Below are 144179 nucleotides of genomic sequence, written 5' to 3' on the forward strand. Positions count from 1 at the left end.
GTCAATTAATTCCACAGCTGTAGTAAACAACGGTTGCTGTTTAATACACTCTATGAACAACGGCCATTGTTTGACCTCAATGCTAAACATATTTTTCTATGACAAGAACGAACGTTGTTTGAATGGCAAATAACGGCCATTGTAAAACGTGATTGGCAGATGTTACTTTAACGTCTATCACAAATTATTGGAACGTCTATAGGGGAGATTTATCAAACTGGTGTGAAGAGTTGTCTTAATTGCCCCTAGCAACCAGATTCTACTTTCCATTGCTCGGATTCCACATATTCTTTGAAAAATAAAAGGTGGAATCTGATTGGTTGCTAGGGGCAACTAAGACAATTCTACTTTACACCAGTTTGATAAATCTCCCCCTATGTATATAGTGTTTTTTGGCTATTTTGGTAATGTTTTGGGGGTTTATAGCATTTACTATTTTTTCTTTTGCAACTTTAGATCCAAAATGTTTATGTGTCCCTGTCATAAGAAAAAACTTTTGAGACATGTAAAAAGTTCAGATTCATTGCGGTCTGAGTGTCCAGACTACTACCGATCTCTAAACAGAGCTGGTAGAAGCACCAGTTATGCACATCACTATCCAGGAATAAAAATATATGGCATAATTTTCTGCGCACTACATGGTAGTATTATTTAGTTAGTGTATGGCAGTATTTTGTGAGCATTGTATAGACATATTATTTATTATTATTTAGTTTGTAACAGTATAATAAATGCTATACAAAAATGGTAAATGAGGCCCTATTTTGCTTGTTGCCCAGGGCCCCATTTTCTATTAATTCAGCCCTACTAAAAATGTAAAAATAATTAATGGTTCATAAACCATAAGTAAAAGTAGATGTATTTGTTCTTGAAGGAGGATATCATAATATGTTTTACTAGTACTTGTATGTTTATTTTATGTTAATTTAATATATATATAGTATTACTATTACTTTATATTACTTATTTTGAATATTTGTATGATTTATATGTATATATTATTTATCTTTCATTTCCCACTATGGAGTCTCACTGTAACTTTTTTTTAACACAATATTAACCTAGTAGTATGCAGGCAAAGAACCATGTACAAACTAAGAACAATACAAAACATTAGATGTTATAGCCAATGACAAGTCGTCTGCATTTAGCATACATGCTTATCTTTCAACAGCATTGGTCCACCTCTGCTAGTGTATTTGGTAAAAGATCTCTTCTTACTGGCAGTACATTGTTAGGACATTCTTTTGATTTCCTCTAACTAGTAGAACTGGCGGTCTCAAGTCTTGTGACAGGGTCTCGAGCCAGGCCATGTATAAAGAGCTGGGACATTTACCTTTTCTGGCAACAGGCATTGTACTAATGGAAAAAAAAGAAAAAGAAAGGTATTACGTGTATTAAGTATTAAAAGTATTACGACTTTTTCAGATAGTACAGAACCCACTACAGGTTCGTTGATTTCTACTACATGACACCAACCTTCCCAAACATGAAGTCAAGAGGCGGCCATACACTTTCAGTAACATTCAGCTGACAGTTATGTCTGATGACCTCCCCACTGTTTTACACAGTTATTTGTTTTTCCTCTTTGTGACGAAGTGCTAACACTAGTGCTAACACTAACATTAAAGGGGTATTCCCCCCAAGAGCGAAAAAAAAAATAAAATGCTCTTAAACCTAGCTGGTCTTACTCACTGAGTATTTTGAGCCATCTCCCGTCTTTCTAGCTGCTTCCGTTCCATAGTTACAAGTTATTTAAAAAGCCAATTTATATCGAACATGGTGCGGGCCAGAAAACTACATTTCCCATTAAGCTGTGCTTATGCCTGATTGTTCCATGATGTAGCAGAGCTGTTATCCAAAAGATATAGCAGAGTTGAGGTGAGGTGAGGTAGTGACATAGCAGAGTTGAGGCAGCGTCAAAGCAGAGTCGAGGGAGCGACAATCCGCGGGTTAGTGGGGGGGGGTTGCTGCAGGTGAGCATGGGCAGAGATGGGTTAGCATGGGGGTGCGGGGTGTGGGTGAGGCGGCGAGGGGGTTGCCGTGGGTGAGCATGGGTTGGGGGGCGGTTGAGCCAGGGGGTGTTGCCACGGGTGAGCACGGGCGCTGCAGGTGAACGTGGGTGGGAAAGGGGGCCGTCGCAGGGGAGCCGGGGGGGTGGATGGGGCGTGGGGGTTGCTGCAGGAGGGGGGCTCTGTGGGTGAGCATGGGGTGGGGTGCCGCCAGGTGAGCACAGGGGAATGCTTGGTGCCGTGGGTGAGCAGGGGGTGGCCAGGTGAGCACCAAGGGTCACAGGTGAGTGCCGGGGCGAAACATTCAGGGGGCAGAGTGTGGGCAGCCGCAGGTGAGCCCAGGGGAGGGAGGGGGGGGGCACACGGTGTCGGGAGGGAGACAGTAATCAGCAGCAGCTGTCACTGTCTTAGTGTCCTCCCTAACTTCAGTGGGCTGGGTTAGAATCGCTAACCCAGCCCATTGGAGACCGAGAACATGTGATCCCGACATGGAGGGTGGGGGCCAGGAGCAGATTTGATGATTATTCTATGCGTTTAGTAGGGGCGAATGCATCTAGATAACAGCAAAGCTGTGCAAAATCCAAAACAAATTGATTGATTGGAAAGATGTAAAGCTATGGGTGGGCAACGTATTAATGCAAAAATAATTTTGGGGGTAATACCCCTTTACTTCTTACTACAGGATATTTGTACTATATGGGTCTGTTCACAGGGAGCAATGCGTCGGAATCCCGCCTGTCTCAGTGTGTCAATGGAAGGACTTGCGCGCCACGGCTTCCGTCGCTCTCCGCTCAAAGAATTGACAAGTCAATTCTTTGAGCGGAGTGGAAGTGGAGGCACGCAAGCCCTCCCATAGAAGTGGAGGCACGCAAGCCCTCCCATAGAGACACTGTATGACACTGAGGCAGACGGGATTCCACGGCGGAGCTCTGTGTGAACGGGCCTAATGATTGAGCCAATTCATTTTAACACAGTTGAACAAACACTCCAAATGGGGTTGTTATTTGCTAGACCTTTGTGTCCACTATTGACAGAGAACATATTTTTATGAGTACAAAGATAACAGTTTAATAAACCACTGCAGATGTAAATAGTCACATTTTATAGTACGTTTTTTCTTTTTACTTTATACTCACACAACAATCAGTGCAGCATCCCGGGAGTAATCCAATAAGATCTCATTCAGTCGGATTTGTCTCAGAGACTATAAAAAAATATACAAAATTTGTGTTCAAGAAAGTATTTAACATGCAGAACACTGAGTTTAATATATGATGAATGATTCCTGAAGATTACAGCGCCAGCTCATTTCATTCTTTGGCGTAAGTTGGTGCTATAGATTTGCCTATTTTTCATGAATAGTGATATTGTTAATCGTTGTCGGCCCACATAAACCTTCCCTGGAGGCAGCTACTGGTTATGCTTTATCATAGATGCTCCCTGCAAACAAAATGTAATGATATTCAGACCTTGGCCCTGTTCTTCTTGACTTCCTCATCTGATATCTTCCATGGACAGTCACGTCTCATCTCATTTACCAAGATCTCTTCTTTGAAGCCATCCTTCAGCATGTATGGAGCAATGAGATCTTCAAAGCGCTTCACACTGTCAACAAACATGTATAGTTTACCCGACTGTTACAGAGAGTGAGTATTATAATGAATTGCATTATATTAATTGATCGACACTGCAGTGTGCTGCTACCCTTGTACATTTTTTAAATGTCTATCCCCTACAGCTGTTTCCTGCTTGTGAGATTGCACATTATCGTGTCAGCAATAAGTTCCAAATTGTCAGGTACAAGACTTTGTATTGCAGTGTGGCATAAGCCATAGCATTATAGCAGAAAAAAAATACAGGAAGCAAAGTGTGAACATGGTGCCAAATTACCAAAATATAAAACATACTTTTCATGCTACTATACATGTTTTTTTTTTTTTTTTTAAATTGCAACTTTCAATTTCTAAATAAACTCTATATAAATTTTAGAACCACCAAAGGCAGTATAACAAAAAAGTTTAAAGCGAATGTACCTGCAGGTACATTGCTTTAAAATCTTTATATCAATAGACAAAGCGGAGGGGGTAACAAAACTCCTCCCCTCTGTGATGCAGCTACATTGATTCTAATGGAGCCACATCATAGAGGGGAGGGCAGAAGGTCACACAGGGGGCGGGCCTGCCTCCAGTGCTTCAGGCTGGGCTGTTGACCGGGAATAGACTGGTGGCGTGCACGGGAACCGAGCCGCGGTCCCGTGCTGGCGCCAGTCTACAGACCTGCGTGTGTATAATCCCTGTACATTAGTGTGTGCTATATCCTATTAGTGTTCCTCATTGTGAGTCCATATATCACAGAGAAGTATTTTGGCATAATACAGATATTAGAAATGTCCTTACTGTTCAGGCCGTGGTTTCTGATTGATATCAGGTAGAACGTGCACCTCATGAAATCCAATTCTGAACTTACTCAACAAAGCGATCATCCTGTAGGACAGTAAAATATGATTGGACTGAAACAGTAAGATGTAAGGAGGCTGCAACAATGTTACTAAAATCTGTTGACATTTTCTATGTACCAGAGGTACCATTATGATTAAAAAGAAAACTGCACATAGATAAAATGCACATATGCGACTTTTTAATCATGTTTTATTACAATTTTCTGGATTGATGAGACCAAAAAGGGGCAAATCTTGCACTTTGGAATTTTTTTGCGCTTACGCCATTTACTGTGAGAGATCAGGAATTAAATAAATTAATAGTTCGGCTGATTACTCACGCGGCGATACCAAATGTTTGTTTATTTATTTTTAAAGGGGGGTGATTCAAACTTTTATTAGGGGAGGGGATTTATTTATTAATAAAAAATTATTATTCGTTTTTTACACACATACTAGAAGTCCCCCTTGAGGACTTCTAGTATCACTGCAATGATCTCTCATCGAGATCTATGCAGTATAGATATGCTGCATAGATCAATGAGATCTATGTTCTATTGCTCTCGGCTGCTGCAGCAGAGAGCAATAAATTGCTGAGCCGGGATCAGCGCCTTTTTTACACACATACTAGAAGTCCCCCTGGAGGACTTCTAGTATCACTACTCTGACCTTTCATTGAGATCTATGCAGTATAGATATACTGCATAGATCAATGATATCTATGTTCTATTGCTCTCGGCTGCTGCAGCCGAGAGCAATGGATTGCTGAGCCAGGATCAGCGCCATTGTGGCGAAGACCCCCGGCTGGACCAGATGCGGAGATCGCTCCTCTGCAATCGCGTTGTGGGGGGTGCGATTCCCCCACTAGACCACCAGGGATGGGGAAAAGAAGCATTTTAAATGCAGCTGTCAACTTTGACAGCTGCATTTAAAAGGTTAATTGCAGCAGTCCCAAGCTGCAGATAGCACCCGGGATCGTGGCGGTTCAGAGCGGGGTCGCTGCGCGGCCACCTCTGAACACCCTTAATGACGCCAGGGCCTATTCACATTAATGGATTTGAGTTGCAGACAGCTAGACTACTATATCATAAATTATCTTAGAAGGTTGCTCAGGAGAGGATAGAAAAAGCTTAGAAACTAAGCCCATGAGAAGCAGCGTGATGGATCTTAAATTTTAGACAGGACACTGCATGAGGCTGTAGGACAGAAACTAAACATACTATTTATAAATATCTATGAAGACACTGGGCCTCAATTACTAACAATCCATCAATTTTAAGCAATTATGCCTTCGGTTCTGTCGTTTTTTTTTTTAAATGTGTCCTATTGCCTTTAGTAAATCTGGAAGGTTTTTCACATGGCAAAACTAAAGCCCGACCATCCTGCCACACTAGAAGTGGCTGATATTTAGAATAGAACCTGTAAAAAAAATGATGGTTTGCTTAAAGGGGAAAGGGGAACGCCACATAAGGAAAATTAGTTTTCTATTAAAAGTACATTAAAAATTATACAGATGTGTCTATATAATGTATTACCATATCTGTGCGGTTCTGCCACAGTGGTAGCTGATAGAAATACAGGAAGTGAAGAAAAATGGCCTCTGTGCCAATTCACATTGTCTCCTGCTCCCACTGCTCTCCCCCTTAGGAGACAAATATTCCATGCTTCTGTCTCACATTCTGTGTGTCTGCTGAGGACAGGCTGATGATGCAGACAGGGGGCAGGGCGTTATGTCACAGGAGGCTTGGCTGGATCCCCCAATCCCCTGAGTGATCCACCATCTCTGACCAGTCAGAAGCAGCCGCTGCAAGGACTGTGATGAACAGCTAAGGGAAAGCATTGCATTTTGGAACCAGTACTGCATTCTGGGAACTGCTCAACCAGGAAGTACAGAAACACAATACAGAACTAACCCCGCCAAAACAAATGGATTTACTGGTAGTTTCAAAACTGGGATAGATAGGTAAGTAATGCGTTATGCTTCTGCAGAAGTTTCATGTTTTTTAACCTCTACCTGGAGGTTTAGGCTGTGAGTCCACACTAGGCTTTTTTCATCTGTTCTTGCAAAAAAACGGATGGAAAAAAGGGATGCATTTGTGTGCACCTGTTTTGATCTGTTTTTCCATAGACTTTCATTATAAAAACATGGATCAAAATGCATCTGTTTTTTTCTGTTTGTGTATGCTAAAAAAACTGATGCGTTTTGATCCTCCTCTACTACCAATCTAATTAGCAATACCTAAACTATAGTAAAGACATATACAGTACAGTACAGTACAAGCCACAGCTATAGAATGATGGCAATACAAGTGTTGTGAAAGCTTGCACACCCCAGTGTGTGCATAATAGTGTGTGTACAATTGCACAATGACAATCTTACGCTTTTCTTTCTTCATCCATTCTGTTGATCTGTCCTCCCACAAAAACACGGATTTTGACTTTCTCCCATCTCTTTTTGCGGCTAAGGAGATAGGGGATGAGTAGAGTCAGTCCTGTCAGAAAGAGAAAGTTCTGTCAAAATAAACATTAACAGTCTTTATATCATGTAGGAATGAAGGACCCTTGGGCCAGTCGGTGATAATAGGGGTCAGGTGTTATGGAAAATCACCGCGCGACCCCTTTGTTTCAGCCATGCCTAACATTCCTGCATATGGGACGGACCAGCGGCAGGTGGGAGACATAACTGAGGGCCGAACAACAAACAAGAATTTTAACTGCATATATATTGGAAAACTATTAATTCTCACTCTATAAATAATGAAAACAATAAAAATGAGGCAACCTTTAATAAAAGCAGGCAAATGACTTGGCCTCATATATACCTCCATCATCAAAGAGCCAGTAAATATCTACTGTCTTCTTTTCTTGGTTAATCTGAAAAATAGTACTAGCTTGTTGTTCAACGGTCACAGCCTCTGGATCCACTGCAATTCACAAAAGGAAATGTTATTACACTAGCTTTCATTTCATTTTTCTGCAGACATTTATAGAAATGTCATTTATTAAATTGCTGTTATTCTGAACTGATGGCTGCTAGCCTAGAAAATGCTGCAGAGATATGGACTAAATTTAGAGGGGGACATGGCGATGTTCCAAAGTTGTAATTATCTTCTTCAACCCTTCTTTTAAATACAGTATTTGCTTGGCTGAGCATAGCAGAGGGCCTCTATGCTACAACAATATATGGCCCCCTTGATTTTCACCTCCGGTCCATATTTTATGTCTACCCTGTGGCTCTCTTGACTGGCACTAGTTGTAATGTCGTAGCAGGTAGAAACATATATGATCATCTGCATTTCCAGCTATTTGATGCAGCTCTGCTAGTCTTGTACCAACTCATTTATGGTTCTTCAGAAGACCCCTTACAACTGTAAAAGTCTACAAGCTGCAATGGGCCCTCTGGGCTGCAGGGCCCCTGTGTACTTCAGGCGATACATAGGTATGTCCAGGGGGCACATGGTATGTCTACACCTGGCTGAATATGTATGTTAATTTCTAAAAGAGAAAAACATTTCTGGCAGTGAATACCCTCCTGGTACAACAAAGGATTGACAATATTGGATTTTTCTGGTAAATCGACAGATTAAGAGAACAAACTGATGAAGCAGTGTTTTATGACACTTGCTTATGTATCTTTAATAGCCATTATAACTTTTACAGTCACCATTACAAACTGATGATGATGATGATGACTGCAGTAGTGTCCTCTACACCAAAGGCACACTGCTGACTCACATGTTCCTTGAGGCATGCAGTCTCCTCCATTTTCAGCACCAGTTTTCACCGTTGGTTCCTCCATTTGTTGGTACACAGGATTTACTATGTAGAAAAATATAAGCTTATAACTACACCTGGTTAAAGGTTCTAAAGAGGCATAAACATGTTGGAGTGCACTTACTATGAGCTTGCATGACACGAGACATGTTCAGACCATCTTTCATCCTTAGCAGGCACAATCCACAGTTAAAGTCAAAAGCATCACTACAAAATAGGAAATTGTTTACCTAAAGATAATCTTCAGAGCCAAGACTATTAAAGCGAACCTGTACTTAATAAGTTATTGATCACAGCGGGTCTCACTGCCAAGACCTGCTGCAATCAGGAGATAATGCCTGATAACTAGAGATGAGCGAACCGGGTTCGGGTTCGAGTAGATCCGAACCCGAACGTTCGGTATTTGATTAGCTGGGGCTGCTGAACTTGGATAAAGCTCTAAGGTTGTCTGGAAAACATGGATACAGCCAATGACTATATCCATGATTTCCACATAGCCTTAGGGCTTTATCCAAGTTCAGCAGCCACCGCTAATCAAGTACCGAACGTTCGGGTTCGGATCGACTCAAGCATGCTCGAGGTTCGCTCATCTCTACTGATAACATGTCAAAAGTTATTTTTAAGGACAGTAACTCTTTAAGTATAGGGACCCTTAGAAACAGCTTTATGAGTAGAAACTCTTAGAAACTCTTTATGAGTAGCAGAGGCTGGGCAGCAACTACTAAATGTCTCCGCAATACACATAATTACTTGCTATGAATGTCATTAGTATTGTTCATTTTCTTAGCGATAAAGGCATAGTATACTTTGGGCAATCAACGCTTTACAAAGCCCCCCAATGATAAAATGACTGCAGGTAAAAACACAAACATTAACAACTGAACTGTTCTATGCAGGATTGTGTGATTATCGCCACCCAATGGTCAGAGATGGAACACTGTGTTTTTCAACTTTATGTCCATCTATAAAAACTATGAAAATAAAGCACTGATTCAATTCAAATATATTGAATTATAGAATCGAGGTTTAGTATCAAAACTGTAAAGTGATACTGTACATAGACCCTCAACTAAGATTATACAACAGTATTATCCAAAAAACTTAAATTGGTTTAGAAAAATATATGATACATTTTTAAAAGCTTATACTTACTGCAGTATTCCCACATAGCTATCAACATTTCTGGGGTGAGATGACTGCCAGTTTTTCTTATACCCTATAAACAGGACATTGGGTTTCATGTGGCCGAGCCCAGAAGCCTACATAATACAGAGAACAAAGATTAGCTTCAGGAAACCAGTACATGATATCTAGGCTGGGCCTTTTGATTACAGATTTAACAGCCTTTTACATTGGCCGATTATCTGCCAGGAGTTTTGCTATAAATGCTTCTGTGGACGATAAGCTGAGTACCATTGGGCTTCAAAATATCTGGTCTTCGGCCACACACCTGTTTAATAGGGAATGTAAGGCCAGTAACAATAGAGGCAATCTGACAGCATGGATATACATATATCCGTGCTGTCGGTTTGCAGATAAAACAGCAGTACATAAATACCTAGTGTGCTGCTTAAGATCTGGCATCATCTTCACCAGCTTTCCTGTCCAGCTGCTGACTTTAGGCCTGTCAGTGCAGTGACCGGAACAGAAGGCAGAGCTGCATCTCCAGAGACTGGAGAAGGCAGAAGGCCTTACTAAGGAGAAGGGAGAAGGCAGAGCTGCATCTCCAGAGACCGGAAAAGGCTCAAGGACACTGAGAAACGTGGTAAGGTAAGTAAATACTTTATTATTTTACACTAAAGGCAAGGGCTGCACGGACATTGCTAACAATGTCCATGCAGCCCTTGCTGCCAGATAGTAGATCAGTGCTCGTTTACACATTATATTTGTGCCCTAAGGGCCTAAGTTATCGTTATATTGTTCATATTTTAACACTAATTGTTAAGTTTCGAGTAAATGCAGGGAACGATCAAATGACCAACAAGAAATCATTCATAGTTCATTGGGTGCTGACAACAAAATCATTGTTAATCATTTGCTGGAATTCCACTTTCGTTTACTAATCGTTCAGGAAATTCTACATAGTTCCTTCACTTGTTGGGATCAGATGGAGTAAACTATCATAGTAACAATCATAACTAAGGGTCCATTTACACAGAAAGATTATTTGACAGATTATCTGTCAAAGATTTGAAGCCAAAGCCAGAAACAGACTATAAACAGAGATCAGGTCATAAAGGAAAGCCTGAGATTTCTCCTCTTTTCAAATCCATTCCTGGCTTTGGCTTCAAATCTTTGGCAGATAATCTGTCAGATAATCTTTCTGTGTAAAGGACCCTAACACCTATCGTTCTATGTAATATGGTGAACGATTTCAGGTTAACGATAAATGATCTTGTTTTCGATTATTTATCGTTAATAATTAAAAAATTGCTTTGTCTAATAGGACGCCAATAACATCCTGCACAGATGATTACCGACAGTCTGGTCCTGTAATAAACAATGCCGCTCATCTCTCTATAATTATCAGGTTCTGACATCAGAAGGTGATTTTTACACATACTGCAAGTTAAATAGCTCTTTGAATGGTATGGCCTTGTTGGTCATAGCTATTAAAACAAGGGCAGCATTCATATTCTAACAAGCGCTGGAGAAACAGGATGCGACTTGGTTGCTATAAACAAACTGAACGTTTATTTTCCCGTTTGACACATAAAAGAAGCCGCCTCAGTACCTGAATCAGCATCTGAGCTCCACTGCGTAGGTCATCAGCAATTACACCTGTATAAAAGGCTCGGATTTTTCTCTTATTTAACCACTTAACATGGCCATCTGAGTTCAGCTCTTGGAGTTTTTGTTTACGTGGGCCCTGTAAAGGAAAAAGTATAGATATGTATGTGGGACAAAGTACAATATGTGTTATCAATACTGGAATACTGGAGTTTAAAGGGGTAATCCCATGTTATAAAGTAATGGCCTAATGCTACAATATGCCATCACTTTACAATTGGCGGGGGCCTTCTAGGTGAAGCGGTCGCAGCACTAAACCAGAGCCGCATCTCTTTTACTCTCAGAGGTCGGCCCACCATTGTTCATAAGGTGATTTCAGGTAAGCACGCACATAGATAGTGAGGCTTTTTATGAATATGTAAGGACTCGATTTGTACTTACAATTATTATGTTCCCACAAATCATCAGGCTTTGCTTTTTTGTGAATGTTCCTACAAAATCCACCAGAGCTGGACGGAAGTTTGGTGGTCCTGTCAGGACTAAACACTGTGGTCTTAACAGAAAGGTTACAACAGTTAATCAACATTGCACACTCAGGTCTCACTTGCATCTAAGGAATAGGATTACTATGTCTAAGTAAAGCCCCATCTTGTGGTTTTTGTGGGTTTTTTTGTGCCAATGTGACCTGCTCAGAGGTTTGTGACATTTATACACCAGAAAGCTGGTGGAAACTTCTGACAATGTATATAAGTTAATTCAAGGCATTTGGAGATTTGCATTAGGAAAACAGAGCTCTGATCAACATTAGGCTATGCTCATACATAGTATTGTGATCAGTATTTGTAGCCAAAATTAGAAGTGGAACCAGAAACAAAAAATTATACTGGAAAAGTTTGCACAGTTTCTGACTTTTAAAAAAAAAAAATTATTATTATTATTATTTATTTATAGAGCGCCCTTAATTCCAGAGCACTATACAAGCGATGGGGGTAACAAACAGGAACAATACAAGATCAAAACACATTACATGAAGGCAAATGGCAGACTGATACATGGGGAAAGAGGAGCCTGCCCGCGAGGTCTTACAATCTAAACCTACTCCTGGTTTTGGTTGAAAAATACTGATCAAAAGACTGACAGAAATACTATGTGTGAGATAAGAAGTTAGCCAGCAGAGTCCTGGACCTATTTAGATATTTCCACAGTGGACACACACTCAGTATTAGAGATGAGCGAACTTGCAGCTGTATCCATGTTTTCCAGACAGTCCTCGAGCTGCATCCACCTTCTCCAGGCAGCAGGATTCAAATGCCCACTGTTCGGGATTGTACAAACACAAACGTTCGGCAAGTTCGCTCATCTCTAATTCTCCCATCCATTACATCGGCAATGTCTACATGTGATGCACCTAAAGGCTAAAAGGTTATAGTCACCTGAAATTTTTGATGTGATCTTCCACTTGGTTAAGCCCCACACAGTAAGATAGAGCCATGTTATAGGATCCTGCCTGTACAGAGGAGCCCCAATTTGCCTCTATAATGAGAAAAAACATCCAAATTATTCCAATAGGTGCTGCTATAGCATGCAATCTACCAGCACATTGGCACTATAGTGTGCAGACCACCAGGATATTTACACTATGGTGGGCTGTCTAATAAGACTTGCAGGCAAAGCCATGTGCTGACCCTGACCTAGACCGTTGTGCAGTGGGACCAGGGGAGTGAGAACAGCAGTGATGGGGAAGGTAAGGTACAGAGCATTTTAACATTTGTATGAGAAAATAAAAAAAAAAAAACTTTAAATGGAACGTGTCATCAGAAAATAACTTATTGTTCATAATCAAGTTTATATGTTAAACTAGTTTTTACATGTGAATAGGGTCAACTTCAGACTGCTGTTTGTAGCTGCTGTAAAGCATATCCCTAAATCCAGAGCAGACACTAAGACAATATGGCTGCTTTCGATAATGCACAAAAACAAAAATTAAAAAGTTACAAATTAAAATAGAAAGATTAAAAATAAAATCAGGTCTCTTACCAGGTTTCTTATACAGAACATAAGCCAACAGAAAGATGACAATGCCAATAGCAATAAGAGCGGACTCCCAGGCCAGGAGGAACATGATGATGACAGATATTACTGCTCCAAACAATGATGCCCATTTACTGTAATACTTGAATGATGGTCTCCAGCCTGACAGGAAAATTATTGATAGTATTACTATGCTATCATCATATAACATGTTATTTTGTGTTACAAAAAGTCTAAAAGCTGTGTGCTCTGAAAAAAAGTCTCAAACACCTCTATGGGGTTAAAGTAGTAAGTAGTATCAGGCTAAATCAGTCTTAGGTTGTCCACAGGACAGGTTATCAGCAGTTGATTGGTGAGGTCCCGACACCCCTGCTAATCAGCTGTTTGGCGTCTGCACTAAATTAAGATCGAGACTTATGCTAAGTTTACACGGAGCGATAATTGGCCCGATCGTACGATTAACGATTTTGAAGTAACGATTTCTTTTAATAACGATCAGCGTTTAAATGGAATGATATATCGTACAGAAAATTCGTTTTGCGATCGCTTAAGCCTATCTCACACATAGGTAAAATCAGTGAACGACTGTTTACACGGAACGATCGGCGAATTTTTTGCGAACGACGATTTAAGAACATGTTAAAAGATCAAAATGAACGATTCATCGATCGTTTGCTGCATTTACACATACGATTATCATTCGAATTCGATCGTTATCGCGAAAATTTGCCCGATAATCGTTCCGTGTAAACGTAGCATAAGAGTCCATTTACACAGAAAGATTATCTGACAGATTATCTGCCAAAGATTTAAAGCCAAAGCCAGGAAAGCAGTTGCCTTCAATCCCTGTATAGTGGCAGCGCAAAAGTACAGCAGCTTCAGCTTCTATTCACTTCAATAGGAGCTAAGCTGCAGTATACTGGTGCCTGCCTCTGACTTCATTCTCAGTGTAGTGTGGGCGCTGAACAGCAGCACCCTACCAATCAACTATTGATTGCCTATCCTGTGCAAAGGTTATGAATAGTTTTATCCTGGACAACCCCTTTAAAGCGACTCTGTACCCACAATCTGACCCCCCAAACCACTTGTACCTTCGGATAGCTGCTTTTAATCCAAGATCTGTCCTGCGGTCCGTTCGGCAGGTGATGCAGTTATTGTCCTAAAAAAATACTTTTAAACTTGAAGCCAATGCCAAACGGGAGTATCTGTGCCCTAACTTTGCACCACTCCTCCGTTTCTCCTCTCCACCCTCTTCATCACTAGGAATGCCACTAAAACATTTTCTCAATGCTGAACACTGCACAAGTCCTTACAATCCAGCCCATGTGCCGGGCTGCATCAAGTGGGGAATAGGAGGCAATCCGCCTGGAGCATTCCTAATGATGAAGAGGGTGGGGAAGAGGGACGGAGGGGTGGTGCAAAGTTAGGGCACAGATACTGCCGTTTGGCACAGGCTTCAAGTTCAAAAGTTGTTTTTTAGGACAATAACTGCATCACCTTTCGAACGGACCACAGGACAGATCTTGGATTAAAAGCAGCTATCTGAAGGTACAAGTGGTGTGGGGGGGGGGGGCAGATTGTGGGTACAGAGTCGCTTTAAATATGTGGTGAGATGAGGGCACATTAGGCTCCTTATGTAAGTGTGGCTGATCACCATAGCTACTTCCCTAGCAGCAGGGGGCAGTGAGTAAAGCTGATTTTTATTTATTTATTTTTATCATAGAGCGCCCTTAGAGGAGGCTTATGGGCACAGTGTCTCAACAATGTGCCCTGCTAATACAAAGTGTTGGGGATTACTTTTAGGGCTTAGGGAACTGACAGGTTCCCTTTAAAGGCTTTGGACACCATTGAAAGAGTTGTGTTTTTATTTTTTGTTTTGTACTTATTATGGTGCAAAGAATAAAATCTAATACAAAATTTGCTTAGTTTTACATCCCCCACACTCAATTTTCTCTAGACTTCTACACAGCTTACATGATTCTCTCCTGCAATCTACCTTGTATCTGCTCTCCCCTTTTTTTCTGAATCCTGTCTGAGCTGCCCTCCAAGATTCCTCTGCTACCTGTCCACAATTTGAGCCAGTATATAACCCCCTCATGAGATACACTGCGACTGTGACAATTGAGTAACAGCCGCACAAGATTGCATACAGGTCACTGTTCTCTTATGTAATTTCAGTTAGGCTGCATACGCACATCCATAGATTTTGTGGACCTACATATCTGTGAATGCATATCTGCGATTGTTTGCCTGCCCAGCATGATGTATCAATATTACGACAGCAGCGGGGAAACTGTTTTAGTCACCGCAGCACTGTAATTACAGTTAGGAACTTTTAATGTTGACTATTTAAATTAGAAAATGGCTTTATTTTGCATTAACCCCTAGTAGACGCTGGACGTACAGTTACGTCATGGAAGTCTGTCACCAGACCACCCTGGACGTAACTGTACGTCCTGGGTGTTTCTCCCGCTATGAAGCTTCATAGCAGGTGGGGCCGGCTGCAATCAGCAGCCGACACCTCACCGTTAATGACAGGCTGCAGCGATCACGCTGCAGCGTGTAATTAACTCCTTAAACGCCGTGCAGCCGCGGTGTTTAAGTGTAAGTGACAGGGGGAGTCCCCTGTCACTTACCGATCGGGACCCCCGCAGTGTGACTGCGGGGGTCCCGATCATTAAAACGGACCACCGGAGGTCTCTCACCTGCCTCTGTGCGGTCCGATTGGCGCTCTGGTCACTGAGCCTGAGCAGATGAGCAGAGCGCCGATAACACTGATCAATGCTATGCCTATGGCGTATGTGTATAGTGTATGTACAAGTCCCCCAAAGGGACTACAAATGTGTAAAAAAAAAAAAAAAAGTTAAAAACACTAAACACACTACCCCAAAGCCCCTCCCCCAATAAAAGTTGAAATCACCCCCCCATCCCATTATATAAATAAAACATATAAAAATAAATAAACATATTATATACCGTAGCGTGTGTAATTGTCCAATCTATTAAAATATAACAAGCGGCATTGTGAACGGTGAACGGCGCACACAAAAAGAGGGGGGAAAGTGCGCGGATTACCGATTTTATGTTACATTATATATAAAAAAAGTTAATAAAAAGTGATCAAAACGTCCGATCTTCACAAATATGGTATTAATAAAAACTAGAGATCATGGCGGAAAAAATGACACCCCATACAGCCCCGTAGGTGAAAAAATAAAACCGTTATAAGCGTCACAATAGGTCCATTATATTAATAATTACCAAAAAGAAGGTTTTCATAAAAAAAAATATATATATAACATTAGAGAATCTGTTTAACCTGCATATGAGAATAATGGTATCATGTCGCTTTTACCATATAGTGCATTACGCAGACACAGGAACCCCCCAAACGTTACCATATTGCATTCTTTTTTATGATTTCACCTATTTATATCTTCATAAATAATATTTTTGGAATTCCGCCATACGTGTTATGGTAAAATGAAAGATGCTATTACAAAGTACAACTATTCCTGTAACAAACAAGCACTTACATGGCCTTGTAGATAGAAAACTGAAAGTGCTAGAGCTCTTAGAAGGGGCGGAGGGAAAAACGAAAACGCTAAGATCAAAATTTGCGCGGTCCACTGGGTCATTTTGGGCCTGGTCCTCAAAGGGTTAAGGAAACAAGCAAAACGCAAAAACAAAACAGAATTTTCTCTGTATATTTAGTCACTTCATATGGTACTGTATGTATTCTTGTACTTTCTACTTGTCTTTGCCAAATTGCTGAAAATTTCAATAAAATGTTTGAAAAAAAAACAAAACAGATTGAGATGCAGCTGTCTAATTGGGACAAATCATACAAAGCTTTAATACTTACCTGGTGAATTGGTTATAGAGGCATGGAAACAACTGAAATTGATCAAAGCGTATGAACACAGGAAGAAATTGGAGATGATGGGAGCAATGGTGTTCAGTTCACCTGCGGGAAGAAGAAGTACTTTGCTATATACATATATACAGTATTTTACCTTAAATGTACTTTATTAATATGATCTATAGTTTTTGCCTATTCTTGCTGATACCCAAAACATGTGATTTACATAATGTACGCACCATCCACGGGAACTATAGCATAATACAGTTCACAACTACAGCAATGGGCAAGTCATAGGCTTGAGAGAGAGAGACACACACACACACACACACACACATTCTTTGTAGCTGCTCTCTGTGCACCTTTATTAAAAGAGGATTTTGCCACCATGATCACTTATCCCCTACTCACAGTATATGGCATAAATCTTGGGGGGTATGATCACAGGGACCCCACCATGATCTTGAGAACAGAGCTCTCAGCGCTTCCCTCTGAACAGAACGACAGTGCACTTAAAAGTCATGCCAAGATACTGCTCAAATTGTACCACAATATAATGTAGCAATGCAATGTGATTGCCATACCAATCAGAATAAATGCACATGCGATGAGAAAGGTTAGGAGGTATCCCCGAATTGGTTCATTGTTCTTCCCATATCCTTTCCCAAAGAAGCCAATCAGTGGGTATAGATTGTCTTTGCAAAGACACTGCATTCACATGAAAAACAAAAAGATTAGAACTTGACATAAATTGTGGTGCTATGGTATTGTATCATTATCTACAGCTTATACTTAGACAGGCAGAAATATTACTACTAACACGTTTTTGTGTTTATGGATATAAAATAGCTTTGTTCATCCTGGTGTCAGTCTGAAGTTTAGCCAACCTGAAAAGGGGCTTTTAAAAAGTCTTGCCACAAGAACCTGTAAAAACAAGTTACTTTCTGTAAAAGGAGAATTGTTATAGAATAACCAGCAGCCTAGCTTCTCACAGTAACCCAGCAGCAACAAGAACATTAGGAAAAAGACAAGTATACATCCCAGCTTTTTTATTGAATGCTGAACTCGAAAAGGTTCAACAGCCCTATAGAGAAATAATTGAAAATTGGCCATGCACATGCAGTGCCCATAATTTATTCCAGAGACAATTCCACATTCCCAGCGGCCAGACCACCAACGAACACTTTTGGCTATGTCCCCACAATGTCTTTTTTTATTAGCCGCTTCACGGCTGTTCTTTTGGACGGCCTCATTTTGGCACCAAGATGTGTCAGTTTTATACAAATTAAGGCTGCGTTCACACTATGTATATTTCAGTCAGTATATGCATATTTCAGTCAGTATATTTCAGTCAGTATTGCAACCAAAACCAGGAGTGGATTAAAAACACAGAAAGGCTCTGTTCACACAATGGTGAAATTGAGTGGATGGCCGCCATTTATTGGCAAATATTTGCTGTTATTTTAGAACAACGGCTGTTATATTGAAATAATGGCCGTTATTTACTGTTATATGGCGGCCATCCACTCAATTTCAACATTGTGTGAACAGATCCTTTCTGTGTTTTTAATCCACTCCTGGTTTTGGTTGCAATACTGACTGAAATATACTGACTGAAATATACGTAGCGCATTCCTGACGGATCACGGACGTGGAATACATGTACCGGAGTCCTCCCGCGCCCGGACAGCATCTGTAATTAGATGCTGGGAGCGGGGGAGACTGTATTCATAAGCGTAGCGCTGTAGTAACAGCACCGCGCGGCTGATTCATTACAGCGCAGCGCTTATGAATACAGTCTCCCCCGCTCCCAGCATCTAATTACAGATGCTGTCCGGATGCGGAGGGACTCCGGTACATGTATTCCACGTCCGTGATCCGTCAGGCTGTACAGCTGTGGAGCAAGGATATTCAAGAGCCTTCTGCCATTAGCTCCTTATGTCTTCTTGAACCCATTCTACTACAGACAGAGTGTCCTTCCAGCATCAGCGAATTTACTGAGTGCATCACTGTGAGAAAATGTTGCAGCGTTTATTTTTTAATAAGTTTCCCACATGCCATCTGACAAATAGAGACCATGAACACTAGAACGGTTTATAAAACAGGGCATACTTGTCTAATTCCTAATAGGAAAGACTTACTATTACGGTTGCTATATAGAGACACACATGGGGCGACATGTATCAAGAGGCGGTTTGTGTATTTTCGGCGGAAAGCGCCGATTTGCGTATTATTTTATTTGCAAATGGCCGTTTTGCGAATAAAATATTCACAAATCGCCACTTTCCACCGCGTACGCCGGGGGACGGGGTGTGGAGGGGGCGGGACGGGGGGGGGGGGGCGTGGACTCATAGTCCGCGCGATTCATCATTTTTTAAACTGAAAGATACGCCGAAAACCTACTCCACCTTTCAGGTGGCGTAGGTTTTCGGCTGTGCGCACCGACGCGCACGGGATTTATGTAGAGGCAGTCCGCCTCTACATAAATCTCCGTAGCGCCGGACATGCGGGGACATTTATAAGTCTGGCGCAGAAAACGTCGGTCTTAATAAATGTCCCCCATACTGTTTAGTTACACCATACCTGAAACACTTTAGGGGCAGATACAAGACAAGCCAAAGCTGATGACAGAGTGGCACCAAAAATCCCGGCAGTAACAAGCGGAGCAAATCCAGATACCATACTCAAAGCCTGCAAAACACACACAAATCAGACAAGGAAACGTCTTACATTACACATAGGAGGCTATAGGCAAATGACAATGACACTCAGACTACTTACATCTCCTTGGACAATTAAATATTTCAGAGAATATCTTTGTGGGGTCAATCACAATGTCACAAATGTTCAATATCTCCCCTTACATGGCCCTACTATCATCTGGTTGGAAGTCAGGGATAAAAATGAAACATATTCAGATAGTTCAGATCAGCTTCGAAGTCACACATTGGTACTGTAATGTGTTCTTAAGTAGGGATAGGCAATGCAATTGTCCCCAGGAATCGAAGGATCAATACTGTGTTGGGGGCCTATTGGGCTGCCCCACATTAGTCTAGAATGTGTATATTTATACAGAATAATGTAGAATCACCTGGTAATGATTTATCAGCCCATATTTACAGTTCTGTTTCAGGGCACAGCTGGTAAAGTTCCATCCATATTTACATGCCAGTCCTACACAATTTGTGCCTCCCTCGAAAATGGTGTCATTCAGACTGCCAGAGGCATCTCGAACCACACAGGAGCCTGCAGTGGGACAAAAACATATCACACCTGCAAATCTGACTTATAGGGCCTATAACTAAAGTGGTAAGATAGCTTGCTCACCATAAGAGAAAAGCATTGCTGATGTCTATAGGTAAGTATGTACAGTATAAAAAGGAGTGTTTACAGGATAATGTGTTTTACTAAAATGACTCATCTCACTTTATAAATAGTTGTTACTGTAGTTATCTATTAGTCTGTATACCAATAGTAGCAGATATAACCAGATAAGAGAAGGTCGTCCAGAAGATGGCCATGAGAGTGCCTTTAGGAATAGCCACAGCCGGGTCCTGAAAGAGAGAAAAATGTATCACCAGCACATCAAAATAAGTTCGGATATCAATGCATACCTTACAAAGTCTAAGCAAAATGAACATGTGTGTTTCTTGACTTTAGTTTTAAGTTAAACATTAGTACATCTTTAGGAACACTTCGTTACATAGAAGCCCATTGAATAAAAGCAAAGAAAAGTAATGTCAGTAAAAATGCAAATCACTCCAAAAATGTAAAGATGGCTACTAAATAGAGATGAGCAAACCGGGTTCGGGTTTGAGTCAATCCGAACCCGAACGTTCGGTATTTGATTAGCGGGGGCTGCTGAACTTGGATAAAGCTCTAAGGTTGTCTGGAAAACATGAATACAGCCAATGAATATATCCATGATTTCCACATAGCCTTACAGCAGGGGTACTCAACAACTTTTAGTGAAGGTCCACTTACCGGGGTCTATTGCCAGGTGAAGGTCTGAGCTGAACATCAGTAGGAAACGTGTTTTGTTACTTTTCACAAACGTTAAACTATTTACATACAGAATTGATGCTTATTAGCAGGAAAACTGGTGTTTTTTCTCTCTCACCAGCACTTTGATATTGGGTACAAAGGGGGTGACTGCCCTAGTCGTATATAGCCCCCCCTGTTGCTCCCCCAGTAGTATACAGTCACCCTGTGCGCTTTCCCCCAGTAGTATTTAGCCCCCTCAGTAGTATATAGCCCCCCTGTAGTATATAGCCCCCCTGTGCGCTCTCCCCCTGTAGTATATAGCCCCCTGTGAGCTCCCCCCAGTAGTGTATAGCCCCCCTGTGTGCTTTCCCCCAGTAGTATATAGCCCCCTGTGAGCTCCCCCCAGTAGTATATAGCCCCCCTGTGCGCCCTGTATAGCCCCCCTGTGCGCTTTCCCCCAGTAGTATATAGCCCCCTGTGCACTCTCCCCAGTAGTATATAGCCCCCCTGTGCGCTCTCCCCCAGTAGTATATAGCCCCCTGTAAGTTCCCCCCAGTTGTATATAGCCCCCCTGTACACTCTCCCCCAGTAGTATATAGCCCCCCTGTGCACTCTCCCCCAGTAGTATATAGCCACCCAGTGCGCTCTCCCCTTATAGATGGCCCCCAGACAAAAAAAACAAACAAACGACAACTCACCTAGGACCTCATTCCCCCGCTGTGGCTGTCTTCTTCTCTTCTCCTGTCGGCACGGCCCCCAGCTGATACGCGCTCTCTGGGGACGTCCCGGGGATTCCCCGGCAGAGCGCGCACCAGTGACCTCGGTGTACGCCGCTGGCTTGTACTTCCACGAAGTTCAGGCCGGCGGCGTACACTAAGGTCACTGATGAGCGCTCTGCTGGGGAATCCCCGGGACATCCCCAGAGAGCGCGTATCAGCCGGGGGTCGGGCCGACACTGCCCCCAGCTCCACAGGCATACTGAAATCTAAGGACAGTACGCCTATGGGGTGGAAGGCAGTGCGATGAGGAGCTGGACACATGGGGGCCTTCCCGAGACGGAGCAGTTGGGAGGTCTGACCAGGGGTCCGGACAGCTGGCCTCCGCGGTCCGGGTTCGGTTGAGGACCCCTGCCTTAGAGCTTTATCCAAGTTCAGCAGCCACCGCTAATCAAATGCCGAAAGGTCGGGTTCGGATCGACTCATCGAGGTTCGCTCATCTCTACTACTAAACTGACATTTCCCCTGGGTTCATTATACACAATGTCTGTAATAACTATAGTTATAATTATTGTACCCTTAGATCTCCAGAAATGTTAGCGCCGGCCAAAATCCCAGTGGCTGATGGGAAGAAAATAGAGAACATTCCAAAGAAGCTGCCATCCTGTCCCCTCCACCGAGGGACAAAATTTTCAGCAAAGATATCCGCTATATATAAAGAGAATATATATGTAATTACATCAACACTCAAAACTTTGATACCCAGTCCCTGCTATGCAGAAAGAGAATTGTTGACCAAATTATAGAATATTTCCAACGCTTACCTCTATAGCTGAAGAAACCCTTGGCTTTTTTTTCATCTGTGGCTGGAATCACTGTTCCAACCAGATAGTTTGCAAATGACACCATAATCACAATGAAGAAAAGAATCTGAGCCTGAGGAACAGAGAAAACACAATGAAGGTATTTGGTGTACTTCAGTATATATGAATTGACACTATGTAATACTTCGTATTCCCCTGCTGTGGCAATGCTGGTAATGTGGCAGCTTAGAGCCTATTGCTAGGGGTCCCAGCATTAGCAAATATTACTACAGAGGTGTAATATGAAGCTCCTAGGCCCCATTGCCCCCCCCCCCCCCCACACACACACACACCTACCATGCAAAAGTTTAGTATCAGTCTCTTTATATAAACAGAGCAGAGGTACACTTTTGGGTTGCATCAATCTACAGATAATATGTCCACCTAGTATTAAAGTAAAAGTATTGCCTAGATTTTTTTTTTAATGATTAGAGCCAGATAATGAAGCATTTTTTGTACATTATTATGAATGCAGCCATTTTGTCTGAGCTTATTTTCACAGAATTTAGAGAGATGCTTTACGGCAACTTCCATCGACATAGACATGGACAGTCTGTCCCAGCCTGTATTGACATGAATGGAATAATTTGCTAGGCATGCTCTGGGACGTGTGCAGAGATCATTCTCTACAGGTCATTCCACTTTTTTGCTCAGTCTGACAAAAATGTGTGCGGCCTCTGTAAATTACCTAAGTGCCCCAAACAATGTGCTGAGATTTTGCAATAATAGTATTCCTTCAAGTAAGCCTGATCAATAAATCTGATACACCTACATAAACCTGGAGAATTTGTCTAACAATCAGTTTTAGTAAATCTGGAACAACGTTGCAAAACTTGCAACTGCGATATGTAAATAATCCTTTAAGTAAAAGTCTCATCAGAGAATTACCTATTATTTAACCCCTTAGCAACCCATGACGTACCTGGTACGTCATGGTGCCACGGGGGGTGTTCAGAGCGGGGTCCGCAGCAGGCCACAGCAATCTATCACCGATCTAATCGATCTTTGCTGTGTAAATACACAGCATTGATCTCTATGAGAGATCAGTGCTGTGTATATACAAGTCCCCCAGGGAGACTTCTAGTTCATGTAAAAAAAAAAAAGGAAAAAAGTGTTTTTATTAATAAAAAATCCCCTCCCCTAATAAAAGTCCAAATCACCCCCCTTTTCCCATTTTATAAATATAAATTAATAAATAAACAAATAAACAAACATATTTGGTATCGCAGCGCACGTAATCGCCCGAACTATTACATTTTTACATTCCTGATCTCGCACAGTAAACGGCGTCAGCGCAAAAAAGTTCCAAAGTGCAAAATTGCGCATTTTTGGTCGCATCAAATCCAGAAAAAAATGTAATAAAAAGTGATCAGAAAGTCGTATATGCGCAATCAAGGTACCGATAGAAAGAACTCATCATGGCGCAAAAAATTACACCTCACACAGCCCTCACACAGACTAAAGGATAAAAGCGCTATAAGCCTGGTAATAGAGCGATTTTAAGGAACATATATTTGTTAACATTGATTTGAATTTTTTAAAAGCCATCACATAATATAAATGTTAGACATGTTACATTATGTTGTAATCATAACAACTTGAGGAACATGCATAACCATAGGGTGAACGGCGTAAATGCAAAACTCCCCGAAATCAAAACAAATTTTTTTTTTAATTTGACAGGCAAATGATTTTTTTTCCAGTTTTGAAGCATATTTTATGGAAAAATAATGAATGTCATTGCAAAGTACAATTGGTTTCGCAAAAAATAAGCGCTCATATAAGTCTCTAGGTGAAAAAATGCAAGTGCTATGGACTTTTAAACATAAAATGGAAAAAGCAAAAGAGCAAAAACGAAAATTGGCTTTGAACTTAAGGGGTTGAATTAAACTTTGACGTTAGACATATTTTGAAAGAATTTTGGGGATTTTTTAATGGTGCCATCTATATTTAAACGGAATGCTAAAATCTTGTCGTTTTCACACTAAGTTTGACAATAAGTTGCCACAATCCGCTGCAATGCGGTGTGTGTGTGAAGCTACCCTAAGGGTAAAAACACACACACCGTATACGCAGCAGATCTGCAGCAGATTTGATGGTGCAGATTTGATGCTGTGTTCAGTTATTTAGATCTAATCTGCTGCGTATTTGTTGCGTATTTTCTGCGTATCGCAGCAGTAAATACGCTGCGTATACGGTGTGTGTGTTTGTACCCTAAGGGTAAATTCACACGGACGGATCCGCAGCAGATTTTACGCTGCAAAATCCGCTGCGGATCCTATGCCTCTTACTTTTAATGAGGTTACATACTCGCAGCGGGATTTACATCCCGCTGGGAGTATGTACATGAAAACGCCATTAAACCCCCGTGTTCTCCATCCGCTGCTCCAGGCTCCTCCTTGCTTCGGAGCCTCCCGGCTTCTTCCGTCGGTCAGCCAATCAGTGCGCTGCCCCGCTGCAGTGCACTGATTGGCTGACCGACGGAAGAAGCCAGGAGGCTCCGAAGCAAGCAGGAGCCTGGAGCAGGTGATGTATGCTCCAGGGCTGCCCCTGGCTCCCTGCGCTCCCCATCAGCCAGTCAGTGCACGGCAGCACTGATTGGCTGATGAGGAGTCAGGGGAGCCTCACACAGCTGCGGCGCCGAGCAGGTAATGTATGATTCGGGCCGGGGCTGCAGGCGGCTGGGGGTTAAAGAGGCCGGGTCACATATCTGCAGCGGAATGAAAATTTCGCTGTGGGTATGTGACCCCATAGGCCTTCACTATACCAGGATCTGCAGCGGATTTCGCTGCAAACTTGCAGCATGAAATCCACTGCGGATCCGGTACGTGTGAAGGCACCCTAAAGGAGAGAATCTGTTTTCCTTACCTTAGCCTCCCACTCCATGCCTGCTAGAGAAATTCCTAATAGGATAGCTACAGTAATGATGCCAATAATTCTTATGTCATTAGAGGGATCCACAATGGTTGCCTCATTTTCCTAAAGTTAAGGAAATGATAAGTGTTATTTATGGCAGTGTAACATTAGCATCTAGAAATCACCAATCCTGACAGATACTTTAGTTTTTTTTTCACCTGCAGCAGATCACGAACTGTCTCTGCAAAGCCAACGGTATGCATGGCGACTGCTACAGCATTGGCAAATGCAAATATAAGTCCAATGGATCCTCCCAGCTCAGGTCCCAGACTTCTAGAGATAAGGAAATATGTGCCGCCTAAATTTTGAGTAAAGAAACAGCCCAAGAGTTAAGTTTGCAGAAACCAACCAAACAGTCCACCAGTAACACAAGCGACTTCAAGCAGCTCATTTGTAGACTTTTATTTTCAACTCCAGAATACTGCCATGTGTTTTAAAACCGTAAACTACATTGGAATCAGGGTGCCATGGACTACAAGATCATATAAATCAGTTAGTATACATAATATGAATGTTAGATTCCCTTTAATATCTTAGTGCTCCACACAAATGCAATCCTGTTGATCTGACATATTTTGTGATGCTTCCAGTCAGGGCCGTCTCCAGGCTTTTGTGGGCCCTTGGGCGACAGAGCCTCAGCAGGCCCCTTTGTATAGCAAATCATGTGGCATCATTATTAGAGGGTCTCAGCAGACCCTTACTACTAAACAAGCTTCTAGGAAAGCTGGGTGACCCCCCCCCCCATTGTACTTACTACTATACAAGATGCTAGAAAAGCTGAGTGACCTCCATTATACTGACTACTATACAAGATGCTAGGAAAGCTGGGTGACCGCCATTATACTGCCTACTATACAAGATGCTGGGAAAGCTGGGTGACTGCCATTATACTACTATACAAGATGCTAAGAAAGATGGGTGGCTGCCATTAGACTGACTACTACACAAGATGCTGGGAAAGCTGGGTGACCATCATTATACTGACTACTACACAAGATGCTTGAAAGCTGAGTGACCTCCATTATACAAGATGCTAGGGAATCTGGGTTATCTCCTTTATTCTCACTACTATACAGGATGCTAGGAAAGCTGAGTGACCTCCATTATAATTACTATACAAGATGCTAGGGAAGCTGAGTGACCCCATTATACAAGATGCTAGGGAAGCTGAATGACCCCATAATAAAGATATACAAGATGCTGGGTGACCTCCAACTGGCAGTGCCTTCCTGCTGTACAGCGCCCTCTCCCATCCTCAGGCTAATTCTCCACCTGTGGTCAGCGCCCAGGAGCGGGGCTTGTCGGCATGGTGGCAGGGCTTATCGGGACATACTGGGGGCCCTAATTTGCCAGTACAGTTTTGCCAGAACTGGGGGGGGGGGGGGGGGGCTGTGGGGGGGGACTGGGGTCTGGTTGCCCTGCATTCTGGGGAAAGCAAGTGCCTGGTGCTGTGGGCCCCAGCACTTGCCTGAGTAAGCCAGGTGCTGACACTGGCCCTGGTTCCAGCCATAGTTGTGGCTCACCATAACTGATACTAGAACAGTGGCTTCATTTTTCTCTGGGTGGGTCAAAGCATACCTGTCGCAAACATTTTTTAAAAGAAATCAACAGGGGTTGTGATTACCAGCCATTTTGCAATAAACTCACATTATTATTTTTTTCTATGTTTCTCTGTTCAAAAAAAAGAGACCAAACACTGGAAGTCCCAGTCCTTTGCGCACTCACGCAAGGAAATACATCTGTTATATATCAACTGAGGGCAATTAACTAATTATATTAGGTTACTTATATTATTTTACCTTTTGCTAATTATATTATCAACTATGCATGCTTAAGGCCCTATTCGACCAACAGATCTGACGACAGATTATCTGCCAAAGATTTAAAGCCAAACCCAGGAACAGACTATAATCAGAGAACAGGTCATAAAGGAAAGACTGGATTTCACTTCTTTTAAAAACCACTTCTGGGTTTGGCTTCAAATCTTTGGCAGATAATCTGTCGTCAGATTTGTTGGTGGAATAGGGCCTTTACCAGAAAACACTTCTCTTTGTTATGCAACAATTCAGTCACTATGATGTCACTGTGTGGTTATAGAGGTTTTGGTGCTGTGTAACAGGATAGCTGACCATACAATGCAAGCACCCCCAGGATTTTCTGCTACTGAATGTGGATGCATACATGCTGTAAACATGCACAGTGATGGGAGACACCTAGTGGCTTATGCATAATGTTGATTAAACTTAGAAAATAAAAAATAAAGTATATTGCAAAACTGCTTGCAATCTTTAAAAATCTTTCTGACAGAGCCTCTTTTAAAGCTTTACCTACATAATAAGTTTACCTGATTTAACTTTCCCATTTGTGGAAATTGCTGAGATAGACAACCCAGTGATGCTGGTGACAGTCACAGACATGAAGATTATAAGCCAAGTTAGTGCTGAGGGAAGAGTAAGCAATGAGTTACTGCATACAATAGCAAACATAAGCAAACATACAGTAACTTAGAAACGAGACATGGCACAGACCTATGCCAGCCTGAGCTGTTATCCAAGGCAGTCGGAGATAAAGAATCACTCCCCATATATTCAGCATGCAGCGGATCTGGAAAAAATATAAGAAATGTGAAATGGCAATACAGCCTTGGTAAATCACCTTAGTTAGTTTAATACCAAGCTCAGTTACAAGTAAACAGCAATCATTTTACGAGCTGTGCAGGGTGTAAGCAGACTGCCAGTCTTTTTCCCTAGCTATGTATGGAACACAAAAAGGCAGACAGAAGTATAACTTTAAAGTGTCACTGTTGTTATACCTTTCAAAACCTAAATCAACAGTAGATGTGATATAAAGCAAGTTTGCAATTTACATTCATTACTTATTTTGTTATCATGCTATAAAACAAAGCTCTTATAACTTGAAAACTGGGTCTAGTCTCCTGAAGGTAGCTTTATAGTCTTGTGCTGTTTAAAAAAAAGAGACCAAATGCACAAAGTCACGGTCATCTGCACGCTTACAGAGAAGGCAGTCATGTGATTGATGGACGCATTGAGCAGTGACACTGCATTGGCCAGGACTTACTGCATTTGGTTCCTGTTTTCCAAACAGCACAAGCACAACCAGACTAGAGATGAGTGAATGCTAAAATGCTTGTTACTCGAGTCGAGTCAAGTCAAGTCAGCAGCCAGCTAAGTGCATCTTCAGGCCGAGAACTCTGCTGCCAGTGCTAGGGTCACCCCGATGGCTAGCTTACTACATAGCAAAGCAGAAAGGAATAAGTCATAAACTTTAAGGCATACTAACTGAAGCAAAAAAAAAAAATATATATATATATATATATATATATATATATATATATATATATCTTTATTATGGAATAACAAAAGCAAACAAACAAGTCATGGTACCCAATTTAAAATCACTTAAACCCTTCCCTCTCTAAGGACTGAATCAATACAATCAGCCCTTGAGGCCTGCAAACTACATAAAACTCCTACCCACCTTCATGCAAACACAGCAATATGTCCAAGTCCTTAAACAAATCGAAAAATCATGCATGCACATAAAGTGCTGCGTGCAAAGATAAAGGTGGCAAACATATCGGTCAAAATCAAATCAATAAAGATGTATGGAATAGTGCAACCTGTTACAAAAAATGTATAACATAGATGAACTGATATCACTATAGAGAGGGAGAGAGGAGGGAGGTTGTGGCGGCTCATCAACACCCTACACGTTGCGTTCCATGTAGGAACTTCATCAGTTTCCTATATGTAACGCAATGTGTAGGGTGTTAATGAGCCAACTAAACCTCTCCCTCTTTATGGTGATATCAGTCCATCTATGTTATTTATTTCTTTTTTGCTATGTAAGGTTCCGTTCACACGGAGCAAAACTGGCGGAATTCTCCGCTACGGAATCCCGACAGCCTCCGTGTCAGAATGACAGTCTATGAGAGGCTCGCAAGCCTCCTCTCTCTCCGCTGAAGAATGGACGCTGAGAGAGGAGGCGCGCGAGCCTCCCATAGACTGTCATTATGACACTGAGGCTGGCGGAATTCCATTAGGTTTGCTCCGTGTGAATGGAGCCTAATACTGTTTACCAACTGGCAGATTATTTTTTTGTGCTTTGTTTTTTTTTAGAAAGGGATAGTCAGAAAAATAAATGGATTCAAGTTTCTATATAAAAATGTAGCACAGTATATATTGGTATTTACTCAGTCGCCACCACTAGACTTAGTATGCCTTGGACTGGTTTGACTGTATAACACTGGTTCTATACTGCTGTATGGCAGATTATTGTTTGTGCTTTGTTTTCCAGAAAGGGATAACACTAGTCAAAAAAATAAATGTGTTTGAGTTTTGGACAGTACTGAAAATACTACTGTTAGCAAAAACACTGTCCTTGTCTACCATGTCCAGCTTATGACACCAGTGTTTTCTTATGGAGCAGAGGGATCTTTGGTCCCCTTAAGCACCAGGGTCTGGGTGTAACCTATAACTCTGCATACTCTACACAAAATACCAAAGTGGAATAAACAGCAGGTCGCTAACATAATATCACTATTCTTTCACAACTTACCATTACACCTTTTATCCACCCAAATCTGACAGGTTCCCCTGTTGGTTTCTCCACCACGTTCTCAGCTTCTCCATCAGCAGAGTCATTACTGGCTTCATACACTGGAGGCTGTAGATGATCATGCTGCAAGGACAAAGAGTGTTTACAGGTAGAGGCTCCATGCCTAAGTAATGTCCATAGCATATCCCATACAGTGAATACATGAGAAAATGAGAACACTGCTGTAGTATAAGTCTCCTTTCAAACCACATTGATGCATTTTAACAAAAAGCATCTGTGAGAGCAGGAATAGATCAGAACAGGTTTTCATCCCTTTTAAACAAGAATCCCATTGCACTGACATCTAGAATTGTGAGGAATTGAAATGCAAAATACAATAGAAAGTCTTTTAAAGAGAAAATGCCAGTAGGAACATATGGTGTCCTATCTGAAGGTGCCTTTTAACAGGTTAAGAACACCTATAAGTGATGTATTATTTTTACTCCAGAAAACATTGCCCACAGTAATAAACAAACAAATACTTGGTATCTGGTCTTAAAATGTTCTCAAAACACAAAACACTCTCTGATAAAATTCTGGTCAGTGTATTGAACAGAACAGATCTACGATAGATGATCAACTGCAATACAACTATAAGTCATTGCACCATAGCCAATTTGAAAACATTAACATAGAAAAGAAAACTTTAAAGAGCTGTTTCAGAGAGCTTAGAAAAGCTTCCCCATTATAGTTAAAAAGTTGTAAGTGCTGACACCCCATGTGGCCATTAGTTAAAGCCAGGAGAAGAACACAGCTATGCAATATTCTATCTTGCCTGCCCCTTGATATGGTTCATTGCAGGAGTAGGGCTTTATTATAAGCCTATACAACCCATCCCCTGCAATCAATGGAACGGAGCGGTGAGCCGGGCTACCACATGTCTCACCTGACTGCCTCAGACCCTGACCGATCTGAACTCTTTACATGTCTGTGTGATGTATGAAAGGATTATTTATGTTACAGTAACACATTTTATTACTGTGAATGTGCACATGAAGAGTAAAGAAAATACAGATCCAACCAAGAGATTCTTTACATTAAAGACTGCACATTAACAGTAATTATTGGGAAAATCTGTCACCTGTAACAACACTGTGCACACCTTAACTAACTCTAATATTAATTTACACAACACTATAGACACTACAACTGCTATCAACAGATTAGATATTTCTGTGGTGAGCCATCCTACCTGAAACTGTTGGTGCAAATACACATCTAGGTTTAGGTCCGGCAAATTACTTTCTCACTAGGTCTCCAGGGAAACTGTGTCCAAGCTGTATCAGCATCCCAGGGGTTCTAATGGTGCCCTTATACTTGTTTTTTTTTTTGTGGCAACTTTCTGACCTTCAAAAAATGGCAGAAAAAACGCCAATGCTTCGCATGGCGTTTTTTAAAATGTGTTTGTGGGTTTATTTTGCGTTTTTTACCTCATGTGTGAAAAATCCTTTTTTGGGTTTAGACGTTTTTGTGTGCACCAAGATGGCTGAATTTCCTTTTCCTCATGTGACATAGTTGCTAGACCAAAAGGGTACAAAAAGACCAGAAAAAAATGGCATACACAAAGCAATAGCATTTTTGAGATAACCAGAACATTCCCATTGAAGGCTATGGGAGAAAGAACGCTACAGTTTGCCATAAAAACACCACACCCATTAGCATGCTGAGTTTTGGAAAAACTGCCAAAAAGCCTCAAAAATGCCAGAAAGGAGAGAAAAACAACACACCAAAAAAACAAACGCAGATCATAAACTTCAATTGTCTTCTAGCTAACATCACAACATAGGAATAGAGGAATAGAGCAATGTCCCATTGTGTTCAATGGGATTCCTGTTCTGTTGTTCACACGGCAGAATTTTCATCCAGAATCCGCCTAAGCATAGAATCGAGTCTATGGGGCCGACGGAGATTCAAGCAGGAGCACGTGGGGGCAAGTGGCGGAATCCATGGGGGGGTTGACCGCTCGGATATCATAGTCTGAATGCACCCTTAGTGTAAGTTCAGACTAAGGACTCTGTGCAGAGAAGTTCTGGTGGATTCCATCACTCGCCACAGCTCTTGGCCACGTGCATCTCTGCCGGTGCCATAGACTCCATTCTATGGAACTGTTCATCCTTTGGACAGATGTCGGAATCCGCCTGAACATGGAGTCTATGACACAGGGTGAACAAAGCTTGAAGTTGAAACCTTGTTCGAAGTGTTTGACTCTGATGATAACTAATCTATTTTTTTCACAAGGGTTTACAAAAATGACATTTTAAAATACAGTAGTTGTGTTTCACCAATGAAAATGATAGAAATACAAGTCCTATCAATTAGAAAAGGGCTTGAGCACTCACTGGGCATTGTACAATGGGGTTAAAGGGGTTGTCCAGTTTAAAAAAAAAAAGATTTCTATATACCATATTGGGAATTAAACGGGGGGTGGGGGGGTGGAGGGGGTTTAATTCTTCAGCCAGAGTGAAGGGCAGCAACAGAAGCCATCTCTTGCTGTGGGGGACCTGTTCTCTATGACACAGAAAACCCATTGTTAAACAGGCACTGTATATTGATTCATTTTCCCTGTGATGGCGCTGGAGGGGATGAAATTTTACTGTCAAGTATGCCCACAGATTGCAGCTGAGCACTGGATAAAAATCTGGCCTTGTGCACTCAGCACCAATCACATTGCAGAGATAGGTATGTATACAGTCTATATAAAGAATTCCAAGAAACAGTACTCTTTGAAATCAGTGGGAACCAGTAGCAGTACAGTTTTGATGAGTACTTAAGATTTAGAGTGACATTATATTACAGACATTGACCTTGTAACTCACCTTTAGGATGGAGTGAAGATCCTCTAAAGTTGGTCTGTTTTTTTTCACTTCCCCGGGCACTTCAGTATTAGCATAGTGGTCATAGCTTGGGACGGCATCAAGAGTATTGTATCCAAATGTCCGCATGTAAAAGGTATTGGAATGGGTAAGATTGTTGGGGTTGAAGGTATCGTACGTTGATTCTTGCTGTCCATACTGAGATTTGGTATTCTCCTCATTGCTAATCAGGGATCGGATAGTGAATCGACCGCTGGATGGGGCACCTTCTGCTGCAGTCTCATCTCTGCTTTCAGCCATTTCATCACCACGCTGGTGTTTCAGGGAACTTATTCCATTAAATTGAGAATGTGGGCTTTATACTCCAGGGAACCAGTAGGAACTAAACCTGGAAATCACTAACCAGCAAAAGAGACGATTAGATGCTTTGTCTCCAAATGTCACAGCCTTAGGCCAAAAAAAATTACTTAGCTGAAACACATTGAGATGAGAGAGCTGATAAAAACCACACATGGGAAGGGGTAGGTGTAGGGTAAGCTTTCAAACTCTTTGCTTCTACTGTAGGACTTGTCTAATGGTACTTTTACACGGAGCGATAATTCGCCCGATCGCACGATTAACAATTTTGAATGAACAATGTTTTTTTAATAGCAATCAGCGTTTAGACGGAATGATACATCGTACGGAAAATTCGCTATGCGATCGTTTTGCGATCGTTTAAGCCTATCTCACACATAGGTGAAATCGCTGAAAGACTGTTTACACTGAACGATCTGCGAATTTTTTGCGAACGATCAACGATGATTTGAGAACATGTTGAAAGATCAAAATGAACGATTTTTTGCTCGTCGTTTGATCGTTCACTGCATTTCACTGCGTTAATTGTCTTGTATAATAGAAGACAACAATCAGCAGACATGAACGATGTCGTCTGATCGTTGCAGTCGTTTGTCTTTCAACATGTTGAAAGACAAATGACTAATATAGCAGCTATCTGCTGCCGTCGCCCTGTGGAATTGGAGCGGTGGCAGCAGTCCGCCGCTATCACCCCCCCCCCCCCCTGCAGCTCCCCATAGCCCCCACTGTACTCACCCGCTTGCTGACGATGCGTGTAATATCGCCGGCAGCAAACGGGGAACGAGGAGCAAGCGAGCTTCTTTCTATCACCCCCTGTAATAGGGGCTCTATTTCTTCTTTCTGGAGCTCATCATTCTGCTGCATTCTTTCATACCTAGGATGGCTAGTTTTGTTGTTTGCTTACCTCTACCTACCATCTTCCATTATCCTTGGTTCAGTCCATATCTCTTAGTTTGCAAATAATGCAGTTGCCATAGAAAGGACAACATTTTGTTTATTGTACAGGTTTTTCACTTTTATTAGTGAAAGAATTACTGGAACATCGACAAATAAAGCCCTTGTTGCCTCTCATGTCCCCTTCAGTCATCCTAGTCTGTACGCTCTCGAGAGCAGGTCTCTAATTCTGTACTTTTAATATTATTTTAATTTATTCATTGTATAACTTAATATAAATATAACCTTTATTGTATTTATATATTTAAATTAGCGCTGCGAAATCTGTTGGCTCTGTACAAAAATAAATATTATTATTAATAAATTAATAATTCAGTCCACCTCCTCAGTAGACTTTTATGCTGAAAAGTAACCTTGTGCCTGACCCGCTTGCTTGACATGAATAAACAATAAGGATGGGTCCAGCATTACAACAATAAAATAAAATATTTCTGCTGATTAGAAGTTGTCAGCTGTATAATTAACACTTTAGTAGTTTAGACCTTGGGGATCAAAACAATGAAAAAGCAGTACTTACTGCTTCTCTGCTGCAGCCAGTGATTGGTCAAGCAAGCACTTCCTGCTTTGCCAATCCCAGAGCAGTAAACCGTAATCAGCCAGCAGCAGAAAGGCAGTGGTACTTGATTAGGCAGATATTTTATTTCAGTGCATTTAAATAAACCATCTAAACGCTGGACAACCCCTTTTATTAGCTGAAATTGATTAAAGCACCCAGTTGTCCTGCTCAAATCCCTGTAATCAGCAACACCAAAGCAGATGACATCAGCACTTAGGGTATGTTAGTAATGTAAAGGCTGCTATCACTTTTCTCCCGACCTAATACAAACATGTGTAAATGTATGTTGCAGGGTGTTTTTTGTGGACTTTTTACTTGTAATTAAAAAAATGCTACTGAAAAAAAACACAACAACCAAAAAGGCATGTATTAAACACATTACTATGGGGAACAAATCCACAGAAACTACATCATAAAACACCCCCCAAAATTGCTAGTTTTTGTCTTTTCCAATTCAAGAAAACCCTGTAGTAAGAATGGTCGATTTACCAGATGGCAGATGTTTGGTGCCCTTATTTTGGAGGAGCTTTTAGTGATTAGACCCTATTACACAGAGAGATTTATCTGTCAGATTATTGAAGCCAAAGCCAGGGACAGACTATAAACAGAGAACAGGTTCTAAAGGAAAGATTGAGAGTTCTCCTCTTTTCAAATCTATTCCTGGCTTTGGCTTCAAGAATCTGTCATAAATCTGTCTGTGTAATAGGACACTAAATCTCCTTACAGAAAACTCTCTTAAATGAACAACAGGTTCTCCTAACCTGCCTGATTGGCATCTCCCTGGCAAGTACTCTGTTCTGCACTGAAGAGGGGCAAGTACCCCAAACAGCTGTCATCAGTCTTATGATCTTGATGAAAACTGGTTTGTCTAGTATTTTCCTTTTTAAATTCCAAAAACCACATATAAAAAAAACAACAATGACTTTAACACATGGTCCTTTCTGCTGCAGTTTACACCATTAGTATTTCTTAAAAAAACTTTTGCTTGACCTATGATACACCCATACATTGCAGCGAATTACTGTACTACAGCCACCTAATCTATAGATCACCATTCAAATGTCCACAAGTCAAAGTCTCTGTCTGGTGAGAAACTATACAAAATTCCTAAATTATCCTCTTACCTTTTGCAAAAAGTAGTCCTCTTATTCATAATCCTGTATGAGTATACCGTTTAAGAAGTAGATGACCAACTGTTGATGAGATGGTACCTGAATGGGTTGTGACCGATACCTCCCATTTGGTGGTCACCAAAAGTACTAAAGAGTATTACATACAATTCTATTTTATCCTGTACAATTCCATGGCTTTTTTTCATCCTAACACAATAGACATCTCTATTAACCAAAGCACTTGTCTATTATTAGAAGAGCAAAATGACAGTCTTGGTTCCTATATTATTATGGTATTTAAATGAAATGCTATCTGTCTCCTTATCTGAGTCATTTTGTCCCTCATCTTGCTCTGCAATTACCAGGTACATTAAATAATAGCTTCATATGAAGGACTCTTATAGGGGAGAATCTCTCTTATTACACAGCAGTAGGGAATCTGTTCACACAGGCCTTAAAGTGTAACTGTCATTTAAATTTTAACTTAACTTAATTTGTCACTTTTAAGAAATCAATAAATATCAATAATAAAAATGTGGTTTTAAGAAACTCTGTAATAGGTTTTATTAAGCAAAAGAGCTTTGTTCTGTACTCAAAAAGCTAATTTGCAGGATTTCTGTGTCCATTATGGTTTATGGAGGTGGGAGGGGCAGAGGAAGGTGAGTGATCATGGAGGAGAGAAAAGGCAGCCCTGTAGAGCATATTATCCGGCTATCTTATCTCAGCACGTTACCAGATAAGTGCTGACCTTTCTGACCTGTCAATCCAGCGATTTATGCGACAAAACAGTCTACAAACAGAAGGGCTGGTTCTCTCCTCTTCATGCTCACTCATCCCCCTTGGCCCCTCCCCCCTCCATAGGTTATAATGGACTGAGAAAACCCATCTTCACTCTTCTCCTCTGTGATGTAGACGGCTTTGCCTGCTAATGAGCAGATAAGGGCCCTTTTACACGGAAAGATTATCTGACAGATTATCTGCCAAAGATTTGAAGCCAAAGCCAGGAATGGACTATAAACAGAGATCAGGTAATAAAGGAAAACCTGAGATTTCTCCTCTTTTCAAATCCATTCCTAGTTTTGGCTTCAAATCTTTGGCAGATAATCTGTCAGATAATCTTTCCGTGTAAAAGGGCCCTAAGAAGTGGGAAAGGCTGCAAAACAGCTTTTTGAGTACAGAAAGATTTCTATTTGCTTAATAAAACCTATTAACCCCTAGACCACCCTGAGCGAACAGGTACATCCTGGGCTTCCTAGGGGTGTTCACAGTGTTGGCCCCACTCTGAACCTGCCGCGTTCCAGGTGACGCTTGTAGCCCGGGACCGCAGCTATTAGCGGGCATGGTCCGACCACCGTGCCCGCTAATTAAGTAATCAGATGCAGCTGTCAAAGTTGACAGCTGCATCTGATTACTATATGCAGCCTCATCCCTGGTGTCAAGTGGGGGGATCGCCCCCCAGCGACGCGATCGCGGAGGGGTGATCCCCGTGTCCTTACCCGGCTGGGGTCTGCGCCGAAAGCATTTGAGTGCTGATCTTATTGGTCTATGCAGTATAACTATACTGCATAGATCTCAATGAGAGATCAGTTTACTTATACTAGAAGACCCCAAGGGGGGCTTTTAGTATAAGTGTAAAAAGTAAAAAAAAGGGTTTTTATTAATAAAAAGCCCCCTCCCCTAATAAAAGTTTGAACCACCCCCCCTTATAAATAAAATGTTATAAATAAAAATAAATAAATGTTAAGTATCGCCACGTACGCCCAAAATATTAATTTATCACATTGCTGATCTCGCACGGTAAACGGCGTAAGCGAAAAAAAATCCCAAAGTGCAAAATTGCGCATTTTTGGTCCCATCAAATCCAGAAAAATTGTAATAAAAAGCTATCAAAAAGTCACATATGCGCAATCAAGGTACCGATATAAAGAACACATCATGGCGCAAAAAATGACACCGCACACAGCCCCATAGACCAAAGGATAAAAGCGCTATAAACATGGGAATAGAGCGATTTTAAGGAGCATATATTTGTTAACAATGGTTTCAATTTTTTACAAGCCATGAAATAAAATAAACAGCATAAAAAAAAAAAACCTCCAAGTAAAACAAATGTTTCTCTCCTCATCTTCAAGACTGCACCACAGGAGTTAACTCGTTCCCTAGGGACAGGAAAAGCACAAACACGAGAGGTTAAAAGCCCCTCCCCTTCCCACAAACACCAGTGCTTTTCCTGTCCCTTTGGGAAGGCACGAGAGGTGGGGATCCATCGTGAAGAGAGAACATCCCCGAAGAAAAGAATCAAGCTTACCCCCCTAGCCCGGTCGATCGGGGTTCGTCCCCCTTCCTCCCTGGGAGCGGCTATGGATCAGGAGATCCGGGGGTTCGGGATGGTCCGGTCCGTTCCATCCCGGTGTGATCGGTCTGCGCGGGGTCCTAATCCTGATCCGGTTGGCTCCCCGGACGCACGCGGACCAAGTCACCCGCCACCAGGTAAGAGAGGCCGCGGATGCTCCGACTATCGGTGCGGCCTACTTCCGGTGTGGTGCATTGGTGTCTGACCTTCTTCCGGTCACGCGGCGTTCACCGGAAGTGAGGCGGCGGGGGTCACGGTGACGTCCTCACGCTACGTGGCGACGTACTGACGTCACACGCCGGACTCCACCAGACTCCAGACGTACTGACTACTGTGAGATCCATTAGCCTGAGGAAGGTCCGGGAAGGGCCGAAAGCTTGCTTTATATTTATGGTCTCTACTGCATAGTATTTTATATTGGTCGGAGTATACATTATTTGTCTATCACTTCTGCATAATATTGAGTGCCGTGGATTTTACTACTTCTTGACACGCCGGAAGTAAGACTTCCGGGCGCAAAATTGAAAATGCTGGGATTCTTATAAGAAGAGCGGGTCGTCTGTCTGATGAGGTCTGAATTGGGCAGGATGGATTCCTCTTCTTCTACGACAGTGGCTGCCGCGACTGATAAGACTCCCCATGCATCCCACGCAGTGAGTACTTATTTCTGCTGACATGACTACTCTTATGGGGGATCTGGTTCTCAACTATTCACTTCTCCCTACCCTGAGCACTGAGTGTATCCTTTTGATCCTATCTCCCTTATGCCTTTTAGGATAAGGATAAGGACAAGGATTCTGCTCAAAAGGAGAAAGCAAAGGCTCCTCCTCCAAGGAAGTGTGGGACGTGTAATAGTCACCTATCTTCTTCATATAAGAAAAATATCTGCTCCTCTTGTATTGGGGATCTCATAAAGGAGGATAGAGCTTCCTTTCTGGCCGAAATCAGACAAATGATGAAAGATGAAATTAAGGCCTCTAAATCTGTAGCAGCTCCAGCATCTGTTCCCCAGGTGGTCCCTACGGTTCCTCCGCTGGTGGCTTCTACTCCTACTCCTCTCAATATAGCTCCTCCTGACCCCTCCCCAGCCAGCGTATCAGGGGAATCGGTTAGATCTAAAAGACGTAGATCAGCATCTCCAGAATCTGATTGTGAGTCAGGTCATGTATCAGATTCAATGATCATCTGTGACGAGGAAGTTGAGACTGTAGAGCGGGTTAAGAGATTTCTATTCCCCTCTGAACGTACGATACCCTTTGTTGAAGCTGTAAGACAGGCCCTGGGTATGGAGGAAGTCCAGGAGGACATAGCCCCTAAGGATAGACTTTTTGCCAGTCTCAAATCTAAAGAGAAAACTGTCTTCCCCATTCATGAAGCACTTCAGAGTTTGGTGCTGGATGAATGAAAGGAACCCGAAAGAAGGTTCATTATCTCGGGAGAGATTAGTAAGAGGTTGCCCTTCAATGAGGAGGATATTTGTAAATGGGATGAGTCACCTAAAATAGACGCTCAGCTAGCTAAAGTCTCCAAGAAAATGGTTCTTTCCTTTGAAGACTCCTCTCAATTAAAAGATCCCATGGATCGTAAAGTGGAGAGTTTATTTAAAAAGTTGTGGGACACTAGCTCCTTTTCCATTAATAATAACATCGCTGCAACTAATGTAGCAAGGGCCATGCATATTTGGCTGAAACAACTGGAAAATAGTCTGAAGGAAAAATCCTCGGATGAGGATATTTCTGAACCCATAGCGTTACTTAAAGATGCTGCAGCTTTCCTGGCAGACTCTTCGGCTGAGTCAATTAGAGCAGCGGCCAGAGATGGAGCTCTTACTACAGCAGCCCGACGGGCTCTATGGTTAAAAGATTGGTCTGGAGATAACATTTCAAAATCAAAATTATGTGGTATACCCTTTGAGGGGAATTTTGTCTTTGGTACAGGCTTAGATAAGATCTGCAAAAAATCTTCGGATAAGAAGAAGGCCCTTCCAGAGGGTAAAACACCAAGGAAGACCGAGCCATATAAAAGACCTAGGTACCAGGAACAGACCAGAGGCAAAGGGAAGTCTGGAGGTCGCTGGAGCTACAAGAAGGGAGGTAAAAGCAAGAATATTTTTTACTCTCTCAAAGGCTCCCAAGAAAAACAATGACCAGACCCCGGTAGGGGGGAGACTGTCCAGGCATGGGGAAGCTTGGAATCAAATAACACAGAACTCTTGGATTCTAGATATAATTCAACAAGGTTACAACATAGAGTTCAATCAGTCTCCTCCCAAAAGATTCCTAATCTCCCGCCAATCTTCCCCAATTCTACAAAAAGAGCTACTCAACAGTGTAAAGAAACTCATACTGGAGCTACAAGAAGGGAGGTAAAAACAAGAATATTTTTTACTCTCCCAAAGGCTCCCAAGAAAAACAATGACCAGACCCCGGTAGGGGGGAGACTGTCCAGGCATGGGGAAGCTTGGAATCAAATAACACAGAACTCTTGGATTCTAGATATAATTTAACAAGGTTAAAACATAGAGTTCACTCAGTCTCCTCCCAAAAGATTCCTAATCTCCCCCCAATCTTTCCCAATTCTACAAAAAGAGCTAGTCAACAGTGTAAAGAAACTCATACTGTCAGAAGTCGTGTCACCTGTCCCAGTGACGGAACTAGGGAAGGGACAACCTGTTCTTGGTGAGGAAACCAAGCGGGTCATACAGACTTATTATAAATCTAAAACCCTTGAACAAAGTAGTAAAATACAAAAGGTTCAAGATGGAATCGATAAGATCCACTACTCCTCTTATACCAAAAGACGCGGTGATGGCATCAATAGATCTGACGGATGCGTATTACCACATCCCTATCCATTCAACGTCGCAACAATATCTAAGATTCGCACTACGGATGGAGGGTAAAGTTCAGCACTTCGAATTTAAAGCTCTCCCATTCGGCATATCTTCAGCTCCCAGAATATTTACGAGTGTAATGGGAGAAGTGGCCTCCTATTTACACTTGAGAGGGGTAAGCATTGTATGTTATCTGGATGATCTTCTCTTAATTGCAGATTCTCCACAAAGGCTACTACAAGATCTGGAAGTAACAGCAGATCTACTAAGGAACCTGGGATGGCTGATAAACGAAGAGAAATCAGATCTTCTACCAAGTACCCAGAAGGTATTTCTGGGAATCCTTTTGGATTCCTCCAGGCAAATGTCTTTTCTCCCCTTAGACACGAAGTTATCATTAATAAAGAAAGTAGACAACTTCAGGGGGAAGAGGTCTTGCAAGATCCAAGAAGCTATGTCTCTGCTGGGATCCTTAACAGCTTGTATTCCGGCCGTTCCATGGAGCCAGGCCCACTCCAGGACGCTGCAGGGACAAATTCTTTCTGTTTGGAATCATCAACAAACAGGTCTGGACAAACTAATATCTATCTCTCCACAGGTACGACAGTCCCTCAGATGGTGGCAGTGTCCGGAAAATCTTGCAAAGGGTGTTCATTGGAATCTGACCCCCAGAATTACAATGACCACGGACGCAAGCAAGACAGGATGGGGAGCCCAGGTGGAAGGACTCCTTCTACAGGGACTATGGTCTCAGAGCATGAAGACAAGATCATCCAATTACAGAGAACTGATGGCAGTCTGGATGTCTTTGAAACGAGCAGAAGATACTCTAAGAGATGCACACGTCCAGATATTATCGGACAACATTACAACAGTGGCCCATCTGCGACATCAGGGCAGTGCAAAAAAGAACTCGCTCCAAAACATCTCAGCAAAGATTTTTGCTTGGGCAGAGGAAAACATCTTATCTCTCAGTGCGACACATCTCAGAGGTTCAGAGAATGTAAGTGCGGATTATTGAGGCAGACACGTAATTCACCCGGGAGAATGGTGCCTCAACAACAGGATCTACCAGCAGTTAACCAACAGATGGGGACATCCACTGGTGGATTTATTTGCCTACGCCCAGAACAAGAAGACTCAGAACTTCTTCTCCCTGAATCCCAGGGACGGAGCGATGGGAATAGATGCCCTATCCCAGCAGTGGAATTTCAGTCTGGCATACGCCTTTCCTCCAATTCCTCTAATACCAAGAACTCTTCAGAAAATTCAGAAGGAAGGAGGTCTGACGATCTTCATCGCCCCCTACTGGCCGAGAAGATCTTGGTTCGGCCTCCTACAGAACCTGGCAGCAGAACCAACAATCCTCCTTCCAGAGGAACCGGATCTCCCTTTCCAGGGCCCTCTTTTCCATCCTGATCTACGGACTCTCAAGCTGTCAGCATGGATCCTGAGGGGTGCATGCTCAGAAGTAGAGGGTTATCTGAAGAAGTGATTTCCACCATACAGAAAAGTCGGAAACCAGTAACAAATAAAATCTATCTGAAAGTCTGGAAGATATTTTCAACCTGGTGCACAACAAAACCAATCCTTCCAGCAGAACCTAATATTGCTCAGATACTGGATTTTCTTCAGGCAGGTCTTACGAAAGGACTAAAACCCGCCACTTTAAAAGTGCAGATGGCAGCCCTCTCAGCCATCTATGACTGTTCTATCGCAGAACATAGATGGATCAAAAAATTCATGAGAAGTGCCCAACGTCAGTCACCTTCTATAAAAAATCTACATCCACCTTTGGATCTTATTACGGTGCTGCTTGAGGGTCTCACCCGTTCACCCTTTGAACCTTTAGAGGAAACGGACATAAGATTGCTATCATATAAAACCGCATTTCTAGTTGCCATAGTCATTGCTCGGAGAGTAGGGGAATTGCAGGCCCTCACCATTCGTGAACCATACTTTATCTTACAGAATGATAGAATCGTATTAAGAACAGACCCAAATTTCCTCCCTAAGGTTGTGTCTTCCTTTCATGAATCGCAAGAGATAATTCTACCATCATTCTGCTCCTCACCGAAAAACGAGGTGGAAGTTTCATACATTGGATGTAAGAAGAGCTGTTCTTCAATACATAACGGTTTGCAGTCCCTGGAGGAAGGACCAATCATTATTTATACAGTTCCAGGGTAAAAATAAAGGGAAAAAGGTATCCAAAAGCGTCCTTGCGCGTTGGATTCGTAATGCAATCGAACAATCATACTGTCTTCTATATCTGGCTTCACCATTCCAGATTAAGGCCCATTCTACTAGAGCTATCTCTACCACTTGGGCAGAAAGAGCCTCCGCTTCAATAGACCAAATATGTCGGGCAGCCACTTGGTCCTCTCCGCACACTTTCATGAAGCACTACAGGCTACAGCTTCAGAGGAATGAAGACCTCACCTTTGGAAGGAAGGTTCTTCAGGCCGTGGTCCCACCCTAAGGTAAATGGTTGGCATTCTCCTGTGGTGCCGTCGTGAAGATGAGGAGAGAAAAAGGTATTAGTCTTACCGGTAACACTGTTTCTCCAATATCTTCACGACGGCACCAACACCCCACCCTATACTGTGTATAGATATATATATATAGTACTCACGTGGTGCCAGAAGTTGTTATAATACACTGGTGATTGTGGGAAGGGGAGGGGCTTTTAACCTCTTGTGTTTGTGCTTTTCCTGTCCCTAGGGAACGAGTTAACTCCTGTGGTGCCGTCATGAAGATATCGGAGAAACAGTCTTACTGTTAAGACTAATACCTTTTTTTTTTTTTATTTCACCACACATTTTTTTCCTGCTTTTGCAGTGTACTTTATGAAAAAATACAGCCTGTCATTGTAAAGTACAATTAATGGAGCAAAAAATAAGGGCTCATGTGGGTTTCTAGGTGAAGAAATGCAAGTGCTATGGCCTTTTAAGCACAAGGAGGGGAAAAACGAAAAACGCAAAAATTTAAATTGGCCAGGTCCTCTAAGGGTTAAAATCTCTTACTATTATTTTCATTTAGCAAACATGCCCCCTTCTCCTGAGGCCTGTTTTCTGCTCATTGTTAACAGCTTATTTTCTGTGATCCTGACCACCACTCTGCTCTAAAACAGTGATCTGGCCAGTGTATATAATATATAAAAATATGTATACTATAGCTATAGCTGATTGGTTGAGCGGGACGAGCTGACGCCGGAAGCCCCTGAAGCAAGCTGAAGCGGGGAGCAGGTGATGTATTCTCTGGCCAGCGAGGAGTAACTTACATACTTGCAGCGGGATGTCAATCCTGCTGCGAGTATGTATTCTCATGGGGATGAACTAGCACTGGATCCACAGCGGATTTTGCTGCAAATTCGCAGTGTGAAATCCGCTGCAGATCCATTGTGTGTGAAGGCACCCTAACTATAGTTTTTGAGATGGAAACACCCCTTTAGAAGAACTAAAGCTGCTCATCTCCCCTGTATTCAGGACTAGAAATGCTGATGGTACATGTGTAAATTTGGACAGCACTGAAAATACTACTTAGCATAAGTGTCAAATTACTTCATATAATTTCTAGGTCTTTATGGTTTGTTCAAGTTTAACAATGGTAGTGAAAAGGAAAAGAAAGCAATTAAGCAGTGGCCCTATGACACTTGAGTTTGGAAGGAAAATGTTATTTTATTATGTTGCAAATTTGTTTTATCTCCCTGCATGGAATGGTGCTGACAGATTCCCTTTAAATCTTGTGAATAAGTAGTAGACAGTCCGGGCAGCTGGATTGAGGAGGAGCATGAGGTGGTGCTAAGGCACGCCCTTTCCGCTGAGTGCCGACGTACCTATGGTCCGTAGACCCGTTCAGCTGTGGGCGATGCAGGAAGTTTAGAGCCCTGGAATGAATGAGTGGAGGAGGCCCCGGTGAACAAAGGAAAATATTGGGTCGGGTACCTGCTTTCGGTGCTGGCTGGACGAGGCGGCAAGACGAGCAGGAGAGTGCCGGGAGCGTGAGCAGACGGTGGTCCGGAGGTCTGGATCTACGCAGAGCGCGTGGCTAGGCGCTGAACTGGTAATCCTCTTGGTGACCCTCTGCAGTAGCCGTATGGAAGCGCACCATGTGACGATTAGCGCGGAGACAGCAGCGCTCCGGAAGGAGTGGAACAGGAGCGGTGGGTGAGCTATATGAGGAGCGGTTCACTTTGCAGATCCCCGGTAAGCTTGGTCTGGTGCATAAAGGTCTGAGCCACCATTGGAAGGCAGAGACTTGGAGCCTAATCCCAGACCGGTGAGAGCGGTGCTGGGTGCTTGTACCGGGGAACCCCCAGATTGAGGAGAGCCCTATTAGCCTGCATTAGTGAGAGTAATGCAGAGGTGAGGGCAGAAGGGCTTACCTGGGAGAAGCAGGAGAGAGTCGGTCCTATCTGGTTCATATCTATTGGCTGTTAAATATAAAAGGAGTAGCCGATGTGACTGTGTAGGGTTTATAACTCCCCAGGACAAGGGACTCTCTTCTTTCTCTCCGTTATTTTCCTGCACACGTGGCTGGAGGATTCTGGCAATTTTTACGTGGGATAGCTTTATATCAAGTCCCTCAGGAAAAAGGAATTAACACGTTATGACAGTGTTGATCTAGGCTGGTAATCCTAATGACCCGGGGAAAATCTCCAAACTGATATTGTGCATCCTAAAGTTACTAACTATGAGTGAAAGTGAGAGCTGTGTCTTTCTAACCTTTGATAGACCTCCACAGGAACTTTTGCGGTTGGACTAATACATGCATGGCTGTTTGTGCCTGGGAAAATGAACTCTTTAACATTCTACTTAAGTGTCTTTCCCAGGTGCTAAGGGGAAAAAAAACCCAAAAAGAACTGAACTGTTTACTGATATCGTGCATCCTGAAGTTACTAACTGTGAGTGAAAGTGAGAACTGTGTCTTACTAACCTTTGATAGAACTCCACAGGAACTTTTGCGGTTGGACTAACACATTCATAGCTGTTTGCACTAACTCTTTAACATTCTATTTAAGTGTCTTTCCCAGGGGCCAGGGGGGGGAAAAAAAAAACTGAACTGTGTTTTCCCTGCTCCACTAAGTGTGAATGAAAATACAAATTGGTTGAGATTAATGCGTAGTGGACATTGGCAGAAATACCTGGATTAACACAAACACGGAAAATCGGTGTTTATAGTGCATTTTATTGCTGTGGGGTTTTGGGTCGGCATTACCCGGCCTGCCAGGGTTTTCCTTTTTTTTTTTTTTCCTTCTTCTCCTTTCTCTTCCTCCCAAATAGATGGTTAAAATTTTAGTATGGAATATTAGGGGGTTTTCTGATAAGACTTAAAAGATTATCAGTGATGAATGTCCTAAAAAATTTTCTCCCCTGTATTGTAGGTTTGCTTGAAACCCATTTAGTAAAAGAGTCAATGAGTGTCCTTAGTAAAAACTGGTGGTCTAACCAATATCATTCGTTTTTTTTAACTACGCAAGAGGGGTGTCTGTTTTAGTGCATAAAAGTATAAAATGGAAATTATTTGATTGCAAGAATGATTTGGAAGGAAGATTTGTATTCTTACATTGCAAGGTAGAAAATGATCTGTATTTTAGCTTTTGTTTACATTCCTCCCCCATTTAAACCCAAGGTATTGGAAGAGTTATTTGATTATAGTAAGAATAAAGATCCCTGCCCCATCTTAGTAGTAGGGGACCTGAACATAGTAATGGATGAACAGAAAGACAGGTTACGGTTAGCTGGTCTCAGGGGAGACATTTGGAACTCTCCTTTGGGTTGCATCTTGAAAGAGTTAGGGTTAAGGGACTTATGGAGAGAAAGAAACCCAGAACTAAGCACTTTTTCTTGTTGGAATAAAACTGCACGGACTATGTCCAGAATAGATATGGGATTGGTTAATGATACTATGGCACAGAAAGTTAGGAAGATAGAATACTTGCACAGATGTATCTCGGATCATGCACCGCTAGTAGTAGAGTTACAGAATAGTATAGTAAAATTGTCACGTAATATAAGGATTAATCCACATTGGTTACATATAATAGAGGATACTAAAAAGTTAGAAAGGGAATTTGGGGAATTATGGGATATAAATTATAATACGGCTAAGGGGGGGGTAGTATGGGACACAAAGCTATAATGAGAGGGAAGTATTATGGGGTTATTTGCACGTTAAAAAAGAAATTTAGGGAAAAAGGAAAGGGAATTAGTGGGCAAAATTAAAAAAGTAGAAGAATAAATTAAAATTGCACCATCACTTCAGTTGGAGAATATGCTTAGGGAAAGGGAAGGAGAGTTAGAAAAGTATCTGGGAGATAAGGCTAAAAATAAGGCGGAGTTCATGAGGTCTAGATACCTTCTGGGGTCAGGGAAACCAAATAAAGGACTAATGGCGCTGGTCAGTAATCAGAAGGATAAGAAAAACATAGAAGTAATAAGAACTGAATCAGGGAGGATTATTAATGATCCCGTGGAGGTGAATGGGGAATTTAAAAAATATTATGAAAAACTTTATACAACGGAAAGCAGCTACAACAGACAAAAATTGGTAGACTTCCTGAGAGGAATAGATTTTCCTAAGATCAACACTGAGCAGAAAGATGTATTAGACGCCCCTCTTTCCCTGGATGAGCTGAAGGCCGCTTTGGCTTCCATAGCGGGCGACTCTGCACCGGGTAGAGATGGGCTGCCTTATGAGTTATACAGGGTGCATAAGGAACTCTTGTTACCCTGCCTGCATAAGATATTAGTAGAGACGGTGGAAGAGAAGGTGTTACCACCATCTATGGAGGAGGCCTCTATAATTTTGCTTCCTAAACCAGGAAAAGACCATTTAGAAGTTGAATCATATAGGCCAATTTCGCTGTTAAACAGTGATGCAAAACTTTTTTCAAAGGTGTTGGCACTGAGATTAGGGAAAGTTATAGGTAGCATAATTCATGAAGATCAATGCGGGTTCATTCCTGGGCGAATGGCGAAGCACAACATCTGACGTCTCTTTGTAAACATGCAAATGGCAGGGAGTGAGGGCCCCCACTCCATCCTGTCTCTTGATGCAACTAAGGCATTCGACAGGATGGAGTGGGAGTACCTGTGGGAAGTGCTAAGATGTTTTGGAGTCGGAGAGAAATTTATAGGGATGGTGCAGGTGTTGTATAAAAACCCGAAAGCAACGGTAATGACTGGGGAGATCCATTCGGATATGTTTAGGCTCAGTAGGGGAACCAGGCAGTGATGTCCTCTCTCCCCTCTACTTTTCGCCCTTGGAGTAGAGCCACTCGCAATTATGGTCAGGTCGGATCATCAGATAGAAGGGTTCGGGGCGAGGGGTGGAGGGGACAGGATATCCCTGTATGCAGATGATTTGTTGTTTTTTTAAAAAACCCTTTGGTGGCGGTCCCTAGAATTATAGAATTAGTGGAGGAAATTTGGAAATTCTCAGGACTATCAATAAACTGGTCCAGGTCTATTCTAATGTCTTTGAGTAATAAACAGGAGGTGTCTTTTCCGGCCTTATCTAATGTAGAAGAGGGTGCAAGTTTTAGATACTTGGGAATACAGGTATCGAGAGAACTGGACCAGTTTAATGAAAAAAATATAGGGGTCACCATTGATATATTGGAGAAAAAGGTGAGATTATGGGGGAGACTGACGATTTCTAAAGCAGACAAAATAGTGTTAATTAAGACAGTCTTGTTACCTAAGCTCCTGTACGTATTTGGTGCTACACCTACTGTACATGGGTGGAGAATAAATACTTTAATAGAATAAGGGTCATGTTAAATGCATTAATATGGGGACGGAAAAGAGTGAGAACAAAACTGGAGAACTTGTGCAGCCCGATGACAAGAGGGGGTTTGGGGGTTCCAGACATGGAGAAGTACTATCTAGCTTCGCAATTATATTGGTTGGCCAAGTGGAAACAGGATAGGTTTTTGTGTACCTGAGCAACAGTATTGGTGCTGGATCTTGGGATATTTTTCAAATTCTGGAGACAGGAGTTTTGGGGAAGAAAAGCTGGAGCAAATTGGCAATGGTGAAGACCCTAGTTAAAACGTGGGACTGGGTAAAAAAAAGTCTTAAACAATCAGGGAGTAATGGAATTTGCCCCATTATGGCTAAATGATGAGTTAGGAGAAATGGAGAAAGTGGGAATAGTAAGAGTAGTGGAGGAGGTGGGGGTGAAAACAGTTAGAGACATAATGGAGGCAGCGCTGTCCAGGCAGCGCATAGGAGATTACGGAGCGACGGCAGCTGATCATTGTGTTCTATTAGGGTTCATTTACACAGAAAGATTATCTGCCAAAAATTCAAAGCCAGGAATGGATTTTAAAAGAGGAGAAATCTCAGGCTTTCCTTTATGACCTGATATCTGTTTATAGTCTGTTTCTGGCTTTGGCTTCAAATCTTTGGCAGATAAACTTTGTGTAAATGGACCCTTACGCGAAACAATTATTGGCCGTAAAGGACAATAATCGCTTAGTGTAATAGGGCCTTAAACTGTATTGATTGTAGAAGTTATTTTGTGCAGAATAATATAAATAAACTATTGACAAAGCATTAAATCTGGAACATAATATCCAGTGTATTCAGTATGTGTGAACATGCCCTGCAGGGTAATGGACAACTTGCTGCTCCCTATAGATTACAGTTGATCATGGTGGGTCTCAACAGCAGGATATCAATATCTGATCTTATAGGTACCTACGGTATTCAGTTTGAAATGCACATCTCCCAAGGGACTTTCTTCAAAAGGGTCAAAAACCTTTAATTTCAAATGCATCAGATTACAACTCCCATTAAAATTATTAAAGTCTTAGGTCACATGCAGGTGTAATTGGCCCAACAGATAAAGATTTCTATCAAAAGCAATCGAGACAACAGGCAAATTAGTTACACTACAATGACTTTAACAGTATCCTGAAAAGTTAATGGAAAAAGCGTATGTCTGCCCTTAGGGGAAGAGTTAATTTATGGCAGGTTGAATTAACTTTACTTGTGCTGGGAACACAAAGTAATATAGTGTAACGTTCACCAGGTATAAGGTGGAGGATGAACACTCCAAGCCTTTTCACTTATGTTAAGGCCCTATTCCACGGAACTTTTTCAAACGATTATCGTTCATAAAATCGTTCAAATGACCGCTCGTTAACGATATTCGTTCTGTGAAATAGCTGTAAACAAGCGAACGACAACAGCAAAATCGTTGTTGAGTCGTTCACTATTTTTTTTCAACATGTGGAAAAAAAATCGTTGGTCTTTCAACAATAATTCGCTAACCTTTTCGTTGAATAAAAAAATCTTTCAGTCGTTCTTGAAATGTCTACCTACATTTCCCCACGTTTCAAACGACCATGCAACGATGTAACGACCGCAAAAAAAATCATTACACTACAGATATCGTTCACGTTCCCACATGTATTATGTGTTATCGTTCGCTTAAAAAAATCGTTAAGTGCTCGTTAACGAGCTGTCGTTGGAGCAAGTCTATGAACGATAATCGTTCCGTGAAATAGGGCTTTTAGGCAGTCAATTATTATTATTAATCAATGTCTCCGCACAGCACTCATCCACAGTTCACTAAAATACCTGCTATTCCACTATAGGTATAAACTGCCCTTAATAAATACAAATATTTGCCATTTGTTCCTAATTTATCTTGATGAAAAATGATTTAGCAGACCCTGTAATACATAACTGTGTACAGTCCACATGTAAGTGAACAGGTATAGGTATAATGGTTTGCAGCCTGCTACCAGGCAGACACCTAGCTCTATTTATAAAAGGTCTATATACACATGAAAGGATAGGATTTATTTTTATCGAAATTTAGGTTACGTAAAATGTGTTATTCTATATGCACAGAAGTAATAAATGTTTGCATTTGGACCCAACATGCCTGGACTTTTTTGTGCAACCCTTTTGGCGACGAATCTGGACTCATCGCTGGGCTTTACAGAAATATTGGTAGAGGACCACTCAATGATTTTATTTAGCTTGAAAAACTAGTTAGTAAACCAAAAAGTATCATTATCTGCCATCTCATAACTGAAGGTAAAATGGAAACAATATAGACTAGTGTTTTTTTTTTCGTAGGAAAACAATGTACTGTGCACTTTGTACTTAATCACAAACCAAGTAGTAGGGCATTTCAGTCAAGTCTGTAAATCACGCTTGCTGGGCAAAGAATGCTTCTATGCAGCTCCAAACCCTGCATAAATGTATGTGTTTGGAATTGTTTACGGAGATCGAGGGTAGATAAAACAAGAACATTAACTGACTGAAACAGTCAGCTAATATAACCTTCGGCAAAGACTTTAGTAAAACACAATAATACATTACAATGAGGAATAAAAAACTGTTCACCAAACATGTATTGCTCATGTCAACTACCTACAGAAAAGTACCTGATACTCATATGGAATTTCCACTGTAATAAAAAATTTTTCATTGCTCCAATATCAATAAGATGATGCAACTAAGCGAACAGTTGTCATCAAAAACTATAATGCTCCTTACCAGGTGGTATACTTTCTTTTTTTGTCATTATGTTATATTTAGGGATACTCAAGCCATTGATCTTTTTTTCTTTCATATATTACTGGGGGATGCAGAGCGTGTTGTCACCTACCATCCATCCCCTGGCCGCTACTTCCCATACTGCTCCCGCCTCGGCAATACCAGCCTGCTCAGCCAATTACTTACTAAAGCAGGACAATATCCTGATCAGTGATTGGCTGAACACAGTCACTGCCGAGACAAGTCCGTCTCAGAAGTAGCTGGCAGAGCATTCAGCGGGAGAGCATGTTAGGGGAGTAAAGGTTGTTTATTATTTACTGCCAAAATAGTGTTTGCTGAAAAGCTGTGTAAAGCCTGTAGTCCAGGTGGGTGTACAGCCTTCTAGGTAGCCAGACTTCAAGCTCCTTGAAAAAAGTTCCTATTGTGGGACTGAAACGTTGCATATGACAGGCAAATAAAGCAGTGTGTATGAGTAGCATAGCGCCACGGACCATTGGGCTCTCTTGCTCTGGTTTTGCCAATTAAGATGTCACCACTTTTGACTTTCATACATAAACCTAGTTTATTATAACAATTCCCATTTTCTTTCTCCATCCAGTGCAGATTTTAAGGGGCACTGTGCAAGGTGCTCTTATTTTTAAAGTGAATCTCTCAGCTGGAATTCACATTCCAAATTGCAGAACCCATTATTAGAGATGAGAGAATTTACAATAATAAAGAAGCGAAGGGCCTTATTATCTCTGCAATCCACTCATCAGCCTGCTGACTTCCGCTCTTCCCCTGATGCTGGGAAAAGCTGGATCCAGGACTGGATCCAGCTGTTCCCAGCACTGAGATAAAAGCGAGATAAAAGGCAGCAGGCTGATGAGCGGATTTTAGATATAACAAAGCACCTCGTTTTTACTGTAAATTCACTCATCTCTACCCATTATATAGCAAATATACATCATGTTGCCACAGACTGAGCATCTAACCATGAGCCCAGCCACTGTTGTTTAGCAATGGACCACTCACTAGCAGAAGCTTAGTGCAAGTTTTGCTACCCATTGAAAAGCATTGACACCACTGACTGTATTGTAGGGGCGCTAATCAAACCGTTGCAACGGCAATAGCTTTTGATTGCAGCATCAACACAGTTAAATGACCAAAAGTAGACTGATCTTAGATGTTTTATCATTACCAACGGGGATAAATTGGGGTCACAGGGGGTGCTCGGATATGTTTTGATACCCAAGACACACTATTGTGGGGCTTAAAACACGATATCGAAAACCAGGAAGTTCTGGTATCATACCAACTTTGCCTCACATGACATCAAAAATTGGGTTCATCATGCACCTCTTAACCAGAAACAGTTCCTAATGCTAGAGACAAAAAGCATGTGGTACAGCACTGGTTAAAGCTACTTAAGATAGTGTGCTCTGTCATCCCCTGCTACCTCAGCTACACAGCTGAGTATAGGCAGTAGAAGCAGGCTGTTCCCGATGCCCTATTACTAAACAGCTTCACTAGATACAGTACCCAGTGTGCTGTCTCTAGTATCGGTACGGCATCTGCCTAAACAACTTACAGTGAGAGAGCACTGCAAAAAGAAACCAGTGAAGCTTTGCTAAACAGTAAAACAACTGACAAAAAATCCCCAAAAGATTGAAATTGAGAAATTGCCAGGAAATTCTCCGGCCTTTGTTCTTTAGCTGAATGCTTTCCTAAACCATAAGCATTACGGCACTACAAACAAAACCTAGATTAGTCTGATATCGCACTCATGCCTTCTTTCCCCTACTTCTTACTTATTTACAAGTTGTAGTTTAGTGAAGGCTAGGAAACAGATGGGAGGCCATATGACAAACATCAGACGATATAAGATTAGTTATTATCTGTTACCAAGCAGACACATACACATCTTCATAAGAGTAGTAGATGTAAAGTGACTGAATTCTAACTGAACTCTTTTCTGGTTAATGTTTGATATTTTTGAACAATACAAATGACTCCAAGAGTGGACCTTGCGGGTAAAGAAATGCCTAAATCAATTAATTTATAGCAAGGTCAGACTGTATATACAGTACAAGCAGGTGAATAGAAGCTAACCCCAGTGCTAGATGTGGTAAATAGGCCACAATCAGACCTATCAGCCTAAAGGTTAAAGTCCCACGAAATTCAAAACAGGCAGACAGGGGGAGTGCAAAAAAAATAAGCTATATTTACCCGTCCTTGTGTCTCCATTGCACCCATTTTGGGTCCTGCTGATGGCCACCGGCTGTCATCTTCGGCCGGAATCCAGTTACGTCATGTACCCGGCTCTTACAGCTGCAAAATCACAGCCTGGCTAAGCGATTGCCCGCTCAGCCAGTCAGTGACTGGGGCAATGTCCGCGAAATGTTGCAGCTAGAAGAGCTGCATGACACTGGCGGCTGTTAATGGGATCCCTTAATGGCACAAGTATAGGTAAAAATAATTTACTTTCCACACCCCCTGCCTGTCTGCCCTTTTTCAATTTTGTGACTTCTCCTTTAAGATTTTCTTTGTCACTGTCCTATTTTGTCATCTGGTTGCACATGGAATCCAATAAAGTGTCATAGAGACAGCTAGAGATGAGCGAACCTCGAGCATGCTCGAGTCCATCTGAACCCGAACGTTCGGCATTTGATTAGCGGTGGCTGCTGAAGTTGGATAAAGCCCTAAGGATATGTAGAAAACATGGATATAGTCATTTTCCAGACAACCTTAGAGCTTTATCCAAGTTTAGCAGCCCCCTCTAATCAAATGCCGAACATTCGGATTCAGATGGACTCGTACCCGGTTCAGTCATCTCTAGAGACAGACTAATATGTGTAGTAGGATGTGAATAAAGAAACAATTTTCTTTCTTTCTTTGAAGTGCTGTCTCTATAACACTATTAACCCCTTTAACCATCTGACTAAGGTTACAATAGCGTTTTTGTTTTGTTAGATACCCAGTTAGTCTTTAACACACCAAAAATATCAGCCACTCTGTCTTTTAACTTTGCGTTACAAAGAAAAAAAGTTGACTGATTTTTTTAAACAATAAAATATTGTAATTTTATGGAAAAAAAAACAACCACTTGGCTCTTTTTAAATCGTATCAAACAGGATCCTGAAAACAAAAGAAATGTTGTATTTGGAATAATATAACATTGGGGATAGTGCTGGTAGGATTTTAAGCAAGTATCTGAATCAGTTCATTAAGACTTCCATCTGTACAAGTCGTGCATTTGTGTCTCCAGACATTCTGAATGGGATCATTCCAGCAAAGGTGATAAGAGCTCTGGCTTGACTGCGTAACACCTGTACAAGAAAAAAAAAAAACAATTAGTAACAAGGGAAGCTATAACTATTTAAAAAAACAAAAAAACGCCACTGCTCACCGAGTCTTTATCCTCTACCACTCGCTGTGGCCTTCCAAGAGAAGAGGGCCCACTGCTCTTCAGTCGCTTGTATTTGGTGTATAGTATGTTCATTGTAGCAAGAAGAACTTCTGATAAATTATGCCTGATCTAGAAAGAGGCCATAAACTCAGATCAGTAAAGTTTACTTAACACACAAAAGACAAAGCATTAGCTGGCTGGAGATGCTTAAAGGAGAAGTCCGGACAAAATTTATTTTTTATATGTTATTACTTATGGAAAGTTATACAATTTTCTAATGTACATTAAATTATGGGAAATGCTCATATACTGCTATTTCCCCTAATTTAGTGTATCAGGAAGTGTTAGAATTCTCTCAGATCCAGTGACGTCACGACGAATGGTGTAATTCCTATGGAGTGTCCAGCAGGGGGCGCACTATATATTGAAGTCAATGAGTACCATTGACTTCTATATATAGTGCGCCCCTGCTGGACACTCCATAGGAATTACAATGGATCTGTGTATGTAATGTAATGTTATGTACAGTACTTTGCGATTGAATACATTTATGGAATACTTTGGGGAGCAAGTGTCCTTGCTCCCCAAAGTATCCCATAAATGTATTCAATAAATACATTTGCAGGGCACCGAGCAGGGAGGGAGAGAAGTGCCATCTACCTCCCCCCTCCCTCCCTGCTCGGTGCTGGGCACATATACAAAGTACTACTCCCCCAATATCTGCAGATAATGGGGGAGTAGTATGGCACTTCTCTCCCTCCCTGCTCGGTGACTGCAAATGTATTTATTGAATACATTTATGGGATACTTTAGGGACACTCAAGGACACTTGCTCCCCAAAGTATTCCATAAATGTATTCAATCGCAAAGTACAGTACATTACATCACATACACACATCCATTGTAATTCCTATGGAGTGTCCAGCAGGGGTGCACTATATATAGAACTCAATGGTACTCATTGACTTCTATATATAGAGCGCCTCCTGCTGGACACTCCATAGGAATTACACCATTCGTCGTGACGTCACTGCTTCAGAGATAATTCTAACACTTCCTGATACACTAAATTAAGGGAAATAGCAGTATATGAGAATTTCCCATAATTAATGTACATTAGAAAATTGTATAACTTTTCATAAGTAATAACATATAAAAGGAGGAGTTTTTACTCACCGTAAACTCTCTTTCTCGTAGTCTTCATTGGGGGACACAGACACCATGGGTATAGGCTGCTGTCACTAGGAGGCTGACACTAAGAAAAAAATAAAGCAAGTCGGCCCCTCCCAGCAGGCTATACCCGCCCACTGGCACTGAGCTAATCCAGTAGTGAAAAGCAGTAGGAGGAGCCGAAAGAAAAAAGAAAAAACACAGTCCACACTCAAGGTCTGAAAACACAGGCCAAACGGCAACTACAACACAGACAAACAAGGGGTGGGTGCTGTGTCCCCCAATGAAGACTACGAGAAAGAGAGTTTACGGTGAGTAAAAACTCCTCCTTTCTCGGGCGTCTTATTGGGGGGACACAGACACCATGGGACGTCCCAAAGCAGTCTCTTGGGAGGGAAAGAGCAGAGAAGAACTCAAGGAGAAGGAGCCACCGCTGCCTGCAAGACCTTGCGGCCCAAACTCGCATCAGCCGATGCAAAGGTGTCCACGCGGTAAAACCTCGAGAAGGTATGCAGAGACCTCCATGTGGCGGCCTTACACACCTGAAGGGCCGAAGCCCCGTGCCGGATAGCCCAGGAAGCCCCAACCGACCGAGTAGAGTGAGCCGAGACTCCGAACGGAGGCGACTTACCCTTACCGCTGTAAGCTCGAGACATGGCAGAACGAATCCAGCGGGCAAGAGTCGCCTTGGACGCTGCCGATCCCTTGCGAGGACCCTCAGGGATGATGAAAAGGGAGTCAGAAGTGCGAAACGACTTCGTCCGCGCAAGGTAGATGCGCAAGGCGCGAACTACGTCCAAGTGGTGAAGCGCCCACTCCCTCGGATGAGAGGGGGCGGGACAGAAGGAGGGGAGGATAATATCCTCATTGAGGTGAAAAGGCGACACGACCTTGGGCTGGAATGAGGCCACAGGCCGCAGCACCACCTTGTCCTGATGAAAGACCAGAAAGGGAGGGCGGCAAGAAAGAGCGGCCAACTCCGATACCCGCCGAACCGACGTGACGGCTACCAGGAAGACCACCTTGAAGGAGAGAATAGACAGGGGCACGTCCCGGAGGGGTTCAAACGGAGAAGACTGCAAAGCATCCAAAACCAGGTTCAGGTCCCAAGAGGGAACTGGACGACGATAAGGGGGGGCAAGATGTGCCACACCCTGAAGGAAGGTCTTTACCTGAGAGATCGAAGCCAAGGGTCTCTGGAAAAAAACAAAGCGCGGAAACTTGACCCTTAAGGGAACTAAGGGATAAACCGGACTCCAGCCCTGCCTGGAGGAAAGCGAGGAGTCGGGCCACCGAAAAGGAAAGCGGGTGCGCCGCGCAGGCCTCACAATGACGGAGGTAGGCCTTTCAACAGCGATAGTAAATCCTGGCAGATGACGACTTTCGCGCCCTGATCATCGTCCTGACGACCGCGTCCGAGAAGCCCCGGGATTTTAGAACCCAGGTTTCAACAGCCACGCCGTCAAACGAAGCGACGCGAAATGCGGGTGGCAGATCGGGCCTTGACTTAGAAGATCCGGACGGTCGGGCAGACGCCAGGGGGCGTCGACGGCGAGGTTCTCTAGATCCGCGTACCAGGCGCGGCGGGGCCAGTCCGGGGCCACCAGGATGATTGGAACCCCTTCCGCCTTGATTTTCCTCACGACCCGTGGAAGGAGCGGGAGGGGAGGGAAAATGTAAGGCATGCTGAACTGCCGCCAGGGAATCACCAGGGCGTCTGACGCCAGAGCCTGAGGGTCCCGCGTCTGACAGACAAACTTCGGCAGACGTCGGTTGATCCGGGATGCCATCAGATCCACGTCGGGCGTTCCCCATCTGAGACAGATCTGGGAGAACACCTCGGGGTGCAGGGTCCATTCCCCTGGATCCACACGTGCGCGACTCAGGTAGTCGGCCATCCAATTGTCCACCCCTGGGATGTGGACAGCTGATAGGGCCAGCACGTTTACCTCTGCCCAGGAGAGGATCAGCGCCACTTCCGTCATGGCGGCCCTGCTGCGGGTACCGCCTTGATGATTCACGTACGCCACCGCAGTGGCATTGTCTGTCTGTACACGGACGGGGAGACCTCGGAGCTGCGACTGCCAGTGCAGGAGAGAGAGCCTGATTGCCCGTAGCTCGAGTATGTTTATAGGAAGCCGAGACTCCTGCGGCGACCAAGTCCCCTACGCGGTGAGAGTGTGCCACACTCCTCCCCAGCCCTGCAGGCTGGCGTCAGTGGTTACGATCTGCCAGTGAATGGGGAGGAATGAGCGACCGATGGAGAGGCTCGGAGACTGGAGCCACCATTGGAGATCCCGCCGAAGACCAGCAGGGGGGCTGACCCGGCAATCCAGTGAAGGGAGCGACCTGTCCCACTGCGCCAGAAGGAAGAGCTGAAGGGGACGAGAGTGGAACTGCGCAAAAGGCACTGCCTCCATTGCGGCCACCATCCTCCCCAGAACCCTCATGCAGAATCGAATGGACACCGGGCGATGACTGCAAAGGGCTCGAACCCCGGACCGAAGGGACACCAGCTTGTCCTCCGGGAGAAAGACCCGAGCCTGAAGCGAGTCCAACCTCATCCCCAGAAACACGATGGACTGGGAGGGGGTCAAGGAGGACTTGGGTCGGTTGAGGAGCCACCCGAAACGAGAGTGTGTCCAACGTTATACGGAGGCTTTCTAAATTCTGGTCCCTGGACGGGGCTTTGACCAGAATGTCGTCCAAGTAGGGCGTTACAGAAATCCCTCGAGTCCGTAAAAGAGCCATGACGGCCGCCATGGTCTTCGTAAAAACACGAGGGGCCGTGGCCAGGCCGAAAGGTAGGGCCACGAACTGAAAGTGGTCCGATCCGATGGCGAAGCGAAGAAAACGCTGGTGGGGGGGGGGAAATAGGAATGTGGAGATACGCGTCCTGGATGTCCACCGAGGAGAGGAACTCTCCCGGCTCCAGGGACGCGATGACAGAACGCAAAGACTCCATCCGAAAATGAGATAGACGGACGTGGCGGTTTAGTCGCTTGAGGTCCAAGATTGGACGCACCGAGCCGTCCTTTTTCGGAACTACAAATAGGTTTGAATAGAAACCGCGAAACCGTTGGGGGGAAGGAACGGGAACGACAACTCTCTTGTCGAGGAGAGACTGAAGGGCCTGAGAGAACCCGGCCGCCAGGGAGGGAGACCGAGGAAGGCGAGAAGGAAAGAAGCGGTCGCGAGGAATGGAGGAAAACTATCTTGTAGCCCCGAGAAACCACGTCCCGCACCCAGGCGTCCTCGGCATGGGAGAGCCAGGCCTCCTGGAAAAACAGGAGACGGACGCCCACCTGCGGGGAGTCGCACGGGGGGAAAACTTCAGGAGGAGGCGGTCTTGGGAGCGCCTGACTTGAAGGGGGGCCGGGAGGAATTCGTCCGGGTTTGCCAGGAAGGACGGTTCCTGGAGAAACCAGTCCTCTTGTTTTGAGTGCCCGCATTTTTAGCGGAGGGAGCTGGCGGGAGCGACCGAAAGGAGCGAAAGGAACCCGGCTTGCGTCGGGTATCCTGACGCTTCGGGCGCTGCTGGGGAAGACTGGTACTCTTACCTCCGGTAGCGTCAGAAATAATTTCGTCCAAGCGTTTCCCAAAAAGACGGGAACCTGCAAAAGGGAGGCTGGTAAGAGACCTCTTTGAGGCCGTGTCAGCCCACCACTCACGGAGCCATAGAGATCGGCGTATGGCCACGATATTTGCTGATGCGAAGGCCGAGCTGGCTGCGGAGTCTAAGGAAGCCAAACAGATATACTGGGCCGCATCTTGTATCTGCTGAGTAAGGTCAGCCAGGTCATCAGGGGGCGCCCCAGAAAGAAGACCGTCCCTCAGTTGTTTAGCCCACACCGAGATCGCCTTGGAAATCCACGTGGAGGCAAAAGTGGGCAAAAGGGAGGATCCGGAGGCCTCGAAAGCCGACCTAGCCAAGGCTTCCACCCGTCTATCGGTGGAATCCTTGAAGGAAGCCACGTTGTCAAGAGGAAGCGTAGTGGCCTTAGTCAAACGGGAAACTGGAGGATCCACAGAAGGGGGGGGAGGACCAGAGGGACACAAGGTCCTGCGAAAACGGATACAAGGCTTCCAAGCGTTTGGGCTTGGCAAACTTCTTATCCGGGGACTTCCAGCTCTTGGTGAGTAAAGCGTCAAATTCCTTGTGACTGGGAAAGGAGCTACGGACACGGAGGGCGCTCTTGTTGAAACAGACCTCCCCGGATGGAGGTGGGTCCGCTGAATCCTTCAACTGGAAGGTATCACGGATGGCGGCCACGAGGTTATCCACCGTGGCAGACATGTGAGAATCCTCCTCAGAAGCCACTTCAGAATCTGACTGGTCTCCAGGAGAATGAGACCGTCTAGCTGGGGAGATGTGGGCAGGAGCCAAACTCGACCTAGGAGAGCCTGAAGACGAACGAGAAGAGGCAGCCCGAGGGCGTTTACGGGAATGACTCCGACCGGAGCGACTGGTGGAAGGGAGAGGGCGAGCCTGAGCTGCCGCGGAAGTGGATAGACGGTCGAGGGCAGCCGCGACCGACTGGGAAAGTTCAGCCATCTGAGAGACAGAACGACAGAGGGGACGCGCCCAAGCTGGAGCTGGCTCATCTGACTCCTGTGAAGGAGGGGGATCCTGTGCAAGGGACTGAGAAGAACCGGACTGCATGGAGCAAGCAGTGCAGAGTGGTTGAGAATGGCCAGAAGAAGATTTAGTGTTACAGGATGAACAGAATTAGTAAGTAACAGAAGAAGGTGGAGGCTGCTGACGGCGAGAGGAGTCAGACCTTGAGTCAGACATAATGCAATATAAAGGAAAAAACACAAGTGTATCCTCCTAGGCAGACAGCTTAAGGAAAAAAGGTGTCGTGGTAGAAAGATTCCAGCAGAGTACCAAGGAGACTGGGGAGGCTGACAGCCTGCAGGGAAAGAACAGATACCCAGTGAGCTGGCAGCAAGAAAGACAGTAAAATGAGGTAAAGAATCCCAGAGAGCTTACCCGGGAGAATCAGAAGCGTCCTGAAGAAGATGATGCAGGAGCAGGCACTCGGCAGGAAGACCAGCAGAACAACTGCAGAGCAGGACACAGTAATGGCGTGCGGACCGGAAGCCTGGTATCCTGGAGCCGACGCGCGGGAATGTACTAGCGCGGCGTCCTCAGCGCAGTGACGTCACTGCGCCGGCCCGCGCGCGGGAAATTCAAGCAGGAGCCTGAACCTGAATGGCGGCCGGGACCGGAGTGTAGCGTACGCTGCCGGGAGAGCCTAGGACGCTGCCGATCGCGGTATCCTCCGACACCAGGCCCAGAGTGGAAGAGCAGCCGGGGGAGACAGGCCCTGCGCGCTACAGCCGGCGAAAGAGTCGGGCGCGCGCCGGGGCCGAGAGAGGGGGCCGCGGCCGAGCACGAGCGCACACGGGGGGAGCGGAGGGGACGCGCAGAACGCCCGGGCAAGTCGGGAACCCGGGGCGGAGGGCGCTCGGAGAAGAGGGCCAGATAGCTCACCATCCGACGTCTTCTGGTCTTCTGCCGGCACTGTGCCACGCTGAACGCTCAACTCTGGGAGGCTGAGTGTGCAGGGGCTGGCGGAGCAAGGTCCGCAATGAGGAGACAGACAGCTGGGCAGGTCTGTGTCCTGGGCGCTGGGTCCGGCCGTAGGTGACCTAGGGTAGACAGTCCCTCTATATTTAGGGTCTGTTCCCTGGTCACTTGGAAAGTGGGATCAGGGTGAGTCTAGATTACTCACCGTGCCCAACCTGTAAGGGAAAAAAGGGGTTAGTAAAAGGAAAAAAAGCAGAGATGATCTGGAGCAACCAGACCTGCATCTGCCTCCTACTGACACTAAGCTAAACTGGATTAGCTCAGTGCCAGTGGGCAGGTATAGCCTGCTGGGAGGGGCCGACTTGCTTTATTTTTTTCTTAGTGTCAGCCTCCTAGTGACAGCAGCCTATACCCATGGTGTCTGTGTCCCCCAATAAGACGCCCGAGAAAAATAAATTTTGGCCGAACTTCTCCTTTAAGATGCTTCTGGTCAGCCAGTATGGATGATAATCCACCCAAAACAAGCTAAGCTGAAATAACAGACACAAGTACATGGCATTTCGTTCTGCAGATAAGTGAGGGTTCCAGGAGTTGGACCCACACCTATCATACATCGACAGACAATCCTTAGGAAAGGCAGTTGAGAAAACTTGATAGGAAACTTCTTCAAAATAAACTAAATTGCTTGAAAAAACTATAATCATAGGTCATCAGTTCACTTACCTCATCACTGAAGTTTCTGAATGCAGCAACTCTCTCCTCCACTGTGTCCTGGCTCAGAGGAACAATCTTCAGTCTCTCAATAACCTATGAATAGGATATAATTATGAACAACCAAAACTATGAGCATCAAATGGCTGTACTTTAAATGCAAGAAGCAGGGGTCCTGTGTATCTTTCACCACCAGAGTTACATTCCTCTAAAAATAATATGAAGTCAGCCAAAATACAAACATTTTCTACATGTTTTTCGTTAAAGTAATTATGACACTACTTTGTAAACTTACATCAAATGCCAGATCAATGTGGCCAGCATGATAGTTATCAAAGAAAGTCATCAGATCCAAAAGCAGATAAAATGTAGAGTTTATCGCTTTTTCTGCACTTACACCTTGGGATCTGTATCTGGAGAGGAAAATATTTTCCATAATTATGTATAAAATAACATTGAAAATAACTAAGAATAACCACACAATACATAAGGGCAACATTAAAAGACATGTACTTTCTGAAACACACCAATAATTCATGAAGCAGTTAAAAAAAAACTGGCTTTCTACAAGACAGATGTACAGCAGTAGTACCTTGACACAAACTCTGTAATAAGGATTTTTTACCCAAAATGAATATGCAAATTTTACAAGGATGCTACTTTAATTCACTGCTGTTATATACCGGGGAGTACCTTTTGATACATCTTGGTGACTTTCTTGCTCTAAACTGCATTATCATCAGATATGGTAGACTTTGGATGTTCTCACCTTTCAGCGATAGACAGTGCCATATTTTTCAGTCGCTCCTTGTTAGACTGTGGAGAGCTAATCTGAGAAATGACTGGACTCATCAACTTATTGGTCAGCTCCAAAACCTTGTCTGGGTTCTGTAAAAAGATGATTCAGAGGCATCCATCTAAAACTCCAATTATAATGCAAGGGCACGTACTTGTAAGATACACTTACAAATCACTATAGGCTAGCAATGCAACAAGATAAAACTATAAACAATTTACTTTTTTGACAAGTATGGTGCCAACTAGAACAAAGGAAGAATTGCTTTAAGTGTACCTGTTTTTCCAATCAGGGTTTGGATATTCAGACCCTAACCAATTAGAGGAATAAGCGTGGATTGTACAGCATTGTCACACTATAGTCCCTCTGCTCTGTGTCTGTGTGAGGAGATGTGCCTCATAGACTTGCATTATGCATCAGTCTCTTTATGTGACACAGAGCCAGGAGAGAAGGCGCTGAGTGCAGAGTTCTCCCAGCTCCCCAACACTCAGACCATGACTGATCAAAACCTCCGACACTGCCTCTTTAAATACTTATCCTCTCATAAAAAAAACGACAACTTCCTTTTTAACACTGCAAGGTACACAAGTTGTCAAAAGACGCTCATTGCAAAATAATTCTAGATATTTACCTTTGCCAAATCATAGAGCTTAGCAGCTTCCTCAAACAGACCCTTTTGTTCCGCTACAGATGCCACCTCACTTATTATAGGATTTGTGTCCCTTGTAAATTTATCAATTGCTCCAGGCTGCCAACATAATCAAATGTTATATGGTGTAAAGACAATGGATTATTTATGATGCAATAACCTTGTAGTAACATTATGTTCTTCTATAAAATATTTAAATGCTATATACACTGACAACATGCACGTAAACTCTGTTTACGTGCATTTTTTAAATGCAGAATCTAAGAAATGACAAATTCCTATACCTTTCGTGTACCATCTTTCTCCAACTTCCCGAGAAGCATATCAAACTATAAATGAAAGAAAAAATAAATGAAAATAAATAAATAAATAAAATCAGAAACCAACCTGAAACAAGGCAAAGGCAGTCTTAAGAATGGGAGTGGCCTTACCTCTCGACTTTCAATCACTAGTTCACTGACACACCGCAGGAACATATTCTTATCCTGACTATCTTTCTCATTTCTGAAAGAAAAATTACTTAAAGCAACGTAGTCCCGGTATATAAAAAAAAAAAAAAACAGGTGCCATAAATACTAAATCAAATACAGTACATGTGTATAACAGATCTGAGAAAAGCTGGATGGCTTACACTGCTTTGTCTCTCCTGGGGAGTAGCTTGCTGGAACAGAAGCTTTCCCCAACCCTTCTGAAAACTTAAAGGGTAACTTATCATTGTCTCGTGGCCGAATACACATTTGAACTTCCTGACAAGAAGCATGCTGCTTAAAGTGAGCAATATATAGAATGGCTGGAAGTCCCATAGACTTGCAATTCATGTCTATGGGATTCTAGCAATTTCATGTATTTCTCGCTTTAGCAGCATGCTATGGACTTGCCAGTTTAATTTTTGTATTCTGCTACTGAGAAAGAATAAATAGTTACTAGAGATGAACGCAACTCGGGCAAGTCCAAGTCCGATTGTTCAGCATTTGAATACCGCTGGCTGAAGAAGTCTTATACAGCCCTAGGAAGTCTGGAAAAACATTTTATACACCCATAGGCTGTTTCCATTTTTCCCTGGTAGCCCTAAGGCTGTATCAAACTTCTTCAGCCACCAGTATTCAGATGCATGACAGGACTTTAGGACGGTAGGTTTAGCTAATTATGATTAGAATAATGAAGGGAAAAGATATTCCAGAGACAATTTTAGTTGACTATTGAAAAGCACTGTACCAAGTTACACAGACATCAAAAGTAAAAATCTACAATGCAAACATGGGGGGGGGGAGGTAACCATCAAAAGTGATCATAAAGTACTTTGCATGGAAAACTAACAGCAGGTTAGAATTAAACCTCCTGTTACATTCCCATAGGACAGGAGACACCAAGGAAGATGGTAATTTGCATTCATCTGCAGCGCTGCTTTCCTAAATTGTTCAGTTCTATTAATATGTTAATGCAGTAGTTTGGTGCACTGGGGGCGGGTCTACAGACCTTGGTGCACTGATCCACCCACCTGTCCCTCTTCATCTGGACACTTTGTGTGGTTGGAGTGATGTCACTGCAGAGCGCCACCTCAAGATTTACCATAAGGCAGTAGGTGCATGCCTAGTTAACATATTAATAAAATGGAAGATTGCAGGAAAATGGCACTGCGAATGAAGGCAAGGCAATTACCTTCTTCCTCAGTACCTCTTGCCCTATGGCCCTGATGGCGACCTATGGCACGCCTGTCAGCACTGACACGCGTAGCCATAGATGCTGACACGCAGCCGCATAGAGAAAAGTGTGCTGAACTGCCTTGGAGCTTGTATGCAGCCGCATACAAGCTCCAAGGCAGTTCAGCGTCCTTACAGTGCACCCTGACCCCACGTACTCCCCGCCCCACGTACCGCCCAGACGCAGCTACTGTGACATCACCCGGCACAATAGCTGCGTACGGCCGGCCGGAGCAGTGCCGCGCTCCAGCTCCGCCTGCTTCCAGCCCCGCCTGCTCCTGCCTGCAGTGTCGTCTCCTGGTGCCACAGCATGATCCTGGACGGCAGTAGGATTGTAAGTGTGTGTGGGGAGGGATGGGGGTCGGAAAATGGGTCAGGTGATAAGTAAAGTTTGTGTTTGCGTGGGGAGGGATGGGGCCAGGTGGGGTATAGTGTGTGTGTGTGTGTGTGTGTGGAGGAGGGATGGGGCCAGGTGGGGTATTTTGTGTTTGTGGGGGGAGGGATGGGGCCAGGTGGGGTATTGTGTGTGTGTGGGGGAGGGATTGGGTCAGGTGGGGTATTGTGTGGGAAGGGATGGGGCCAGGTGGGGTAGTGTGTGTGTGTGGGGAGGAGGGATGGGGCCAGGTGGGGTATTTTGTGTTTGCGTGGGGAGGGATGGGGCCAGGTGGGGTATTGTGTGTGTGTGGGGGAGGGATGGGGCCAGGTGGGGTAGTGTGTGTGTGTGTGTGTGTGTGTGTAGGAGGGATGGGGCCAGGTGGGGTATTGTGTGTATGAGTAGGGAGGGATGGGGGTCAGGTAGGGTAGTGTATGGGGAGGGATGAGGGTCAGGTGGGGTAGTATGTGTTTGTGGTTTTTAGTTTACTTCACACAGTAATTATTATAATCGTTATTAATTATTAATAATAATAGTTATTTAAACTACAAATAACACAAAATTATGGTGTTTTTTCGCGAAGTGACACACCAACCGAGTTATACTGTTTTTTTTGCCGAAAACTGACACACCAAGCTCAAAAGGTTACCCATCACTGCGCTATGGGAACATGCAACACTTTTTCTAAATATCAAATATTAAACATTAACAGAGACTATTCTAGTTTGTATGAAAACTACCTGAGAAAATAAAAATATTGCAAAGCTTCACGAGGATCTGTTGGTTCAAACTTCCGTGTGTAAAGCATAAGAAGACGGACAAAATTAAGACGTCGGACACCAATAGGGTCCCCTCCTTCTTGGCTCACTGCAATAACAATTGCAAAAATGTATATTATGACATATCTGCATAAACTCCTAGGTACAGGCTGTTGTGCCTGAAACTTCAGCTCAGTTCTGTTCAAGTGAATTAATATATAACAAAGGGGCTACTTCCCCTTCAGTCTGCTAATCAACAAAGTTCCAATCGTCTGACCACCACCAAACACAGGTAGGTAGCAAAACCTGAGGATAGACCATCAGTGTTAAAGCGACTCTGTACCCACAATCTAACCCCCCAAACCCCTTGTACCTTCGGATAGCTGCTTTTAATCCAAGATCTGTCCTGGGGTCTGTTCTGCAGGTGATGCAGTTATTGTCCTTAAAAACAACTTTTAAACTTGCAGCCCATGCCAAACAGGAGTATCTGTGCCCTAACTTTGCAACACCCCCTCCGCCCCTCCTCCCCACCCTCCTCATCATTAGGAATGCCACTGGGACATTTTCTCCATGCTGAACACTGCACAGGTGCTTAACGATCCAGCCCATGTGCCGGGCTGACACATGTGGGGAATAGGAGGCAATCTGCCTGGAGCATTCCTAATGATGAAGAGGGTGGGGAGGAGGGACGGAGGGGTGATGCAAAGGACACAGATACTCTTTTTGGGCATGGGGCTGCCAGTTTAAACATTGTTTTTAGGACAATAACTGCATCACCTGCCGAACGGACCGCAGGACAGATCTTGGATTAAAAGCAGCTATCCAAAGGTCATGTTGTGGGTACAGAGTCACTTTAAAGGCCTGGAAAATCCCTTTAGCCAAGGGAAGCACTGCAACTTAATTAATGTGAACCATTGAACTGAATGGCTGCTGAAGTCCACATAATTGCATACAACTCAAGATACTGGTTTTGATTTTAGCTTTAGTTCAACAGCTAAAGCCAATTTGTACCGAGTTTCTTGTTTTGTTATGATACAGCTTATAAAAGCTGTAGTACACCTTTTTTTAATGGCCATATCAACAAAGAAAGGATGGTAAGAAATGGCACAATTACACAGTATTTCCATACTTACACAGTTGAGCACTTTGAGAAGATGACTTCAAAAGTAATTTCAATTCAAAAAGAGCAAGTGCCACATGTACAGCATGACAGCGTGTGCGCTCTGTACGGAACAAGTGGGCAATAGCCGCTTCAAACTGAGCAGTAAGGAATAGGACTTGAAAATACAGGAAGGGATGTTGGTTAGCAGCAAAGTGTGATTCCCCTGGAACACAAAAAAGGCATCACAACGTTGTGCAAATCTGAAATGCATTTATTGTACATATGTATGTACATTACATACCATAATCTTCAAGCAGCTGTTTCTGGAACTGTGGCAAGGTAAGTCTATCTTGAGGAGAGCTGCTGGTATCATCATCAAAGCAAATCTGATTCAACTGTATGGAAAAAACAGGAGTAAGATATAGTGTATATATAGTAAATATTCCTCTCTCTGCTGCACGTATTGCTTACTTGTATTAAAAATGCTACTGTGGGTATTAAAGAGGTGTTTTTAACCAAACACCCCACTTCCAGTAGATGGACGTTCAACAGCTTGACGCTAATAACACAGACCCTACAGATTTATATGGACCAAACATCGGTTTGGTCCCTTAAAACCCTGTCTCTATTATACAGGGGCTAGGAAGCTTTTTCTGAACATTTCCATACACAATACCACACAAAAATAACTTTTACAACTCCTAAAAGATATGTGAATGCATATCTGCTTAGTGTTTCTTCACCAGGCAGCAAGCCTTCAGCACTTAGTGGTAATGCCTACCATCTAGGCATCATTACAATCTGTTTGCAGGGGACAGTTGGTGACTCAGGATGCATCAAGGACATCAGTCAGGCCTACAGGAAACCTACCAGCTAAAGTATGAGCCAAGTGGACAAATGAAAAGAAGGGAGACAGGGGGCGCTTCCTTGTGTAATAGAGGATACCCAGGTCTGTGGTAGCAGGGTTTTGCAGGGATCCACTTACCTATATAAAAGTATAGGAAGATGTACTCCGCAGCTGTACTGGGGGACGTCACCACCAACGGTAGGAGAAGCATATATGGATGTGTTATCAGCCGATTACAGGACCAGGATTCGAGTCCACACCAGATGTAGTAAGCGCAGAACTACCACAATATGCACACAGCGGTGCAGCCAAAGATCATCCAATGGTAGATGAGTAGTATATACTCTTTATTGCAACGCGTTTCGGTCTTAAAACATCTAACATAGTGTCTGCTCTGTATGCTTGAAAAAGGCCTATCTGGGCAATATATAGGCACATCCTAATGACATCATATTGGACTTCCGGGTCAGTGACCTCAGGGAAGTCCTGAGACAAAAGGTGTGTATGCACATGGCATATCATCAGTATGTAAACAAAGACAAAAACCATGTACAAAATTCATTTCAAGTCCATGAGTCCATAAAATTCCAAAGTTCAAAAATTAATGAGTTCGTAATGAATTTTTATTAACCCCTTAACGACATCGGGCGTAAACTTACGCCCTCGCGCCCTGGTACTTGGCGCATCAGGGCGTAAATTTACGCCCGATGTTTCCCCGATCGCTGCGTGTTCACACACAGTGGTCGGGGAAGATGGCCTGCTATAAATCATAGCAGGCCATCATAGCTTCACGGCACGGGGGGTGGTTAACACCCCCCGTGCTTACGATCGCCGCTATAGGCTGATCAATTCAGATCAGCCAATAGCGGCGATCGGAACCTTTCCGGGTCATCGGCGACCCGATGACCCGGAAAAAAAATGGCGGTCGGTGCTGTCAGAGGACGGCACCGACCGCCATTACTGTAAAAAGTAATGGCGATCGGGCCGGTGGCACGGCGATCAGAGTCCCACAAAATAGTAAATACCTGCCCTGGACCCCTCAGCTAGGTAGCCGAGGGGTCCAGAGCAGGTATTTGTACATTACTCACCTGTCCCGGGCTCCTGATCGGCGTCTTCCGGGTTCGCGGCATCCTCGTCTTCGTTCGGGTCTTCGGCTTCTTCCGTGACGTCACGTTCGGCTTCTCTCGGCTATTTTCGGCTCCAGCGTCGGCTCTTTCCGTATTTTGCGCTCTGCTGCCCTCTAGCGGCTGATATGTGTACTACACTTATCAGCAGCTATAGGGATGTTCAGAATGTAGAATTTTTTTTTTTTTTTTTTTTTTTTTCAAATTTTTTTTTCTTCTATTTTCCGCACCCTATCGCCGCTGAGTGTTGATCAGCATCGCACGAAAGTGCGCTGCTAATCAGCAACTCCTCCTTTTTGGCGTAGGGTGTTTTTTTTTCTATATTCTACTGCCACAGGCTGCTAATAAGTGCCGCACATAAGTGCGGCATTTATCAGCAACTCCTTTGTTGGCGTAGGTTTTTTTTTTTATACTTACTGTAAAAAAACACGTAAAAAACACTACATTACACCACACTACACCACACTACATTGAATAAAGTTTGACACTACACCACTACATACCCCATATACTAATCCCCGTATAAAGATGGCCCCCAGGGTGTTTTCGGCGTCAGAGGGATACGTTATTGCCTCCGACACCGAAACAGCCAGTGAGGATGAATGGGGGATCCTTCTTTCCTCCATTCATCCTCATCATCCAGTGACATGTCTGGGGGGGTAGCGTAGCGTACGCTGCCCCCCAGACACGTCTTTTCCGCCAGTACCGTCCCAATAAGAGATGACGGTATGGTGTGAAATTCTACACACTCTGTGAGCGTACCTCTGGGTACACTTACAGATTTCGGGTACGTGCACACTGCGGAATGGCGAAGGATAACCCTTTGTGCATTCCGCAGCTGGCACCCGCCGGCGGACTGATGCAGGCGTGTGTCTCCACCCGTGTCATAGACTCCATTCTATGCACGGGCGGAATCCGTCGTCCATCCAAAGAATGAACACGTTGGACGGAGAGCGGAATCCGTCCATGCATAGAATGGAGTCTATGACACGGACGGAGACGTGTGCCTGCATCAGTCCGCCGGCGGGTGCCAACTGCGGAATGCACGAAGGGTTATCTGTCGCGATTCCGCAGTGTGCATGTACCCTTAGAGTGTATGTAGGAAGGGACACCCGAATCCAGCCCCAGATGCCCCCCCCCCCATCCTCGGAGTTAGTGGGAATATCGTCCGGGAACTGATCTTCCCACTGCTGGATAAAGGTTACCACCTGTACGGGGATAACTTTTATACCAGCACCCCCCTCCTCTGGTCTCTCGCTGCCCGAGCTACTGTAGCTTGCGGCACCATCCGAACATATCAGAACCAGTAATAGCGCCCTAAGATTTAGCAGCCATGGAGCGGACCCAGCGCTTGTGGATATGAAGGACCCCGTATCGCACCAGGACAACATTTTCCAGGTGACGTCCCCCACACTGGAAAACAGGAGACCCCAGAAGAAGTGCAGAGTGTGGCGTAACAGGGGGATCAGGAAGGACACCATTTTCCAGTGTGCCACCTGTCCTGATCGCCCCGACCTCTGCATACTGGATCGCTCCAAGGCACACCACAAGTCATCGGGGTTCTACATTATCTAAATTCTGTCCCTTATTCCTATTTCAGGGGTCACGTTGATCCAGGGATTATTCTGATCGCCATTATGGAGTCAGGAAGGAATTTTTTCCCCTGTGATGAGGCTACTGTCGTCTGCCTCACGAGGGTTTTTTTTTGCCTTCCTCTGGGTCAACACAGGTTGAATTTGATGGACACCTGTCATTTTCAACATTATAAACTAATAATTGGCCTAATACCCCCAAATAAATTAGAATTGTCCCTTTTCCCCAGCTAAATAGGCATGGCCGCCATTCCCATTAGAGGATGCCATGATGCAATTACAAAGCCTCTGTGCGGCCAGGACAGTAGAAACCCCCCACAAGTGACCCCATTCTGGAAACTACACCCCATAAGGAATCTAAGAAGGGGGGAAGCGGGGATATGGCCCCCTGGTGACGGCCACATTTGGGACGTGAAAATGAAAAAAATTGTATTTTTTATTTTCTCGGCACATATTCTACGTAAGTGCCCGTCACCAGTGGGGTCCATATGCTCACTGCACCCCTTGTTAGATTCCTTATGGGGTGTAGTTTCCAGAATGGGGTCACTTGTCAGGGGTTTCTACTGTCCTGGCAGCACAGGAGCTTTGTAATTGCGACATGGCCTCCATCCTCCATTCCAGCCTCTAAATGGCGCTCTGTCCCTTTGGTGACTTGCCCTGTGCCCATATGGCACATTATGCCCACATGTGGGGTATTTTCGTACTCAGGGGACACTACCCTACACGTTTTGTGTTCATTTTCTTTTTTAACCCCTTGTGGAAATGGAAAAAAATCAAGGCTAGACCAACATTTAGTGTAATTTTTGTAAAATTTTTACTCTAAATCATTAATCTTGTCATGTTTTTTCATTTTCACAAGGGGTTAAAAGATAAAAAAAAACATTTAATGTGTAGAGCAATTTCCCCTGAGTATGGAAATACCCCACATGTGGACATAAAGCGCCATGCGGGTGCAGGGTAAGCCTCCGAAGGGAAGAAGCGCCATTTGGTTTTTGAAGGCTGGATTTGGATGGAATGGATTTCGAGGGGCCATGTTGCATTCAAAAGGCCCCTGTGTTGCCAAGACAGTTGAAACCCCCCACAAGTGACCCCATTATGGAAACTGCACCCCTCAAGGAATGTAACAAGGGGTGTAGTGAGCATATGGACCCCACCGGTGACGGACACAAATGTGGAACAATGTGGCGTGAAAATGAAATATTACATTTTTTACACTATAATGTTGGTTTAGCCTTGAATATATCATTTTCACAAGGGGTTAAAAGAGGAGAAAAAAAACAAAATGTGTAGAGCAATTTCCCCCGAGTCCGTAAATACCCCACATGTGGACATAAAGCACCATGCGGGTGCAGGGCAAGCCTCCAAAGGGAAGGAGCACCATTTCGTTTTTGAAGGCTGGATTTGGATGGAATGGATTTTGAGGGGCCATGTTGCATTCAAAAGGCCTCTGTGTTGCCAAGACAGTTGAAACCCCCCACAAGTGACCCCATTATGGAAACTACACCCCTCAAGGAATGTAACAAGGGGTGTAGTGAGCATATGGACCCCACTGGTGACGGGCACAAATGTGGAACAATGTGGCGTGAAAATGAAATATTACATTTTTTACACTATAATGTTGGTTTAGCCTTGAATTTATCATTTTCACAAGCGGTTAAAAGAGAAAAAAACACACAATATGTGTAGAGCAATTTCCCCTGAGTCCGTAAATACCCCACATGTGGACATAAAGCGCCATGTGGGCGCAGGGCAAGCCTCCGAAGGGAAGGAGCGCCATTTGGATTTTGGAGGTTGGATTTGGCTAGAATGGATGATGAACACCATGTCGCATTTACAGAGCCCTCGTGCTGCCAAAACACTGGAAACCCCCCACAAGTGACCCCATTATGGAAACTGCAGCCCTCAGGGAATCTAAAAAGGGGTGCAGTGAGGATATGGACCCCTTGATGACGGGCACATTTGTGCCATGAAAGTGAAAAAAATGAAATTTTTCCCTTTCACGTCACATTGTTCCACATTTGTGCCCGTCACCAGTGGGGTCCATATGCTCTCTGCACCCCTTGTTAGATTCCTTGAGGGGTGTAGTTTCCAGAATGGAATCACTTGTGGGGGGTTTCCAGTGTCTTGGCAGCACGAGGGCTCTGTAAATGCGACATGGCCCTTGAAATCCTTTTCAGTGAAATTCAGCTTCCAAAAGCCAATTGGCGCTCCTTCCCTTTGGAGGCTCGTCCTGCGCCCCCTTGGCACTCTATCGCCACATGTGGGGTATTTCTGTACTCGGGAGAAACTGCGCTACACATTTTTTGTCTTTTTTTGCCTCTTATCCCTTTAAGAAAATGAAAAATTGAAGGCTAGAACAACGTTTTAGTGTAAAAAATAAATTTTTCTTTTTTCACGCCATATTGTTCGGAAAATCTGTGAAGCACCTGTGGGGTGCAGATGCTCACCGCACCCCTTGTTACATTCCTTGAGGGGTGTAGTTTTCTAAATGGTGTCCCTTTAGGGGTGTTTTTTAGGTTTTGACACCCCAGAGCCTCTGCCAACCTGAAGTGGTACAGTCAAAAATGACCAAATATAACGGAGGCGTTGAAATTCACTAGGCGCTCCCTTATATCTGAGGCTTGTGGTTGCGTCAAATAGCGCAATAGGGTCACATATGGGGTATTTCTATAAACTGCAGAAACGGGGCAATAATTATTGGGGTGCATTTCTCTGGTAATAGGTTTATAATTATGAAAAATATTGGATTACAATAAAATCTCTGCACAGAAAATTAAAATTTTCAAATTCCTTACACACTTAGCTTTTATTTCTGTGACTCCCCTAAAGGGTTAAAACACTTTCTGGATGTGCTTTTGCAGAGTTTGGGGGGTGCAGTTTCTGAAATTAGGTGCTTTGTGGGGCTTTCTAACATACAGGCCCCTCAAATACACTTTAAACCTGAACAGGTCCCTAAAAATATCTGATTTTGAAATTTTACTGAAAATTTGGAAATTTGCTGCTAATGTTTTAAGCTTCCTATCGTCTAAAAAAAATGAAAGATAGTTTAATAAATGCTGCCAACATAAAGTAGACATGTTGCTAATGCTATTTAATATATAATTTATGTGGTATAACCACTTTCTGTATACGCAAAAAAGTTTCAAAGTTGGAAAAATGCATTTTTTCACATTTTTTCACATTTGGGTTTTTTTCATAAAGATTTGTTATGAGTATCGACTCCAATTTACCAGAAATGTAAAGTACAATATGTCACGAGAAAACAATCTCAGAATCAGCCGGATAGGTAAAAGCATCCCGAAGTTATTAATGACTAAAGTGACACTGGTCATATTCATAAAATTTGTCTCTGTCATTAAGGCCATTTCAGGCTCTGTCCTTAAGGGGTTAAATTAATAGTTATATATCGGCCCATAAATAAATAAATATATGCAACGTGGGGTAAATAAACACACAGGTCACAGAGCGTATACAAGCCCTGTGACCTGTGCGATATATGACTATTTATTTATTTATTTAATTAATAAGAATTGATTACGAACTCATGGACTTATAACTCAAACTTTGCAATTTCATGGACTTATGAATTTTATACATGTTTTTTGTCTTTGTTTACATACTGATGATATGCCATGTGCATACAGTCTGTTTACGTTTTGTCTCAGGACTTCCTGAGGTCACTGACCCGGAAGTCCAATATGATGTCATTAAGATGTGCCTATATATTGCCCAGATAGTGTCTGCTCTGTATGCTTGAAAAAGGCCTATGTTAGATGTTATAAGGCCGAAACGCGTTGCAATAATGAGTATATGTTTACCACGTCATCTATCATTGGATGATCTTTGGCTGCACCACTGTGTGCATATTGTGGTACTTCTGTGCTTACTTCATCTGGTGTGGACTCGAATCCTGGTCCTGTAATCGGCTAATTACACATCCATATAAGTGGACAAATGGAAATTGATGTGCACATTCTAGCAGCAAAATGCATGCCTATAATAATGCCAAAAAACAGTGTTAAATGTAAGGCAAATCTTTACTTACCTTCAGCCACAGATAGTCCTCAGTTTTATCTGCCACCTCATTATGATTATCTGCAACATCACAACGACCAATAATACAGTAGACTGCCCTCTTGTAGGGATCAGTGCTTGATCTTACAGCTCTTCTGTAATGTAGACGGAGTTTGTTTTCTGTTGCGGGACATAACCTGAAACCAGAGAAATAAGGTCAAATTATGTGTCTAGACCTAAACAGCTACTAAAACATGTAATGTAGATCATCTGATTACATTTAAAGGAGAAGTCCGATGTTTTCTAAAACCCAGCTTCCTGTAGGGGGAGGGGGGAAATTGATCACAATTACTTACTTACCTCTCCTCGTGACCTAGGTGAGCAGCGGGACCGCCGGGTTCCAGGATCTCTGGGATGTCCACGTCATGACCTGGCTGATGGACTGGCTCAGCCAGTGACTGGGGCAAGACGCGGGTCTAGTCACTGAATGGCTGAGCAGCCAGTACAGCATCTGGGGTAGGCCTTTTCCCTGTGTTGTGACATCATCACAACCTAAGGGAAAATGACTTTAAGCGGGGGGTCCGGTAAGGGTCCTGCGGTTGCTATCGCTGATCACACTGGCTATGAGGAGAGGTAAGTTGGTAATTGTGATCATTTTCAGGATGCAATATTTACCTAATAATATGATGTGCTGAATAACCTCCAGAAAAAGCAGCCTGGGAAAATGTTTGCACAGGTAAAACATACATCGGATACATTTTGCTTCAAATCCCTAGAACTGCCCAGCTGTCTTTTAACACAACTGCTGTATTCTTAGTGCAAGAAAAAATGTAATTATAGTTGAAAGTACAAATATTTCTATTCTAAACTAATTTAGTTTTGTATGCAAAATTAGAATGCTACAGAAAAGATGTATACTAGATTAATATTATGGATGTGCAATGACATTCAAAGCAGTCATGAGTTGCTGCAGTTACCTGCGGTCATCACTGTGAACATATTCTTGAAACCAGTTCTTGAACTCCCCTAACTGATGCTGTACTCTGTTTACGACCTGCTGTGCAGCCAGGATATCCCCACAGCGCAAGCAGTAGTAGATCAGTGCCCAAACAGGGTATCCTTCCAGTTCACCATCCTGTAAATATACAATCATTTCAGCATTATTCTTCATTAAGAACAATATATAAAGAATGACCAAGCTATACATTCACCTGTAGTCCAGGAATAGGTGCAGGAAGCCTGATATTAAGGAAGCTCCGCACTATGTGGTAAGTTCCAGGAACCCCTCCCAGCTGTGCTTGCTGAAGATTGGCATATACACTAGTCATTGTGTAGTTTTTATAACTAAAAATAAATGACATATATAACGGCTCAGAACACAGTTGAGCGCTTTGTTTTAAATCAAATTTAATAGCTGCTTCTAAACGTACCTTTCTTCCAGATATCTTAAAGCTTGCCTGACAAAAGCCATCTGCATCTGAATGGAGCAGCGACTTTTTAGTGTATCCGAGGCTGGAACTAGCAGAACATCAGTCATCTGTTTCACCATCGCCCAAATATCAGACACATTCTGCGGAGGAGGGAACACCGGTGAACTGAAACATGCATTTTCATGTACAAGAAAAACTGTACATGTGGCCAATGTAAACATGAGATTTTTTTTTTTTTTAACTACAACCGATATACAGTAGTGACAACATATCGCTCAGATATATGATCTCTTTATGATGAGAGGTTTGACATAAGTGAAAATCAATGGCATGCAGTGCTGCTTAGTTTTTCCCTGCACACCTGGCCACCCAGCTGTGGAGGGGATTGCAGCCAGCTCCATTCGCTGAATACAGTTTCTATTGAAGTGTCATGTCAGTATTTAATTACCTACCTTATCATCCAATCTTTCAGCAACGGCAGTGCATAGTTCTACCAGGTTTGGCTTTAGGTTTCCACTCACAACCTTCTCATTGTACACATATATCTGTAGTGAACATCAGTTTCATTAGCAATTAATAAATAGGTTATTTATGCTTTCTTTGCTAGTGTTATATGTAATAATAAAAATTGTAAAAGCATCTGCAGTCTTTATTGTCATCTGCAGTATTATACCGTAACGGTTATAAATCTGAAAGAATAATTAACTACTATTGACCGGACTGCTGCACATAACAGGGCCCCAGTATTCCCATTTCATCCCATGTACTAACAGCAGTTCAATAAATTTTAGTTAATCAAGGATAATGTAATAACTATTAAATTCACTATGGTTCATGTCAAACAGAAAACACAATTCTGTGTCATATCAGTTACATCATGGATCTGACAAGCTTATAAGGAGGTGTATAATATTTTGTTACAACATTTGTTATTTTGAAAGGAAAAATAGAGCTGCATGCAGTAAACAAATGCCATAAACAGCTTTTCTTTCAACTCACCTGTCGCGCATAGGCCATTTCCACATTATCAAGAGAACTGCGACCTGGAGCTCCAAGATCACTGATGTAACTTGTCTGCCACAAAAGCAAATTAAGATTTAATAAAACAGAAATCAATACCATCAGAAAAGAAGCTAGGAATAAAAGAAACTAACGTGGTTTCATACCTCAGCCTCCTGTGAGAAGCCCAAATCATCCTCTCCAGATGCAAGCAGTGTGTGGAGAATTCTTTGTTTCACTTGTTCCCACTCAACAAGCATTGACTCCCTATGATATTCCTCTGCCATAGCAAATGTCTGCAGAACATAAGAACATAAGCATTCAATTAAAAAAAAAGTGCTTCAAGTTGTATAGAAGTATTAAAGGTCGCAGTTAGTAAAAGGAGTATTCCACTCAAACTTTTGAACTTTTGATACGTTGCTGCTCCCCATGGTGAGATTTAGGGTCCATTTACACAGAAAGAGTATCTCCCAAAGATTTGAAGCCAAAGCCAGAAACAGGCTATAAACAGAGATCAGGTCATAAAGGAAAGCCTAAGATTTCTTCTCTTTTCAAATCCATTCCTGGCTTTGGCTTCAAATCTTTGGCAGATAATCTGTCAGATACTATTTCTGTGCAAATGGACCCTAACAACAGTCTCCTTCTCCCAATTCTCAGCTGCTGCTTTTTGCTGAAAACACAAAAATCTGTGTGTGAGCCTCTCTCTGTCTCCCCCTCTTCCCTTCTGAGACAGCTGATGTAAACACATCCCTGACTGGCTTTATATACAACACTGTAGCTTCTATGTAATGCTGGGAGGGTTATTCTGAAGTCAAGTTGCTGATGAACTCACAGTGACTAACCCTCTCTGCATTACAAAGAAGCTAAAATGTTGCAGCTAAAGCCAGTCAGGGACTTGTTTACATCAGCTGTCTCAGAAGGGAGGGGGAAGAGGGGGAGACAGAGAGAAAGTCTCACACACAGATTTTTGCGTTTTTAGCAGAAAGCAGCAGCTGAGAACCTCTGGCCAAGACAGGAACTGCCCAGGGCAGGAGAGGTTTTCTATGGGGATTCATAAAAAAAGAGACCTGTCTCAGTCAGAGATGTCAGCAGAGAGCACTGTGACAGACGGAAAATAAAACATTTCCTGCAGGACATACAGCAGCTGATAAGTATGGGAAAACTTGAGCTTGTTTAACAGAAGTAAATTACAAATCTATATAACTTTCTGATATCAGTTGATTTGAAAGAAAAAGATTTTTGCTGGACAACCCCTTCGAGTCTCTGGACAGGAGTCTTTTATACAATTTAAGATAGTTGTCTTTAACGCAGGAAACAAGTTGATTGGGAGCATCTATTTGGTCTGTACTAGCCAGAAGTCTTAATGGTTGGTAGGTAGAGATGAGCGAACCGGGTTCGGATTTGAGTCCATCCGAATCCGAACGTTCGGTATTTGATTAGCTGGGGCTGCTGAACTTGAATAAAGCTCTAAGGTTGTCTGGAAAACATGGATACAGCAAATGACTATATCCATGTTTTCCACATAGCCTTAGGGCTTTATCCAACTTTAGCAGCCACGGCTAATCAAATGCCGAACGTTTGGATTCGGATGGACACGAGCATGCTCGAGGTTCGCTCATCTTTATTGGTAGGGGATCAAATACTTATTTCTCTCTGCAAAATGTAAAATTATAGACGGTTCACGTCTTTGTCAGTGGGCAAACTTACGAAATCAGCAAAGGATCAAATAATTTCATTCACTGTATGTTGATGAAAAAATAATCATTTATCTGTGAATGTAATAACCTCAGAATCATTCCCAACTAAATAGCTTTTTTTCACTTGTGATCAATTGTTATAACGAATCTCTTACACAATAATCACTACATGTAATAGGACGTTAAGCCCCCAGTAATGACAATAAAAACTGCAAAGATTTAAGGATTATTTTAAAATATAGATTATAAAGAATATAAATTTTAAAAAAATGTTTAACATAAAAACCAATACTTAAATTGGTCATTTTCTGATGACACATTCCCCTTAATGCCCAAGCATTTTTTTCTTGTTCATTTTTGCATAACTGCCCTCCAAGAGCTATAACTTCTCTCATTTTCCATGGACACAGCAATATGAGGATTTTAGGACAAATTGTACTTAGCATAGTTTTGAGACTTACAAATCTTATTGGCTGATCCTTATAAGCTTTTTTTTTTCTGGCAAGGTAAAAAACCTCACAATTTTGTCATTTCCTTTTTGTGTAGGGCAACACCAAGGACGTGCAAAAAGTTAGAATAGGCTGTTTATTATGTTGTCCCCAGGGGCAGCAATATATAAAAAGTTTTCTTTAGGCAGAATACCCCTGAATATTGTAAAAAATCATGAAAGCATAAATTATGCAACTATACCGGGTACCTTAACCCCTTAGTAACCACCCCAAATTACATGTACCCAGATAACCTATAAGCACTTTATAAGCAGTTTATCAGTAACAATCCCAGATTGTCTGTAACCCTTCCAGGTTGCACATAACCCCCCCAGGTTCCCTGTAATCATGCCAGATTACATGTAACCCCCCCAGATTGCACGTGACCACTGTTGCCTCTGACCACCGCACGTCGCCTCTGACCACCGCACGTCGCCTCTGACCACCCCAAATTGCCAATGACCCCCTCCAGATTGCGGTGCCCATGCCAGATTACAGGTACCCACCCCAGATTGCCTATAAGAACTTCAGTTTATCCGTAACCACCCCACATTGCCCGTAACCACCCCAGATTGTCTGTAAGCACTGCAGGTTGCCCGTAACCACCCCACGTTGCCCGTATCCACCCCAGATTGTCTGTAAGCACTGCAGGTTGCCCGTAACCACCCCACGTTTCCCGTAACCATCCCAGATTGTCTGTAAGCACAGCAGGTTGCCCGTAACCAGCCCACGTTGCCCGTAACCACCCCACGTTGCCCGTAACCACCCCACGTTGCCCGTAACCACAGCAGGTTGCCCGTGACCACCACACGTTGCCCATAACCACCACACGTTGCCCATAACCACCAGTTGCCTGTAACCACCCCAGGTTGCCGTAACCACAGCAGGTTGCCCGCGACCACCCCCATGTTGTCCGTAACCACCCCAGATTACCTGTAACCACCTCAGGTTGCCCATAACCACCCCAGGCTGTCCGTAACCACCCCACATTACCTGTAATCTCATTTTTTTTATTTTATTTTAGTAACTGCGCTATTCTAATAACCATTACTAGCTGCGGTTTTACTCCTGTAAATTGGCGCTCCTTCCCTTCTGAGCCCTGCTGTGTGCCCATACAGTAGTTTATGCCCACATATGGGGTACAGTTGTACTCAGGAGAACCTGCGTTACAGATTTATGGGTACGTTTTCTCTCCTGTTCCTCGTCAAATTGAGAAATTTCATTTTTACTGGCCAATTTTGAATACTTTCCTCTAATACCTGTGGGGTAAAAATGCTCACCACACCCCAAAATGAATTCTTTGAGGGGTGCACTTTCCAAAATGGAGTGACTTATTGGGAGATTTTACTCTGCGGACACTACAGGGGCACTGCAAACGCACCTGGCGCTCGGAAACTTCTTCAGCAAAATCTGCATTGAAAAAGCTAATTGGCGCTCCTTTCCTTCTGAGCCCTCCTGTGTGCCCATGCAGTGGTTTATGCCCACATATGAGGTACCTTTTCACTTAGGAGAACCTGCGTTACAAATTTTGGGGTACTTTTTTCCTCTTGTTCCTCATAAAATTGAGAAATTTCAAACTAAAAGAACATAATATTGGAAAAATTTGAGTTTTTCATTTTTACTGTCTACTTTTGAATACTTTCCTCTAATACCTGTGGGGTTAAAATGGTCACCACACACCAAGATGAATACTTTGAGGGGTGCACTTTCCAAAATGGGGTGACTTATGGCAAGATTTTACTCTGATGGCACTACAGGGGCACTACAAACGCACCTGTTGCTCGGAAACTTCTGCAGCAAAATCTGCATTGAAAAAGCTAATTGGCGCTCCTTCCCTTCTGAGCCCTCCTGTGTACCCATACAGTGGTTTACGCCCACATATGGGGTACCATTGTACTCAGGAGAACCTGTGTTACAAATTTTGGGGTACTTTTTTCCTATTGTTCCTCGTGAAATTAAGAAATTTCAAACTAAACGAACATATTATTGGAAGAATTCGAGTTTTTCATTTTTACTGTCTTCTTTTGAATACTTTCCTGTAATACCTGTGGGGTCAAAATGGTCACCACACGCCAAGATGAATTCTTTGAGGGGTGCACTTTCCAAAATGGGGTGACTTATGGGGGGTTTTTTCTCTGCTGACACTACAGGGGCACTGCAAACGCACCTGGCGCTCAGAAACTTCTTCAGCAAAATTTGCATTGGAAAAGCTAATTGGCGCTCCTTCCCTTCTGAGCCCCGCTGTGTGCCCATACAGTGGTTTACGCCCACATATGGGGTACCGTTGTACTCAAGAGAACCTGCGTTACAAATTTTGGGGTGCTTTTTCTCTCATATTCCTTTTGAAAATGAGAAACTTTAATACTTTTATATAGTATATATTATTGGAAAATTTAAATTTTCCATTTTTTTACTTCCTAATTGTGAATACTTTCCTACAGCCCCTGTAGGGTTAAAATGCTCATTATACCCCTAGATTAATTCTTTAAGGTGTGTAGTTTCCAAAATGGGGTCACTTATGGGGGTTTTCAGGATACCAGACTTCTAAATCCATTTAAAAAAAGAACTGGTCCCTAAAAAAATCAGTTTTGGAAACTTTCACGAAAATGTGATAATTTGCTGATAAATTTCTAAGCCCCATAACACCCTAAAAAAGTAAAATATGTTTACCAAATTATGCCAGAATAAAGAAGACATATTGGTAATGTGACTTAGTAACTAATTTATGTGCTACAACGTTCTTTTTTTAGAAGCAGAGAATTTCAAAGTTCATAAAATGCACATTTTTTTAATTTTTCATGATATTTTGATGTTTTTCACAAAAAACACACAAAGTAGTGACCAAATTTTGCCACTAACATAAAGTGCCATATGTGACGAAAAAACAATCTCAGAATCGCTAGCATACGTTAAAGCATCACTGAGCTATAAGAGCATAAAGTGAGACAGGTCAAATTTTGAAAAGTTTGCCTGGTCATTAAGGCCCAAACTAGCTGCAGCACGAAGGGGTTAAATTACTTCAAGAACTTTATAATGCAAGATTATATTGTTTAATAATAAAATATTATGCCTATGTGTTCATGCAGCCACTTACCCTCCTCCTTGATTCATCAATAGCAGATAACAGAGCATTATCCTTCTCATTTTTCAAAAAACCCTACATAAAACAGGTAGCATATCAGCATTAAGTGAACATTAAGTCAGCATTAAGTAAACATAGCCTTCATTTACTGTAATGTCAGGACAACAGAGTGGAACCTGCAAGCTATTGACAGATTGTTTCCTAACACAACATTAGAAAATCTTTGAACAAAATGTAGGGATAAAACTTTGTTTAGGTAAGCAGCATAAAATACAGTGATGCCTCAAGTTACAACACAAATTGGTTCCAATTCCCCAGATTGTGTCAAACCTATCAGTATTGGTTCAAATCTTCTATTCTTCATAAACAATTTACAGGTTTTAGTGAATTCTGGCTTGGGTAGTGCATGAACGGACCACCAGTACCTGGTATTTGTGATAGAAGAGCAATTACAATCAATTCTGGGATGTTGATGAACCTTATGTTATCATAGGGGTAAAATTGAACTGGTTCAAAAGGAAAAAATCTGCTGCAAACCGTAATCATGCCCAGTACTGCTCTGTGTAGCATACCTTAAACCAGGGTGTTCATCTTGGACATGCAAAGGACAGACCTGGAGACCTCAGGTTGTCAAATGGGTATATAGGAGAAAAGTCCAGCACGATGTCCATTAAAATATTAGCTCTGAATCCATAAAAACAAGCCCTTGTCACAGCATAATATAAAAATCCTACGATCCTTACTTATATAGACCCAAAGAAAAGGGAAAGGGGGGGGGGGAAACAGGTAATAGGGAAGGGAAGAAAATGGGAAGACAAGGAAAGAAAGGAAAGAGGAAAAAGAAAGGAGAAGGAGGGAGGGGAAAAGTGAAGAAAAAGAAAACAAACAGAAAAAAAAGGGGAAAGAGAAAAAAGACATGAAAAAGGGTGTGGGGGAAGAAAAGGGGGAAAAGAGAATATAGACATGAAAAGAAAAGAGGAAAAAAAGGGGGGGGAGGAAAACAGAAGAGAAAGTAGGGAAGAGAAAAAAAAATGGAAATGAGAAAGGGTCTAAATAAAAGAGAGCGTCTAAATAATGTAGGCAAGCAATCACAATATAACATCAAATATGGATAGTCACAATCACCAAATGAAAACATGTAGAAAAAATGGATATCATAAACTACTGACAAAAATGTTCATAATTCATGAAAAAACACACCATTACCGCATATATGTGAACAATGGCAAAAATTATTTTACATTTATACATATAAATGTCCACAGAAGAGAGCATTATCAGGGGAAAAATGGGGGGGGGCTGAATACAATTTTACAGTTAACTTGGGGTCTATATAATTAAGGATTGTTGGATTTTAATACTATGCTGTGAAAAAGGTCTGTTGGCTGAAATGCGTCTAGCGTCTGTGATATTTTCTACTCACTATATGTGATTTTATGGATTCAACTTCAATAAAGAGCTAATATTTTAATGGACATTGTGCTGGACTTTTCTCCTTCTATATACCCGCAAAATGGAACTGTCTTGCTTTTTGTATCAACAAATAAATCTCAGCATTGCAAATTTCATGGCCTCACCTGTATATCTGTGTCCTTTACTGGCTCAAGAGGCTCAAATGTTGTGGCAGCACTTAGACTCTCAAGTCTCTGAGATATGTGAGAGATGTCCAGTCCTTTGGAACCCAACAACACAGACCTATAGAGGGAACAAGAAGCTTTTACCATACGGAATAAAAAATGCATCAGTATGTCTGTATATGACTTCAGATATATGAAGGTATAGTACAGACCCGAAGCCTATAAGCAGTCAAGACCCAGAGGCACAGTTACTTCTTTAACCATAGTATGTATGATCAAAGGGGAGTGAAACACTGGGGCTTAAAGGGGCCGGGTCCTACGCAGGCAGCGGATCCGCTGCGTGTATGGGACCCATTGAGCTTCACAGTACAGGATCCGCAGCAGATTTCGCTGCAAACTCGCAGCATGAAAATCCGCTGCGGATCCGGTAGGTGTGAACGCACACTTAAAATGAATACTGATCCATGGTACAGACACCATTTAGTTAACAGGGCCTTACGCTTTAACATTTGCAGACTCTTGAGAGGTACGGGTCATGGTCCTGGAGCGGAGCCTCTCCCCAGCCTGCTGGATCTCCTGAAGATTTCTTTCAACATGAGGCAACTCTGTTACTCCCTCAGTCTCCGCAGCCAACTGCTCTGCTTGCTGCAGCAGCTCTCCAAATCCCTCAATGTCCATCTTGGAGGCTGATTTTTTAAGAAGACAAAATATGTCAGAATGCTAAAAACATAAGATGATACTAAGAATTAAATACCTGCGGTTTCATTGTGTTCATTGTTGTGAAAGCACGGGTGACTATCACTTTAATGTTAGAGCTTCTGAAACCCACACTTCTAATTTCATAACCTTAAATTCTTATATGTCAGAGGTTTTGCCAAGCAAAGGGTACAGACCCAACGACATGCTGGAAGTTTGTTAAAAGTTAAAGAAGTCTGGCGTCCGGGTTTTTCTTTTTATAAAAGCAGGGGCAAGGGGGAAAGTAACAAAGGGTTTTTACTCACCTCTCTCTGAGCCTCTTCAGCCCCGGATCACCACTGCGGGACCCCTGGCCCTGCACATCAAGACCCAGCTGATGGACAGGCCGCTCTGCCAGTCAGTGACTGGTGTGGGGCACTGCTCCAGTCAATGACTGGCTGAGCTGCCAGTCCATGAGCGGGTCAGGCATTTACCCCCACCTCGAGCTGTGACGTCATCACAACTCGGGGGGAAAATGCCTTCCGGCAGAGGTTCCGGGGCCGGTCCTCGTGGGCATGAGGAGAGGTAAGCAATACTTCATTGTTACTCTCACCTGTCTCTTTAGAGAAGTTGGCTGAGGCCAAACTTCTCCTTTAAAAGTCCACATTAAAGTGGTATCCCCACAAGTCCACAGAATATGTGATAGCTGGGTGACTGGCCGGGGTCACAGGGGTCGCACACCCAGCAATCACCAGAGCGGAGGAGAAATGTTTCTAGCAATTAAAGTGACTGTACCACCAGGCCCAGGCAGAAGCACTGGAGGCGGGTCGACCCACCCTTAGTGGGAGGAAACCCCCGCCCCTCTATGATAGGGTTCCATTGATTCTAATGGAATCACGTCATGGAGGGACTGGGGTTTCTTCCCACTAAGGGTGAGTCGGCCGCCTCCAGTGCTTCTGCCTGGGCCTGGTGGTACAGTCACTTTAAAAGGAGCGGGCAATGAATGTACAGCCAGAGCTCCATTCATTTTCCATAGAGGGACACTCAGTAATACCCCTTTAGGTTGCATTGACATGTACAGGATTGGCAGCAGATTTGATGCTGTATTCATTCATTTAGTTACATTCATATCTGTGCCATCTAATCTGCTGCTGATCCTGTACATGTGAAGCCACACTATGGAATAGGCACCAAGTTTTAAGGGGAGTTTGCGTCATGGACTTGAAATTCTGCCCGTTCCATTGATTCAATAGGATTTCTCACAGTTCTTTGGGGGGATGATATAGTGCACATAAGAAATCCTATTGAATCAATAGGACAGGCAGAATTTCAAGCAGAGTCCGTAGCATGAATTCCGCTTGAAATTCAGCGCCTATTCAATGGGAACATTCCCTAAGTGTATGACAGCTCTGACTGCCAACATCACATGATGACGGCAGCTCCAAGCAATAACTCATCTGAAACATGAAGAGGACATGAAAGCAATGTAATGTATTTATTATACAAGGCTTAGAGGGGCAACACCTGGCAGACAACCTGTCTTGGCTCTCTCAGGGTAAATGGATGTCGGGAGTGGGGTCCATACATAGAGAACGGCGCCCCCTGACTATAACAGGGACCTGGTAGTACTACACCTCACATTACTGACTCCCCATAGTGGTCACTAGTTTCTGTCCCCGCCTCCACCCTCTCACACACACCAGGCTTCTTCCCATAGCTTCTCATGCCCCGTTACTCCCAGTCTCCCCGCATATCCTGCAATGCTGGGAGTTATAGTTCCTGCACAGGCTGAGCGCTACACACAGCGTGGCCTACATCCGCTCCTCAGCTCGCCCGGCGTGCCCATACCTCTTCTCCGCCGCTCTCCTCCCGCTCTCGATCCGCTGCCCTCTGATTGGTCCGTGTGTCCCTCCCAGGATGCATTGCGATTCAAACAACTTTATCGACCATAGAAAGATTTAGCAGAGCACAGCTTGCTGCCGTGGACGAGCGGTAGTACCGGAGCGGTCGTTGTCACGTACCCGTGAGGCCTGTTGGATGGACTCGGTGTGTATCTCACCTATTTAGCTGTATCTTAAATAAGGGATCATTCACACCTCTGTTTAGCGATTCTTCTATTGAAATACGTTGGCAATGAATGTAAACTAATCTTTACTTTTTATATGCAGCATGTCCCAGTGGATTCATACTGGTGTCTTGTATAGCCCATAGAATAATGGATTCACTAAAAACGCATGTCCTGTTTTGCCATAGTTCACATGTATATATTGCTACTGTTAATTTAAAAAGTGTATTTCTGCACCATTAGGCTATGTTCCCACACAGTATTTTTGCTCAGTATTTTGCAACTAAAACCGGGAGTCGATTGAAAACACAGAAAGGCTATCTCCACACACTGTTGAAATTGAGGTGATGCCATCATTTAATGGCAAATAATTCCTTTATTTTAAAAACAACGGCCATTGTTTTGAAATATTGGCCATTATTTGCCATTCACTCAATTTTATCATTGTGTGAACAGAGCCTTTCTGTGTTTTCAATCCACTCCTGGTTTTGGTTGCAAAAATACTGACCAAAAATACTGTGTGGGAACATAGACTAATGGTACTATTAGGGCCAGTTCACACTGAGGAAGATCGTCGGAATTCTGCGGCGGAATCCTGCCGTGCTCAGTGTGCTGCTGTAAGTGAATGGAGAGGGGGCGCGCTCGTCCGCTGCTGCCGCTCTCCACTCAAAGAACTAACCTGATAGTTCTTTGAGCGGAGAGGAGAGGGAGCGGACGAGTGCGCACCCTCTCCATTCACTTACATCAGCACACTGAGCACGGCGGGATTCCGTGGCAGAAATCTCCGCCGCAGAATTCCAACGATCTTGCTCAGTGTGAACTGGCCCTTACACGGAACGATAATCGGCCGATTATCGTTCTGTGTAATAAACACAGTGATCAGCTGATGATCTTTGTCATCTGCTGATCGTTGATATAGGTTTGGACCTATAATTGTCGGCCACCGACCGCGTATCGCTAGGTGTAATAGCGGTGCGTGGCTGGCGCTCTTCTGCTCCACTTCGGACCGCCGCAACTAGTGATTGGCTGAGCAGCCTGTCAGTTAAGACAGGCCGTTCTGAAGCTGGAGTGTGCGGGACCCGCTGACAGCGGCCGTTCTGTGACATGACGCATTCAGGTGTCACAGAACGGCCGCTCTTACTAAGTGTGAGCCTGACCTTACATAATTTATAGAATGTACTATTGGTTGGCAGTTGTTATAACCCTGTATAATGGGTCTATAGGCAGTCCTTAATGTATACTGCAGTATGCGGCTCTGTGAGCACAATGTTGTAACTTATTAAAAATATACAAATATCTCTAATATAAAAATTTTTCTTATTACTGCCCTTATTTTTTTATGAGAAAAAGATGTGGAGGGGATTCATTAAGAATTTACAGTACAAACGAAGCAAATTGCTTTTTTAGCTCAGCAATCTGCTTAACAGCCAACTGTTTTTAAAGTCCATGCTGCTCTGCCCTGGGTGCCTGGAAAAGCTCAATCCAGTCCTGGGAAACTTCTCACAGGAGCAGCACAGACTTTGAAAGCAGGGCATTAATTTAGGGGTTAGAGGCAAGCAGTGCTGACAAGGACAGGCACTGGAGAAGAGCCTGAAGGCGTCCGATCACCGGCAGAGTTGATCAGGTAGAACTGGGTTAAGATGAGAGTGCTTTCTGCCAAGTACAGTATCAAGATTTCTTACTACAAGTCCCCTGTGTCTCCATCCTGCTTGTTTACTGTGCTACAATTTTTTTTTTAACTGTTATCTTGTGTTCCACAAAACTCTCAAACCAACTTACTTTGTAATTTAAGGTCCATTTACACAGGAAGACTATCTGACGATTATCTGCCCAGGATTCGAAGCCAAAACCAGGAATGGATTTGAAAAGATGGAGAAATCTTAGGCTTTCCTTTATGACCTGATCTCTGTTTAAAGTCTGTTTCTGGCTTTGGCTTCAAATCTTTGGCAGATAATCTGTGAGATAAGCTTTCTGTGTATATGGACCCTTTGTAACTTTGTAAATACCTGCACCTGTCTCCCATGCTGAGATTATTGAGATACACAAGCCTCTGGTAGATTGGGTGTTGGAGGAGGAGATACACAAGCCTCTGGTAAATTGGGTGTTGGAGGAGGAGATACACAAGCCTCTGGTAGATTGGGTGTTGGAGGAGGAGATACACAAGCCTCTGGTAGATTGGGTGTTGGAGGATGAGATACACAAGCCTCTGGTAGATTGGGTGTTGGAGGAGGAGATACACAAGCCTCTGGTAGATTGGGTGTTGGAGGAGGAGATACGCAAGCCTCTGGTAGATTGGGTGTTGGAGGAGGAGATACGCAAGCCTCTGGTAGATTGGGTGTTGGAGGAGGAGATACGCAAGCCTCTGGTAGATTGGGTGTTGGAGGAGGAGATACGCAAGCCTCTGGTAGATTGGGTGTTGGAGGAGGAGATACGCAAGCCTCTGGTAGATTGGGTGTTGGAGGAGGAGATACGCAAGCCTCTGGTAGATTGGGTGTTGGAGGAGGAGATACGCAAGCCTCTGGTAGATTGGGTGTTGGAGGAGGAGATACGCAAGCCTCTGGTAGATTGGGTGTTGGAGGAGGAGATACGCAAGCCTTTGGTAGATTGGGTGTTGGAGGAGGAGATACGCAAGCCTCTGGTAGATTGGGTGTTGGAGGAGGAGATACGCAAGCCTCTGCTAGATTGGGTGTTGGAGGAGGAGATACGCAAGCCTCTGCTAGATTGGGTGTTGGAGGAGGAGATACACATGGAATTAACCCTTCACTAATAGCTACCTCAGGCAGCTACCAGCAGGGACCAGCAGCTTTGCAGCCACCTGGGGTGTTCTGTGTGGAGGAAGAGTTAACTGATTTAACTTCTATTGGAATAAAGAACACTGTATTAGTAAAGAACACCTTAGCACTGGATCAGTAACCACTTTGTGCCCTCTGGCAGACAAAAAAATTAACCTCTACTACCTGATCTTTGCAGGTTCCTGGGTTGGAATTAACCCCTTTACCGATAACTGCTCCAGGCAGCCATCACTAGTACCAGCAGGGAACAGCACCAGTAGGTTTGCATCCACCTGGGGAGTTGTGTGTGTGTGGAGGGAGAGTTAACTGATTAACCCATTCTTTACTGACACAGTTCTCTATTCATACAGATTAGCTTACCACTGGATCAGCACCAACAATCACCTTGCACCTTCTGGCAGACGGACAATTAACCTCTGCTGCCAGATCTGTCGCTGCAGGATTCTGGGTGGGAATTAACATCTTCCCCACTAGCTGCTCCAGGCAGCCGGCACAAGTACCAGCAGTGACCATCAGGTTTGCAGCCACCTAGGGAGTTGTGTGTGGAGGGGGAGAGAATTAATTGATTAACCCCCTTCTTTACTGATACAGTGTTCTTTATTCATACAGAACAACTTACCACCGGATCAGCAACAGCGACAACATTGTGCCTTCTGGCAGACAGAGAACTTCTACTACCTAATCTTTCGCTGCAGGATTCTGGGTGATTCATGCTGCATATCAGTTGGCGTGCCTCGCTCGCCCAATTAACATCACACGTGTCTGTACCAAAACAATGGAACCTGTCAAGAAAAAGGCAAGACGTGAAACCAGTAAAAAGAAGGAGGGTATTACGATAGAAGTTAAGAAGGAAATGATAGAAAAGCATGAACAAGGTATGCGAGTGTCCGAAATTGCGAAATTATATAACAAGTCTACATCAACGATTTGCACAATATTGAAGAAGAAAGTAGAAATAAAGGGGCTAGATGCTGCAAAAGGAGTCACAAGAGTATCGAAGCAAAGGCCACGTGTCCTGGAAGATGTAGAAAAGTTGCTTCTTCTGTGGATAAACGAGAAGCAACTAGCAGGTGATACTGTGACTGAGAATATAATCTGTGAGAAGGCAAAGATCTTGTATACCGACCTTGTAAGTAGACTGCCATATACATCAGCAGAAAATGAAGAAAGTTTTAAGGCAAGCAGGGGATGGTTTGATAACTTTAAAAAAAGAAGCGGCATCCATAGTGTTGCAAAGCAAGGAGAGGCTGCAAGTTCGGATGCTAAGGCAGCTGAGGCATTTACCGCTGAGTTCAAAGAACTCATTGATGCTGAGTGTTACCTGCCGCAACAAGTGTTTAACTGCGATGAAACTGGACTTTTTTGGAAAAAGATGCCAAGGAGGACCTACATTTCCGAAGAAGAGAATGCAAAGCCCGGTCACAAGCCCATGAAGGACCGTCTCACCCTTTTGTTGTGTGCTAATGCAAGTGGAGATTTAAAAGTAAAGCCACTGCTTGTCTATCATTCAGAGAATCCACGAGCTTTCAAGAAATACAAAGTGCAGAAGAACCAGTTAAATGTTATGTGGAGGTCCAACAATAAGGGTTGGGTAACTCGTACTTTATTTGTTGAGTGGATGAACTTAGTCTTTGGCCCTGAAGTGAAGAAATACCTTTTAGAAAAGAATCTACCACTCAAAGTCTTGCTGGTTATAGATAATGCTCCTGCCCATTCTCCATGCCTTGAGGATGACTTACTGGAGGAATTCAAGTTCATTAAGGTCAAGATCCTTCCTCCCAACATTACCCGACAACTGCAGCCTATGGATCAGCAGGTCATTGAGAACTTTAAGAAACTGTACACCAAAGCACTGTTTCAGCAATGCTTCGAAGTGACTGAAGGTACAAACCTTACCCTGCAAGAATTTTGGAAAAATAATTTCAACATTGTGAACTGTCTCAAGATCATCGGTCAAGCATGGGATGGGGTCACCAAGAGAAACCTCATTTCTGCTTGGGGCAAACTGTGGCCTGACAGCGCCATTGGATATGATGTTGAGGAGTTTGCAGGGTTTGAGCCAATTGTTGAGGAAATTGTGACCTTGGGGAAGATCATGGGTCTGGAGGTGAATGAGGCTGACATTGAAGAGCTGGTGGAGGAACATGGTCAGGAGCTAACTACCAATGAACTGATAGATCTGCATCAAGAGCAACAGAAGGAGGTGATCCCATCTAGGGAAGAATCACAAGAATCTCTCACTTCAAATGAGATTTGGGAAATATGTGAAATGTGGGAAACAGTGCAAGATTTTGTAGAAGAACACCACCCGAATAAGGCTGCAGCAATGCGAGCGATTAATCTGTTCAATGACAATGCAATGTCACATTTCCATGAAATCCTTAAAAAGAGGCAAATGCAAGACTCATTGGAAAGGTTCCTTGTTAAAGTTCCATGGAAAGAAAAATATTCTGGTGAGCCAACAGATAGCAGTGATTCAGTTATTTAAAAGGGTTAGCCAGTGAAAATCTTTTTCTTTCAAATCAACTGGTGTCAGAAAGTTATATAGATTTGTAATTTACTTCTTAATTTACTTGCCATACTTATAAGCTGCTATGTGTCCTATGTTTTCATTCTGACACAGTGCTCTATGCTGACATCTCTGGCCGAGACAGGAACTCTCCAGAGCAGGAAAGGTTTTCTATGGGAATCACCATAGAAAACCTCTCCTGCTCTGGACAGTTCCTTTTTCAGCCAGAGGTGGCGGCAGAGAGCACTGTGTCAGACTCAAAGTAAAACATTTCCTGCAGCACATACAGTAGCTAATAAGGTTGGAAAGACTTGAGATTTTTTTTAAAAGAAGTAAATTACAAATCTCTATAACTTTTTGACACCAGTTGAAAGAAAAAGATTTTCTATGGACAACCCCTTTAATGTCTTGTTACACAATAACCCTTTCAATGCAGTCTGTCTTGTCTCCCTCACACCAATAATGCTATGGTAAGGTAAATTGTAGTTTAATTTGTTTTATATTTTATTTAGTATCAAATATATTTATATGAATAATAGTTATTGTTGGGTTGTCGAACAAATCGTCCTCATTTTAGTAATTTCTTGTAGGAAGTTCTTCTTTTATGTACCAGTTGTTTGGGTTACAAGCACATCTCTGGAATGAATTATGCTCATAATCCAAGGTTTCACTTTATTAACTAAAACTCATCTAAAGGACCCTCAGACTGTAAGAAACAAAATCCTCAGTCTGATGAAACCAGGATTTAACTTGACCCAGTGACACAGCCCTGACTTGAACCTAATCAAACATCTCTGGAGAAACCTGAAAGTGGTCGCACACCTACCTTTCCTCTCCAACCTGACAGAGATTGAAAGGAATAGCAGAAAATCCCTTAATCCAGGTGTGCAAAGCTTGTGGCTTCATACCCAAAAAGTCTACAGGTTGTAATCACTGCCAGTAGGGGTTCAACTAAATACTGTAAATAGGGTCTGTCAAAGCAATGTTCTAGTTTTCCATTTCAATAAACTAGCTAAGATTTCTAACTTCCTGCTGTCGCTTCTCATTATTGGGTATTTTTTTACAGAATAATAGAAAACTTTCACAGTTGGAATTTTTTCTATATTGGCACTAGGCTGCAACATAACTAAATGTGAAAAAAGTGACAGGGTCTACAGACTTTCTGAATGCATTTTATGTAGCACACAAAGTAACTGACCACAGTTGGACAACTGAATACATTCTAAAATATACCTTTTAATAATTTTAATTAAAAACTGACTCTTAACATCAGACAGACTCTATAACAACATGTGGGTGAAAGTGAAAAACACAAAAATACAATGCATATATAGTGGATATGTACAAATGGTGAAAGGGATCCCTATGCTGGTATCTTGTTCATCAGGAAACAAGCTGTATGTAACAGATCAGCACTGTAAACCTCTAAGTAGATATGGTCACAGTAGTAAAAGAAATGTCAGGTACATATTAAAGGTAACTGCACCTATATTATTAAATAGTGGTGGGTGTCAATACGAGATACATCACCTCCAAAGTATAGTATAGAGAATGCATAAACAAACAGTATCACTGCTCCTGTCAGCTAGGGCACAAAATAACACTCCACCCCCCCATATAGTGACCAGAGGATGCAAGCCCCAACGTGCAGTAGTGTATGATCAGTACGAAGCCCCAACAACAGATACACAAACTCGAATCTTCCTTAAAAAGGACAGACTAGGAGCAGACACTATTATACACTCACCGGCCACTTTATTAGGTACACCATGCTAGTAACGGGTTGGACCCCCTTTTGGTTGGACCCCCTTCAGAACTGCCTCAATTCTTCGTGGCATAGATTCAGCAAGGTGCTGGAAGCATTCCTCAGAGATTTTGGTCCATATTGACATGATGTCATCACACAGTTGCCGCAGATTTGTCGGCTGCACATCCATGATGCGAATCTCCCGTTCCACCACATCCAAAAGATGCTCTATTGGATTGAGATCTGGTGACTGTGGAGGCCATTTGAGAACAGTGAACTCATTGTCAAGAGCAACAGAAGGAGGTGATCCCATCTAGGGAAGAATCACAAGAATCTCTCACTTCAAATGAGATTTGGGAAATATGTGAAATGTGGGAAACAGTGCAAGATTTTGTAGAAGAACACCACCCGAATAAGGCTGCAGCAATGCGAGCGATTAATCTGTTCAATGACAATGCAATGTCACATTTCCATGAAATCCTTAAAAAGAGGCAAATGCAAGACTCATTGGAAAGGTTCCTTGTTAAAGTTCCATGGAAAGAAAAATATTCTGGTGAGCCAACAGATAGCAGTGATTCAGTTATTTAAAAGGGTTAGCCAGTGAAAATCTTTTTCTTTCAAATCAACTGGTGTCAGAAAGTTATATAGATTTGTAATTTACTTCTTAATTTACTTGCCATACTTATAAGCTGCTATGTGTCCTATGTTTTCATTCTGACACAGTGCTCTATGCTGACATCTCTGGCCGAGACAGGAACTCTCCAGAGCAGGAAAGGTTTTCTATGGGAATCACCATAGAAAACCTCTCCTGCTCTGGACAGTTCCTTTTTCAGCCAGAGGTGGCGGCAGAGAGCACTGTGTCAGACTCAAAGTAAAACATTTCCTGCAGCACATACAGTAGCTAATAAGGTTGGAAAGACTTGAGATTTTTTTTAAAAGAAGTAAATTACAAATCTCTATAACTTTTTGACACCAGTTGAAAGAAAAAGATTTTCTATGGACAACCCCTTTAATGTCTTGTTACACAATAACCCTTTCAATGCAGTCTGTCTTGTCTCCCTCACACCAATAATGCTATGGTAAGGTAAATTGTAGTTTAATTTGTTTTATATTTTATTTAGTATCAAATATATTTATATGAATAATAGTTATTGTTGGGTTGTCGAACAAATCGTCCTCATTTTAGTAATTTCTTGTAGGAAGTTCTTCTTTTATGTACCAGTTGTTTGGGTTACAAGCACATCTCTGGAATGAATTATGCTCATAATCCAAGGTTTCACTTTATTAACTAAAACTCATCTAAAGGACCCTCAGACTGTAAGAAACAAAATCCTCAGTCTGATGAAACCAGGATTTAACTTGACCCAGTGACACAGCCCTGACTTGAACCTAATCAAACATCTCTGGAGAAACCTGAAAGTGGTCGCACACCTACCTTTCCTCTCCAACCTGACAGAGATTGAAAGGAATAGCAGAAAATCCCTTAATCCAGGTGTGCAAAGCTTGTGGCTTCATACCCAAAAAGTCTACAGGTTGTAATCACTGCCAGTAGGGGTTCAACTAAATACTGTAAATAGGGTCTGTCAAAGCAATGTTCTAGTTTTCCATTTCAATAAACTAGCTAAGATTTCTAACTTCCTGCTGTCGCTTCTCATTATTGGGTATTTTTTTACAGAATAATAGAAAACTTTCACAGTTGGAATTTTTTCTATATTGGCACTAGGCTGCAACATAACTAAATGTGAAAAAAGTGACAGGGTCTACAGACTTTCTGAATGCATTTTATGTAGCACACAAAGTAACTGACCACAGTTGGACAACTGAATACATTCTAAAATATACCTTTTAATAATTTTAATTAAAAACTGACTCTTAACATCAGACAGACTCTATAACAACATGTGGGTGAAAGTGAAAAACACAAAAATACAATGCATATATAGTGGATATGTACAAATGGTGAAAGGGATCCCTATGCTGGTATCTTGTTCATCAGGAAACAAGCTGTATGTAACAGATCAGCACTGTAAACCTCTAAGTAGATATGGTCACAGTAGTAAAAGAAATGTCAGGTACATATTAAAGGTAACTGCACCTATATTATTAAATAGTGGTGGGTGTCAATACGAGATACATCACCTCCAAAGTATAGTATAGAGAATGCATAAACAAACAGTATCACTGCTCCTGTCAGCTAGGGCACAAAATAACACTCCACCCCCCCATATAGTGACCAGAGGATGCAAGCCCCAACGTGCAGTAGTGTATGATCAGTACGAAGCCCCAACAACAGATACACAAACTCGAATCTTCCTTAAAAAGGACAGACTAGGAGCAGACACTATTATACACTCACCGGCCACTTTATTAGGTACACCATGCTAGTAACGGGTTGGACCCCCTTTTGCCTTCAGAACTGCCTCAATTCTTCGTGGCATAGATTCAGCAAGGTGCTGGAAGCATTCCTCAGAGATTTTGGTCCATATTGACATGATGTCATCACACAGTTGCCGCAGATTTGTCGGCTGCACATCCATGATGCGAATCTCCCGTTCCACCACATCCAAAAGATGCTCTATTGGATTGAGATCTGGTGACTGTGGAGGCCATTTGAGAACAGTGAACTCATTGTCATGTTCAAGCAGAAATCGAGACTCATCAGACCAGGCAACGTTTTTCCAATCTTCTACTGTCCAATTTCGATGAGCTTGTGCAAATTTTAGCCTCAGTTTCCTGTTCTTAGCTGAAAGGAGTGGCACCCAGTGTGGTCTTCTGCTGCTGTAGCCCATCTGCCTCAAAGTTCGACGTACTGTGCGTTCAGAGATGCTCTTCTGCCTACCTTGGTTGTAACGGTTGGCTATTTGAGTCACTGTTGCCTTTCTATCAGCTCGAACCAGTCTGCCCATTCTCCTCTGACCTCTGGCATCAACAAGGCATTTCCGCCCACAGAACTGCCGCTCACTGGATGTTTTTTCTTTTTCAGACCATTCTCTGTAAACCCGAGATGGTTGTGCGTAAAAATCCCAGTAGATCAGCAGTTTCTGAAATACTCAGACCAGCCCTTCTGGCACCAACAACCATGCCACGTTCAAAGGCACTCAAATCACCTTTCTTCCCCATACTGATGCTCGGTTTGAACTGCAGGAGATTGTCTTGACCATGTCTACATGCCTAAATGCACTGAGTTGCCGCCATGTGATTGGCTGATTAGAAATTAAGTGGTAACGTGCAGTTGGACCTAATACCTAATAAAGTGGCCGGTGAGTGTATGTAGCCATATGATACAGTGACATCAGCCAATACTTATCGCTTTCAGTGGAGTCATGGCACAAGTTCCAGATATCCAGGCCAAAGAGGGAGGGTGGGGAAGAACAAGGTCTTCACAATGGTGAAGCCAAGGCAGTGCAGTGGTACTTACATGTCAGCGCCACATAAAGCCATCTCTTACTGCTCAGGGTTCCGAGCCAGGATTGGGGTAGGTTATACCAATGAACTTCAGGCACATATTACAGGAAGTACTTAGATCTTGGGTCAGTGGAGCGCAAATGCATTCCATCCAGACACTTCGAATGGGTGGATGGATATCCACCCAGTGGGGCACATCCCGTGTCCCACTGGGCAAGTGGAACGCAGACTGAAAAACTATGTAACGTCGCCGTTCATGGTAAATCACCTGCAGATATAGTAACAGAGGTGCAAACGTTACATAAATGTGATAGTAAGGGAGTAGGAGATATTCACAGATAAGAGATTGCATATATAATTAAAAAGAAAAGGGTCTCTAACTGTAATACCTAAATATATTTAAATATATAAAAGATATAGCACATATATGAACCACCATACAACCTACAAAGGGAGAAATATAGATAGATGTTATTTGAGATGACATGATAGTACCAAAGCTGATGAAATAAGATATAAAGGTAGGCAGAGTATCTTATATTTTCTTATCTCCATACAGAGGGAACTTCAGAAAGGCCATTTAAATAAATGATGCAAAAGACAGGGCTTCAGTTAAGGCCCTGATCATTGGCCGATAATCATTTCGTGCAATAGGACATGTTGAAAGACCACAATTGGCCGACATGTGTGATGTCGGCTGATCGTGGTCTTTCAAGATGTTGAAAACTCCAGATCATGTCAGTGACTGTTGCGCATCGCTCGACGTAAAAGGAGCAGCTGCAGCAGACTGCCATTTACTTCAATGGGCAGCCCAGATGATCTAAGGATTACCCTGGCAGCCCCTCCTGCTGCTCTCTGCGGCCACTCCTGCTGCTCCTTGCTTCATGTCTGTGTGTGTTGTAACACAGGCAGTGAGCGGGAAATGACGCTGAAACGAGAGCTGACCTAACAGGTCGACACTTCTTCCCTTTCAATATCGTTCTGTGTAATGCGGTCTTAAGTCCTAGTGGGGATGCTGGTCGTAGACTGTAGACACCGACTCTTTTTGTAGCAATCTGTCTGGGTCCCATCCACGGAGTGACCTGAAATTACAGTTCAAAGGGGGATCGAAGATGGTGTTGTGGCATGTTTTGGGCCACCAGTTTATCGCGGTTGTTGTCAATGTAACCAATGTGCTCCAATGCTTGCTGAGGTAGCTCCCTCTTTTGTTTTGCCGACATAAGATAGATGACACGTCATGTACCTTGTTTTGTTGTTTTTGGTGTGGAAGGGGGAGGTGCTATGTGAAGTGACCATTTGATACATAATCACTTCACACCATCGGCCCCTTTCACCACATGGCTCATCAGAACAAAGGTAGTCTGCACGGCATAGGTGCAGATTAGAGATGAGCAAACCTTGAGCATGCTTGAGTCCATCCGAACCCGAGCATTCGGCATAGCGGGGGCTGCTGAACTTTGATAAAGCCCTAAGGCTATGTGGAAAACATTTCCATGTATTAATGTTTTCCAGACAACCTTAAAGCTTTATCCAACTTCAGCAGCCCCCTCTATGCCGAATGCTCTAGTTCGGATGGACTCGAGCATGCTCGAGGTTCGCTCATCTCTAATGCAGATCATGTAAGGCTTGTCGCTATGTTAAAGTGACAGAAACATTCAAGACCAATAACACTGAAAAGGTTTTTGCCAAATGCCGAATAATGAATGTTATATACATGGCCACATGCCTGTTTCCTCTATCTTATGTGGGCAAAACAAGGAGGGAGCTAACTCAGCAAGTGTTTGAGAACATTTGTGGTATTGATAACAACCGTGATAAACTGGTGGGCCAACACATGCAAAAACACCATCCTCATTCCCTTTTGAAACTGTTATTTCAGGTTTTTGAGGTAGTATCACCTTCACCCAGTGGTGGTGACCTGGATTAATTGCTACAAAATCATGATGGATCTACCATATACAGACAGTATTAGGACGTAAAGTATCTGGGATAAGCTGTGTGTAGGAGAGGAAGACAGCCTGGGGTGCAGAGTGGCTGGCTGGATCTTGTAGTGCATGATATACTTTGTCTCATTACATAGGAGATTGCATCGGAAATCAGCTGAAATATGCCCCGCTCAGGACACTAAAAGTAGACCTAGCACCACCAGTAGACAAACGTCAGTAGTAGTATATCACGATGTGGCCGGGGTGACTTCAGAGCAGGCTTTGAGTCTGTCAGGGGGTAGTGTCATCAGATGATGTGATGTGGGTATTGAATTGCAGTGGTGCAGGTCTTGAGTTCCAGGGGTGGGGGATGGTGTTGGCTAGCGGACTGCCGATAGGAGTGACCCATCTCCCATGTTCTGCTTCACAGCTTACTGTTCCTGCTCTGGGGCTGGGCCGGCCCTACCCGCACTACAAGTTCCAGGCAGCCGCTCTGCACACCTGGCTGCTCCAGATACAGTAATGTGGACTGTCTCTCACTAACTCTCAATTTCATGCGTTCTAGCGCTCCCAGAGCTGTATCTGGAGCGGCCCGGGGTGCAGAGTTTCTGGCTGAAACTTCTAGTGCCTGGCATGCTTTTGCTGATTTCTGATGCCCTGCACAAGCTCTTTCAGCCATGACTCAATGCCTTCAGCCGGGAGTGCAGCGGACAGGCTGGAACAGTGGATTATGCAGGAGCGCTTACAGAACGTCCTTGGTTGTGACAGTGTCGGCTGGGAGGTATTTTAAGAAGAAGGGGAGTGACTGGCCACAGTGAGGAACATGTCGGATCACGATGTTGCCAGCTCTGTCATGACCCACAAGATGGCGCCAGGGTAAAGGAGATCGTTGTGACGTCACCAAAAAAATGGAACTACACAACTTCCAGCGGCGACAGTAAAGGAAAAAAGTGGGGTAAGGCCGTATAAGTTATATAACTTCACATGTGGGGAAGATCTATAAGGGAAAAAATGTCACCGTACTTCTCCTTTAACGGAGCCCTGACCTTCACATCATTTATTTAAATGGCACTCTGTGTGGAGTTGAGAATATCATTTTGCGCCCTGATTGACAGGAGTAATTGAACTGTTTGTTCATGCATTCTCTCTATACTTTACTGTACTTTGGAGGTGATATATCTTGTATTGGCACCAACCACCATGTACTAATATAGGTGCAGTTATTAGAGATGAGCGAACCGGGTTCGAGTCGATCCGAACCCGAACGATCGGCATTTGATTAGTTGGGGCTGCTGAAGTTGGATAAAGCTCTAAGGTTGTCTGGAAAACATGGATACAACCAATGACTGTATCCATGTTTTCCACATAGCCTTAGGGCTTTATCCAAGTTCAGCAGCCACCGCTAATCAAATGCCGAAAGTTCGGATCGACTCAAGCATGCTCGAGGTTCGCTCATCTCTAGCAGTTATCTATCTGACATATCTTTTACTATTGTGACCGTATCTATTTAGATGTGCAGATGTACAGTGTTGATCTCCTAGGTACACCTTGCTCCCTGTTGAACCTGGGCTGATGTAAGACGGGAAAATGCGGTGGAGCAGCTAAGTTGTTTTTTGGTGTTGGAGAGTGAATCCCATGTGATCCTATTTAGACAGGTAGATTCGCTGTTATATTTACAGTATTATGTATGTTTGTGTCACTTTTTTGCCTGTTGTTTCGGAGACTGTCTGATGTTACAGTGAGTTTTTAATTAAAGGTATATTTTAGAGTGTATTCAGTTGTCCAACTGTGGTCAGTCACTTTGTGTATAATTTTTGATTAAGTTTGAGGCTACTGGGACGGTACCCATCTTTGGGATTTGGACACCGTAATTTAGTCCTAATTGTATATTCCTGTATTTTAAGAAGTCCTTATACTACTAGTGAAAAACAGCAGTGGTGTCCTTATGCCTACTTTATGCAGGTAGTGTATTTATAATGTAGCCCAGAAGTAAATCATCACAATTTACAATTGTATTTATTTAAAATACATTAATTAATACAATCCTTTATGTTAATTGTCACAGTATTTCTGCTCCCAAGACAAGTCGCATATACAATATAGAAAATTTATTATTCCCTATTAAGAAGCCACATTATGAGGGGATCTTATCTTTGCCAACGCAGGGTAAATGCAGGCCAAATGTACATAACTTTTCTGCTCTGTACTGATGCAAGGAATAATAATTATGCCTTATGTGTCTGGTTGCCAGACATGTCCTACATCTATTAGGATTCTTCAGAGAATATGTCACTTAGATTTTTTTTTAACTTAAAATCAGATACTGATCCATATTCATTTCACCTTCTAATATTTTTCACATTTTTTGTTTTATTTCCTTTACATGATTTTGAGGATAGCTGTATTTCCTAAGCTTTTATTGGCCTTTAGACATTAACCACATAGACCACTGGGCCTGTATCCTGGGGCTGACTGCCTGCTATGAGTTCTAGGTTCTGAATTTTCCAGATATTGCCTGTGTCCTATGCAGAGTCCAGGGTGCAGGAAGAGGAGAGCTGTAACCATGTATCCTGTCTTATCTCTATGTAGGTGTCAGCCTACACTGTAATCCTGCAAGTGATGATAATGAGGCGGAGACTGATGAAAAGTGATCTGTACAGGAAGTGCCAACTCTTTGAGTTGTATTGGCAAGAGTGAACATTTTAGAAAAAAATAAATTAGAAAAAAAAAGATGTATTACATAAAAACATGATTTAAGGTGTCCATACACATTAGATAAAAGAAGGTTAATGATTGAACAAATAATCATCTGATGAATGATCTTTTCATAGATGCAACCATACATATTTTAGACTAATTTGGCCTTTAAAGTTTTTCAAACTGAACAATTTTTCTGGGAATATTCTGAAATGTTCTTTAATTATTTTGGGAGTGTCCTGAGAATATTCTTTCCCAAAAGATCTTTCTTGAACAAATGATCTTTCACCCTATTGTCATAAAATTTTCAAAAATAGTCTATTATTGGTTGTCTAAAACAATTGTTTATTGTTAAGTTTCTGCCGACAATCGATTGCTTTGGCTAAGATTGTCTGCCTTAATCATCCACCATGTAGTACAACCCCTCAGATCATAGTTCATTTATTGTCAGGAATGAAGATTCCATGCAGGTCCAGATGAACATCTGCAGCAACACTGGCACGCCCAACTTCCTTGAAGGTCTTGGCATCCAAGATGAGTAAGAAAGGAGATTTCTTCGGGTCAGAGGATACAATGGAAGATAATATTAGTCCTGTGAAAATAACACACACATTTTAATTAATAAAGGGTACATGAGACCTATCACATCTACTGCAAAGAAAAAGTTGCTGTCCTTTTGCACAGTAACGCATTTCCCTTGCTGGAGGCAGCACAAAGTAGAGTCAGATACATGTGGTCTGATGTCAGAATAAACTGGCTATTTTTTTTTTAGCTATTAGAATACGTACTTGCAGTGTCTAGGGGTCATTGTAAAGCAACTGACATTAAAGTCGTCGTCGTCATCATCATCTCTGAGCTTAGGTTTCAGTGCGGTATGATGGGGGGAATGACTGGGAAATGATATAAACACAGATTGTACTGCCTCACTGTGAAATCCAGTGGTGAATCCAGCTACAGCCTGTCTTATATTTTTTTTCAGCTATAATCAATTAAATGAGGACCTTATATATACACAACAGTGAGAAATGGCTGCTGAGCTGGCTACATGAATTTTCTTTGGAGATTAGAGGCCCTTAGCTATAGAGCTATTGTGTTACTGCATCCATGTTTTTGCCACATCATCTATGACAAATTAAAGGGGTTGTCCAGCTCAGACCCCTTTTTTAGGAATCCCCTGGAAGGAGTGAGTCCAAATAATTACATACACTTACCTCCCTGGCTCCCACGCTGACCTTTGTAATTTGCTGCTCTGATTCCCGATGTGCATCTACTTCTGGGTTTTGAGATGTGACGTAGCAGCCCCACTCAGCCATTCAGTTTGCTGTCTGAGCAGGGCTGAGGGGACAACCCCTTTTAAGATTGAAGATAGATATAGCTTATGGAGGCCAAAGACACTTACCATCATCCTCTTCCTTGGCATCAGGTTGTGGCACAAACACAGGCTCTGCAGGCCAGCACATGTCATCAGTCCATGCTAACATTGTCTTTGTCACTGTGTCAAATTTCACTATCTATGCAGTAAAACACACAGAAAAATTAAATAAAGACATTTTAGCCATATCATAGCCTGCATCAAAAGAAGATAGGGTTAACACCAAGGCCAAAGGGGTTTGAGAAATCCAAGGCATTATACATTGCCTTGGAATCTAAGATGCTAAAAACAACCATCAGAGGTGTCATCCAAGGCCCCAAAACTGCATTCACTGTGGAAGCAGTAGAAAGAACTCACTTTTAGTTAAGGCGAGTCCCTCAGTAGGTCTGAGCCTTGCAAACTGACAGTGCCATATAAAGAATAGGCAAAGTAGTGTAAACATACATGGGGTGATGGTCATGCAGGTCGCTTTACTGAGAAATCCTACTTTTAGGGTGCCTTCACACACACCGGATCCGCAGCAAATTTGATGGTGCAGAAGATTTGATGCTGTGTTCAGTCATTCAGATCAAATCAGCTGCGGATCTGCTGCAATATGGTGTGTGTGAAGCTACCCTTAATGTCCCAACACCACTAGGGCAAGTTCCCAGGAGCTGCGAGTGGGCGGTGCCCAGAGGGGCGGCTCTTCCCTCAGGGGCGGCTCTAGGTTTTTGCAGGCCCTCTGACGACAGAGCCTCAGCAGGTCCCTCATCCATCCACTTTGCACTCATCATCAACACACTATGCACAATTACTTGAGACACCACTAACATACACAAATAGACATGATTGACACAGACACTGACTAAGATAGTAACACTTAGGGTGGTATTACACGAAGCGATTATCGTTCGAATAATCGTTCAATCGGTCGTATTTGAACGATTATCTTTAAGTGTAATAGTAGACAACGATTAAACGACGAACGATTGGTCGTTGGTCGTTTAATAGGTTTTGAATCTATTTTTATCGTTTGTCTTTTACACATCGTTCGCACATCGTTCGTTTGAATAAGATGTCGTTAGCCGTTCCCTGTTCATTCGCAAATTGAAAGGGGCGTGTTCTTGAATTTTGTTGCTCCAATATAACCGATAATCTTTCCGTGTAGTAAAACGAACGATTATTAGGCAACCGCTATTGCGATCGTTGGAGATCGTTAATCGTTAATTGAAAAAAATCGCTTCGTGTAATACCACCCTTACTGTCACAAAAAAATCAAAAATATACCATAGCACTCCTAAAGGTCTTTCCAGACTCAGGACATATATAAAAAAAGTCTCTCTATGGAATAGGATGAAACAAAGTTACCACTCCTGTAGCCCAGCAGGATGAAAGTCCATACAGCTGTGTGAAGGTAACAGCATCCAGACGTTGTAAAGTGCAAAAATAAAGTGCTTTATTCCCTCATGGCAGTAACATAGCAGCAACGTTTCGACCTGTAAGGTCTTTCTCAGCTTGAGAAAGACCTTACAGGTCGAAACGTTGCTGCTATGTTACTGCCATGAGGGAATAAAGCACTTTATTTTTGCACTTTACAACGTCTGGATGCTGTTACCTTCACACAGTTGTACTAACTGTCACAGACACTGAAAGACTGACACTGACAGACTGATACAAGACACTGATGGGCTGCTCTCCAAAATGTTAGGTTAAGGACCTTCAGTTCATGTGATCAGGTCCTTGACTCTTTTTTTTTTTTTTTTTTTCTTTATGCAGGTCCTGCTCCTGTTTCTTCTGATATTCAACCCACTCACCCTGCACTACAGTAAGCTGGCTGAACATTAGAACACTGGGCCCCTTGAGGTGCTATGGGCCCTGGCACTTGCCAGGGTAAGACCTGTGCTGACACCGGTCCTGGTCCCCCTTCTCAGGTCTAAATGGCTGCTCTGTTAGTCTCCTGATTGTCTCTTGACTGGCTGTTACTCATAACTGTGAGGCAATAGCTTGCAGATGTCCCTAATGAAAGTACCCCATCAACATGTACTTTTAAAATACAAACTAGAATGCATTCAGTAATCCACAAAATTAATGGCCTACAATAAATTGATGCTGAAAAACAAGAGGGTTTACCTTTGTAGGAATTGGCCTCCATTCAACATGTGAAGCATAAATATATCTGTACTTCTTGCTGTTGTAGTCATAGTTAATTCTAGGTAATTCAATTCCTGGAAATGTAACAGATATTTTATACATGTGTTGTATAGCAACACACATAGATGGTCATGATTAAAATAAGTGTTTATTGGCATTCAGAGATTTATCAGTAAAACTGTGTTTTATATGGCTTTTTCTCAGTGCAGCCAATCAGCAGGACAGAGTGATTATCTTCATATCTGTCGGCACTATTCTAACAAAAACTTATTGCTTTGGTTTCTGTGTACACAACCATATTTGAGCTTTGCAAAGTAAACCACACTGCTGATATCTTAAAGGGGTTGTCCAGCCTTAAAAAATTGTGCCTGCACTTCTTGGGTGGCATAAAAATGTGCGTGTGTTTGTGGGGGGACAAACAAAAACCTTTGCTCGCCTGCCCTGATCCCCTGCCATGTCCTGTCAGTGACCGGTCGCTTTTTTTTATTTTGACATGAATAAAGCTCCTACTCTTCCGCATTGACTAGTTGAGTGGGTGATTCCTGCTTTACAAATCGAAAGCAGGAAGCACTGCTCAGCCAGGATCAGGTACCATTGAGACGGTATGGTATGGTTTTGGGGTAGGTAAGTATATGTATGTTTGTTTGTCTGCCTGGACACAAATGCTTTAATAGACCAGAAATCCAATTGAATTTAACAACAAGGATGCTTTAGTTCTTAGCCTAGTGACCAGAATGAAAAATGAAGGTGTCACCTACATTTATTTTATTTGTTACAGCCAGGTACTGAAACATGTTCTTTTTTTTAAATCTATTTTCTCCCATTTCTTTTTTTTTTTTCTTAATTTTTAGTACATTATTATTGGGGCAACCATCTTACCTCCTATGACCATGGACCCAGTAGGCTGAAGCTGACCATATTTACTTCTGTGGGAGACATTCTTTGTGACCTGTGCAGAGATCATTGTGCAGAAAGGTGGGAGCTCTCATAATAATCTATTGTTAATGGACTGGTCCCATCTTATATATTTCTCGGTGTTACCTGTTTTCCTCTCTGTTATGATTAGGACAAGTTATTTTTTGTGGCGTCACCACCACAGACAATGTACAGCTTCTGGCCCCTATTCATAGATTATTTCCAGAACTGAAGCAGTGCCAATCAGCTGATTGGCAAGAGTGTCAGGCGTTGGCAACCAACTATCAGCCATTGATGGCCTATCCTATGCCCAAATCAATAGTTTTTGGCTGGAAATCCCCTTGAAAACTGCCTGCAAGATTTTATAATGCAAATAAAGTTTATAAATTGAAAAGTTAGAAATAACATCACCAAAAATTTCCTAACAGATGTGTTTAACACAAATCTTTAAAGAATAGGTAATAATTAATAATAATTAATAATAATTTTTATTTATATAGCGCCAACAGATTCCACAGCACTTTACAATTCTGGGGGTACATACATAGACAAAAAATAGACATTACAGATATATATTTATCCATACAAGAGGAGTGAGGTCCCTGCTCGCATGCATGAGCCTACACACTATCAGGAGGGGGTGCGAGACAAAAAGGCAGAGGGGCAAAGTGCATCATTGTTCTTATGGTCCGGCCATCTTTATAAATAAGGCATTGCAGGTAAGGGGGGGTGAACCTGTCACCAGCCAATGCACGCATGCACAGGTATAAGTGCTTAGGTTATTTTCTGATGGCACATTCTCTTTGAAGACTATCACAGCTGAATGGAGCTTGTGCCATTCTTATTATTGATCTACAGACTGACTGTTTTACCATTAGTTCCTGAGACACTTAAAAGGGTTGTCCGTGAATTTTTAAATAAACTACCATTGCAATGACTTTTGTGGGTGTTGCATATCCTATATGCACTTTAATTTTTAATGTAGAGTCATATGACCGCTCTGCCTGTTCTCTTTACTTCCTGTGATCTCACGCTCCCTGTGTCCCTGCCAGTGAGGGAACAGTGAGTCATCAGGTGGGTGGAGCATACATTCACATTGATTTACTCCACCCCTGTAGGAGGGGCTAATACCTGAGCCCAGTAGAAACTGCAGCAGTAAGAGCAGCATGACATGGAGGAGAGCAGGAGCTGATAGCTATGTTCTGGGTCACACAGAGGTTAGCCATGTTACTTTGTAGTGTTGGAGTCCTGGGATCACATGCCACCAAGAATAACAGCTGCATGGATGCATGGATTTTGTCACACACTTTAAAACATTGTGAGCCCCATTGGGGAGAGGGACCAATATGAGTGACTACAATCTCTGTACAGCACTGCAGAATAGGTTGGAGCTACATAAATAAAGTAGCAATATTGTTGTTATTGTACTATAAAGATATACAGTGGCTGGGTGATGTAATATGAAGAGAAGAGAGGCTACTTCACCTCATGTCAGTCACCATTATATCTATCTATTGCTGAGGTAAACTTGCAAAAAATCCTAACTCGGGGTTAAAGTGTCACTGTCATTACAAATTTCAAAGTCTAAATCAACAGGAGATGTGATATAAAGCAAGGGTTTTTTTTTAAGTTATCATGCTATACAACAAAGCTATGCTTATCTGAAATCCAGGTCCAGTCTCCTGAAGGCAGATTTTTAGTCTTGTGCTGGTTGGAAAACAGAGACTAAACACAGGAAGTCCCAGCCAGTACAGAGAGTCACGGCTCTACGTGTCCATTAATCACATGACTGCCTTCTCTCTGGGTGCAGATGACCTGGGAAACACTGGACTTCCTGTGTTTAGTCTCTTTGAAAAAAAAAAGTCTAAACACAGGAAGTGCTGTGTTTTCCATGATAACTAAAAAAAATAATAAATGTAAATTGCAAACTTTATATCACATCTACTGTTGATTTAGATTTTGAAAGTTATAACAGTGACACTTTAAGAAACGTGTATACCCAGCAATCTTTAGCAGTTCACATCCTCAAATGATTGCCATTCAGCGAGATCCGCGTTCATTTGCAGTGCCTTTGCATGGCACCATGCTCTATTGCTCTATTACATGGGGCAATATCTTCTTCATTTGGCAAATAATTACTCCTTGTAATGGGGCCTTGAAGGTAACTTCACATTTAGTTTCTTGAGGCGAAAATATGTCCGTATTTCAATAATTATGGTTGTAAATAGAGAATAATTATCTGTCAAAATTATCAAGATATGCCTATATTTTCGCCTCAAAATGTTGTGTGAACATAGCCTAATAGTTTACAGAGGATCAGATAAGGAACCGGATATTTTCTTGGGTGGCATCAGCAACATGAAAGGCCTGAAGAACACTTTAATCAGTACCATACACAAGAATCATTAGATCACTATTATTCATGTTTCAGCAAGAGGTGACTCTTATTCCCTGTTCCATACCTTCACATAAAATCTCTGGTTGGCAGTATATTTCACCATCTTTGTTTTTCACAGCTGTTGCTGTTGTGGGAATCTTTACTAGATTCACTCCCGCTTCTGCTTTCTATGGAATAATAAAATGTACTTTGAATCAGTTTTAAAAGGTATGGGGGAGGGGGGTTGTCATAACTTCTATACTTGGTGCACCCTTGGCTGTCCATGCAACATAAATAAACCTACAGCAGCTATGACCTAGCGTGGATTTACATAAAAAGTGTTGTAGGGCTCTGTTGTCTCCAATTAAGCCCACTGACTTTCTAAAGTGTACCTGTCATTCTAACTTTCAGAGTCTAAATCAACAGTATTTGTGATATAAATCAAGTTTGCAATATACATTCATTTTTTTTAACATGTAAAAAATATATAATAAATGTAAATTGCAAACTTTAATTCACATTTGCTGTTGGTTTAGGTTTTGAAAGTGACACTGACACTTTAAAGAATGAATAGTTGTGATTAGCTCAATTGGAACTTTTTGTGCAAAGCAAGAGCATCATGTAAACATCCTACTCTCAGGCTGAAACCAAAGTCCAACTATTCAATACCTGTTTGGCTAAAACTAAGATGGTCAGTTTTACAATAATGTCAGCTAAACATACTTTACATGTCAATTCTATGTAGTTAGAGAGAACAGAGCAAACTGTAGCATTCCACAGGCAAAAACAAACCCATCTCATACAGTGCTTTTACCTTTTAATAAATATAAAATATTAGGTTTATCTTATCCCTTAACATTTCGGATATTTGATTTTTTTAACAGGAGTTTCTCTCCTTCTAGTAAATACAGGAAGCCACACAAAAGTTTCTTGGCAGCATGCGTTACGTACCTGTCACCGTATAAACTTTTAAACAGCCTCACACTGATGCAGCTGCTGGTGGAAGTTGCTGTAGAATTGTGCTAAGCATTTGTGAGTTCTGTGTACTAGCCCTATTCTTCTCAATAGGGCTTGTATACACGGAATGTGCCAATGCTTAGGACGTTTTCACAGCAGCTCTACCATTGGCTGATGCGTCTGAACAGGGAGCTTTAAAGTGATATGATAAAACGGAAAATATGCTAAAAATTATTTTGGAATCACAGAAATTAATGACTGTAAGAATAAGTATTGCACATGAAAAATAGAAACTGACCTTGTTATTCTGTAGGGGGACAACAAACCGTTTGCAGGTTGGTATTGAGGTTACTGCACTATCCCGCGTTAAGTCTTTTCTTAAATTGGCCATATAAAACATTTCATATAAACTATTGTCCTTGTACGCAATAATGTCAAACACTATATGGTCGTCTTCTTCGTATGCATTAACATGATGGTAAAACACCAAAGCATCAGTGTAAAACTTCTCTGCAACTGGCTTTTTTGTCCTTTTATCAACGATGTGAAACCAAGTCTAAGGAGCATTGAACAAGAAGGAAATATTATTCTGAAATCACCAGCCAATACTCTTAATTCATGATCACTTTAACCCTTTGAGGACCAGGCCCAAAATGACCCAGTGGACCGCGCAAATTTTGATCTTAGTGTTTTCGTTTTTCCCTCCTCCCCTTCTAAGAGCTCTAGGAATAGTTGTACTGTGTAATGGCGTCATTCATTTTACCATAACATGTATGATGGAATTCCAAATATATTATTTATGAAGATATAAATAGGTGAAATCGTAAAAAAGAATGGAATATGGTAACGTTTGGGGGGTTCCTGTGTCTACGTAATGCACTATATGGTAACAGCGACATGATACAATTATTCTATAGGTCAGCCCGAACACAACCATATGCAGGTTACACAGATTCTCTAATGTTATATATATTTTTTTTAATTAAATTCTTTTTTTTGGCAATTAAATATTAATAAAATGGGCCTATTGTGACACTTATAATGGTTTTATTTTTTCACCTACGGGGCTGTATGGGGTGTCATTTTTTCCGCCATGATCTCTAGTTTTTATTAATACCATATTTGTGAAGATCGGACGTTTTGATCACTTTTTATAGATTTTTTTAAATATATAATGTAACATAAAATCGGTAATCCGCGCACTTTTTCCCTCTTTTCGTGTACGCCGTTCGCCGTTCGCAGTGACGCTTGTTATATTTTAATAGATTGGACAATTACGCACGCTACGGTATATTATATGTTTATCTATTTATTTATTTTTATATGTTTTATTTATATTATGGGAAAGGGGGGTGATTTCAACTTTTATAGGGGGAGGGGTTTTGGGGTAGTGTAATAGTGTTTTGAACTTTTTTTTTTTTTTACACATTTGAAGTCCCTTTGGGGGACTTTTACATCCAGTACTTGGATTTTTACACTGACCATTGCTATGCCATAGGCATAGCATTGATCAGTGTTATCGGCGATCTGCTCATTGAGCCTTCCTGTGCAGGCTCAGTGCAGCAGATCGCCGATCGGACCGCACGGAGGCAGGTAAGAGACCTCCGGCGGTCCGTTTCAACGATCAGGACCCCCGCAGTCACACTGCGGGGGTCCCGATCGGTAAGTGACAGGGGACTCCCCCTGTCACTCGCACTTAAACGCCGCGTCATTACCAGTGAGGTCCCGGCTGCTCACTGCAGCCGGCCCCCACCTGCTATGAAGCGCGCTCCGCTCCGGAGCACGCTTCATAGCCGGAGAAACACCCAGGACGTAGGGTTACGTCCAGGGTCGTCTGGGGACAGACTTCCATGACGTAACCCTACGTCCAGGGTCGTCTAGGGGTTAATGCAAAAGTGGGAATACATGCCCTGAAAACTGTTATGGCCTATATCTGTGTGGAGGTAGAGGGTGCAGTTATTACATCCCTCTTGGTCAGGGGGGGCAGAACAGTTTTTGTTATTTTTAGCCACTCTGATATTTATAACATCATTTGTGAACCATACAAAATTAACTTAAAAATTAGCCTATTATTGGTCATTTAACACTTTAAAGACCAAGCCCAAAATGACCCTGTGGTACGCGACAATTTTCATTTTTGCGTTTTTGTTTTTCCCTCCTCCCCTTCTAAGAGCTCCAGCACTTTCATTTTTCTATCTACAGGGCCATGAAAGGGCTTGTTTTTTTCAGGAATAGGTGTACATTGTAATGGCGCCTTTCATTCTACCATAACATGTATGATGAAACCCTAAATATCATTTATGAAAATATAAATTGGTGAAATTGGAAAAAAGAATATGATAACGTTTGGGGCGTTCCTGTGTCTATGTAATGCACTATATGGTAAAAGTGACATGGTACCATTATTCTATAGGTCAGTCCGAACACAACCATATGCAGGTTTAGGTTATTTCACACAGCGTAAAAGTACAACGGCAACAACGGCCGTACTTTGTACGCCTAGGAACACTGCATGCTCTTCTATAGGATCCCGGACGGAACGTATACACATAAGGGGAGATTTATCAACAAGGGATTTTTTTAGGTGTGGTCTATTTCTGCTTTGGCAAGAACAGACTGGTCTATTCTCATTGGCCCAGGTTCGCATCCTAGGTAATGAGCATTTTCTTCTCCCTTTCTTTCTCAGATTCCGGCATGCAGAGGATTACGGCGGATTTGTTTAGACTACGTCGATGACCAGCGGACTTTGATGTGCAATAAAATGGTCAACGAGGGGTGAGGGGGTGTTTTTATTTGAATAAAAAAAAAATTCTATGTGTGTTGTGTTTTCTTTCATTACTTTACAGGCTTAGTAGTGGAAGCTGTCTTATAGACGGAATCCATTACTAAGTCAGGGCTTAGTGTTAGCTGGTATAAAATGGCTAACACTAACCCCCCATTATTACCCCAGTACCCAATGCCACCAGGGGTACTGGGAAGAGCCGGGTGCCAGTGGTCCCGGAGCATCAAAATTGGCGCTCCCGGACTGGGTGGCAGCAGGCTGGTAATATTTAGGCTGGGGAGGGCCTAAACCAATGGCTCCTCCCACCCTGGTGTTACCAGGCTGCTGTTGCTTGGTTTTTAACCTGGCTGGTTATGGAAAGGGGGGGGGGGGGAATCCTATGCTTTTTTTTTTCAAATAAATAAATATATATATTTTTTTTAAACGCATAGGGTCCCCCCCCTATTTTCATAACCAGCCGAGTTAAAAATCAAGCAACAGCAGCCTGGTAACACCAGTGTGGGAAGAGCCATTGGTTTAGGCCCTCCCAAGCCTAAATATTACCAGCCTGCTGCCGCCCTGTCCGGGAGCGCCAATCTTGACGCACTGGGACCACTGGCACCCGGCTCTTCCCAGTACCCCTGGTGGCATTGGGTACTAGGGTAGTAATGGGGGGGTTAGTGTTAGCCATTTTATACCGGCTAACACTAGGCCCTGACTAAGGGTACTATTACACCAACAGATCTGACGAAAGATTATCTGCCAAAGATTTGAAGCCAAACCCAGGAGTGGATTTGAAAAGAGGAGAAATCCAGTCTTTCCTTTATGACCTGATCTCTGTTTATAGTCTGTTCCTTGTTTTGGCTTCAAATCTTTGGCAGATAATCTTTCGTCAGATCTGTTGGTGTAATAGTACCCTTAGTAATGGATTCCGTCTATCAGACAGCTTCCACTACTAAGTGTATATAGTAATGAAAGAAAACACAACACACCTAGAAATTTTTTTTTTTATTCAAATAAAAACACCCCCACACCCCTTGTTGACCATTTTATTTAACATTAAATTCCGCCGGTCATCGACGTAGTCCAAACGAATCTGCGGTAATCCTCTGCATGCCGGTATCTGGAAATAAAAAGAAAAAACACAAGCAAAAACAAACAACAAGTAAGGGGTCAACCCCCTGGGAGCCAGACTGTAACTTCTGTGCCGGGATTTTAAATTTCCAGACTGCTTTTGGGTGGGAAACCCTGTAGGCAGGGAATCCCCGCTTAATTAAGGGATTCTTTGCTCCTGTACTGCAAGGAGGGGTGCGATAAGCACCCCTCCTTACTGTACAGCCCCAGGGGGTTAGTAGTGATGCTGCTGCATCACTACTTAACCCTTTACACTCCGTCGACCGGGTGCACTGCACCCGACCCAGGGAGCAAACTCGCTCCACAGTATAGGTGGTGAAATAGACCACCTCTAGTGTGGAGTGAGGTTGCGACACGTGCGACATTTTGCGACATTTTCACTCCAAAAAAATGGTGTAAAATTATGATAAATCTCCCCCAATGTATACGCTCCAGTCAGGATCCCATACGGCGCCGCAAACAACTGAAATGTCATTTTTCTTCATTGCTTCATTGTGTGCTGTGAGGAGTTCTGATGCGGGCGCGGGCTGATGCCGGGATGATCTTTTCAGAGACCGTCCGCTCCGTGACCCAGCCAGGTCACAGAGCGGCCGGTCCTATACGCCGTGTGAACATGGCCTTGCACAGATTTTCTAATGTTAATTTTTTTTAATTTTTTTAATGAAATTCTTTTTTTTTTGCAATTATTTATTAATAAAATAGACCTATTGTGACTCTCATAACAGTTTTAGTTTTTCACCTACAGAGCTGTATGGGGCATCATTTTTTGCGCCATGATCTCTACTCTTTATTAATACCATATTTGTTTAGTTTGGACGTTTTGATCACTTTATATATATATATATATATATATATATATATATATATATAGTGTAACAAAAAATCGGTAACCCTGGCACTTTTTCCCCTCTTTTGGTATACGCCGTTCACCGTACGCAATGAAGATTGGTATATTTCAATAGATCTGACAATTACGCACGCTATGGTATATGAAATGTTTATTTATTTGTTTATTCTTGTATGTTTTATTTATATAATGGGATAGGGGGGTGATTTGAATCTTTATTGGGGGAGGGGCTTTGGGGCATTTTTAAATACATTTTTACCTTTTTTTTTTTTTTTTTACACATTTTTTTACACATTTACACATTTTTACATGCAATTATCAGATTGCATTTACTGATCACTGCTATGCCATAGGCATAGCATTGATCAGTGTAATAGGCCCTCTGCTAATTGAGCCTGCCTGTGGCAGACTCAAGCAACAGAGCGCCGATCGGACCGCACGGAGGAGGGTAAGGTACCTCCAGCGGTCCGATACAGCGATCGGGACACCAGCAGTCACACTACGCGGGTCCCGATAAGTAAGTGACAGGAGCTGCTCCTGTCAATTACACTTAAACGCCACGATCATTAGCAGCCTGTTATTAACGGTAAGGGCCGGGCTGCTTACTGCAACCGGCCCCCACCTGTTATGAAGCGCAATCCGGCCCGGAGTGCGCTTCATAGCCATGACGTACATGTACGTCTAAGGTCGTCTGGGGACAGACTATCATGACGTACATGTACTTCATGGGTCGTTTAGGGGTTAATGAATTCACCCTTATGGTGTTGGCTTAAACTGCTTTGGTTAAGCATGCAATGTTAGTGTACGATGTAGCATAATGTACCCTTTGGTTTTTTCAATGGTGGTTGTAATCTAATCCCAAAAGCACCTGTACCACTGAGACATACTGCACGATGGCACTTGCTGCATTATCATCCCCCATCACAAGCGGGGGCATGGATATACCCTGTATATTATTAAAATCATATATATTTTGTTTCTTAATAACCACAAAGTAAATCCTATAGGTAGATATGTGCTTACCTTCTCATCATTTTGGAAGGTGATGCATGAAGCCCAGTTAACTCCACGGAAATATGCAGTCGCCAACTTTACGATATCCAGCTTTAAAGGCTGTTCTATTAGGATGATGTAATTTTCTGTCATTCCAAAGCTGTGATAGTAACTAGGACTCAGAAGTTTATGTGCCGGAATAGAACAAAGTACCTCTGCACTTTTCAAGGGCGACTTCTTATCTTTATCTGTGAAAAGATAATCTTTCATTATCCATGTGAGGATGGTACAAAGAATCATTATATTAAGGGCTCCATATTATGGAGCTATAGTACTCTGTGTGCCACCATGTTGCCTCTGCACAGCATTGGGCTATGTTCACACTACGTAAAACTACGGCCGTTGTTGCCGATGGCCGTTGTTGCCGATCCTGCAGTTTATCTGCAATGTCTGGGTCAGGTTTATGATCGAACTTAACAACAACGATATAGGACTGACGTTTACCAGTGAAATCAATGATAAGTCCATATGTTTCCTGGACCTTAGAATAACTAAGAATGATCATGGTCTAGTGTCAACCCTATATCGGAAACCAACAGCAACGAACAACTTGCTACACTGGAGAAGCCATCACCCATTTACCCTGAAAAGCGGGATCCCGAAGGGTCAATATCTGAGAGTGAGGAGAAATTGTACCCGGGACAGTGATTTTCACGTCGAAGCGAAAGCTCTACAGAGGAGATTTCAGGACCGTGGCTATCCCCCCCATATTTTGAACCAGGCTTACAAAAATGCACTGCAAAAACCTAGATCTGACCTGATGATACCGGTTGAGAATAACATGAAGGATGACCTTATCAGACTGATAGGGACCTTTGATAACCAGACCCCAGAGATAAGACAGATTTTACATCGGTACTGGCCAATTCCGAGGTCTGACCCAGACATTGCAGATAAACTGCAGGATGACCCCAACATTACCTTTAGAAGGGGACGGAGTATCAGAGACCGCCTGGTCCACAGCCATTATAGTCGACCACAACAACATGGCACATGGCTGGACCGGAGAATACAGGGATGCTTCAAGTGCGGGAGATGCAGTGCTTGCAAATATATACGAAATACAAGATCATTTAAATCGGCAGTGACAGACACACAGTACACAATTCGAGACTTCATAAACTGTAGAACTAAGGGTCTTTATACATTTGGGCTAATCTATCCCCAATTATACCAGTCTATCAGAGGGTCAACACCCTAGATCTGTTGTGAAGTGCCGATTTGATATGTGTAGAACACTTGTTTTAATACATTTTTTACTTTTAATGCATATATAATAAAAGTTAGATTTTATATGTGATTCTGGGAAACTAAATATAATTTACACGTATTTGGACCGTGGTTATTGCACGCTCATACGAGGTGGTGCATCTGTGATTTCTATGTACAACATAGATTCACAATACATACAGCCATTAACCAAGGTCTTTGACTTGAGTAATTTTTCTTTTTTTAGGTCTTACCTGCCACTGTTGGTGGGACTTTAAAAATCATGTACTTTGTTTTTCCTTTGTCACCAATAGCTGTCCCCATATTTAAAGTGTTCCCTTCATTGTCATAATGCGGGTGAGAAGTTGCCAGGTTGACTGTGATATATTTCATATAATCAACCTGTAGAAAGATCGGATGTTTAAGAAGAGCTGCTTCCAGTTTAATGTTCTATGGGTGAATTTATCCTTTTTATTACAGCCTGGACAATTCTACCAAACTGGCATTAGATCACCCCCAAATATTAGGTTTCAATTCAGTAAAACTGTTTGAAAATAGGACATCATGCTAAAATGTCCCCAAGTGACCTCTTGAAAGTGGCCAAACTGTCAGAAATTTAATTTTAACTGGTACCCAAACAAGTCTTTGTTCCTGTTCTAAAACCCACACCACTTAATCACATTTCCCTCTACTAAACATTACAGCTCAACAGCACAATACCTTTTTTGTTTAATCAGAAACTGTACTTTGCATGTGATTTTTTGGGGGGAATCAGGCATGGACCTTATTTTAATGTTTTTATATATTTAGCAGGTCAGCTGTCCTCCTACCTTTTCTAGTGTGTCCAGCGACTGAGGATCAATCTTTCTGACAAAGTTGGTCTCAGATGAAGCATAGTAATCATCTCCAAACTTTATGATATTGATTAGGCAATTGTCAGTAAACTCAGGTACTACATGTGACAAATAAGTGAAGGCCCTGTAATAAAATTTTTAGCACATTAGAGACAAAAGCGGAATTTAGCATTGTTTATTTAAAGTGATTTTTTACACTGTTTTGCCAGTGGTATGCCATGTGCACCTGTCCCAAATTTATCAAAATGATGCACGCTTTTCATAAATAACTTAGATGTACATGTCAAAGCGTGGTTCAGGCCGAAGTGAGATTGCGCAAAAATGAACAACCCATTTGGTGCTGGAATCTGTCAACAGCGTGTTTGCTACATGGTATTTCCAGGACCCGAGTGAAGCAAGAATGGCAACGACTTTGGCATTTTTCAAGTTACTATGAGTGATACAGACAAAATTAATGCAAAAATAACTATATTACTACTAAGGGCAACATCAGACTGACACTTACTTGGAGAAGATGTTTTTGCAGGGATCTGGATAAGCCATTGTCCCAAATTCTGATACCACTATTCTGTTGGCCTCCATATTGGAGTTATAGGTGTCACTGCGAAGGTATTTACTTTTGTAGTACACTTCACCTGTCAATTAACCACAGATTTAGTTCATCTTATATTTATAATTATAGTTTAAAACCCTAAAGAGCAGAAGGAAATATTTATTGAATACTAAGCGCAGATACCTATGGTTTTCAGTGAATTGTATTTATGTAACACAATAGTGAACCTGCTGACACTGCAGTATGGCTGTGAGTGAAATCTCACATCTCAGCACATACACCTTGTTGCAGACACAATGAAACTTTTGAACCCATCTCTATACCCTCCCGATTACTCATTTACACCTCTACTTCTAGGACTTAGAGGCCCTATTACACTAAAAGATTATCAGCCTTACTTGGCCGATTACTGACTGTTCAGGACGATAATCTTTTAGTGTAAAAGTGTATGTTAAAAGGCATCGATCAGCCGATATGCATCATGTCAGCTGATTGTGGTCTTTCAACATGCTGAAAAATCACAATTATGTCAGCAACTGTTGCTTGTCGTTCCATGTCATAGGAGTGATGTCAGCAGACTGCCACTGACTTCAATCTAAGGATCTCAGGTGCCCCCTTGCGCTCCTCCCTCTTCTCTCAGCAAGAGGGGAGGGGGGAAGCGAGCGCTAAGGTGACTTGGCGCTCACTTCCTCCAGAAAATTGTGCTGTAGAATATGGCCTTTAGTCATATATAGTATAATGTATCACTGACTCCTATGGTCAGTGAGGCGACTTCCGCTTTGTGTGGAGGTCAAATTCTTCCCTTTTCTGTGCAAAAAGAGAAGAAACAACATAATTATAAGACTTTTCCCATTGTTAATACTTTGTTAGTCACAAGTTTTCTCTCCCCCAAGTCAGTTTGTGGTCTGCTCACACTGGGCTGGAAGGTTGGGTGGTGTCCACCCATACATACATAGCTGTACTGCTAGACATCATTTGCTGCTTTTACTATTATTCTTATTGTGGATAGAAGAATCTTATTAAGAAATTATTTAGAAAAAAATGTAAATAGGTATTAATATTTAAAGTACTACTAAAATATCCACAGGCTGGGCTCACTATAGGGGGAACATCTCTTTCTATAACTCCCACAAACCTCATTGGAGGAAGGCAGTGTAAATGCTTAAGATGGTACTATGCCTTTAAGGGTAGATGCACACGTACAGTGTTGCAGTTGATTTTCCGCTGCACTTTTGCAGCTAAATCTGTTGCGATACTCTATATAGCCAAGCAGGAGCCCGCACAGGCAATGTATTAGCTTGTTAAAACCCAGCAGCTGATGGGTTTAGCAGGCAGGATCTACATTCTTGGGGTACGTTCACACTGAGCAAATTCGGCAGAATTCCACAGCGTGTGAGGCCTCCCATAGACACACTGTTTGACACTGAGGCAGATGGGATTCCGCTGAATTTGCTCAGTGTGAACATACCCTTGCTGCGGAATAAAAATCTTTGAGAATGCAGAGCATAGGCCATAACAGTACAGAGTATTGCAGCGGATTTCGCTGCAAAATTGGCATTGTGAAATATACCCTGAAGGTATATTTTTTACTGATCAGAGACAAGTACTGAAACATGTTTTTTTTTCTTTTTAATATTTTCTGATTGTAATTTTTTTTCTTCACATTATTATGGGGACTGAATTATTTTCCCGGCATTTAGAGAAATGCTGTACTGGAAGCCCCATGGACCATAGGGCACAATTAGAGATGAGCGAACCAGCCAGATTTCTGGTTCGTATGAATCAGAAATCTCGGCGGCTGACTCCCGCTGCCTGCTCCCTCCGTGCAGCGGGTGGATACATTGTAAGGAACGCCTGGAAAACTGGGATACAGCCATTGGCATTGGCTGTATCCCAGTTTTCCAGGCGTATCTCACGATGTATCCACCCGCTGCACAGAGGGAGCAGGCAGAGGGAGTCAGCCGCCGAGATTTCTGATTCATACGAACCAGAAATCCGTCTGGTTCGCTCATCTCTAGGCACAATAGAGAGGACCTGCCCCATTCAGATAAATGAGAAAGGCTTCTGGGCATGCTCAGTGACCTTTATAAAGGTCATTCTGCAGGGAAGGAGGCAGAGTTTAAAGCAATAGCTAAGGTGAGTACCTCTGTTATCTATATATTTGTGTCACCTGCCACTGTAACTCTGTCTGTGTTGATAAGGTCGACCTATTTATTGTTACACAGAGCCATCCTCTTCATGTGACTTGGCCTAGTTCTAGTTTAGAATGCCCAAGGCAGGCTAGAAATGTTTGCCTTGCCCAGCCCCCACATTCTACATACATTGCGTATACCTTCTAATCTTGCTTGTTGGATAGTGTCATCATCACTTATATAAATAAAATGCAGGGAGCAATGAAAAATAACTAAGCAGAATTGCTACCCATGAATTCAGGATTGCATGTTTACCGTTTTTGAAAGTGTAGCTGTGCAGTAGAGAGAGGCCATCAAACCAGTGGTTATACGACATTTCACCAACACAGTGTATTCCAGGACCATTGCGTAGTAGAGTTCCCTGTAACCATTTTGGTATGGTTCCTGTATCATAGAAAGAAGCACTTAGCAAGCAAACAGAATTATACATCATTATCCATCAGGCTCTTTGGAAACCATGTCAGTGGTATCAGTTTACTGTATGTATCAGGAAATCTCCTGGTGCATACAGCAAATGTACCTATAATCACCTAATAGAGGCCAGAAAAATGTCATTTTGGCACTGTTCAAGTGGTTTCCTGAGGTTTTTAAATATATTTTTATTTCATTTTACAGTATTTAAACAAGGACAGAAAATGTAGTACAAAATCAATGGAAATAACAAAAGTACACAAATATAATCAAAACATATGATAGAGACAGCTACTTTATTTGATTCCAGATGACCAGATCAACAATTCGGAGTATCTATAGATATGGCAGCAATTATAGCATTTTAACACTATCCGATCCCTATTATGGCTCAAAGGTCCCTTAATGGTCCTTTAAAAAGACTAGAGCGAATGTTAAGTCCATATAACGCTGGATGGGCATTTCCCCCCACCCCTCATTTATTATACACGTATGGATGATTTTCCAATGTGTTCTTGGATTTGCGGATTATTTGTTCACCTCACCCAAGTGGGGAAGATGGACTTAGGGTCAGTTGTTAAGGTGTTTGTGTTTTTATGTTGGATGAAATAGGACAGACCTATTCCAGAGAACAGGATCCTGTAAAAAACTATACCACATGGTATACTCGTTTATAACACAAAGTGGCATAGGTGGTGAGACACAGTCCATATTGTCTTAGGTAACAATCAGACAACCAGCAAGTCCTATTAATTAGAAAAGAGTTTGTGCACACAACTCATTGGCCGATGTACGGCTGCCTCATCAACTGTACCACCCAGCAGGGACCGCATCTCTCCGTGTTGATATGAAGGTCAGGTTGGAGTTGAGCTTTGGAGGTACCCTCTAAGGGACCTATTAGGCTCCATTCACACGGAGCAGAACTGGCGGTATTCTCCTCCGCGGAATCCCGCCAGCCTCAGTGTCATAATGACAGTCTATGGGAGGCTCGCGCGCCTCCTCTCTTCGCGCTGAAGAATGGACATGTCCACTTTTGCTCCATGTGAATGGAGCCTTAGACAGCCCGATCGTAAACTGTCGCTCGTTTACTGAGCTATCTCACAGGCTGACTATTGGGCAGCAAGGGCTGCACAGACATCATTTTTTAAAATAATAAAGTATTAACTTATCTTACCATGTTCCCTGGTGTCCTCGGAGGCCATCCCCAGTGTCTGCAGCTCCGCCTTCTGTTCCAATCTCTGCACTGACAGGCCACACTTCTCAGCCAATCACTAACTGAGACAGGCTGCGGCCAGTGATTGGGTGAGCGGCCGGGCCTCTCAGTGCAGACATCGCGGAAGGCCTCCGAGGACACTGGAGAAGGCCTCCAAGGACACCAGGGAACTTGGTTAGGTGAGTTCATATTTTATTATTTTATACTACATTTATTAGCTGTCAGACACGCATCACTATTACATGTAGCGATGCGCACCTGAGGAATGATGATTTTAAGTCTGGACCTAATAAAACGATCGTTTCATCGGCTGATCGTTCTCTCGAGTGATAATCGGCTGAATCGGCCTAATACATCTCCCATCATGTCCTATTGGCAGGTCCCAGCAAGCAGCGGGGAGCACTGCATGCTGGGAAATGTAGTTTCCTGGCCAGCGCCATCTTGTATACATATATCGGTTTTTAGAAAAAAAAATTCTCGGGAACGGCAGCAGCTAGAAAGACGGGGATGGCTCAAAATACTCAGGAGGACTTGGTAAGTAAGACCAGCTAGGTTTGGGAGAATTTAATTTTTTTGGCTCTTGGGGGGGAATACCCTTTAAATGTGTTAAGCTGGAACACCAGACACAACCCTTAGCCAATAGTAGGAGACAGCTGCCATAATTTTATAATCTCATAAAACTTTTAGAACCACTGATATCCTCAAGTGTTTTAACATATGGCAGATACTTATTGAAGTGTATTGCATAGCAGTACAGTACACGGTAATCCCAAATAAATAAATTTATTGTAATTCATTGTTGCCATTACGTACTATATATATTAACCCACTGTAGCAAAATCGTTTTTCCAGTCTTTTAATTCACTGTATCCAAGCAGAGGGCAAGATAAGGTCATCAGTGAGACTATATATCTATCTATATATCAGCTGGTGCAATGACAAACCTGAGTTCATTCAGGGCATTTGTTCGAGTGTTTTTATTTTTAATGGGGGGTGAGGGGCTTTACGTATAAAATATTGCACCAGATGTTCCATCTTAACCAACTAACCTGTTTTGAAACGGCAAACAATTTCCAGGACTTTTTTTTAAATATACTACCTACATCTAATGAAACAGAAACTACATGTAGTTGATTTAGGTCATTTTTATGTGTTTAGATGTAGTGTCTGCAGTGCCTGCATTCTGTTCATGCTTCAGGAGATCCAGGATAAATAATGCTGTAGGAAAAGATAATTCTTCCAACATAGCATCCATGATTTTTAGTAAACAATACTGTATGTCAGCCTATGGGTCTCCTAAAAAAGCTCTTCAATTGGAAAACCATTCGCTGACCTAAAACTAATGTGTGGGAGCTGACAATTGGATTACTTCTGTAATCCCGGATTTCCATGTTATTGTTCTAAGACTAGGTTCACACACAGTAAAATAAAAGCTAGATACGACCATCATTTTAAGTGAAGATAAAACAATGTGTGAACAGATGAAGAAAAAAAACTATGTACTTTGCAAAAGCAGATGGTAAATAATGAGCATGTTCCTGAATATTCAAGCTCTGGGTAAAAAGAATACAGGGATATCATAATGTTTCATTTCTTCCACTATATGCTGTTCTGTGATTTTTTTTCTGTAAAAAATCGTATTGTGGTCATGTGCATCTTGAAACAGAGGTCACTGGATCCTAGAATACGTCATTCACTGAAATTATACAATAGCTTCGAAAAAGAAGAAACAGAAGTGTGATTCGGGATTGTTCTAGAAAAATAGTGTGACCATGATCTTTTAATTCTAGGTGTAATAGTGAAGGTAAATAATAAAGAACTGTCTGTCACTGGCAGGTGCATGCACTTGTATTGGCATACTATTGCATGTGTCTGGGGCACAGGTGATGCACACTATATTAAAGGTTACAGCCAAACAAACTTACCTAATGTGAACCTAGCCTACCTGTCACATTTCATCTGCTTCACCTCACTGAATTGTACAATCTCTTGATATTTTGCAATCCTGGTCACTACCAAAAGAAGTGTTTTATTGCTAAATATGTATGATGCTCCTATTGTGGTACCTATTGTGCCCTTATTACAGGATGCAGTAACTTATGTCTGGCAAATTTTAACATACAGGCCCTCAACAAATTAAAATGTTTTTTACCATAATGACAAGTAATCATATAGGTGATAGGTGTCTGATCAGTGGGGTACAGATCCTCACCAATCATGAGAACTTGACCAGCCAATGGTTCCAAATGCCCCTAGTTGAATGAGGGGATAGTCACCCATGATTCTATTCAAACTCTATGGACTGCTCCAAGTAGCTTAAGTGCTATAATTCCGGTCACATAAAGTTTGATACAAGTGGCATGACAAACTAAATGTACCCTCTCGTTACCTATCTAGGCCAACACTTTATATAAAAGTAAGTATACAGTGTATGGGGGCCTCCCAAGTCTCACCTTACAGATGGTGTTAGTTGAGATACGGGCCAGGCGTGATGGGTTTTTAATGCCCAACCCCTTTGTTCTCGGAGAGATGAGCCAGTGCCAGAACTGTCTGACAGCATTTTTGCCCTACCCTTTGCATAGACAACACGGAAATGTCATGGTGTGCCAAACGTTCTTGTGTATGGGAAGAAAAAAAGATAACCTTAAGGTATGAATACATTTTAGCTTCCGTCTCTAGCTTTATGGGGAGAGGGTATTAGGCTGCTGTCAAACTCCTATGGCAGCAGCATATCTCCCATGGGAACACAGGATTGGACATAGGGAAATCCAAAATGGTCAATCAGCTTTCACTTTAAACCCTTGTAACACCAATATGTATCCATTATGCTCGAGTTTCTATGGACCTGCTTTGTACAGTGACATTAATGATGTCATAGTCTCAGCTATAAATAATGCACATGTGTTAACATCCATAGCCCATACATATAGCCACTGCTCCTGAGATCTGAGCTGGGGGCCAAATCACAGTGGCATATATATGACGAATTAGTACAGAGTGCAATAAATAGAACTTATTAAAACTGAATAGCCCCAGTAAGTGATTGATCTGTCTCTTTAAATCCATAAGAAGAAATCTGCCTGGACTGCAATCATTACTTATTTTCATTTCTCATGCAGAAGCAATTCCTACAAGAAAGAGGAGTAATAGCCCCCTTACCTTGTACCTCTGCCTTTATCGGCTCTGGACATTCCTGACGATTTTTAGAGAAGATGACATCTACTACAGATTCTACTAGGTCATCTCTGTTCTCCATGGCTGGTCCTGGGTGTGTGGAAGATGAGAGCTCAGCTCTCCCAGTGCCTACCACTTGTTTTTCTCACAGCTTATTTATAGAGATGTCTTGAGCAAAGTACAGCCTGGCTGATGGTGTGTGTATATCTGCACAATAGCAGAACCCCCCCCCCCCCCCCCCCCCCCTTACACACACCCTCGCACGCTCTCCCTCCTCCTAGGACAGAATGAAGGAGCTTATCTCTGTTAAAGAGAAAAAGAAATTGCAAAAGTGCTAGCACACTAGTGGTTAGCCTGTGTATTGCCAGATACTTATACCACAAACATGTTTTTATATAATACAAATGTGTTAATGACACAGAAAAATGTTAGCAACTAATTCAAAGCAAAGCAGTTATATATTGTAAAAATAGGGGAGCAACATCTGCAGCCACATTGAGCTTCTTTGCTGCCTGTAGGTTCACAGGTCACTGATGATAAGGGAACAGAGGAGCAGTAAAGTGAGTGGTATAAAGGTCCATTGAATAAAGGTGCAATAATGGATTTGGTTACACAAGGTTCCATTGACGCATATAGGATCTGCAGCAGATTTAAAGGCACAGATTTGATGCTGCGGATATCAATGTAACTAAATGATGGACCACAGCATCAAATCTACTGCAGATTCTGTACACTAATGGACTCTTAAAATACATTTAAATGTTTTAAATTAAACCATAAAGTGAATAAATACACTATTAAAACTCAAAAAAATATAAACTTATAAGGAAATCTTCAATAAAATCATAAATATTACAGGATTTGTCTATGCAAAACATCCATAACTCCTTCAATAATCGTGTCAATAAGTGTCAAAGGGGCAAGGTTTGCTGTGCTCTAAGGCCACAAAGCCTTTATGCCCAAAATCCCCACCCACTCGTGCTTTCATCAACATGCAGGGCTCATCTGACAGCACTGAGCAGGGGCGTAACTAGGAATGGCAGGGCCACATAGCATACTTTTCATTTGGCCCACCCCCACCCCTGACTGACCACTAAGCTGTCAAGTACAGTCATACCTGCTTAATTGCAAGGGCTTGGAGGGCTTGCAGTTAAAGGATCTTGTTAAAGATCTTGTGAGCATGCCATTGATGGCACACATGTGGCAAAGACCTCTCTCCCAGCTGTCAATGCATCAGTGCAGATAAAAATATCAGGTGGAGGCTTGAGAACCTCACCACGTGTATGTGGGCAGACTGAAAGCTGGGAACAAGGTGCAGCAGTGTAAATAAGCAGTGCATACACAGGATATTAGCAGGGTATCAGCATTACATGTTGGTCAGTGCAAGAGGTTAAACATTTTGGGCACTGGAGCAGCACTTTCCTTGGGCACAGCAGATTCTAGGCCTCCCATCTTTGACACTTGCTTGAAACATAAGGCTCTCCACGGCATCTCCAGACTCATGTCACATCTGTCACATGTGCTCATTGTGAACCTGCTTTCATCTGTGAAGAGCACAGGGCGCCAGTGGCATATTTGCCAATCCTGGTGTTCTCTGGCAAATGCCAAGTGTCCGGCACCGTGTTGGGCTTTGAGCACAATCCTCATCTGTGGACGTCGGGCCCTCAAACCATCCTCATGGAGTCGGTTTCTAACCATTTGTGCTGACACGTGCACATTTGTGGCCTGCTGGTGGGCTCTGGCAGTGATTCTCCAGTTCCTCCTTGCACAAAGGCGGAGGTATAGACCTGCTGCTGGGTTGTTGTCCTCCTACGGCCTCCTCCATGTCTACTAGTGTACTGTCTCTTGGTAGCGCCTCCAGCCTCTGGAAACGCAGACACAGCAAACCTTCTTGCCACAGCTCGCATTGATGTGCCATTCTGGATGAGCTGCACTACCTGAGCCACTTGTGTGGGTTTTAGAGTCTGTCCCATGCTACCACGAGTGAGAAAGCACCACCAACATTCAAAAGTGACCAAAACATCCGCCAGAAAGCATAGGTACTTAGAAGTGGTCTGTGGTTCCCACCTGCAGCACCACTCCTTTATTGAGTGTGTCTTGCTAATTGTCAATAATTTCCACCTGTTGTCTATTCCATTTGCAGAACAGCATGTGAAATTAATTGACAATCAGTGTTGCTTCCTAAGTGGACAGTTTGATTTCACAGAAGTTTGATTTACGTGGAGTTATATTGTGTTAAGTGTTCCCTTTAATTTTTGAGCAGTGTACAGGTATATGTTACATAAAAGCCCATAATGGTGGGGAGACATGTGTTGTTGTGACATTATCATATGAGTGTCGTATAATGGTATGTTCGTACACGTTTGACTTTTGTGGTGTCCCACCACAGGTGTTTTTGGTGGTGATGAGGTATTCTAAAGTTTTGCCACTAGGTGTCAGTGTTTCTTATATTAGTATGTATTGCACAGCTGAAGGAAGTCATGGGTTAATGTTTTACTTATACCATGTGTTTATTGCTGACCAATAGGAAGTGCTCTTCTCTTCTAACCTATCTGTTTCCTTCTTGCTCCTGCACACACGCATCCCAACCACTCACAGGCAGGCATACAGAGGCCCCTGTAGGAGAAGTTTCACTGTGGAGGAAGTGCAGTTCAGTCCTTACTAGATTCTCAGAGAGGAAGGACACAAAAAGCAACTGTTCATGCAGAGGTTAAGCCAGGGTCTGGCTGATGCCAGGATCCCTGTCAGGGACAGCAGTTTTTGCAGAGTACATAGCTGCACTGAGTTAGGGCTCCTCTGGCAAACTCCTCTCCTCTACAATCTACTCTACAGGCACTGCTACAACTACCTCTCTCTCTCTCTCTTGCTACTCTCAAGAACCTCCTCCAGCACAAAGGTTAAGCACTCCAGTGTGTAAAGATTAATGTACTTGTGAAAACATGTACTGTTATAGTGAAAAGCCTGACAGTAAAAATGTTATATTTTTATACTACTGGGACTCTGTTATCTTTTATACAAACCGGCACCGATACACACAGCCGCAAACCTTGGGATATTTTTTCCCTTTCTGTGGGTGGCGGTACCGACAATCCGGATGGGTCAGTTGCCAATCAGGACTGCCGTGAAAAGAGCCCAAGGGACCCGCTACAACCCGGCTGATTACCGACCATTTGGGGAACACAGCCAGCCATACAACAAGCAGTTATCAACACTAACACCACCCGCTGAGTTGACACAAGCGAGCCTACCACAGTTTTATTGCCTTAAAGGGGTTGTCCGGCGATAAAAAATTATTCACAGAATAACACACATTACAAAGTTATACAACTTTGTAATGTATGTTATGTCTGTGAATGGCCCCCTTCCCCGTGTCCCACCACCCCCACCCGTGTACCCGGAAGTGTGGTGCGCTATACATTACCTGTCACGTGCCGACCACGGTCTCCGATCCTCAGCAGTGACGTCTTCTTCGGGAGGCCAGCGGATCTTCCCGAGTGCCGGCCACCCTCTGCAGCGTCATCCGAAGCTCAGCCGCGATTGGCTGAGCATAACTGTGCTCAGCCAATCGCGGCTGAGCAGCTGATGACGTGGCCGCGTCATCAGCCGCTCAGCCGCGATTGGCTGAGCAGTTATGCTCAGCCAATCGCGGCTGAGCTTCGGATGACGCTGCAGAGGGTTGCCGGCACTCGGGAAGATCCGCTGGCCTCCCGAAGAAGACGTCACTGCTGACGATCGGAGACCGTGGACGACACGAGATGCGGTGAGTATAATGCACCACACTTCCGGGTCTAGCGTGGGTGGGGGGAAACACGGGGAAGGGGGCCATTCACAGACATAACATACATTACAAAGTTGTATAACTTTGTAATGTGTGTTATTCTGTGAATAATTTTTTATCGCCGGACAACCCCTTTAATGCAATGAAGTACAGCTGGATGGCTATTAAATTATTAATTACTGCGATGAAATGATCAATTACTGCAGTTAAATGATGCATTCACATAACATTTTCATAGCTTTATTGCATTGTAGAACACCACCTTCTGCATTTACAGGTTCTGCATTCAGTCCATTGGTTCCATGTTCCACTTACAAAGCAGCATAGCTTTAATCTCCACAAAATTCTCATTCAATCATATGTAGTATATGACACTGTAGAAGGTCTATATACAGTATATCTGATAGCTCATTGTAAAAAGTACAAAATAACTTGATGATGTCTCTTTAAAATAACATGTTTTGCTAAACCTTGTATTTACTTGTCCTTTTCCTGTCCAGCTTCACATGCACACATGACACAGCAATTCACATACACACTTCCTGTAAACACATATCTTATTACTGGCACAGACTACATGTGTAGCGCATGTGTTCATACTATGAGGAATGATCACATAACTAGAAGTAGTTATTTACAAAGGCTTGTTGCTATCTAATAACAAAGAATACAGCTTCTAATCCATAACAAGATATACAAATGCCGCAGTTTTTTTTCAAAATAGCAGCATGTGTGGCTATATTTATACAACTACTTTTTTTAGGTTGAAAAATTGACCTTTTTTTTTTTTTTTTAAAATAATGACAGCCGCAAATAATGTACATGAACATTATTTGCAGCCTCAATATAAAATAACTGCTGTTATTTTAAAAACAACTGATGTTATTTTGAATAAAAAGATGTTGTGTGAATTTAGCCTTGGGGTATGGTCACACACTGTAACATATAAAGAAAACAATGGTTATAAGATAATATTTTAAAAGCATCCATTTAATCTAATAATTTGTTCTATTAACGACAGTGGAAAAGCAACTGTTGTGCTCATATTATATGCTCACAATAAGGCCATAAAAAAGAAGACAGAAGAATATAGGGTATTGAAAATAAATCAGTGCACTCCAAAATAACATAAAATAGCTTTATTTTGCTGGCTAGAATAATTAAAAACACTTAAAATCACAAAAAACGTCAACAGCTTGTAATATAGGCTGTGCCTCAGTGCCACAACTATGTAAAGTACAAAAACATAGTAGGACTATACACAAGCCAAAAAGCCAGAAATGGCTGCACATCGCACCCATGGCTGACACGAAAGCTTATTCAGCTACATTTAAAACCAACATCAGAAGTTAGTATATAATTTGGCCAAACCATATTGCCTCATGTACCACGTGCAAGTCTTCTGATACACACGAGTCCCTAACCAAAAAACATCACTGTGCCGGTCAGCGACCACAATCCCCGCAAAGCGTGCGCAAGCAGAGAAAGGGGGCCACGGAATGGCCCTGCAACCCCATTGTCACAGGACCAGACCCTAAAGGGCCCCCCAAACCCTGCAGGCGCCACCGGTGGAAAAAGTGGACACCAAGCAACACAAGTGTGAACAAGCTCTTACCTCTCTCCATTCCTCTGCAGGTAGAATGGGAGAATACTAGGAGATCCTCCCCTTATGTACACAGGTGCTTCCTGCTAATTTGGAACACACTTGTGTTGCTTGGCGTCCTCTTTTTCCAATGGTGGCGCCTGTGGGGTCTGGGGGGGCCCTGTAGGGTCTGGTCCTGTGACAATGGGGTTGCAGGGCCATTCCGTGGCCCCCCTTCTCTGCTTGCGCATGTTTTGCGGGGATTGTGGTTGCTGACCGGCACAGTGATGTTTTTTGGTTAGGGACTCATGTGTATCAGAAGACCTGCACATGGTACATGAGGCAATATGGTTTGGCCAAATTATATACTAACTTCTGATGTTGGTTTTAAATGTAGCTGAATAAGCTTTCGTGTTAGCCATGGTTGCGATGTGCAGCCATTTCTGTCTTTTTGGCTTGTGCATATTTTATGTATTCTGTCCCTTTTTTCATTGTGGCTAGCACTCGTGCTTTGTAAGACCCATGTGATCCAACTTAGCAGGAAGCACCTGTGTACATAAGGGGAGGATCTCCTAGTATTCTCCCATTCTACCTGCAGAGGAATGGAGAGAGAGGTAAGAGCTTGTTCACACTTGTGTTGCTTGGCGTCCACTTTTTCCGATGGTGGCGCCTGTGGGGTCTGGGGGGGCCCTTTAGGGTCTGGTCCTGTGACAATGGGGTTGCAGGGCCATTCCGTGGCCCCCCTTCTCTGCTTGCGCACGTTTTGCGGGGATTGTGGTCGCTGACCGGCACAGTGATGTTTTTTGGTTAGGGACTCATGTGTATCAGAAGACCTGCACGTGGTACATGAGGCAATATGGTTTGGCCAAATTATATACTAACTTCTGATGTTGGTTTTAAATGTAGCTGAATAAGCTTTCGTGTCAGCCATGGGTGCGATGTGCAGCCATTTCTGTCTTTTTGGCTTGTGCATATTGTAGGACTATACAGTGGTGCCTTGGATTACGACTTTAATTTGTTCCGGGACCGCGCTTGTAATCCAAATCCACTCTTAAACCAAAGCAAATTGTCCTATAAGAAATCAGTGAAATGCAGACAATTGGTTCCACACCTAAAAATAATGATCTTATATTCTAAATAACATGTAAAACAAATTAACCCCTTAGGGACCAAGCCTGTTTGGGCCTTAATGACCAGGCTCATTTTTCAAAATCTGACCTGTCTCACTTTATGCGCTTATAGCTCAGTGATGCTTTAACGTATGCTAGCGATTCTGAGATTGTTTTTTCGTAACATATGGTACTTTATGTTAGTGGCAAAATTTGGTCACTGTCTTGTGTGTTTTTTGTGAAAAACATCAAAATATAATGAAAAATTTGAAAATTTTGCACTTTACGAACTTTGAAATTCTTTGCTTCTAAAAAAAAAAGGCACATGACAAAAATTAGTTAGTAAGTCACATTATCAATATGTCCTCTTTATTCTGGCTTCATTTCGTAAACATATTTCACTTTTTTAGGGTGTTACGGGGCTTAGAAATGTATCAGCAAATTATCAAATTTTCATGAAATTTCCAAAACTGATTTTTTTAGGGACCAGTTCTTTTTTTAAGTTGATTTAGGAGGCTTGTATACTGGAAACCCCCATAAGTGACCCCATTTTGGAAACTAGACACCTTAAAGAATTAATCTAGGGGTATAATGAGCATTTTAACCCTACAGGGGCTGGAGGAAAGTATTCACAATTAGGCCGGAAAAAAAATGGAAAATAGAAATTTTCCAATAATATATTTGTTAAGATTAAAGTATCTCATTTTCATAATAAACATGAGAGAAAATGCACCCCAAATTTTGTAATGCAGGTTCTCCTGAGTAGAACGGTACCCCATATGTGGGCGTAAACCACTGTATGGGCACACAGCAGGGCTCAGAAGGGAAGGAGCACCTATTAGCATTTCCAGTTCAGATTTTGCTGAAGAAATTTCTGAGCGCCAGGTGCGTTTGCAGAGCCCCTGTAGTGTCAGCAGAATAGAACCCCCCCAAAAGTCACCCCATTTTGGAAAGTACACCCATCAAAGAATACATCTTGGGGTGTGGTGACCATTTTGACCCCACAGGTATTAGAGGAAAGTATTCAAAAGAAGACAGTAAAAATGAAAAAATTGAATTTTTCCAATAATATGTTTGTTTAGTTTGAAATTTCTCAATTTCACGAGGAACAGGGGAGAAAACTCACCCCAATATATGTAAGGCAGGTACTCCTGAGTAGAACGATACCCTATATGTGGGCATAAACCACTGTGTGGGCACACAGCGGGGCTCAGAAGGGAAGGAGCGCCAATTAGCATTTCCAGTTCAGATTTTGCTGAAGAAGTTTCTGAGCGCCAGGTGCGTTTGCAGAGCCCCTGTAGTGTCAGCAGAATAGAACCCCCCCAAAAGTCACCCCATTTTGGAAAGTACACCCATCAAAGAATACATCTTGGGGTGTGGTGACCATTTTGACCCCACAGGTATTAGAGGAAAGTATTCAAAAGAAGACAGTAAAAATGAAAAAATAGAATTTTTCCAATAACATGTTTGTTTAGTTTAAAATTTCTCAATTTCACGAGAAACAGGGGAGAAAACTCACCCCAATATATGTAAGGCAGGTTCTCCTGAGTACAATGGTACCCCATATGTGGGCATAAACCACTGTGTGGGCACACAGCAGGGCTCAGTAGGGAGGGAGCGCCAAGCATTTTCAGTGCATGATTTTCCTGAAGAAGTTTCTGAGCGCCAGGTGCGTTTGCAGTGCCCCTGTAATGTCTACAGAATAGAACCCTCCCCCCCAAAATCACCCCATTTTGGAAAGTACACCCCTCAAGGAATTTATCTTGGGGTGTGGTGACCATTTTGACCCCACAGGTATTGGAGGAAAGTATTCAAAACTAGACCGTAAAAATGAAAAAAATTGAATTTTTTCAATAACATGTTTGTTTAGTTAGAAATTTCTCAATTTCACTAGGAACAAGGGAGAAAAAGCACCCCAAAACTTGTAACGGAGGTTCTCCTGAGTACAATGGTACCCCATATGTGGGCATAAACCACTGTATGGGCACACAGCAGGGCTCAGAAGAGAAGGAGTGTCATTTTTGTTACAGGCAATATGTGGGTGTTTACTGGTTATCTGGGGTGGTAATAGACAATCTCAGGGTGTTTACTGGCTATCTGAGGTGGCAGCAGGCAATCTGTTGGGGTTATGGGCAATCTGGGGTGGTTACGAGCAGTCTGTGCCAATCTGGGGTGGTTACGGTCAATCTGGGGTGGTTACGGTCAATCTGGGGTGGTTACGGTCAATCTGGGGTGGTCACAGGCAATCTGGGGTGGTCACAGGCAATCTGGGGTGGTCACAGGCAATCTGGGGTGGTTACGGGCAATCTGGGGTGGTTACTGGCTGTATGGGGTGGTTATGGGCAATCTTGGGGTGTTTACTGGCTATCTAGGGGTGGTTACTGGCTATCTGGGGAGGTGACGGGCAATCTGGGGGTGTTCACTGACTATCTGGGGATGCAACGGGCAATCTGGGGTGGTGACGGAAAATCTGGGGTGGTGACGGGAAATCTGGGGTGGTTGCAAGCAATCTGTGGTGGTTACAGGCAATTTGGGGTAGTTACAGGCAGTCTGTGGCAATCTGGGGTGGTTACGGGCTGTCTGGAATGGTTATGGGCTATGGGGGGGATACGGGCAATCTGGGGAGATTACGGGCAATCTGGGGAGATTACGGGCATTCTGGGGTGGTGACAGGCAGTCTGGGGTGGTTATGGGCTGTCTGGGATGGTTATGGGCTGTCTGGGATGGTTATGGGCTGTCTGGGATGGTTATGGGCTGTCTGGGATGGTTATGGGCTGTCTGGGGTGGATACGGACAATCTGGGGAGGTTACAGACAATCTGAGGAGGTTACAGGCAATCTAGGGTGGTTACGGGCAATCTGGGGTGGTTACGGGCAATCTGGGGTGGTTACGGGTAATCTGGGGTGGTTACGGGTAATCTGGGGTGGTTACGGGTAATCTGGGGTGGTTACGGGTAATCTGGGGTGGTGATGGGTAATTTGGGGTGGTTACAGGTAATCTGGGGTGGTTACAAGTAATCTAGGGTGGTTACGGGTAATCCAGGGCACTTGACTTTGGTGACAGGCGTAAAAAAGTGCCGGCACCATTTGGAACAAGCGATCAGTGGTATATAGTATATACCGCTGATCACTTGTACTAGGACCACACCGGGTGGTCACCGATCATTGCCCCATGCTCTCCGCCACCTCCGGTGGTGGAGAGAATGAAGCTTGGATCATTTTTAGGAATCCATCACTGTGAACAGAGTCTGTTCACAGTGATGACGGCGGCCATCTTGGATCAGATGGCCGCCCTGGGAGGGGAGGGTCAGTGGCCAGGTCACTAGGGTTAATTCTGGGGATGGGGGGACATGTTTTCATCTCCTCTCACTGTGGATTCACGGTGAGAAGAGATGAAAGCGTTCAGCTGCGCTGGCAATGCCCGTTACCGGTAGCCGCCTTTATACTGATAATAACGGCGATCACCGGTGAGGGGACTGGCCGGGACTGACCCCACACTCTCCCCCAACCCCTCAGCTACCTCCGATAGCTGAGAGGAGGGGGCTGCAGGCATTACCGGCGCCGCTGCACTATTCTGCACCATCGCCATAAAGAGCTGATGGCAGCAGAATAGACCCCATTAGTGATCGCCGTAAAAATCCGTATCGGCGGTCACTAATAACATAATACATGTATTCTCTGGGTCGCTACGGTTACGGCGATACCACATTTGTATAGTTTTTTTTAACTATTACCGCTTTGGCGCAATAGAAACTATCTTCCTAGCCAAAACCCACAAAAACTGTCCCTGCATTGCAAGATCCATAGCGTTCTCATCTTTTGCGCGACAGAGCTGGTTTTGGGCTTATTTTTTGCGGGAAGATCTGTAGTTTCTATTGATACCAAGTTTTATATGTATATGACTTTTTGATCTCTTTTATGACGTATTTTCTAAAGTGGATTGATAAAATACAGCTATTCTAGTACTGTTTTTTTTATTTTTTTTTTACAGCGTGTGTCGTGCGATATAATTATTGATATAGTTTTATAGATTGGGTTGTTACGGACGTAACGATACCAAATATGTATAGGATTTGTGTTTTTGATCACTTTTATGTAATGTTTTATAGTGTATGGGGAATGTAATGCATCTTTATTATTGGGGGGGGCTGGGGGGGGCTGTGTTGTGTTTGGTGCACACTTTTTTTCACTTTTTTTTACTTTTACACTAGTGTACATTACTGTACACTAGTGTAAAATACTTAGATCACTGATACAATACATTGCAGTACCTGATGTACTGCAATGTATTGTATCATGCCTCATGCTGACAGGCAATAGCCGCGGCCACCCCTGTCAGCATGAGGCATCTCCATGGTGACCCCGGGGACCTTCATTAGGACCCCGGAATCACCATGGAGACATCGGGACCCCGGACGGCGCCGCGGGACATCGCGATCATGTAAGTGAACCACGGCGCCGTCCGGGATCCACCGGGACCCGTTAGATGCCGCTGTCATGGTTTGACAGCGGCATTTAACGGGTTAAACTGCCCGGAGCGGAGAATCCTCCGCTCCGGGCAGTTACAGGAGGGTGTCAGCGGTCACACTGACCGCTGATCACCCGTCCTGCAGCCGCCGGCGGGCGGTAATTTATTCCGATGCGCCCGCCGTTAAAAGGCGTACGCATCGGAATAAAGCCCATTAGTGGCCGCCGTGAAAAGGCAGCATGGCGGTCACTAAGGGGTTAAACAAACATTTATAAACAACGGAATATGTGATATTATAAGTTACTGTACAGAATAGCAATCATGATGTGGTGTATAATGTATAGTAACTGCATAAACCTGATAACACAGCAGCAGTTTGTAGATACAGGATGGAACTGTAGATCCCCATAATGCAGTAGCGTAGTACAACAGGCTAGAATTAAGAAGCAGGGCTGCTGTTAGAGGTCTGTGTGGTCACATGACAGCAATGGGGAAGGGGCGTGTGTTCATCATGGACCAATCAGGACTGACAGAGACTGCAGGGCGCATGAGGGAATGAGCAGGGCAGATGAGGGCACAGTATAGCAGAACTCTCTGTCCTGGGAGAGAGGAATTACAGTGTAACGCCCGGAGTAGTGGATCCACTGGACCGGCACCAGCGATGGCACGAACCTCACCAGGGAGCGGAGTCTAAGGGGCCGCTGGTTTTCACCAGAGCCCGCCGCAAGGCGGGATGGACTTGCTGCGGCAGGCGACCCCCAGGTCGCTACCCCTGGCTTGGTTGCTGGTGTCGGCAGGCGAGGCGTGGCAGGAGATGGCACAGGCAATAGTCTGCAGATGAGAGAGCACGTGACAGGCTGGACACGGGAACAGGTGGAGTGACAGGGGAACAGGAACCAGGAACAGGGACTTAGGACCAGGTAACGGACAGGACTCAGGAACAGGGACTTGGGACCAGGTAACGGACAGGACACAGGAACAACAGGGAGCTGGGCCAAACGCTATGGGAAGCATGTAGAGGCTCCAACACAGGGAACAGGGCAAGCTGGGATTTATAGGGGAGTGATTAGGTGCAACTACCAATTAGGAGCGCACTGCCCCTATAAATCTGAGACAGCCGGCGCGCGCGCGCCCTAGGAGGCGGGGACGCGCGCGCCGGCCGGCACAGCGGGAGACAGGAGCGTGGAGAGGTGAGGCGCCCCCCGGGGCCGAGGTGATAGCAGCGCCGGGTCCCCGACTATGGACACTGGCTGCTGCATGGGGCAGGAAGCGGTCGCGGCGGCGGCCCGGAACGCGGGACGCCGCCGCGGCTGTGACAGTACCCCCCCCTTTGGCCTCCCCCTCTTTCTTGCCTGCAGATGGCACAGGAAGCCACAAAGTCTTTGACATCTTGAAACAAACTGGACCACCAGTAGTGGCGAGAGATCCGTTGGCCGGTCTTACGGACTCCAGGGTGCCCGGCCTCCAACGAGGAATGACCCCACTTCAAAATACCTCTTCGAAGCGCAGGGTGAACATGAGTCTTTCCGGGGGGTACTCTCCGAAGCGAGGAGGTGACGACTGGTGCTAGGCGATCAGGCGGTAAAACATGGCAAGGGACTGTGGGTCTGTGGACGAGGACCTTCTGTAAGTTCTCCCGGTGGTGAGAGGACCCGACCTTAGTCTTGGGTACGGAGAGAGGGTACACCTCGGCAGAGAAGGCATCCGCCGAGTCTTGGTCTTCTGCCGGTAGGTCAGATAGAGGCTTGGCTGGGACAGGAAACGACATAGTACACTTGGTCTGAGGGGACCTGAGACACTGGTTGGAACAGTCCTGACCCCAACTGAGAATCTCCCCGGTTCTCCAGTCCAGTTGAGGGGCATGTTCTTGCAGCCACGGGAGTCCCAGGAGGACCGCGGGGGAAGAATGGGGCAGGACGTAGAAGGATATCTCTTCTTGATGTAAAGGACCCACCTGGAGGACTAAAGGTGCGGTCTGGTAGTACACACGGTCGGTAAGAATTTCGCCTGTGACCGAGGAGATAGTCAGGGGCCTGGCTAGTCGGGTCACGGGTAGCCGCCATCTTTGGACCAATGTTGCCGCAATAAAACTGCCTGCTGACCCAGAATCGAGGAAGGCAGTAGTCTGATGATTTCGTCCTGAGAGAGTCCGGATGGAAACTGGCATAGACAGACTTGGAATGGTGGCATTCACACCTAGGGACACCTGTCCCACCGGACCTAGGTGCGAGCATTTTCCGGATGTTTGGGGACGTAGGGGACATCCCAGCCGGAAGTGATCGGAACCACCGCAATAGAGACAGAGGTTCTGCTCCAGGCGCCGGATTCTTTCATCAGGCGTCAGGTGAGCCCGTTCCACCTGCATAGGAATCTCAGGAGAGGGTTGGGACATCGAAAGGTCAGGATTCTGGAAAACCGGCGCCAGCTGGGGATGGCGACGGGAACGGGTTAGTAAATGTTCATGCCGAACCTCCTCCTCCCTCTCCGAAAAAACGAGTATCAACTCGGGTGGCCAGTAGAATGAGTTCGTTCAGGGAGGTAGGCAGGTCTCGGGCAGCGAGCACGTCTCTCACCCGACTAGACAGGCCCTTCTTGAAGGTGGCCAATAGGGCGGCCTCGTTCCAGTCCAATTCGGCTGCCAGGGTGCGGAACTGGATGGCGTAGTCACCAACAGAGGAGCTGCCTTGAGAGAGGTTGAGGAGAGCAGTCTCGGCTGAAGAAGCACGGGCAGGTTCCTCAAAGACGGAGCGAAACTCGAATAGGAAGGCCCGGAGATTGGCAGCAACTGGATCATCACGGTCCCACAGTGGCGTGGCCCAGGCCAGGGCTCTACCTTCTAATAGGCTGATGATGAAAGCCACTTTAGAGCGCTCGGTGGAAAACTGACTACTCAAAAGTTCAATGTGCATGGTGCACTGAGTCAAGAATCCTCTGCACAACTTAGAGTCCCCAGAGTACTTGCTTGGGAGGGCCAGTCGGAGTGAAGAAGAAGCGTCAGGAGGCGGTGTGCGCTGGGCAGTAGTCTGCTGCTGTAAGGCGGCAGTGAGTTGCTGGATCTGCTGTGACTGTTTCTGGATTTGTTGCGCCTGCTGAGTGACCACTCTGGCGACGTCACGGAGATTGGGCACCTCGCCGGGATCCATGGTTGGAGCCTACTGTAACGCCCGGAGTAGTGGATCCACTGGACCGGCACCAGCGATGGCACGAACCTCACCAGGGAGCGGAGTCTAAGGGGCCGCTGGTTTTCACCAGAGCCCGCCGCAAGGCGGGATGGACTTGCTGCGGCAGGCGACCCCCAGGTCGCTACCCCTGGCTTGGTTGCTGGTGTCGGCAGGCGAGGCGTGGCAGGAGATGGCACAGGCAATAGTCTGCAGATGAGAGAGCACGTGACAGGCTGGACACGGGAACAGGTGGAGTGACAGGGGAACAGGAACCAGGAACAGGGACTTAGGACCAGGTAACGGACAGGACTCAGGAACAGGGACTTGGGACCAGGTAATGGACAGGACACAGGAACAACAGGGAGCTGGGCCAAACGCTATGGGAAGCATGTAGAGGCTCCAACACAGGGAACAGGGCAAGCTGGGATTTACAGGGGAGTGATTAGGTGCAACTACCAATTAGGAGCGCACTGCCCCTATAAATCTGAGACAGCCGGCGCGCGCGCGCCCGAGGAGGCGGGGACGCGCGCGCCGGCCGGCACAGCGGGAGACCGGAGCGTGGAGAGGTGAGGCGCCCCCCGGGGCCGGGGTGATAGCAGCGCCGGGTCCCCGACTATGGACACCGGCTGCTGCATGGGGCAGGAAGCGGTCGCGGCGGCGGCCCGGAACGCGGGACGCCGCCGCGGCTGTGACATACAGCTATGGAGAGACCTTCACAGTCCTGTCCCCTGATGCAAGCCCCAGCCTGAAGTGGATCTGCTATGATTTAGAAGGTGAAGGAGACTTCCTGGGTCAGAGTACACGGCTGTATACCCTGCTGTGCAGAACATGCCCCTCCCCCACTCACGCTCTCACCCAGTACAGGAAGCTCTTAAGCCAAAGCAATGCTCTGAAACCGAGTCATAATTTTTAAAAACTGAGAGCTCTTCTTCCAAAACACTCTTAAACCAAGTTACTCTTAAACCAAGGTAGCACTGTATACAGAAATGACAGTGATAGCATAGAGCGTGTGACGCAAGTGCGTCTGCTAGCGCACTCTGTCATATGATGGACACCTGATAATCTCTCAACTCAGCACCTGCGCAATCACTAACAACGCAGAGATCCTTCCAAAAACATATAACTGATTGTCTAAGATGGTGGTGCATGCGCAAACCAAATACTTATATAAACAAATGATCTACGTATAACAATACGATGAAAAGTACCTAATGTATGCACTGACAATAAAAACATATTTAATCAATAATCAATGAATAAACAATTAATGAAAAAAATAAATCAATAAATAAATGCATATAAACATATGTGCAAATACAGACAGATACCAATACACATATATACACAAATAGGTCTAGGCCAGCCCATCAATTCATGTACCATAAAAACACTTCAAATACAATAATTAGCAATAATACCCAATATAATACACACAATTGTAATACTCACCTAAACCAACTAATAAAAATAAGATAATATACCCCACATACGCAAACTACATAGTCATGCCAAAACAATTAACATATGTTAGTATACTAAAAAATACATAGAAGGTGTACTAGTGCTAAAAATAACTATAAAAGTGCCAAGTGCCAAAGTGATATAGTGAACATGATTATCATACCGCATTACTCTAACTACGTACAATCATAAAAATACACAAGATCAGTAAATAAGAATATCAATAAATAACAATAAAAAAGAAAGTATATAATAAATAAATTACAATGAAGGAGCGACTACAAATCCTTATCCCTAAAGAAGTCCATAATTCCAAAATACATAGTGTTTTATATAATCACAAAAAAAATCCTAAATCCATAATGTCACATGGTAGCATACATAATAGTTGATACGGTCACAAATACCTCGCCAAAGGTACATAATGATATAGTATGATTACCAGCGCCTATCAGAAGGATAACCGAATAATATATAATAACTTAACTGTATAAGTAGGTAGAAATGTACAATGTATAAAGACAACCGTAGAGCAGCAGACTCCATTGCCGCCCGATAAGGGAACTAATAGTTCCCTAGAAGTAAGGACATGAAATATGTCCATATACTCACGTAAAATAAGGGGAAAGAATGGTTAGTGGAAATAAGTTGAAAAGGGAAATTGTAAGATAGAAGCACATATTGCTGGAAGAAAAAAGCACAACACATAAGCCATTCAATAGACGATGGTATGCCATCAGCTGGAAAATCAAGACAAACGTTCAGACACTTCGCGGATGTCCAATTCAACAAGCTTGCTCAGAAAATGTATAATCAACTTTGAAACCTAGGAATAAAAATAGCATTCATAAAAGCATTTAAAAAAGTGACAACACTCTTACATCATAAAAAAAAGTGACAACACTACAAAAGATATTAGATGTAGAATACTGACATCCTGAATAATACTGAATAAAGACATCCAGTGCAGACATAGACACACACAAAAAAAAGACTATGGGGATGTGTAAAGAAAAACAAAAAAAAAAAAAAAAAAAAAATAATAAAAAAAAAATTATATATATATATATATATATATATATATATATATATACAGAGGAGAAAGGAGCCGCACTTCTTCACAGGTGTAGCCGGTGCAGTAGGATGCAAATCCCTTGGCTGGGGGGATCCCCAAGTATCACACGAAAATCCAAAGCACTCCAGCATAAGGTGAAAAAAGGTGGTGGTTTATTACAAAAATGTGCAGAAACACAAGATGCAACGTTTCAGTTCTCTCACAGAACCATGCTTGATAATGGTTCTGTGAGAGAACTGCAACGTTGCATCCTGTGTTTCTGCACATTTTTGTAATAAACCACCACCTTTTTTCACCTTATGCTGGAGTGCTTTGGATTTTCGTGTGATATATATATATATATATATATATATATATATATATATATACACACACACATATATATTAGATGAATAATGTGATACCGTGGAAAAATAGTGATGGAACAATAAGTGACAAAAGGGGGAATTATCCCAAGAAGTGACCATAAATATGCACACACAAAAAAAAAAGGCAAATGCTCAAGTCAAAAAACCTGTAAACAAATTTGTTGTGAAGATCCAGGTGGCTAGTAATGTCTCCAGCACGTTTGCCAAAAGTTACTTTTCCAGTCCATGTGGTGACCTGCCATGTGCCTGTAGGAAATGAGAAGCCACATAGGTAAGAATCTTGCCCTGTTTCGCATCCCTTGCTGCCAAGGTAATAGTAGAGATGTGCTTCTGGATGCGTTTACGAAGTTCTTGTGATGTCTGACCTACATAAAATTTTTGGCAGGGACATACCATGGCATATACACTATTCTGTGTACGGAAGTTGATATATTGTTTCAAATCAAAACTTACCCCATCCTGTGGGTTGATAAAGAGATCCCCATTACTGATAAGTTGACAGATATTACATTGACCACAGGGTTAGGTTACCAGTAAGGCGTTGGCCACTTCTCATGGTCAAAGGAGGACGAACAAAATGACTATGGGACCATCTGTCCCTTAGGTTAGGTGCCAGTTTGGCTGACATCTATGGTCTGGGAGGTACATTAGGTTGAATCCGGGTATTTGCTAGTAGGATGCTCCAATTTTTTCCAACTATCTTGGTGAGATCCTTTCATTGGTTATTAAAAGTTGTAATAAATCTAAGACTGGTGTCTATTTCCCTGGTGCGTGGTTGAAGAATGCCTTGTCTCTCCGTATCTCCGGCTTTTTTGAATGCCCTGGCAATGAGATTATGTGGATATTTTCTTGCTTTGAAACGTGACATCAGATCCTTGGTGTGATGTTGAAATTCCTGTGTGTCTGAACTATTCCGTCTGATCCATTGAAACTGGCCCGTCGGTATCCCCCTTCTGGTGTGATGAGGGTGAAAGCTGTCAAAGCTAAGAAGACTGTTTGTCATAGTTTCTTTTCTGAACAGTGTGGTTTTAATCTGTTGATTTTACAAGCGTAATTCCAAATCAAGAAATTGTTCTGATTGTTCTGAAATATGGTGGGTCAGGTGGATATTGGGATGATTATTGTTGAGATCTTTGATAAAAGACTCCGCCTCCTCTGTACCTGACCAAAAAAAGATGATGTCATCAATGTATTGATGCCATTTTAAAAGTCTTTCTCCTGAAACAAAGGGCTATGGTACACGTGCGCCTCCTCCCACCACCGTAACAACAGGTTGGCATAGGGAGGGGCGAAATGTGCACCCCTTAATTGTTTTGGAATGACTATGTACTGTAGTTCACGTATGCGGGGTATATTATATTAGTTTTATTAGTTGGATTAAGTGAGTATTACAATTGTGTGTATTATATTGGGTATTATTGCTAATTATTGTATTTGAAGTGTTTTTATTGTACATGAATTGATGGGCTGCACTAGACTTATTTGTGTTTATATGTGTATTGGTATCTGTCTGTATTTGCACATATGTTTATATGCATTTATTTATTGATTGATTTTTTCATTAATTGTTTATTCATTGATTATTGATTAAGGGTAGCTTCACACGTACCGGATCCGCAGCGGATTTCACGCTGCGAGTTTGCAGCAAAATCCGCTGCGGATCCTGTACTGTGAAGCTGAATGGGTCCCATACACGCAGCGTTTATGGGACCCGGACCCTTTACCACAACCCCCCCCA

General features: G+C 43.1%; 4 protein-coding genes across 11 annotated transcripts; 1 reads left to right on the forward strand and 3 right to left on the reverse strand.

Moving 5' to 3' along the window:
* Positions 1 to 1217: 1217 nt before the first annotated feature.
* On the reverse strand, positions 1218 to 33055 carry SLC12A3 (solute carrier family 12 member 3). Its single transcript, XM_069968478.1, has 26 exons — positions 32747 to 33055; positions 29904 to 30026; positions 27854 to 27929; positions 27670 to 27765; positions 25484 to 25623; positions 25278 to 25388; positions 22371 to 22482; positions 22124 to 22254; positions 20316 to 20400; positions 19938 to 20092; positions 19430 to 19537; positions 17431 to 17554; positions 16850 to 16951; positions 12991 to 13146; positions 12387 to 12486; positions 11395 to 11506; positions 10958 to 11092; positions 9376 to 9482; positions 8348 to 8430; positions 8185 to 8268; positions 7272 to 7373; positions 6830 to 6941; positions 4409 to 4495; positions 3482 to 3617; positions 3149 to 3216; positions 1218 to 1359 (listed from the first exon to the last, which is right to left on the reverse strand). Exons 1-26 carry the CDS (start codon positions 33053 to 33055, stop codon positions 1218 to 1220), a joined length of 3096 nt encoding a protein of 1031 aa, XP_069824579.1.
* Positions 33056 to 54185: 21130 nt separating this feature from the next.
* On the reverse strand, positions 54186 to 87148 carry NUP93 (nucleoporin 93). 4 transcript variants are annotated; one of them, XM_069965984.1, is made up of 22 exons: positions 86997 to 87148; positions 84973 to 85159; positions 84474 to 84591; positions 82909 to 82971; positions 77797 to 77925; positions 77630 to 77704; positions 77083 to 77175; positions 76631 to 76770; positions 76412 to 76544; positions 76178 to 76335; positions 75232 to 75397; positions 67925 to 68018; positions 67655 to 67846; positions 66504 to 66630; positions 64122 to 64194; positions 63975 to 64019; positions 63673 to 63789; positions 63015 to 63133; positions 62541 to 62658; positions 62258 to 62341; positions 54832 to 54960; positions 54186 to 54751 (listed from the first exon to the last, which is right to left on the reverse strand). In XM_069965984.1, exons 2-22 carry the CDS (start codon positions 85149 to 85151, stop codon positions 54641 to 54643), a joined length of 2463 nt encoding a protein of 820 aa, XP_069822085.1. In that variant the 5' UTR covers positions 85152 to 85159; positions 86997 to 87148; the 3' UTR covers positions 54186 to 54640. The 4 variants fall into 4 exon arrangements, with proteins under 4 accessions (XP_069822085.1, XP_069822086.1, XP_069822083.1 ...); XM_069965985.1 differs by lacking the exon at positions 86997 to 87148 and adding an exon at positions 86964 to 86987; XM_069965982.1 differs by lacking the exon at positions 86997 to 87148 and adding an exon at positions 86952 to 86973.
* LOC138788268 (tigger transposable element-derived protein 1-like) lies at positions 87092 to 93507 on the forward strand. Of its 3 annotated transcripts, none has more exons than XM_069965988.1 (4): positions 87092 to 87194; positions 90184 to 90265; positions 90356 to 90521; positions 90615 to 93507. In XM_069965988.1, exon 4 carries the CDS (start codon positions 90781 to 90783, stop codon positions 92491 to 92493), a length of 1713 nt encoding a protein of 570 aa, XP_069822089.1. In that variant the 5' UTR covers positions 87092 to 87194; positions 90184 to 90265; positions 90356 to 90521; positions 90615 to 90780; the 3' UTR covers positions 92494 to 93507. The 3 variants fall into 3 exon arrangements, with proteins under 3 accessions (XP_069822089.1, XP_069822087.1, XP_069822090.1); XM_069965986.1 differs by having other exon boundaries at positions 90184 to 90261; XM_069965989.1 differs by lacking the exons at positions 90184 to 90265; positions 90356 to 90521 and having other exon boundaries at positions 87098 to 87194.
* An 8081-nt stretch (positions 93508 to 101588) lies between these two features.
* BCO1 (beta-carotene oxygenase 1) lies at positions 101589 to 126632 on the reverse strand. 3 transcript variants are annotated; one of them, XM_069965992.1, is made up of 12 exons: positions 125426 to 125496; positions 124946 to 125066; positions 120898 to 121026; positions 118403 to 118532; positions 117874 to 118021; positions 117298 to 117445; positions 115805 to 116022; positions 110338 to 110595; positions 109168 to 109270; positions 105770 to 105864; positions 103688 to 103799; positions 101589 to 102880 (listed from the first exon to the last, which is right to left on the reverse strand). In XM_069965992.1, exons 3-12 carry the CDS (start codon positions 120956 to 120958, stop codon positions 102726 to 102728), a joined length of 1428 nt encoding a protein of 475 aa, XP_069822093.1. In that variant the 5' UTR covers positions 120959 to 121026; positions 124946 to 125066; positions 125426 to 125496; the 3' UTR covers positions 101589 to 102725. The 3 variants fall into 3 exon arrangements, with proteins under 3 accessions (XP_069822093.1, XP_069822094.1, XP_069822092.1); XM_069965993.1 differs by lacking the exons at positions 124946 to 125066; positions 125426 to 125496 and adding an exon at positions 126558 to 126632; XM_069965991.1 differs by lacking the exon at positions 124946 to 125066 and having other exon boundaries at positions 125426 to 125631.
* Positions 126633 to 144179: the final 17547 nt, after the last annotated feature.

This window comes from Dendropsophus ebraccatus, chromosome 4 (assembly GCF_027789765.1).
Source record: "Dendropsophus ebraccatus isolate aDenEbr1 chromosome 4, aDenEbr1.pat, whole genome shotgun sequence".
NCBI classification, from domain to species: domain Eukaryota; kingdom Metazoa; phylum Chordata; class Amphibia; order Anura; family Hylidae; genus Dendropsophus; species Dendropsophus ebraccatus.

Bases quoted from the DNA above. Each gene is read 5' to 3' on its own strand.
- SLC12A3 (XM_069968478.1), bottom strand. From the start codon at position 33,055: ATGGCTGAAAGCAGAGATGAGACTGCAGCAGAAGGTGCCCCATCCAGC. The intron at 7,374-8,184 runs GTGAGTCAGCAG...TGTGAATTGCAG, and splicing joins CTGCATGCCTCAAGGAACAT to TGGATCCAGAGGCTGTGACC. The intron at 4,496-6,829 runs GTAAGATTGTCA...ACTGTCCTACAG, and splicing joins ATGGATGAAGAAAGAAAAGC to GATGATCGCTTTGTTGAGTA.
- NUP93 (XM_069965983.1), bottom strand. From the start codon at position 86,873: ATGAGAAGCTATGGGAAGAAGCCTG. The intron at 76,545-76,630 runs GTACGTTTAGAA...ATTTATTTTTAG, and splicing joins TTAAGATATCTGGAAGAAAG to TTATAAAAACTACACAATGA. The intron at 64,020-64,121 runs GTAAGGCCACTC...TTTCATTTATAG, and splicing joins TAGTGATTGAAAGTCGAGAG to TTTGATATGCTTCTCGGGAA.
- LOC138788268 (XM_069965988.1), top strand. From the start codon at position 90,781: ATGGAACCTGTCAAGAAAAAGGCAAGACGTGAAACCAGTAAAAAGAAG.
- BCO1 (XM_069965991.1), bottom strand. From the start codon at position 125,522: ATGGAGAACAGAGATGACCTAGTAGAATCTGTAGTAGATGTCATCTTC. The intron at 118,533-120,897 runs GTAAACATGCAA...GTTAATTGACAG, and splicing joins CAGCTACACTTTCAAAAACG to GTGAAGTGTACTACAAAAGT. The intron at 105,865-109,167 runs GTATGGAACAGG...TTACATTTCCAG, and splicing joins ACCAGAGATTTTATGTGAAG to GAATTGAATTACCTAGAATT.